This window comes from Akebia trifoliata, chromosome 5 (genome assembly GCF_017979445.1).
Source record: "Akebia trifoliata isolate Shusen 1 chromosome 5, ASM1797944v1, whole genome shotgun sequence".
NCBI lineage: Eukaryota > Viridiplantae > Streptophyta > Magnoliopsida > Ranunculales > Lardizabalaceae > Akebia > Akebia trifoliata.
In genome coordinates, this window is record NC_141379.1 from 6,558,543 (window position 1) to 6,693,497 (window position 134,955).

The following is a 134,955-nucleotide window of genomic DNA, read 5'->3' on the forward strand; positions in this document are numbered from 1 at the left end:
TAGATACTCTCATTTTAAGTGGGAGAAATAACTTAAAAGACCCTCATTGAGGGATTTCTTTCTAAATAGTCCTTAAGTTTTCAATGTTAGTTGAACATGGCACTTTTTCTTTCTAAATGGTCCCTGGAGACCATTTTCACTATTTTTAACATGTAAAATGTTGAAATTACCTTTTCTTTGGTTCTTAATGATATGAAGTCTTAGAAACCCTTCCAATAGATCAATTTTACTCTCACTCCCTGAAGTCCTTCTTCCCAGTCTTCAATATGATCAAATCGATACAAGAAATGAGTTTTTAACACTATTTTTTATAAATATAATAGATTTATGACAAGATTCAAGTAAATAGATGATTTATAAAGGATTTACGATTCATCCATTTTGTTTTGTTTGTCATTTTGATGAAAATTTTGTATTGAAACTAAAATTACAAAATCAAACAAAAAATCAATTATAATCGTCGAGTTCATACTAAATAATATTATGAACTTGATGGTAATTTAATTACAGTTGAGTTTGGTACTAAAATAATATTATGAACTCGATGGTAATTAAATTATCGTCAAGTTCAATACTAAATAATATTAAAACTGTCAAAATCGATTCTAATTAATATAGATTTTTTATGCAACAGAACCTTCAATGAATGGTCACATCTCCTTTAAATTTTTAATGAAATAACAATTTACCTTAATTATTCAATTACATCTATTTACATGTTTGAAGACATGACAATTCACAAAGATCCAGTGAATGGTCACATCCACATTACTTAATTGCCTATATATACCTTTGGAATTCTCAACTCATAGTTGTCTTCTTCTTTACATAAAACACATTATCGACGATGTCTGGCGAAAAATCTTTGATTGTCATAATGATAAATCAGATGAAGAACACATAGCTAATGAATAATGAAGATATTTAGTTCGATGAATACTCAAGAAAACCATGTTATGACACGAGTAGCTTAGATGAAGTAGCTCATGACGATATAATCAAACCTCTTCAAACTATAGAGTCAATTAAAGATTATTTCAGTGAAGAAATAAATAGTGGCATTGGTTGGTTAGTGAAACTGAATATCTTAATATGAAGATGTATGAAATCAGAGGAAATTCCCCTGACATAATAAATATGTACACGAATAATACACCATCTGCATTTGATCAAGTTTTTGAACGCAAAACAAAGGAAAATGCACGAATGTGTCTTCAAAATGAACCATAAAAATTAATTTTTTAAGTAATTTAAGGAGCTCGTGCCCACAATACCTATAGACACCCAAATTTAAACAGACCCTCAACGCAAAATGTCCAAAAATGCAATAAAATTAGAATGAGCCCCAATGCCCGAACTTCTAAAAAACTTGTCTATTTTTAAAATAAATGGCCTAGGGCCCCTTTTGCTTGGCCCATGGGCTAAGAACTTCCTCCCCCCTCCCACCCCCTTTGTGTCATCACAAAATCATCTCTCAACCCAATCTAAAACCCAACTCAAAATCTAAGCCCAAATCGCAATCAATCACCAATAATCATCACAATGAGACACATGTTATCACCTTAACTCATTTTCATAATTCATCTACCAACTCCATCACCTTTCTCTAAAAAACCAATTTACCTACACCCATGTCATAACATACTCACATCATTCTCTTAAAATCTCTCATCACAAGCCACCCCTACACCCTTTCTCTCTAACTAACTCACCTAATACACACATCTCATACCTCTTTAACATATGTTACAATATCTTCCACCCTCTCTAAAAAATCAACAACTACCATCTTACACCCCTATTATTCTAATCAAAACCCACTACATTCAACTCACCTAACATTCAACCCAAATGGGTTGAAAAATACAATTCATTTGGATCACAAGTAACTTATTTACACCCCCTCCATAAATGCCTTTCCATCATACTTAATTTACACACACCCCATTCACAAACCTTACAGAAGCTCATCACTTGAAGATCAAAAAGAAAGTCAAAGAGGAAGAAGAATAATGTAGGATATGGACTAAAAATAAATAAATAACCTCTATTTTCTCCCCTCTACATTTTTTCTTATCTACTTCTCCCTCTCCTTTTATTTTTATTTAAAACAATCCTAAGATGTAGTGTGAACCCTTCTATGCTTCCGGTAGATTAGGTTCCGACTCAGTCGAAAAGATAAAGGTTGAAAACTTTTTTCAAAAATACTTCTTAAAAAATCCCTACACTTATGCACATAACACAAAAATATTTCAAGACTAAAGTCTTGGGCCCTATTCTTATGAAAATAAGCCCTTGAGCAAAATATTTATATTTTTCAAGATTTTCCAAGGTATAGACTATAGAAGAGCCCATTCCTCAATAAGAAAGCCCTTAATGGTTTAAACTAAAATTAAGGTCCCTCGTACTCGATGACACAAATTGGATTTTTTCGACTTTTTATTTTTTATTTTAAAAAATGACCGAATTCAAGATTACCACCAATGTTGGATGGATTAAGGTGCCTAACACCTTCCCTATTTCCTAACATGGACCCCCTTACCTAGGTCTTAGATGGATCAATGTCCCATATTTATATGAGAGTCACCACAAACAAAATGAATTTTCAAAACTACTTTCCAAATGCCTATTCACACCATTTTCTATAAAAAAAATTGTGACGACTCCAAATTTAAGTAATAGAGATCTTTGAACTCGAAAATCTTATGTCTACAATACCTTTTTCAATCATATCAATTTTATAAAATTTAAATTTGCATATCTAAAGTTACACTAATTTTATAAAGCTACAATTGAAATGTATAAAGGATATTGCCAATAACAAATTTAAATATAATATATAAGAAGGGTAAAATAAAAAAAATGAATAGTAGTAAAGATAGTTTAGATACTCCATAGATTTTCAAAATTGGAGACTCCAATTAGGGTTTCTAAGAGCATCTCGAACTAGTTTTCAAAAATCCAAATATAGAGATGGAGACATCTAAGCCTAACTCTTACCGGTCTTCATTTTCAAAGTTACCATTTTATATCATTATTTATGCCTTGAAATATAGATATGAGAGGGAAAATTTGAAGGGTCTCTCTAAATCACTATTCACGTTTTTAAATGAATAATGATTTTCTAATGTCTCTGTCTGACATATGCTCCCATACACTACCTAATGTTGCATGTGCTAGAATCATATATATATATATATTCCTTTGGATACACAATTGCACATATTTATGGGGATGTGCAGTTGGTATCCTGAGGAAAAAATCTATGGTTCTAGCCCATGCCATGTCGTGGATCGTATGTCAAAGGGGGCGTTAGAAAATCATAACTCTTTTTAAATACCTATTTTGTCCTTTTTTTTCTTTCATAAATGTTATTTTTGACATTTTTTTTCATAGAATATGTTTTAAATACCACTGTTATCCCCAATCAATTTCATTTTTCAAGTGAGTAAAATAATGATTTCAAGAGAGGGTTGGGCAGAATTCAAAGTGATTTTGAGGGAACCTCCATTTTCAAATTTGAAGATGTTAATTTGATGAGAATTTTTTTTTTTTTTGAAGATGTGGATTGGAGATGCTCTAAATCAGAGACCTATTTCAAAGCATGGTTGGAGTATTATTTTCAGTTGACAAGTCCCTATTTTAAAGATTAGTGCATAGTTGGAGATGACCTAAGTTGGTAAGAAAAGATTCATAACTGCCCATCCATATCGGATACAAAAATGTGATTAGATGTCATTGGAATATAAGTGTTTTTTAGCTCACAACACCACAATCATTTCACGTATGCGCAAAATTAAATAAATTTCAAGCTTGATCGAAGATGTTGAAAATGGACGACTGTTGAACTCTCAAATTTAAAATTAAAATTTAACGATGAAAAATATCTTTTTAATTTTTTTTTCAAAATTTATAGAATCTTGGATGACACAATGTGATGTAATTAAGAAATTTCCTTTTTTTGATGTAGGCAAGAGAGAAATTTTTTCTCTTTTTTTTTTTTTGGTTTTGACTTTTTCGCCACATGTCAAATGGCTGTGGCCCTGTGACCTGTGACCAAAATGTGGAGTCCAACTTTGAAGTAGACAGTCAGCTTCAAAATTTGAAAAACCCTCCCTGCTACAAGACATGGGGCATTTTAAATTTACTGTACACCCCTACATTTTCATTAAAATTAGAAATACCTCTTTGAAAATGCCATGTGTAATCCAATTGAGAGGGTATAAGAATTATTAAAAAGTAAAAAAAAAATAAAAAATAAAAAATAAAAAGTTAACTTTCAACGTTAGGTTTTTATGTTAAGTTCGAGAATTCAGATGCCAGTCCACGTGGCCTAACTATTATTTTATTAAGGGGCGTTTGGATGATTTGTTTAGAAATATTAGATTCTAAATTTTGATTGTCAAAATCAAAATGAGGAAAAACTGATTTCTAACATTCAAAATTGACTTTGGCTAATAATTTTTCCAAATGGATTTCGACAAAAGAAAAATAATATTATGCAACAAAATGCAAGAAACGAGAATCATCAGCTTCTGATTATAGCCAATTTATGATTATGTGTATAGGATAATTAATTGAAACAAACATATTATCGAATTTCTAAAGTCAAATTACGATTTAAAAAAAAATCGGATTCTAGAATCCATGTCAAACACCCCCTTAACATCCAACGAACGGCTGAGATGGTTTGAGTTTCCCTACCTGATCTGCGAGCCAAAACAGTGTCTCGTGGGGTTTCACCTCCTCGTCAAGAATCTCTTACGCAGACTCTGAAGTTATGCTTCGAAGCTTCAACAATGGAGGCTTTAAACTTCGAATCTCAGTTTTCGAACTCTCTTCACTGCTCGTGTTTTCGTTCACCTCGAAAGCGAGCTGAGCTTCATCACCAACGCGAGCACTGCAACTCCTCTCAGAATTTTTTTCTAAAGTGCGTCATTTCAGGTTATTAATCTTAGCCAAGAGGTTATTAATCTTAGATTCAGTTAGGGTTTCTGGGAAAATATGTTTCTCTCCAAATGTGTAGCAGTTAGGGTTTTTTTCTCTCCGATTTTCGCCCAGAAGTTCATCCGCTGCTCTTGTTTTTCTTCTCTACATTCGTTTATTCCCACAACATCAGTAGATGGAGGTTTTGATGATTTTAATTCAAAAGAGGTAGCTTTTTCGTTTAAAGAATGGTTCAAATGCAGACAACATACTTTACTAGATCGAATTTTCGAGATCTTAGCTCCCAAAGATGACGATTTGGCTTCTCAAAGAGCTGCGGAATTGGCGCTCTCTCGATTAGAGTTGCGGCTCTCGGAGGAATTCGTATTGAAGGTGTTAAATCATGGTGAAGATGTGTTGTCTTGTTTGAAGTTCTTTGATTGGGCTGGGAGGCAACCCGGTTTCAATCACACCCGTGCGACCTTTAATGCGATTTTTAAAATTTTATCGAGAGCAAAGTTGATGTCTTTGATGTTGGATTTTCTAAAGACTTACACGATTCAAAGGCACCTACACAAGGTCAGATTTTATGATACTCTTGTGATGGGGTATGCTGTTGCAGGGAAGCCCGATGTTGCTCTCCAATTGTTTGGTAAAATGCGGTTCCAAGGGCTTGATTTGGACACCTTTGCGTACCATGTGCTTCTGAATGCTTTGGTGGAAAAGAGTTGCTTGACGTTGTTGATGTAATCTCGAAGCAAATTACAAGGAGGGGTTTAGACAATGAGATAACTTCTTGCATAAGGGTGAAGAATCTTTGTAAGCAAAACAAGTTGAAAGAGGCGGAAGATTTGGTCCATGGGTTGGAGTGCAATGGGACTAAGAAATATGATCATGCCGTGGGCATTCTTGTTGATGCTTTATGTAAAAGGAATAAGTTTGAGGAGGCAAGTCGGTTGTTGGAGGAATTTTGGGGTCTTGAAAAGATTCCTATGTCACGTACTTACGGTATCTGGGTTAGGGATCTTGTTCAAGCTGGGAAAATGGATGGAGCTTTGGAATTCCTGCGGAGCAAGAAGTTCTTGGAAGGTTATGTGCCCGAAGTGTTCCGTTATAATATTTTGGTTTACAAGCTTTTGAGAGAAAATAGGCTCGAGGATGTGTATGATTTGTTGATGGAGATGAAAGAGGGGAGGATTTTTCCTGATAAGTTCACTATGAATGCAGCTCTATGCTTCTTTTGCAAGGCTGGAATGGTTGATGTCGCTCTTGAGTTGTATAATTCAAGGTCAGAGTTTGGGCTCTCTTTGAATAGTCTGGCTTACAACTATCTCATTAATACTCTTTGTGGAGATGGGAGTGTTGATGAAGCGTATCGGATTTTGAGAGATTCCATTGAGCAAGGTTACTTCCCTGGTAAAAGGACTTTTTCTATTCTGGCGGATGCTCTATTCAGGGAGGAAAAGCTGGATAAGATGAGGGACCTATTCCTTATGGCCCTAGAACAGAATATTATGCCAAGTGATGTTGTGTGTGTTAAATTTATCTCGGCCCTATGCAAGGCCAAGAAGGTAGAAGATGGTTACTTGATACATGGGGAGCTTAGCAAAATGAATAAAGTTACACATAGGAGTACTTACTTTGATTTGATACACGGTTTTAAAAGGTCAAATCGAGCAGATATGGCTTGTAGACTTCTGATTGAAATGCAAGAAAATGGTCACACCCCGACCCGTAAATTATACAGGGCTGTTATTTGTTGCCTGTGCACTACGCAAAATCCTGAAAACCAGTTTTTCAAACTGCTAGAGATGCAGTTGTCTCGTTATAAACCCGACCCTCGGGTTTACAACTTCTTCATTGATGGAGCTGGTCATGCTAGAAAACCCGAGCTGGCAAGGGAAGTATTTGAGATGATGGCTAGAAGTGGCTTTGAACCCAATTTGGGTACAAAAATTTTGATGCTTCAAAGCTTTCTAAAAAGTGAGCGGATTGCGGATGCTCTGAATTTCTATGGTGCTTTGTGCATGGGAAGACAACCTCCGAAGAAACTGTACAATACTATGATCATCGGTCTTTGCAAAGCCAACAAGCCAGGTCTAGCCATGGAGGTTTTGAAGGAGGTGAGGGGGATGGGATTGATTCCAAGTTTGGAGTGCTATGAGGAACTTGTACTGTCATTTTGCTCAATCAAGAATTATGATATTGTGGTAGAAGTTATTGATGAGTTAGACAAAGTTAGCCGTCCTGTTTCTTCCTTCATCGGTAACATACTTTTGCTTCATTCTTTGGATAATCAAGAACTTTTTCAGGCTTGGGTCCGTTCAGGAGCGGTGACTAGGAAAGCCTCTCCATCTGAAAGTTTGACTCTTAGAGAGGTAGTTGGTTTGTTTTCGGGTGGCATTAGAGTGAACCAACATATTGACAACATGGACGAAATGATTAAACAATGCTTCCCACTTAACATCTTCACGTACAATATGTTGTTGAGAAGACTAAGCATGGTTCAGACCATGGACCATGCGATAGAGTTGTTTGATAGGATATGCAAGAAAGGATATGAACCCAACCGATGGACTTATAACATTATTGTTGGTGGGCTGTGCAAACATGGTAGGAGAATGGAGATGAAGAGATGGGTTGATGAAATGCATCGAAAGGGGTTTGATCTTACTGCATATACAATACGACTCTTGTAACACCACTCTAAGAAAGTGGTGGCAGTGATTTGAATGATGATCTGATTCATGCATCCGGCACTTCCTTGTCACAAAATCCTGCTCATACTGTTTGCATAGAAGCAGGTAATACTGAAGTCACATACTTATGAGACTAAAATTTTGTCTTCGTTATTCATTGTAACATTGTCAAATAAAATTGATACTCATATTTGTGACAAATAAACTAGCTCGTCCATTATTTGGTGTCCAACTAATGCCATATCTACTGGATTTATGATGCATCAAGATTCCTTGGGGTATTCTTACTAGTTTTACAGGGGTCCATGGAGTGGCTATAAACAGCTCCTTGTGGGCATTCTTTGTGCCATCATGGTGCGCTTTTGACACTTACTGTTACTTCTAATAGAACCATTCTGATACTGTTTATTTATCTACTAGATTTTAGGGCATGGGCATCCTCTTTGGGGTTAAAGAGGTAAAAGGGGAAAGAGAGTAAAGGTAGAGAGTTATCATTGAAAAGGGAGGAGAAGAACGACAATAAAGTTAAGGGGGGGAAGAGGAAATTAGTGGAGTTCTCCATGTTTATAATCCACTCCACTGTAGTTGAGTGGATGTTTATACCCTACAAAACTATAGCTGAGCCAGGGTCCACTGTTGTGTTTTATTACATAGATTATAGAAATTACCCGGTACAAAACACCTTATACTCCAAACAGTAATCTTTATTAGTCTCAAACCTATCCAATAGGGTAAGGTATTTGTGAAAGACAAATATGGATGGCATCTGTGTCAAGGGATGCAACAGGAAGATGCTTTTTTTTTTTGATAAATATAAATTATATTAATGAAGAAAAAAGAGTAGAGGAGGCTGAGTTAGCCCCCACAAACAAGGAAAAACGAAAGAAAAGAAAAATACACTCCCATCAGGAGATGGAACTAATGACAAATTGCTTCCCAATTAAACACAAAATCTTGGAAGCTCACTCCCTCAAAATCTTTACTCATCTTCGACCAAAGGAAAAGAAAACCCATAATCTCTAAAATCACAGGAAGATGCTTTCTCCCCTACCTGTGCTTTATGCATGGGGAACTTACAGTGGATCTTGTAACAATCATGGTTGTCTCTGACCTAGGAGGATTCCTAGGCCTCAAATCACCATGATAAATGGACCTTCTGGACTGTTTACTTATCTTTTCTGACTTTCCAAAAGGACAGAATTGCAAATAGATAGGAATATCTGATTAGTTCATTTTGAGTCTTGAAGGTTTGTCTTGGAGTGGTGAAAAACCAAGACAAAGTGACAAACCATGCACAAAAACAAAAAATTCACGACATATGGAGAAAATCACATGACAAACTTAAACATTCTGAGATAGGCCTAAATTAATGCATTTTTATTGGTCCCAGATAATGCATAATAAGCTCTAAAAAGTTTTGTTGGAAGTGATTTAATGTTCTGTAGAACCATTTATCATAAAGAATCACTACACCAATACGGAAGAGACACTGAGCTACAATAAAGTAACATATGCATAATGCTTAACCTGCTAAATACCTGTGGACTAATCGATAAGGTGTTAAATATGGTTTGTTGGATGATTGTGGAGTTGACTTCCACTGAATGTGCTTTGCTATTTGTTTATTATACTCAAAGGATATGATGTTTAATTTGAAAGAGTTGGATTGGATGGGTGTTCCATGTGGCCTATGTCTCGTGGATGGGTGCTGTTACCAATGTCCAGCATAAGTAACCCAGAAAATAAGGATTCCTGGAGTTGGCATTATTTTTTAATAATTTAGAAAAATAATTGTTTTTATATAATAATAAGGATAATCTTACAATCTGTGTCATAGACAGAGATGACATATAGTTTAAGCTATTTTTACTACATTAAATCTTCAATTGGAAATGGTAGAAGCAATAATCTACAACGAATTGAATATCTTGCAATAGGGAAATAATTTTATTTTGGAAATGTTGCAGCAAAGTCCACAGAATTTTTTTGGACAGGTAAAGAAGTATATTGAAAGAAGAGAAAGGCAAGGAGGTTGAGGAGACCTAGCTACAGAACATGTCAAGAAGGCAACCAAAAATAGAAGCACAAAGCCAAGCATGCAACAAGGAAGAAAAGCTGAACTACATCCTAAGAAACGAGTCCCTTGTAAAAAGGAGGTCTTAGAAAAAGATCCCCTTATACTCCCCCTGCAGAAATTATTACTTCTCGTATCGAATGATCCTTTCCTTCAAATACTGTATTGTATCTTTTTTTACCCTAATCCACAGGCAAAACAACAATGGGAATAGTGGATCAAATTTTTTTTTTTCTTTCTGGCAAGGGCTTGTGGTCTTCCAACATTGGAAAATGGATAAAACCGATTTGGGAAACTGGGAATAGGGAGAGAAAGTTGATCATATTTCTTTTGCTAGAGAGCAATTAATAAGAAGGTTGATAATCTCTATTTGGGCTTAGAAGACCCCATTTATATAGCATTAAGAAGACTCTACATTGAGAACATACAATGGGTTGCTTTAATGGAGCATGGAAGGCCATTGGGCCACATTTTAGGATTAGGTTCTGTTTAGTTTTATCATTTCCCACTAGGGACCTATTTGTTATTTATTTTCCAGCCATAAGTTTATTTATTATTATGGATTAATTAGGGAGTTTTAGTTAATTACGTATTAGTTGGTCATATTATGTTTTAATCTTGGTTGTAGGATAGTTGTAATTGATTACATTTGTTTTAGGTTTTTTTTACATGTGTGGGTGGGTGTGTGTATGTGGAGGGGGGAGGGATTTGACTTGAATGTGGAAGGTAGATGTAATGTCCCAAAAAAAACAAAAAACAAAAAATGTTAACCAAGTCAACCATTGTTGATTCAAGTCAAGTCGACCTAGTCAAGCGTTGGTAAACCAATTTCGACTAAGTCAAATTGACCGAAGTCTATATACTTAGAAGATTCTAATAGAGTTAGATATTTTGGTAAATATCTAGATATTTTTTATTTATTTATTTATATGGGGTGAAGTTCTGATGTCTAACTTTTACATCAAAATTTTTGGGTATCTAATTAAATCCTTTAACAAAATAAGTTTAAAATCCAGCCCATCATCCTTCTCATTAGAGAAATCTAAGATTTGTGTTTCATTTTCTTTCTATTTACTAAGAGAAAGGAATGAAGGTAAGGAAAGGAAGTTACCTTACATTTTTATAATAGCTTAGGCTTTTCTTCAAGATCTTTTAAATTAAAGTAGTGAATTGATTGTTAAAATATGCATATGTATTTCACTGGTTTTTATTTTATTTTATATATCTTATATAAGTTTTAGTTGTTAAAAAGAATGTATAGAATTAGATATGTGTTAATATATTTAGAATTAGAAGTTGCTGATTTTTTTCATATGAATTACATATGTTCTGTACTCCACGTATTTTTCTACATTCTTTATATGTGTTTCATATGTATTTGATACATACTAAAAAGAAAATTCAGCAACTATATAAATGGTTTTCACATACAACTTACATATTTTGTACATATTTTATATGTGCTCTAATAATTCTAAGTACATGTATAGAATGTGTTTTTAATTCTTTATAAACTTGTTGTTTTATTTTAATTTTATATATTTTAAATATATGTATATTCTAATATTTCAAATACATATATAGAATTTTATTTACAAATTTTAACTTGCTGATTTTTATATATTGTAATTTTCAATTTAAAAAGGTAAGAAAAATATTTTATTTAAAATAAAATATGAGAACGAGTTCTCAATTGATTGTCATGTTTTTCAAATACTTAGTTAGTGAGATGTTTTGACTAAGTGTCGTGTAAGACACGAAGAGGGGAGATGCTTCAGTCATAGACTATATAAGTCACAAAGAGGGGAGATGCTTCAGTCATAAGACTATATAAGTCACAGAGAGGGGAGATACTTCAGTCATAGATTGTATAAGTCACGATGAGAGAGATGCTTCGGCGTATGTCGTGTAAGGCACGAAGGAGAGATGTTTCAGTTGATGGTCGTGTAAGACACGAAAGAATGAAGAGGAAAAGAGAGATGATGCTTTACATTTAAGAGTGGACTAGGTGTTTAAGACACGTGTATGTCTTACTTTCAATACATTTTGAAAAAAAAACAAGTACCTATATGTAGTATTTTAATGATTTATTAAAGAAATTGTGAAAACCTATAAAGAATAACGTATTGTGACATTTTCGGAACGATGCATTATTCTAGGATAACAGTTGCGTTGTTTGAGTTCTTTGTATTATGGGATGCATAAGAACACAACATCACTACAGGAATCCAGTAATTTCCTTTCTATCTTTAATAGAGAACAAGATGTAGGTAGTTATATAATTGATAGAGATTATCAAAGATCACATGTATGCCAGATTGGCATAAATGAAGGTGGCTACTTAATGATCATTAATAGTTTAGAGTAGTCAAAAAAGAATGACCTACTTGATTGCCCATTTCTTAAGGCCTTGGTCAACCTGAGTCGGAAAATAGTTACCTAAATGTGACAAAGGCTAGCCATAGAATCAGGAACTAACGGTGGGGTTCCACACTGGTGAAGTATTAGAATAATCATATCTTAAATGAGATATTCACATCAGTCGTAACCCTCAACTCTTTATTATAGTACTCTATTATTTGATGTTATATTATGAGCAGTTATTTTTTAGATTTTTAATTGTGTTTCAATTTCCTACTAGGTTTTATGATATCGGTGTTCAATTATTTTCAATTATGTGCTAAATATCAAACATGCATGATTTATGAATTCTTAGAATATTTAAATTGCATGTAGAATGCTATTATTTAGAATTGTTAGATTCCTTTATTGGGTAACTTCCTTGTTACTCACCCCTATAACAACACAAATTTCAAACACACCTGATTTAGATGATCCTTCAGAGGAAACTCAGGTTTAGGGCTACATAGATGATCAGTCCAAACTTCCGGGAGAGGATTATGGGTATTATTATTGAATTACTGAACTAGCGTTAGGTTTAAAAGTCTTTTGATGTTGTTTTCTCTTGTAGTTATGACACAGTATGTGTCGTTACTCTAATATGTAAATATGTTTAAGTGGGTCGAGGTTTGAGGATACTTTTGTGTTTTGTTAAACAATAATCAGGTATGATTTTTATTATAATATTTAAGTATCATTTGTGTCTTATATATGATTATCATGTTATGGGTTAAATATCATGTCTCTGGATTCAACTTAGGAATCATGGGGTTCAGGTTGAGTTTTTGGGCCGTGACAATAGACTTCCTTCGATTAGAGATTTTAGATGGTCTACCTGGGTCTTTTATGTGCGTGCGACTTTATTTTAGAGATTGGTGTAATCCCTAGCTTACACCAACCAAATCCACTCCAGCCACCTATAACCTTAACCAGAACATTCCCCAACATAACCCTCAACTCTAAACCCTAATTCAGCCCTAACTCATTTTCCAAGCCTTGTTCCAACTATTTTATTTTGATTGAATTAGAATGGTGCTATTGGAAAATTGTTTTCACTAAATCACAAGTTTTGTTATTTGGTGACGGAGTAGCATTTTTGTTTGGTTTTCTTTTGTGATGTGTCTTATTTGTTTTTGTAATCTATCAGGTGGTCACCCCGACCCCTGTATTTTAATAAACTTATTTTTACCTATCAATATAGCCATAATCCTTGCCAATGTAGCCACTTGAGCCCAATGTAGTCAAGACGATTGCTTTTGTGCGCCTCAAGCAAACCTCAAGGTAGGGCATACTATAGGTGCCTTAATACATGTGAGGCAAGGTAGTGTAAGTGAGGCACACCAAGGCACATGCCTTGACTGTGCCTCAGTCAAGGTGCAGGCGCATCAGGTGCTCTCCTCACTAAAAACTGAATTAAATAAATGTATGTTATTTTTTTATTGGTTGCTACAATTTAATAATAGACACCATGCTACATAGTCTTGTCTATAACCATTAGAGGTTAAATAAGACACCAGTTTCTTGATTGTATAAAACTTAAACAAAAGAAGAACTATTTGGAAAGTACAATTTTTTACCATTATAGATGTTAAGTTCACATTTTTAGTCATCTTTATTCGGCTTGAGCTTGTTAGGGCCAGGTTAGGCTTTAGTCGACTTACGTCATATAGGGGTATAAGGCAGAGCCCGCCATTTTAGGGATTAGGGCTCAACCAAGCCCGATTTGAACCCACCCATCAGCGACCGTAGTTGTATGTCATAGCTTCAACAACACATGTTGCTAGCCTGTTTCTTCTTCTTCTCCTCATTTTTCTATTAATGCTGTTTGTTGTTCTTTTTCGTCCTCTTGTTAAGTGTTGAATGCTTTAATTTATTTATAAAACTCATATCTATACATTTATATTTGTAAAATATCTAGAACCTATCTATCACTATTTAATTTTAATTTTAATTTTTATGGTTATTTGATAGTTTTATTATTATTTAATAGTTTTATTGTGCCTCGCTTCACTTAGGAGTGTGCCTCATGCACCAGGAGGCCTTTGTGCCTTAAGTACGTCTTTCGCCCTTAACCACACTGCTTGAGCCTAGACTCGAATGGATTAAGAGAAATCCAATTGCTATTTGTTCGGAACCCTAGACTAGTGGAAGTAAAAAAAAAAATGTCTTCCATTGGAAAACCCTCTATTTAATATTTTTAGGATCCTACATTGTGGGGCTGATTTACTTGTTATTCTCTTATTAGAATTTTTTGAATAATTTGTGGTGGATTTAGCTCTTATTTCATATTTAGAATTCTCTTGGTAATTGTAATTGATTTCAAACTTTCATAGTATTAGGTTAGTTTCATAGTCCTGCATCAAATGATTAATGGATTGATCACTTTACCCATACAAAATAAGTTAACAGAAGTGACACATCTAGATGTGATATGTTCAAATGTTAGAATCTTCTTTAGAGCTGAAATCCATATAAAAATTAATATCTTAGAAGAAACTTTTGGATCCGAACGGCAAGAGCCGAAAAAAGTCTTCGGAAGGAAAGGCAGAATGACTTGACTGAAAGTTTTCCATTCCGACTCGACACCCTTTGGTCCTCCTCCGAAGGAAACTTCCATTTGTGTGAATTCGTCCAGCAAGAAAATTTAGCTCATGGAGTTGCCATTGAAAAAAGCTAACAACTTTATGCTCTCCATCTGGGGAATGTTTGATTGAGGTCGATGTGACCCTTTGTCAGTTGCTTTGTATTGAGTTTAGTCCCACATCAGACTCTCATTGCCTTGTCTCTCTCCTTATAAGCTATTGGGTCTCTCCACATCAGACTCTCATTGCTTTGTATTGAGTTTATCATGGTATCAGAGTGGGCCTTTCTTTCCTCCACGCCACCCAGTTCATATTTCCACGTGTTTTGGCCCAGTCTGGTCTACAAGTGCGGGGGTGTGTCGAGTTTAGTCCCACATCGGACAAAATTTCTCTTGTCTCTCTCCTTATAAGCTCTTGGGCCTCTCCACTCATTGCCAATTGGTTCTGAGTTGGACCCCCAAATTTATCATGGTATCAGAGCGGGCTTTTCTCTCCTCCACATCACCCAGTTCATATCTCCATGTGCTTTGACCCAGTCCGGTCCACACGTGCGGGAGAGTGTTGAGTTTAGTCCCACATTGGACACAAATTGCCTTGTCTCACTCTTTATAAGATCCCCAACCTCTGACTCCCTCGCACGTGTGGGCCGGACTGGATAGAGATATGAATTGGGTGACGTGGAGGAGAGAAACGCCCCACTCTGATACCATGATAAATTTGAGGGTCCAACTCAGAACCAATTGGCAATGAGTGGAGAGGCCCAGGAGCTTATAAGGAGAGAGACAAGGCCATGGGTGTCCAATGTGGGACTAAACTCAACATGCCCCCGCACATGTGGGCCGGACTTGGTCAAAGCACGTGGAGATATGAATTGGGTGACGTGGAGGAGAGAAGGGCCCGCTCTGATACCATGATAAATATGGGGGTCCAACTTAGAACAGATTGGCGATGAGTGGAGAGGCCCAGGAGCTTATAAGGAGAGAGACAAGGCAATTTGTATCCGATGTGGGACTAAACTCAACACTTTGCTCATTTAGTTTGCCTTATTCACATTGATCCTTTATCTCTAAACTTGTTTTTATTCTTCATTCTCTTATTTGTTCTAGTAGAGGTTGTGCTCAAACCTTCATACTGTCTGGATGAATATATATTGTATATCTTCATCTACATCATCTTATCTAAGCCATATAATGATGGGGGAAGCTTTTCCCCACTAGTCGTAGAGCAAAGCCACAAGAAGATTTAAAGGCTCTTAAAAAGGGGGAAAAATGAGATATTATTTCTCTGTTAATCATGCAGATCAAATTGCAATTCCATGCTCCTATAGGATGTACTGACTAACAGAAGACATTTCTTGAGACATAATTGAATGGAGAAACAATAATTATTTAGTCTAACATAATTTTTTAAATTAAGCTTTGATGAAAATGATGCTTCGATCGAAATTATGGGGCGAGGGTAGTAACCAGAATTATTACCAACATTCTATAATGGGCAAAATTTGGTGTTAAAGTTCTGAGTTATTCCTGTTTCAATAGTTGACTATGCATCTCTAGTTTTACCTTCTTCATTGTTCTTGATTTCATTTGAGATGTAGTTGTTGCCTTCTCAAATGCAGTAACCTCCATTTTTTATTAACTTGAAGATCATTCTCACTGAAAAATAGCCTATTCTGAAAGTAGTTCTGCCTATCTTAAGTGGATTACAGGTGAGTCATTCTTGAGCGTCCATTTCACTGTTATCTTGGATTCCATTTTCCATTGGTTTATAAGTTTCAGAATCGATGGAATTTTTTTTTCTAAAAAATGATGTGCATGGTTTTGAACCCAGATTATGTCATCAAGGACTGTGTTCCATGTGACGCTGCGATGTGTTCAACTAAGTTTGGTTATGCAACATTCTTGGAAAGCTTTCATATTTGTAGCTGAAAAACTTTCTTTTTAATAACCATATCAGGACATTTTATCTGTGAAAAACATGGTATATCTGAATTATATATAGTTCAAAAGTAAAAGTTAAAAAAGTAGAAGTGCAGTGTCTTTTAAAAGCCTATTTAACTTTGAGAGCTTATATTGACATACCAACCATTACTTATAACACTCCAAACAACGGAATTAAATACAGTTCCTTGGGTGTGGCTAACAATTATAATTTTAATGACCACACTGGTGAATGAAAGATGCACATGTTTTATCAGAACAATGAATGTGCCCTTATTTAATTTTCCTAAATGACAGGATGCGTTGTTCACTGGTATGCTGTTTGAAATTCCACTCTCTGAGTATGTCAATTAAAATTTGGCTGTTCATGGGAACATGGATTTGATGCTCAATCAGAAGTCATGGATCCCCCCTTGAACACAGGAAGCTTTCGGTTTCAGAATTGCCTGTAGTTGTTGGATTTACTGGATGCTCAGACTCAGATGGGTCCCAAGTGGGGCCAGTTCAGGATGAGGGCAAAAAGATCTTGATTGCTAATTTGAAGGGGAGGTTTTATAAGCTCCTCAGGATGGGTAGGTCAAGTGTTTGAAATCCCACGATTAACCTTGTCAGTCTTGAGTTACCATCCCCATCCAGTTGATTTTCCCTTGAAGTGAAGGTGTTTTATGTTTAAATTCCAAGATAGGAACAGCTAAAGTTCAATAATCCTGCTATAACCAGTGTTGATTTGGTATTGTTTAATCCAAGTTAGATTCTTTGTTAGAACCATGGTGTCTATCACTGATTTTCACACGGAAAAGGTGGTCCGCCAAAGACAGCAAGGTAAGAAGATTACATGTATATTGTGTAAGTTCTTGTATTTCATTGATTATCAATCTGACAAATCTTTTATATTTTAGAACGCATTCATGCATTTTTGTTTTCCTTACAAGCAATGGAAATGAGTTAAGTAGGATTTGTTCTGTGAGGAGGTTGGCCATTATAGATTCATGTAGGTTTGATCAGCAAAATTTTATAGTTGTTATTTTCACACTAGTTTAGATTTAACATAGATATGTTTGGCTGCTAACATGTTTTTTTTCTTTCTCAAATTGGTTATAGTTGGTGAGGGGGGCCAGTTTTGCCATGCTTGCATTATCATCAAATAGTTAGTTGTGCTTATTAATGGCTAGCATCACTGAACCCTGTAGTAGAACAAATTCATATATGAAACTTCTTGAATTTCATCATCCATGGACCATCATCAATCATAACCGACCTGGGCATGTCAGGTGATTTGAGTGAAAAGGAATTCCACAGAAATCTCCCCCGTAATATACATTCTAATCTCCATTAATGGTGCTTCTTGAGGTTGCTTTTCAACCTCAACTTATTCATCCTATAAAGAAAAAAAGAAAAAATATATGTTTATCAATGAAAGCTGTTGTTGACAGAGACATTGCTAGAAGAATGTTTAAATTACATTAAACATTTTTAAACTTAGTTTTGATCACCGTTAAAAACCCAAACAAAATTTCTTGAATCCTCATTTGGTTGTGGATTGAAAGGGTCAATCAACTTCTTCTCAAAACAGGAACTCTCTGACCCATGGATAGCAATTCCTTCAATTGGGAAATTTGGTCCAGCACCTGATTAATCTTCTGCAAAAGTTAGAACATCAAATTTCAGCACAACTTAAGGAGCTTACAACATGAGAAATCAAATAGACAACAGAAACTATATGAAACACCACATATATCTGAAGTTGGTCCCCATTGGTTAATAATGAGCCTATTAATCGAGATTATATAGGTGTAAAATAGACCTGAAAATTGATTAACCATACAAGGTTTAAAATCTCGTTGCGAGGCAATGTCTCAATCATTCAAAGAAGAAACAAGAAATACTATGGACTGAGACATTTGAAACATTCCAAGACAAACCTCCAATATTTCAGGATTAGTATTTTGTAGAAATGACTCGACCAAAATAATTCAAGACATCTTTAAGCTCTCTCTCTCTCTCTCTCTTTATTTTTCTTCTCTTTAAAATGGTTTAATTTAAGAAAATAAGGTTAAATAGAGGTTTTCTTTGAAAAAAAAAAATAGGAGGAGAGCGCAGAGATTCAGAGCATAGTTATTATGCATTATTCTCCCCAAGAAATAGCATACATTTTCCATCGAAATATTTATTATCGAGACATAAAATCTCAATTGATCTGTGTAGAGCCCATTTTGCTATAATTTTGTGAGGGAAAACATCACCTCACTAAAGTGGGTGAGATCCACATTATTCACTTTATTGCTTTTCCCCTTTACCACTTTACTTTTAATTTTATTGTCTTTCTTCCCCCCCTCCATTTTTTCAATAATATCCCTCCAATTTTATTATCTTTCTTCTTTTACATCATTTTCAATAATACCCTATAATGTACTATCTTTTCTCTTTTACCTCTTTAACCAATTTTATTGTTTTTCCTCATCTCCCCCTTCCTTAATAAGATCTCTCCAACTTTATTATTTTTTCCTCTCTTACCCTCTTAAATACCCCCATAACCTTAAAGATGATGCCCATGTCGTAGGCATCCACAAACTCTAGTATATATAAGTTTGCATTAGGGGACAACCATTTATCTTATAAAATAGGGCTGACAACGGATCGGTTTGATATCGGATCTGTAGACACCCAAATTTGAGCGGGCCTCGACGCAAAATGCCCCAAAAATTGAAAAAAATCGAAATGGGTTCCGAAGCCTAAACCTACAAGAATCCAATAAATTTTGTCATATTAATTTCAATAAGCGGCCCAAGGCTTCTCACGTGGCCCACGGACCAAAAATTCCTCACTACCCTCTCAACCCAATATAAACCCAAATCCATCCTTATCCTACCCACTACCCAAGTCTATTCAATACAAACCCAAATCCATTCCTATTCAACCAACAACCTAAGCCCAATCAAAACTCAACCCAAGCCCAAATCATTTAACCCAAATCATTTAACCCAAACCCAATTCTCTACCCAAGCCCAACATCACAACCAATCACCCAATATGACACATGTTAGTACCCCATTCCACCTCCCTCATCCAATCAACCAACCAACTCTATTACTTCTCTCCAAAAATTAATTCAACCCATAACCCTACCCTAACCTATCCTACCCATTCTCTTAAATCAAACACTTATAACCTATCACCCTCCCCTAATCTACCCCCATCATTCCCTACAAACCTATCTCTACAACCTAAACCCATACCTATCCTCTCAAATCAAACACTCATCATTTCCTATCAACTCATCTCAGCCCTTCATTTCCACCCACTTTTACACATGTCATCATCTCCCTCACCCTCCCAAAATATCATCAACCACCTCATTAAATCATCCATTCTCTTAAACCAAACACCATTTAATCACAACTACCACCTTAAACTCACCTCACCAAACACTCCACCAAAATGGGTTGGGTTGGATCCAAACCATTTGGGTCAAAACTCACTCATTTAACCTTCTTACACAAATACCTCTCAAACCCCATCAATTTACACATACCCTTCTCTTAAACCCCACACCATTCTACCACTTCTCATCATTTCACCCAACTCTACCCCTCAAAATAACTCACAAATTCTATTAAAACTCCATCATTCTCAACTCTCAATCCCTAATGAAAATTGACAAAAAAAACTCTAAAAAATCACAACTCTCCTCAACTCTCTACTCTTACTCTACTCTCAACACCCAACTCTCAACTCATCTGACAACTCTCAACTCTCAACCTTCTCTCAAACAAATCAAGCAAAGGAAAAAAAGTCAAGGTGGGTTTGACAAAAGGAACACCCCCCTCAACTCCCCTCCTCTACTCTCCCCTTCTCTACACATTCGCACACACCACCATGATTTAAATCACCAAAGGGCCCCTTCTTCAATAAGGGTGCCCTCAATGATTTGGATCAATATCGAAAGCCCCTCATACTTGAGGGCATACATCGAATATTTTCGATTTTCTTTTCTTTTCTTTTTTACTTTGGAATACCGAATCCGAGGTTACCACCTATGGTGGATGGAGTAGGGTGCCTAACACCTTCCCTACTCCATAAATGGACCCCCTTACCTTGAATCAAAGGTTGGACCAAGCATGCTCTATCCATACGAGAGTCATCAAAAAAAAATGTCAAAATGACATGTTCTTTTAAAGAAATATAACTTCGGGTGACCATTCACACCCATCTCCGAAAATGAATGGTGGCGACTCCAAAACACCCCAAAGTGGAGGGATGTTTCAAAAATATCGAAAATCCCATGTCCACAAGATCAAAACGACTCCAATACTGATCTAATTTTTTTTAAACATGTATCCGATCCGATCTGAACGAATTAATATAAATGTGAACCAATTCCAATTCGATCCAAACATATGCCTTTTTCCAATTATCAATGTTGAAAAATAAATTAAAATTTAAAATCATATAAAATTGAAAAAAATCAACTTTTCAACTACAAATATAGAGGGAAATAAAAAAGACTACAACATGTTATCTATATATATTTGTATGAAATTAAGAATAATAATAAAAAACAAAGGGTCGTGTTGGAGTGACCTCAAGCTGGAACTTCATATCACACTTCTTGACGTGAAAGTAGATAGGAACCGTCAATGTTTTTTCACTCGTGTCTCGATGAAAAGCATATATGATTCTCATACACTTTCACGTCAAGAAGTGCAATATGAGGTTCCAACTTGAGGTCACTTCAACATTATTCTCAAAAAAAATATATATCAAAATATGTTGGGAACAGATTTTTTTTCAGTGGATTGGGGTATATCGAACCGAAATTATATCGGATTTAAGATTTCAATCCGAATCCGATTGTTTCATGTTTTTCGGATCGGGTCGATCCGGACCAGTTCAGACATCAGGTATATTTCGGATCATTGTCAACCCTATTATAAGATTTAGAAGTTTTGAATGCGAGGATGACTTTTACGGTAAGAGTATCATCCTCGGGGTTTTAAAAAATCGACCAAGTTGAACCGGTTTTTTCAATGTCATTGAGGTGGCCGATTCACAAAACACTCCAATATCTGACTCAGTGATTTGACTGACTCGTCCGATTTTTAAAAGCATGGTGGAGCCCTAGCATTTCATCAGTATGAATTTTGATAAGGTTCGGAATACGTGGCATTTCTCTCACGGGAATTTCTACAAACAGGTGGAATCAAATTCCCCAATTTAGTGGCATATAAGTTTGATCGAGAAATCAATCATTTTTTGACACGTACCTGACTTTGATCTTGTACGAGAAGGATCAAACGGTCCTTGTTCTGTTGCAGCAATCTTCGACGCCTCTGCCGCTGCCACTTCAAGTACAACAAAGACACCAACAACGCAGCTGCAACACCTGCAGCAGAGGCCAATGACCGATTTGCCCCTCTAGTAACAGTATAATAACGAGCAGAGGAAGAGATACGCATGAACTTTGAGCGTAAGATCTCAAACCCTAAACTCAACCTCTTCATCACAAAGTCTCCTGCGAGACTGAATCGTGAATCGGATGGATGATGTAGTGGGCCCACCTCTACATTGACATTGGATGGTGATGATGCTGGTTCTTGTGGGCCATATTCTACTTGATCATCTTGTTCATGTTGTGGTTGATGATGTAATGGAATGTGGAGACCTTCATGATTGCTAGGTGGAAAGATGGAGTAATCGTCGTAATCTCTCTGTCCGTCTCTTCTCCTTGAATGGGCCTGGGCTTCTTCGTGGGCCTGAGATGGGATAGATATCTGTTCCCAGTCAATCTCACTCTCGTCCTCCATTTCTTGCTTCTTAGTTCAATTGTGCATCGACGACATGACACAGTTACGACTCAGTTTTAAAATTAATATCTCTGTTGTGGACTGTCAGTGAAATCACAAAACTGCCCCTTTATTTGAGAAAAAGTGGTGATTAAAATGGGAAGTTTGTCGTCTCTAAATTTTATTTGGAGAGTTACTATTGGCACCCCAACTTCTAAAATAACTGAATGGTTGAGAATAAGTAAAAGTTGGGTGCGAATAAAAGATCTCTCTTTTGTTTTTTTCTTTTTTTTTTACTAGATTTAAATTTTTTGGATTTAAGATATAGTAACGATAATGTTGAGATAATAATTTGAGCCAAATCTTTTTAATGTTTGGACAGTACCTTTTAATCTTTAATTGCGATGTGATGAATAATTTAAGAAATTGGAATGTGATAAGTAAAATTTGGGGTGCCAATATTAACTCTCTGTATTTTAATGAATTTATTGGTCCACAAAAATTGGTGATTTAGACACTCTCCTACAAATTTAAATGATGTAATTGCCTTCATCTTCAATCTCTATCCAAAAGTTTCTTGATTTTCTCTCAAAATCAATCATCTTCAACATGTTTTTACCCTTATTTTAAATCTTTAGATTCTATTTTTTTTCAACCTTTATATTGGTAGAATGGTGGGACAAGTAGAATGATGGATTTTGGGGTAGAAAAATTAAGGATTTCTATAAGACATTGAAGATGACTTGAGTAATAATAATTTATTCTAGGGGTTAACAACTTTAAGATATTAGATTCTTAGGGTAAATTCATCTTCAATCTTACGATTCTATCTCGTTCAACCTTAATATCTTCATAACAAGATAGAAATTTTGGAGAAGCAGAATGATGGATCGTTGAAATAGAAAAAATCAAAGTATTTTTTACAAGACATTAATTACTATGGATTGAAGATGAGCCTGAGTGGATTAAAGATAGTTTACCCTAGGAGTTAATGGCTTGGATACAACAGATTTTCTTGGAGAAAAATCAACAAATTTTAGTTATAGGTTGAAGATAAGGGAATTTAGTTCGTAGGTCTTGTGTTCAATACTAAGTATGAGCATTAATTCCTCCGGGGTCAACTGCAAGGGCACACCCTCACTTACTCAATGCATGTGATGTGCGAACGTGCACATGCCTTGGGACTAGTCCTTGAACGGATTGGAAAAAATCTAGATATGGACCCAATCCGCTATTTACAGGAACACTTAAAGAAAAAAAAAAAAAAAAAAAAGAGCAACGGGTTTGCATTAGATGTAGCAAAGTCTATTCAAAAGCTAGTATTTGAAAATACATAATATGCACATGGTACTGAAGTTTTTGTGAACGTCAAATGATTTTACCTATAATCGGAGGGGAAGATGTAGTATATACAAAATATGTTGATATAAATGCACATTTTCATGATAAACAACTATTATTAATTCATCATCATCATACAAATCGTAATCTAAGGTAAAGAAGCATATCAAAATATACTAAAGACTAATGATAATCTGACTTGAAAATTTTCACTCAGACTGTACTCAAACCTTGGTTGACGTGGTAAGTGCACAAAATTTTAAATCTTTTTTTCTTGTGTATCCTAACGAAAAAGATCTCTTGTAATATGCACTGGCCACATCGATCATGTGACCAGTTTCGAGTCAGAATATCACGACTCTATATTAAATACAATAAGAAGAAGGTAAGTATTGTCATTTTAGGTTAGAATTGGTCAAAGTCAATAGTCAATGTGAAAAATTAAAAGTTTTTAATATACATGGAGGCATACCTAGCTTAACTTAATTAACGGGAGAGGTCATTGGAATTTTTTTGTTTTTGGTATTTTTGTTGTATTTCGAGATATTAATTCAGATGTTGCTTACGATCACAAAAGCCTCATCCCCAACAATGGAAAACAACAGGCGCATGATAGTGACCACTTTTATTCCTGAAGTGACGTGTTCTACTGCACATGACACCATATTAAATTTTGTATATTTTCCGCCAAAGTGGTTGTTGATATTTTGACATTTTGTTAGTGGAGGAGGTGAATTATGGGATGGCAATCTACTGTGGACAATAGTCCTTGCGATCATCAAAGGCATAGATCATTTTATGATTGGACGGTCAAGATGATCACTTGATGAGTCATGTGAGGCACTGTCCTACACTATTTCCTAGTTAAAAACCATGTTTTAAAACTCGTCGAGTCAAGGCATCAAGTGGTTTGACTCGTTTGAGTTTTGATTTGACTCAGCAGTAAAATTCATTTTTAATGATTTTTTATATAACAGAAAGCTGTTATTTCCACACCAAGTTTTACTAAAGCCACCCCAATTGTGTGTTTATTCTTCGATGATTTACTTATGAATTTGGTTGTCATTGGCAAAAGAATCTCGTAAAAAAAAAGGCAGTCAATGTTTTTTCTTAAAAATTCAACTCAAAACTTGATTGAGTCAACTCAAATAAATTTCATGATATCTCGACTCTTGACCCAAAAACTCGATGGAACCATGATCGAGCCAGCTCAAGAATGCACCTAACCAAGTTGGAAATGAGTAATGATAATCTGACTCCCCCACATGGCATATTCAAAATACTCTCCTGGTGTGGCATATGCCGGACCATAGATTTTCTTTCATCGGGATACACAACTACACATATTCATGAGGATGTATAATATTGTATTCCGACGCATGAAGCCTATGGTTCTAGCACATGTCATGTCAAGAGAGTATTTTGAGTGTGTCACATGAAGGAGTCAGATTATCAAGACTCATATAATAGAGAGAGATTTACTAGGCAGACCTATCTGCTGCAATTTTATTACAAAAACTCTCTTACTTTATCAAGTTTGTTACTTGAACAAACCTTACTTTATTAATCGAGCTACCATAACTTGCTTGGTAAGATTAGAAATTTTACCAAGGGTAAGTCACTGGGACCTCATGGTTATCAAATTAGCGATTCAACAACACGGCCTTTTAGATTTCATAAACAAACTCAGATTCAACCCGAAGAAAAAAAAAAAAAAACTTTTTGAACTTGACTGAAAGTGTTGAAATTGGACGGCTACCGAACTTCTCGATTTAAATCTACAAATCATCAGTGAAAATTAATTTTTTCTTTTGATTTTTTTTCAATAATTATTAGAATTTTATCCTTTATAATCCTATGGCATCATATCATATTTTTGAATGACACAAATTGATGTGTTAGAATCCACTCCAAAGTATGTTAAGTCACAAATTAACCCCTTAAGTTTGTTACAAATTAACCCGTAATCTAGTGGGTTTGTTTTATAACAAACTTGATAAAGTGAGGTTTGGTGGGTAACAAATTTCATAAAGTAAGATTCCCGTGATGTTGTCAGAACTCTAAGGGAGTTTTTGTAATAAAAAAGCAACAGTTAAGCGTGCAAGGTAAATCTTTCTAACTCCCGTTACCCTAATAAATAAATAAATAAATAAAACTTTAACCAAGTTGATAAGGGTTTATGAAATTTTGATACCACAACTTGGCTTCAAATTTCATGATTATCGAACCTGTCTTCTCCTGTATAGATTACTATAATCACCATATTGTCCAACTTATTGAAAAATTTATGACTCTTACGGATTTTATGATTAAATCATGATTTTTAATATTAAATTAAGAAAAATAAAAGATGATCTTTATGGACTAGTAAAAGGATATGAAATTTACGAATAAGTTGATGCGACCATTTTACCAATAAAGCATAAGATAATGATGATGGAAATGAGGATACCATTGATCTTTACTGGTACAATATAAACTTTAAATATGTTGTAGTCTTTTGAATTTTGTTTTTGCAGTGGACACATGGATGATATTAATATAGGATTCAATGATTCTTCATTGTAATTTAGTATGAAATTTGATGATATAATATAATAACTCCAACTATTAAGAATAAGAATAATTACACACAATTCTAACTTAATTTTCAATTTTATTTTTTTCTTGATTGTTTTTTTAATCTTTTTTCCTTGTTGACTTATTCCCAAATCTTGACTTGACCATTATGTTGGTCGCCAATCCTTGCTTGCCTAGTTTAAAAAATAATAATAATAAAATAAAATAAAATAAAAAATAATATGAAATGGAGAATTATATTTTTTATTTATTATAAAAATTTTAAAAATTTATTAGCTTTAATTTGACTTGATTACTTGTTGTCCATAACACTCGATTTGATGGACGTCCGACGGTTTTTAATTTTAGGGATGAGGGTAATCATGAGCGTGTAAATTTAAAACGTGGAGAAATCATTTTTCCAATCTATGGGAGAGAATTTGTTTTTTCCTCCCAAAGCAAATTGGTTTGTACATAAAATTCAATTCCGATGAAAATATATGATCAATATTTCATGGGCAAGACAGGTGCGTCAAATTTGACTATAAGGTTAGGTGGGCAACATATTAAAAATGTGAGAAGTAGGCTTCAAGGCGCTTCGCTTGACCACGGAAAGTCAATTTGGGAAAGGTCATCATTTTCAAAATTATCAAAAATTGTCTTTATTAGGACTAATTTATTGAATTTTCCTTGAAAGAATGTTAATTATTTTTTAACCAAAGAATACAAATAAAATAGTTTTTTTGAAAAAAAAAAAAAAATGCACTTGTTAGCTGGTATAACGTACTCCTGGCCCTGGCCGAGGCATCGAAGGATTAGAGGAACTCAGAGGATTCATGGCAGATCCTCATATAATGTGTTAGTAGGCAAGTAAGACTTGAACTTATGATCTCACACCATCCAACTTCTCCCCAAATCACTCAAATAAGGATTACTTTTCACTAATCATGGTTTAGTTAAGTTGGTTAGGGACTCGTGTAGCATTCTAAGGTAGTTATGCATGACCATGAGGACGAGGTTATTTACTTGAGTCGTGATAATATTGTTGTAGTATGTGGAGCTTGATAGTAGTCAACAAAGAGGTACTATAAATCAAGTCACACCTTTATGTCGAAAGAAATTTTTTCAAGAGTATTTTTGTAATTTCACTAATATTATGTAAAATTATAGTTAAGTTTTCTGGGATATTTATATTTCTCGTTTTTAGGTGAAAGGGCATAATTTGTAACTGCGAGTTTTCTCTTCATAGTGGAATTAGTGTAATCCGTGAACGACCTCAATTTAGAGGGAATCACTTAAAATCTATGTGTTTCTTTATATGATTGCTTATTTGTTTTTTGTTTTTTTTATTTGTATTCTTGTTTCGATTGCACCTATTTTCTTGACAAATATGACTCGCCAAGTGGCATACTCAAATGACTCCATGACGTGACACGTTCGGGTACCGTAGATCTGTATGCCTTAAGATACACGATTGCACTTCCCTATAAAAAAAATGTATCCTAAGGCATACAGATCTATGGTTCCTGAACTTATCTACATCATGGAGTCATTTGAGTATGCCACCTGGTGAGTCATATTATTAGGATTCTATTTAATTACACCCCTGTAAGTATGACTGTCAACCGATCGGTTCGATATTAGATCAGTGTCATTCCAATGATGATGCAATTTTTTTTTAAAGATGTACCAATCTGATCTGAACGAATTAATGAATATGTGAAACGAATCCGATCCATTTTATTTCATCCTTAATCTGAAATCGATTCGGTTTGATCCTAAAACATACCTTATTTTCAAATTATCGATGTTCAAAAAATTTAAAATATATAAAGTCAAATAAAATTTAAAAAAATTTACTTTCCTTCTACAAATATAGAGGGAAATAAAAAAGATTAAAATGTTTTATCTATATATACTTATAGGAAATTGAGAATAATAAAAAAAAAAATATTGAAATATGTCCGAATCAGATATTTCGAATTGAATTGGGGTACATCTGAATTTGATCTGAAACTATTTTAGATCTAAGATTTCAAAAATCCATTTTCATGTTTTCCAAGTTGGTTCGGATCTTAGGTATATTTCAGATCATTACCAGCCCTATTTATAGGCATTTAATTTGAACCTTAACAACCAAAAAATGGAGGAGATAAGGAATCGAAGCTTTTCTTCCCCCTTCTTCCAATGTTAAATTCATATAGCATCCATGGTCATAGAAATTTTATTTTGAAACACTAAACCAAACAAGCAAACACTTGAATCTTTTAGAAGATAATTAATTATCACAAAAATTAATCTTTTACATTCAACATATATACAACTATCAATTAAATGAACATAAAAATTAACATCAATTACATGGGTTCACAACCACACTTGCAAAAGTTGTTCCCATGCAACCAAAAAAGAACTTTTTTTGTGTATTTCCAATTTTTGATGAAGAAATCAAGTATGATCATCAAGATTGTATGTCTATATCGTAAAAGAATATCAACAACTCTGGGGGTGGTCTTGTTGTCGAATCTTGTCGAGTATAGAAATTATGTCCAAATTAACAATGCTTGTAGAAAATGAAGGTGGTGCATAAGCAACCCTATTAATATATATATATATGTACCAACATAATTCTTCCCATTCAATTGCAAACACCACTGCTTCTTCCCGGGATGTAAGTACATGTAGAAGGACCTGAGGGAGTCATGGGGCCTCTTTGGAGAGACTCGTACACGACGACAACCTCCTTCAACCAATCCTCCCCTTTGAAAGGCCTTATCGCCTCTGACGATCGAAAACTCGACATAAAGAATATGGAAAAAATGAATAATATTATACAAAGATTTCTCCTATAAAAAGCCATTTCTATGGGGAAAAAAATGAAATTTTTAGGGACAAAAGAGAATATTTGTGGATGAATTATGTTTTGAAATGGGTGATGAGAAGAGGAGCATAAAGGGTGCTTATATACCTTTAGAGTTGTAGATGTTGACTTTGGGCAACATTGGTGACTACTAGCTTGTATGAGAAGTTTGAACCGAGTAAGGTCTAAATCAAACATAAAGAACTTGAACATCAATTTGTCTAATCTTCAAGGTTGAGAGAGTCCATGAATGAGTTTTAAAAATCGAACCCATGATTGAACCAAAAAATTTATCAAATTGATTGAAATGTGGTTGGACCTTGACTCAATTTAATAGGATCGACTAACATTTAAAAAAAAAAAAAATTAACTTTAAATTAAAATATGCATGCTTTTCATTTTGTAGATTAATTTATTTTGAGGGTTCATTGATTGAACCTGTTTTATTATAAATTCGGTCGAAGCTGATTGGACCACTGGTTCGGTATATTTTTTTTTTAAACATTGGTTGTGAATTGTGATTGTCTCTCTCTAGTCTCTAGGTTTCCTATTGACGTATAGCATTACGTTTGGCAGAAAACAAAGTAAATCAAGTAATCTTTGACGGTCAATTTTCTTGTTATGAGATAGATATAAGACGTTCAACGTTGGACTTTTCTAATCTCAAACCACAGTTCACGCACAACGTCAAACATGTGGCTAAGATGGAAGGAAAATAAAAAAAATCATGTTTCCTAGGGATTGATAATTGGGTATCCCTAGGAGTAACCTCCCATCTAAGTCTTACGTCGTGGCTCAAACATGCAATAGGTAGAATGCATGTGTTTAATATATGTAACCCCTGGCACTATTAAGAAGATGGGGATATTTTTGTCATTTAATATATTGTGAAGAAAGGCCGATTCAATGAAATGTTCACTAAAAGTTGGGAAATTCTCGTTTCAACGTATTATTTATTTATTTTAATTTCAAAATTAAAAATTATGTAGCAAAAAAAATAAAAATCCAAGGTAAATTAAAAGAACTCATTCTCAAAAAAATGTGTTGTTTATTATAAAAAAACACAAACTATTTGAATTGAGAGAAACGAAGAGAAGTGAAGGGAAGAGGAGAGAAAAGAAGAGAACATAAAGCAAATTTCTCTTCACCTTGTTTAGATAGATCAGAGACAAAAAGAAGAGAAAATGATTGAATAGAAAGTAATTTATTCTATTTTTTCACTTCCTCTCTAAATCTCTTTGATTTGGGGGAGAATAAATTCAACAATTTTCTCTCCTCACTTTTCTTTCCAAATAAGAAAAAAATGGAGAGAAAATTGATTCCTTTCTTTTCACTTCTCTCTATTTCTCTCAATCCAAATAGAGTATAAGGGGTGTATTAATAATTTAAAATATGTTTTTCCTATTTAGTAAAATAATTTAATTTCAAAATTGATAATTTATTATTTTTTAAATTAAAATGAATAGTACAACAAAATTAGAATTTCATAATTTCCTCTACTTTTTGTGGTAATTTCCCCTAAGAGGAAAAGTCGGAATATTTCAAATGTATACTAAAACCCCTAAAAATTATCCTAATTTTTCTACTTTTTATTGTAGGCATATGACACTGTTAATTAGGTCAATGGCCTCTAATTGAATCATTTGAGGTAGGAAAAACAAGTAAAAGGATAGTGATCAGAATGAAATTGAAATCTTCTTCTTTATGTTATAGGTTAAGGCAAGCCCTACCAATGAGGAGGCGGAGCAGAGTGGAAATGTTCTACACTACTACGAATAAAAAAGAGTCTCAACCTATTTTATAAGTGTCCTATAGCAAAGTGCCAAGCTCAGCTTCGAAGAGTGACAGGAAGACCACCACTGTACATCTTTTTTTCAAAGAGATAAGAACACGTTCGCCAAGAGCAAGAGTGAAACTACGAGTTAAAATTAGGCGTGCTCTTATTAGATGATACCACCAGACGCGCCCCAACATCTCTCTCAATACAGGAGAATCTCTCTTGAATTTTTTTTTTTTCAATCAATCCATCATTCAAATGCTATCCTTGGATCATAATAGTACTTATCTAACTCTGAGAAGGCAATCCTCGACAAATTCCTTTCGATTTTTGAAGGTCTGAAAGGCTTCTTGCTTTTGCCAAAAAACATGAGAACGCAAGTGTCGAAATCAAACAAAACATATGGAACATCCGAAGACAAAACATGTTCCCGGGGAACTCGTTTCATGTTGGCATATTCGTGCCGATTAGACGTCAACCATAAAATCCATCACTATACTGAGCAGAAAATAGACATCTACATCTCTGTCAAACAATACTATGCACAATTCTCTCGTGAATCGCATTGGTTACTCACTCGGGGGGGGGGGGGGTATCCTAAGATAGGTGGAGTAAGGCAGACTTGAGTTCGATCGTGAGTTTAAGCCCCCTTGTTGGTTACCCACAGGAAATTTTCTCATCTTGCCTAATATGTGTGGTTAGTGGGGTATTACATGTACTCGGGGGATTTGAGCGAGATATGGTGCTCTAAGAGGTCAATTGTCTCGCCTCTACTTGTAGAGCCTCCGTATTAGAAATCCCTGTCATTATTACAAAAAAAAAAAAGAGTTAGACCGTGAGGATTAGCTTGAGCCATAAGGGGCACTAGGTAATGAAGGACTAGGTCCGTAACATGGTGCTTTGATCTTGAGCTTACATGTAGGTCCACTGATCCTTATTTGTACTAGTAAAGTGCACGTGCGTTGCACGTGAATATAAGTTTATTTTATACAAAATATAACTAATTATTTTTAAAAGAAAAAAAATGTAAATATTAACAATGAGAAACCATCGATATATTTATATATATATCCCAAAACAACTTGTAGGCCTTGAGGGCACTTTTAATATACTCTCACCTATTGAATAAGGTTTTTTTGTTTAATTGAGAAGTTGCAGCAGAAAAGGAAATGAACTAATGAATTATTTTAATTGAATAATATGAGGGGTTTTGTTTTTAAATAAGAGGAAAGTAAGTTTCTTAAGAAATACAGCCCAAAAACAAACTTCAAGAAGGAAGCAAGTTTGATAAAAATAATAATTAGATTAAACACCCACACACACACACACACAAGAGAGAACCAATATCTTGCAATATTCACTTTTCTTTGTTAAGAGGAATTTGTTGCCCTTTGACCCCTGAGATACACACTACATTTTGCTTGTGGATATAAAAGGCCCAAGGAGGGGATGGAATCATCAAGTCCTTTTTGGTTTGTATTAATTCTACAAGGGGGCAATAACATAAAACTCATTAAAATGTCTACAATCCGTATTTTTCAGATATGCAAACATTAAACTAAAACTCTAAACCTAAACAAAAACCTAATGAAAAAGAATTAAAATCAAAATCAAAAATAAAAAATTTTAGTTATTTGATAAGGCTAGAGGATAAATACCCCAATAACATGGTAAGGCCTTATTACAGTCTTCTCAATGGTTTCATAGAAATCTTAGTTCTTTCTGGAGTCATTAACAGGTCCAAAAACCATGTCGACGACAAGAAGGACTTGGGCGATTTCTTTGCTTCATTGTCTTCTTTGAGCACAACCCACTCTGAGTTACCCGTCAATGGGTTCGGTTTCAACTGGAAAATGCCCTGAGTTGAATCGAAATTGATGCTTTGGATGATTTTTCTGTTGCTGTAAATTAATGAATGACAGGGGGATTGGTTAGGGTGTGAACTTTCCCCCCTTTTTAATGATTCTCTGTAATTTGTTTTTACTATGAGAATAGAGCCTTTGTAAATGGATCTCAACTAATAACTATAAATGATGAATATGAATCTTACCTTGTCTAGAAGCGTTTCTCAAATCCCTTATTCTTAGTCACCTCCGCAATTGAATGAACTTGTATTTTTATTTCACCCTCGTTCACCACTCTTTTCCACAAGTTATTAGCAATTGCAGAATAAATAAGAAAAAAATTGTGAAGTTAAATAGTGGTATTTTTTTTTTTTTGAAAGGAAGTTAAACGGTGGTAAAAAATGAGTTCGGCCTCATCTTCTATCATAACCTCTTCAACTTCTCTCAAAACCCTAACCCTCATTTTAAGATGGCATGTTAGCAATCTGTATAAAGTAAACATACATGAAGCCATGTCACTTCTTCTCCTAAAATCTATGAATCACCTAGTCCTTTTTGTTATAGAAGTTACAACCAAAATATATAAGTAAATATAATATAAACCAACAAAAGAGTAATAACCTCACTTCTCTCAGCAACCATTCACTGTTTATCAGTATCTGAACATGACATAACAATAGATAGTTTAGTGTAGAATTGAAATTGTACAAGGCTGTCCAACAAAAAAAATGATATTAAAAAAGAAATTGGTGTCATAAAAAATCCCAGAAATAAAAGGTAATTATTAGTGAATGTGATTACACAATAAGCATTTAGAAAGAACATTGTTTACGCATCAATTCATTGTTCCACATACCCGATAATGGATAACTCATCATATCATGAAAATAGTTATGCCCAAACACTTATGTAACAGACACCATGTTTTTTCCATTTTTATACAACAATTAGCTTAATTGCTGTATACACATATTATGTTAGTAAAAGGGCATCTTGAATCAAATAACTTGAGAGCATTTTTAGTATTCTCTCACTTAATGAATAAGGCTTGTTTACGTTTAATTGAGAAACTGAGACAGAAAAGGATATGATGAACTAATGAAACAAATGCCTTGTTCGATAGAATGTGATCAAATATTAGCATAATTGCATGATATCCTATCAAAATCGTAGGATGTCTGAATAATAAAACTTAGATAGTAAAATAAAATTTACTTCTAGCAGAATTGGATTTTAAATTTTCAAGAGTTCCATACATCTCCTTTGGATTCTAAACCCCACCCCAATGACAAAAGATTATGAATGAAGAGTCACAAAGCATTGTTTCAACAGGTCCCAATCTTCAAACCAATTTCTATATTTCCATTTCTTTCACCTTTTTTTTTTATTTATAAAACAAATAAAAATCTATAGTTTAACTTTATATGCTACTCACCAGTCATCAATAACTTTGTTTGCCAAGAAGATAAGTGATGCACAGGTCCCCCACACAGCCTTCCCCTTTTCAACAAAGTCGTGTAGAACAGGAAACTGAAATTAGATTACAACAAGTTAGTTAATATTGTTGTTTCTTCAAATTCTAGCCTAACCAACAACAACTCATTTCATCAAATTACGTATTTGTTATAAAATTTCTTCTGCGTAGTTTGGATGGATTAGATTAAATGGGTATCGCAATAAATTAAACTCAAATTTTCCTTTTTGAACCTACCTCTGTCCCCATAGATTCATCAATTGCTTTTTGCCAGGCAACAAAAGATCTCTGAACCCACAGCCCTCTCACGGCGCAGCATAAAAAACCCACCAAACACTGAGAGAAGATGAGATGGATCAATAATTCTAATTGCTGAGAGAGAGGGGGAGAGAGAGAGTGAGAGAGAGACCGGTGATATGTTCATTGAAATATCCCTGTAAAGCAAGGACACTCACGACCATTGTCGAAGAAGCTCGCCCTACCATTGCCAAGTTTTCTTCGTTTCTTATAGTCGATTCAACCCCTGCATGTGAAAAAATAGAATGAAGAATACGTTGAGAAGATTTTGAGAGAGAAGTTTTGATAAGAAAATCAAGGGTTTCTTCAACCTGATCATGGAGTTGATTGTTCAAAGAGATCATTGCAATAATGATTCTTTGCTTTCAAGAATATTCGCTAAATAAAGTTATTTGGAGAGAAGGTGAAGAGGTAGAGACAGAGAGGATGAGGATTTGGGTTCAGAGAAGGTGAAGAGGTAAAGAGAAATATCTTTTAGGAAAAGTGATTAATGAACCCAAGCAACGGTTAGGTTCCTTAGACAACGTTGCAAAGAGTCCTTAGAAATTAATTACTGTCGGATGTAAAAGGAAATATAAAACTTATTAAGGATATTTTAGTCAAACAAAAAAGTCGTACCATCAATCCTCTTTTAATATAAGTAATAGATTTGCAATTATAGGGCTACATAAATATCATGTGTATGGTCAACATAAATTGTTAACGTGCCGAGAGGCAAGAGGAAAACCCGTTCACGGTTAGTGGACCAACACCATTCGAAGGTGGGTGACTCGTCGTACCTGCAAAACTACCATATCCTATTAAAATTGAGAGCTGCTATTAGCACAACAACTTTTATTTATAGCACACCAATTCATATGTAAACACATACGCTTAATTTCATGTAGAGCTATTGACAAGCAGTAGGTTTTAGCCAATCATCTAATGATCATTAGCCCCAAGTTCAAGTTACAAAATTCAATCGTTTAGGAGATCAAATCGAATGATTCGGTAAAAGTTTCCTTTTTAGAGGTTTTAGCGAGTTCTTGGATTCTATTTTTTTTTCTTCTTTTGGAGTGTCTTTATTAGTAATTTTAGTATATTAGAATTTCTTTAGCTGAATTAGGAGTTTTTACTATTTTTGAAAATATTTCTATTATGGATAAATTTTGGATTTTGGGTCTATAAATTGATGAATGTAGTTTAGAAAGTACTTTTGATTAATAAAATTTTTGTTCTTAGAGAAATTTCTCTTTGTTTTTTCAATTCTGTTATTCTTTGTGAATCAACAAGTTTTTTATGCTGAATTGTTCAATATTTTTTTTAGAATCAATGAACTAATATGAAGATTGTTCTTCGTTTTGTATCAATTGATGTGTAGTTAATAAAAGTGGGTGCGACGGTAAAATCTCTTTTAAAATTTCAATGCTTCAATTCATTCTTTCACAAATGTAAACTTTGAAATTGAAAATTTGAATTTTTTTTATACAAATAATGATGTGAGAATGAATATTTTACAATGATCATTATTGTGAGATTGACTTACCTTGTTATATGACTCCTTAAGTGGAAGGAAAAAAAATGCTATAGTCATCTTTATCAAATTTGAAATCTAGTTTGAGCTTTGGCCAAGGCGGTAAGCCTTAGCAAATCAAGGCCATGTAGCAAGGACAGATTTACCGTGGAGGCACTTGCGCCCACAAGAATTTTCAAAATCTAAAAGATTATGAAGTTATTGGGACAGATAAATAAATTCGCAATTATTATCCCCACAAAAATTCCTTTCCCTCTTAGTTGCTCCACAATTATTATTTTTCACTCTTAGGGGTTCAACTCAAAACCAATTGGCGATGGGTGGAGAGCCCTAAGAACTTATAAGGACAGATACAAGGCAATGAGTGTCCAATGTGGGACTAAACTCAACATACCCCCTCACGTGTGGGCCGGACTGGGTCAAATCACATGGAGATATGAACTGGGTGACGTGAAGAAGAGAAAAGCCCACTCGATACGATGATAAATTTTCGGGGTTTAACTCAAAACCAATAGCTTGTAAGGAGAGACAAGGCAATGACTGTCCAATGTGGGACTAAACTCAATAGCCTTGCCACATAACCTTTGGCTAAGGCTCAACCCACCATAACACGATGGTTCCACCTTTGGATAAAATAAATTCTACTTTTAGAGAGAGAGAGAGTAAATTAGCCCGAAAGGAGTTGGGTCGGGCTAGAAACAGATTGGGCTTTGACTAAAACTAACACAGCCCATTAATAGTGGATCAATCATGGGCTAAAACTTTTAGGCCTAAATAAATCTATCCATTTAAGACGCAGCCCAGTAAATTAACAACCCTAACATTAAAAAATAAAACACTCTCGAGTCAACTGAGTCAACTCAGTAGTTGCTTGGATCAGACTTACATGTAAAAATACAATAGAGAGAAACAAAGCAAATAAACCACATGATATTATCATCTGTACTTTGGTGTTTGGAAGGAGAGACTTCTCTTTATTTGGACGGTTGCCGTTCTTAGCCGAATAGAGGATCGGCCTCTCTATCCCCTCTTAACAACTCACTTCCAACGTTATGGCTACAAAATTATAATCATCTTTTTAATAATGTATCAAAGATGATATTTAATAATAAATTATAAAATATTGAAAAGATGATGCATTAATATAAAAATGTAGTTGGTTTTAGAGTAGCAATTTAGCAGGGTTAGATCAAATTTGGATCATATTGGGTCGATTTGGCACCAATTCGATAAGGATCAGATCTAAATTTGAATCAATAAATATTGGATCAAACTCTTATTGGATTTTTAATATTTGGATTCAAACCCATTCCAATAACAATCGGGTCAAGGTCCTGATTGAATTCAAATCGGGACATAATTGATCTAAAACCAATCTGATAAGATATTGGATTGGATCCTTATTGAAATCCAAATCGTCGATCTAGACCTAATGTTTTTGAATCAGATTGGATCGGATTTTAGGTCTGATTTGATCCATTGATAATCCTACACTTCAGCATACGACAACCTCAATAGATGTTCTTTGGAGCCTTTTTTTTTTTTCTCACTCTTTTAAAATCTTCAATTTGCATATTATTCTTAATTGTGATTTTAAACACCTTTGTTGAATGTGAACAATAAAATTTTTTAACAACCTTAACGATTGGATTCATAATTTGCTGTTGCTTAATAAGGTTCACGAATCCATCTCAGTTGTACCATAAATTAGTGTGCTTGTATCATTTCATGGTTCTCCATGTAAGTAAGGTTTAGGTTACTTTTTTTCTTACTTTACCATGTAATTACTTTTAAGATCAATGATAAATTGACTAGAAAAAAGTCACTCGAAATTCACTTCTTGATGTGAAACCATAGATCATTTTCCTTGTGTATCCCAAAGAAAAAGATCTATGGCTCTGTGCACATGCCACGTCAACGAATGAATTTTGATTGGACTTTTTTTGAGCTAATTTATTGCGACTCAACTTTTAAGGACGAAATGAATATGTTGAATTTAAATATGGTAAAATTTAGATTTATTATGATTGAAGTACTAATAGATACTACTATGTGATACTTGCCAAGAACAAGTTCCACAACAAAGGTACATTTGCCCTTCGAAATATTTATTGGCCATTATGGTTTTAAAAGTCATTCAAGATCAATTACTTGACGGAGCCATCTTTGTCTTATAGGATATTGGGCAAGATAGTTTATGTGAGTCATCCATCACATTGACTCATATGAGCTCGGAGATGATTTCGTTCAATATTTGAAAATATTGATCAATTTCTAGGTTATGATTTTTTTTTGTTGATGTAAAATAATTACTTTTTTCTAGTCTCCGGCTCTCTACCCACATTGTATTAGAAATATATAATTATTTAAATATAAATATCTATTAATAAATAATTTGATTCGTCCAAGTTGAGATGACTCGAACGTTTGTTCTGATTTCGCTCGATTGGCCATCTTGTCTGATTTCACTTTTTTCTTATTAATGAAAATTTTTACTTACATAAAGACATGGGCTCGATATGACTTGCTGATTAGGGGTGTCAGTGAGTCAGTTCCAATTCGATTCTTAAGGTTTTTAGAACCAGAACTATCATATTTTTTATTTCGATTCTTGTCAGTATCAATTTTAAAATTAATGGAATCAGAACGGCCAAAAACAATGGGTACTCATCGATTTCGATTCTTAATAAACTGATAAGAAAAATATATATTTATATTATATAAAGACATTTTTTTCTGGAGTACAATATATCAACAATAAAAACATTAATAGAAAATTACAAATATTATAACAAAAATATAAGTTATTTTCTTTTCAAAAACGAAAATTCTTCCTTCTTACCATTAATAAACTTATAAGAAAGATAAGACATTTTACAAGCATTAAGAAAGATAAACATAATTTATATTAATTTATTTAAAAAATTATGTAATATTGATTAAAAATGTATAAAAATTGAAAACCTTCAATCATTTATACGATGAAAAGAAAGGGTAAAACAATTTGGTTTGGGGTACACAAACATACTAATCGGGTAAAACCTATCGGTCTCGATTCTATTTGGTTCGATTCCTTCTAGACCCGAGAAATTCGATTTTGGTTCCGGTTATATGGGTACCCATTAACACCCGTTTAAGCATAAGGAGGTATTATTAATATTAGATATGTTCAAGGTGGTATTACAAAAAAATCGTACATAACAAAACAATGTCTTGTTGACTAGTAAATTACTTTTAACTAATAACAGGCGTGGGAAGGTTTTGCTGTTGAGCTATTTTTTTTCGAGAATCAAATGCTGACAGGGAGAGAGAGAGAGATTCGTTCGTTTAAAAATCTAGAGAGAGAAAGAGAGAACACGTCTTCGAATGTCGTCCGTGTAAAAATGGAGGACGTAGGGAAGAACACCAAGCAGTCTTCGAATTCCTCCTCAATTGGTTTCTCTAACTCTCTCTTTCGAACTTCTTCTTGTAGTTAGGGTTTCTGCAACTAATTCGAAGTCTTTCTCCATCTATCTTTAATGGCGAACCAAGGTTATTCGTCGTCTGGAGAAAGCTCGAACGGATTCGAAGATGTCGAAGAGTTCATCTGGGTGAGATTTTCTTCTCTTCTGATAGGTTTTCTATTTTTTAGAAGATTTTTATGTAATTTGTGTGTTTGAAGAGAGAATTGAAACGCAGGCAGATGAAGCAGTGACGAACATGCCATGGGATCGATTTAGTGAGGTTTTCGATCTCATGCAGAAGGGGAACCGAGCTTTTCGAGAGAATAGGATAGAAGAGGTGAAGTTCTGAGCTTTTTTTTTTTGAAGCTTTTTAATGAAATTGATTAAATTCTCTATCTCTTTAATTGAAATTTAATAGATTTTCGTTTCTCGTTGTTTGGTGAAGTTCTTGTTGAAAATTTAGAATTTTGTGCAATAGGGGAAGAAGCAAATATTGCAACTCAAGTGAAGTGAAGTAATCTCTTAAAAGGAAAAAAAAATCAGTCATTAATTTAGCCAAAAAAAAAAAAAAAACTAGGGAGAGAGCTTAAACTAAATAAAAAACCACAAAAAAAAAAAGTATTTAACGTGTAAAAATTGGGAAATGTTCTTGAAATGTGTTAAACTATGCTATTTAACAATGTATTATTCATTATTTTGCATTCGAAATCCATTGGAGTCTTTACCTGGCTTTCCAACCAAGAGTACACAACAGGGGCGTGCAATTTATTTTATTTTTTAATTTTTCTAGTTTTGAAAAAGCTTAGCTTGTTAGCAAACAGCTTGGTCCCTTCGGCAACCTTTTAGGGGCATTTAGGAAATCTTGAGTTACAACTCATATTTTCTTTGATGAACCACTAATGCTTGGTATAGTTTGGAATGCAACGAAATTTGTTTCACATGGTTTTCTTCATTGTTGAGAAGTTTTGAATTTTCTCCTTCGATTTTGGTGAATTCTAGGGAGTCTGATGTGTTCAGTGGAGGCCGGTCACTGTTGTAATTGTAAACTTCATATGGTGGCACTTGAGTGAATGAGTGCTAGATTAAGTTGTACAACCATTTATCAGGTACGAGAAATGGGTCAGTTTGTGTTTGCTGGAAACAAGAGGTTGGAAGTGTCCGTGCCTTATATCAATGTTTGAGGTAAATATAGTACATAGACATGAAACAATTTGCATATGATATTAGTTAGCAATTTTGAAGTCAAAACTGTTCATCAGTTAAGAGCTAGATAGTCGTAGTCACTTCTATGTTCCACGGTGAGCTTACTTCTTAACTGATCGGAAAGGCCAAATTGAAAAAAACTTTCATTTAGTAAAACTCACGATTAGATACACTGACATAAAGGTCTGAGTTACCCACGGTTTTCTCCTTTCGTGTTTGGGCCACATTGTATGTTGGAACAAACCTACTCTTTCACAATCCATACTAACGAAGCAAACTTGTCGTTACTTTTTTATGACATCTTTATTCTTTTGTGTCCAATGATTGGTATTACATGCTACTTTCTGTTCCTAGAACACAATTCTCAAGATTGCCTCCTACAGTGAAGCGTTTTTATGGGATCTTTCTGTTATTCATCATCTGGAGCTTATGTATTTGTCTATTTCCATATAATTTGAACATGATACTGAAATAGCAAAAGAAGTTATTTTAATTTGTTACTCAGATCGTCTTGAATGGGTTTTTGTATCCCCATTCTTTGCTTTTGGTAAGCAACCTGCTCAAAAAACATATGCTATGAATTCAATTTGTTCTATTGTCTCTTTAGGTTGAAATACCGTGTTTAATAGCATACATGAGATTATTATGGTGAGTTCAAATGACAAATTTATTTCTGAGCTAGTAATACTTTTGCTTGGTAATCAGTTGATAATATCCATGATTTTTGTAAGTAGACACTGCCTTTGAAATTCCTTTATTCTTGAAGCCAAAGGGTGTCTATCCTGCTTGCGAACCTCGCTTATTACTACCTTAGACGTATCATTAACAGTAAAAATGTTTAGAAAGTTGAGCAAAAGCAATGTCATGGATTCGAATGTTGCCGGTATGATTAGTTATGATTTATGAAGCAAAATGTTGGACAATCAAGAAAAAATATCTTCTTAGGAAGAGTGGAGTGAAGATGAAGATTTTGAGATGGATAAGTGGGAAGACTAGGAAACAAAATCAGAAAGTGAACACTATTCAGATTTGTTCAACAAAGCCAACGATGGCACAATTGAGCAACAATATTTTGGTGCAGGTTTGAGGCTTTAAAAGGATGAAATATTGTTTCAATTTACCGCATTTGCAGTTTTTTTTGGGCTGTCTCATTCAGTTGCTAGCCCCAACTTTATAGACTAAGGAAAGATTTGGTATTTCCCCCATGATAGTTCATTCTTCCATGTGCTTAATATGAAAAATATCCAAGAAAAAACCCGATGCTCTTTTAAATGCAATTGGTCGTCTTTCTTCAAAGTGGATTACTTTTCCATGAGTTTGCCCATTTGTTCACAGAAACAATAAAAAGCCACTAAATAGATTTTGCAGTAGATGCAAGTATAAGGACGTAGACAAGTCAAATTGAAAAAGAAAAAAAAAAAAGACAAGTAGAGGAACAATAAAACTAAAATCATTCTAACAGGCCAAGTCACAGTGAGTGAAAGTTTCACCTTGAACGGTTAAAGTTTAAAATGATTATCCCCATTTTGTGGCAACTTCCTGACAATGAAAAAGATACAACAGTGTTAAAAAAGAGGATTTATATTTTTAGTATCTTTAGCTGGTAAAACTACAAATTTAAAGATCCAAGACACTCCATGAGAAGAATTTCCTATCTATTAAATACAAGTACCTGATAAATAACCTGTCAGAGAAGGTATCAGGAAAGTGTGCTTATCTATACATTTATTTATTTGTTCTTAGCTATGTTTTTCTCTTTCATGCATCCCCAACAAAGTGAGGTTTCTTATTCAGGCAATCATTTGCTACTCTAAAGCTCATAACTTTAAGCCAGGCGATTCTGTTATTCTCAGCAACCGAAGTGCTGCTTTTGGCAGGTGAATATTGTCTTCTATTTTTGTCCACATATTTTTATTATTTTCATGGCCCCCCATTTTTGTTCATTTGTTTCAATTCTCTCTATGCATTATTTTCTGAAAGATTGAATATCCAATTGCTCTGATTATGAATATTAAGGAAACATAGAAACAGTTTAATGCTTTGGTGATGATTTAACATTTTTAATTTACCAGGATAAGCCGATTTATGAAAAACAGACCGGCATCTGATTCTGAATTTCAACCGATGAATGGGTTGGATCCTACAACACATGCTGAAGTATGCGTCGTTGCCTCATTCTCTGCTTGTATGTTAAAGAAACTATTCTTTAATATTTTTTAAATCCTATAACAGAAATTATTTTTCCTTTTTTTCAACCATCATTTTAGCTTGCGTTGAAGGATGCTGAGAAGGTCTTGAGCTCTCAGAGTAATTCAGCAAAATCATATTATCTGAAAGCCAGTGCTCTCATGTTGGTAAGAATTAATTTAGTCACTATTTTTTTAATCTACTTTTTATGCACGTATAAGATAATCAAATAGAGACCTGTCTGATTCCCTTTCTGAAAATAGTTTTTTACTCAGAAAATTGTTTGCTGTTCAAAAGTGATTTTCAAGCACAACAGCTTCATCTCCTGAAAATCATTAATAAAACTAACCTCAAAAATTTGTTCCCCAAAGAATGCAAGTTGGACCTGTTATATATATATATAACGAATATATGTAAATAAATATCATAATGCAGAAATTGATGAATTTGAATATAAGTGAAAATAAAATGTGGTACTCAACGAGTCCAACAAACATGAAAACTAAATCCCTTTCTTTGAGGTGTCATCCAATCAATTTCAGTCTTCTTTTTTTTAAAGTTTAGATAATCATTTCCTAATCAACCTAAACTCGTTATCCAAATATTGAGGTCAGCATCAGAATTTTTTTCTCTGAATAACATCTTTTTGGTTATCATGATATAAAACTTGGTTTGTTCTTTTTCAGCAAAATTCCCTTGTTTTTGTTGTATCTTGGGTTATTTTTAAATTATTATGATGCTAGTTGTAGTATATATGTTGCTTTTTTTATTTGATTCTATTAAAGCAGGTTGGATGTTCTTTATTAAATACTTAACTAAAACTTAAGTAGTAATACATCTTTCAACGTTACAGTAGATAATTTTAGGATGTGTCACCATGTTGATTTGCCAGTTTCCCTTCTCTGACATCACTTGTTCATGTCAAACTCACGTCTTCTCTCCATTATGAGTTTTCTCCGTACAGCTTTTAGTGTTCAAATTGTATGCAGGATGCATATTTAAGACCAAAGGAAGTCACTCAAGATGTCTTCATAGAAATAGCTTTAACTTGACAAAAGAATATTATTTAGATGTTTCCAAGATGGATACGATCTTCTTTAGACTAATATCCACCTTTCCTATTAATTCTCAGCTAGAACGATATGAGGAGGCACGGGAAACTCTTCTTTCAGGCCTTCAGGTTGATCCTCTTAGGTAATGTTCCGATAGACTCACCAGTTTTTTGAACTATATATGGATCTTCATGTTTCTTTAATTGTCATTGGTTGGTTATAACAATATCCAATTTAAAATTTGTGAAGTTTATAGCTTGTTTTTCTGGGAAAATGCAGCAATCCCCTTCAAGTCTCACTTCAGAATTTGGAGAAGACGTCAGTTAGCATGACCAGAAGTGGAAAACATGGAAAACCCCAACGTACTGATGAATTTGATTGTACACTTTGTTTAAAGTTGTTATATGAACCAATAACAACTCCTTGTGGGCATTCTTTTTGCCGTTCATGTCTATTTCAGTCCATGGACCATGGTGAGTGTTTGACATTTTTTTTTAATCCTTCTCAACAAAAATATGTATTACTCTTATTATCTGATTTATAAAAATTGACAGGTAACAAATGTCCTATGTGCCGTACCGTACTCTTTATTAGTCCCAAAACATATTCAGTAAGGTAACGTATTTCTTTTTTTGATAATTTTAGAAGTTTTTGTGTCAGTAGGATGCAACAGGAAGATGCCTTCTACCCCTACCTGTGCCCTATGCATGTCTGGGAATACTGTGGAGGTCTCCTAGGCCCCAAATTGTCTTGAGTGCATGACCCAGACCATCTGATGTGTAGATTTGTGTTTATCCTATCTTATTTCCAAAAAGGCTAAGAAATCTCCTAATTGGGGTCCACAGAGTTAGTGCCACATACTTCCTTGTTATGTGCACCATGCATATGACACAGATAGAGAGGATGGCAACCTTCCATCCTGCTACCCCGACTCAAGCTGATCTTCCTCAATGTTTTCTCTCATCTCTTTAAGGTTTCCTAGTCATGTATATTAAAATTCTTGTTTGCCTTTTCTTGGCTTTCATCAGCGTGACACTGATGAACATAATACAAAAGAACTTTCCAGAGGAATATGCTGAAAGGAAGGCAGAGCATGATAGTTTGACAAATTTAGGTGTTGATTTCATGCCTCTTTTTGTCATGGATGTGGTCCTACCTTGCCAGAAATTGTCACTCAACATATTTGAGCCTCGCTACAGACTTATGGTGAGTTGGTCAATTGCTTCCTAATGTTGACACTTGGCTGTTTTAGATATGTATTTTTAATAAGATAAGAAAATGTGTATTCTGGCAGAGTACCTTTCAACCGTGTCCTAGGCATGGTATATACATTTAGCAGATGGCTTGTTAATGTAGACCATCCAAATGTTTGCCCGCTCCTTGGATTGATGATTGCGTAAATGTTCTCTAACTTAAAAATCCTAACCTTAATATATTAATATTTCCCAATTGATAATTTTTTTTAATATGGCCCATCTAGTGGGTAACGAAACATTTTGACTATACGATTGCTGGACTACTGTACCATGTAAGGAAACAGATTCCTCAATAAGAGCCACTTTCCACCCAAACACTCAGGTTTGGCATGTAAGTTAAAGTTTCTCGCTGGTGTTAGCAATTGATTGAACCCCTTGGAAATTCTTGGTACATTTATTTGTCACCGATGACGACCAGTGTATAGGTCCAGTATGTCAATGGGGAGTAGGGTTCCTTTCTTGGATTCCATTTGGTGCAAGCTTTGGTAAAAGTTCTAGTGGACAGTAGTTAATTGTTTAGTAGCAATGCAATTCAGTACACTGTGTATTGCTTTGCACTGTCTTAAGGAATTTATAGGCACAGTACAATAAACTATTAGGATGCTGATGTATCTTATCAGTAGATTCTGTAATACTGGTGTAATGAGTTCTTGATACCCTTTGGGCATGTGATTTAGGAGTGTTGAACAGGAAATTTATGGTTTAAATGAGTTCAATTAAAGGGTCTAGGGTGCTGAACTTTAAGGTTATAGAAACTCACTTAATTATACTCCTCGTTCTTTAATCTAGATGACCGAACATAGGCTCCACATGAGCTAGGTGGGTCCTATGTTGTTCTGTCTCATGTTTGTTCCACTGTAGACTAGATATCAAAACCTTCATATCCTCTGAGTATATTTTGAATAGATCCTGTAATCAGATCCAAGCCATATGGTGATGGTGGAAGCTTTTTTCCATTAATTCCAAGGAAAAATTCGTTGAAGATTTGATCGGTCTCAATGGGGAAAGCATGTGACACTGTTTCTTCCTCTGTTGTTAACCAAACCAGTGCTACTATAAGCAGTATGAGGCCAGGGAAGTGGCTAGAACTAAAACCTGAGAATAGACTAAGAGGTTAAAGCCAGCTGCTCTGTCAATGGAAAAGTTTGTCTTTGTCATAGTTGTGATTTATTAATAAAGTTTTGAGTTGTTTCTGATCCTGTAGTTGACCATGCATCTCTATTTTATGTTCTCTCCATTGTTCTTTATCTTATTTGTGAGATTATTAGTTGCTTTTTTCTCTAACAACAGCAACCTATAATGCTCAAATTGGTAGTGTTTGAAACCTGTAAATTGCTAAAAGACAAGCAGCTGTATTCAGGGTTACAGAACCTACCCTGCGTCTTTCAATCTCTATGTTTTGTTCTGTAGGTACAAACATATTAGCCTGACTCTCCTTTTTATTTCAAAACAGGTGAGAAGGATAATGGAAGGAAATCATCGCATGGGAATGGTAGAATATTGATTCATCCTCTTCTCTCTTTTTCTTCCTTTAAGTATATACTTGAGGTTCCCATATTAACTTTTTCTTGTGTTCAATGTAGGTTGTCATTGATTCTGCAACAGGTTCCATAGCTGATTTTGCTTGTGAAGTGGAAATTACTGAGTGAGTGTTGCTTTTATATCTTCCTGGTCATGTTTTTGTTAATTTTATACTCCGCTTTTTTTTTTTTTTTTTTTTTATTTTAACTTTACCTTCGGTTTTTGACAAATAATCATTTCATTTCTATAGATGTGAGCCACTACCAGATGGACGTTTCTACTTAGAGGTGAAATTCTATTTCCCGTCTTCTCTCAGTGACAATGCTGTTACATAAACACTTATGAATGCCGTAGTCACAGTACTTACACATTTTACTCACTTAAGGCAACTTGTCTTGCATCTTTTTTGGAGCCTTTGATATGATAACAATACTGGTGCCAAATACTGCATGGATATTTATAGGTTACAGTTTTCCAATTTCATTTTGCAAGTTTGGAAAGAATTCTTTACAGTTTCCTAGTTTCTTTTTTATCAACAAAAATATCAAAGTTATTTAGTGTAGCAATTCTTATTATAAAAGCATGGCAGTATTAGAAATTCCATTACATCTAGCATACGTAGATACTAAAAAAGATGATACGTGGATTAATAAAAAATAAAAATAAAATTAAAGCATGACACCAACATACTGGATGGCATACCAGCATTCCTATTCGTGTTCTGGATTTTGAGAGATGGAGTGAAATTCTCGTTTCCTATATTAGTGTCTTTATTCGTTTCCATATCATTTCTGGACATCTTAGGTTGCGCATGGACAAACCATCTCAATTTCCCCTCCTTTATCTTATTACCTATTGTAGCTACTTCCTTTCCCCTGTTCTACTCTTTTATGGTTCTTACTTTCCTAATCTTGCTTCATTTCTCTCTCAACATCTTCATCTTAACAATGTTCCTTCTGTCTCTTTATTGTTTCCGGACTGGATAAAGTTACGCTTCATAAAGCATTTCTGCTCTTTTTAACATCTACTCAATTGGCTTTTATTAAGTGACTTAGCACTCCATAAACACATCTCCGTTTCCATCACCTTGCCTTATTTCTTTGGAACATCTTCCATCCCCTTGCATCTTATGGATAATAGAATTGAGATATTTTAAAACCCTTGGATTCTATGGCACCCTCCATGGTTCTACTTTTGCACATATCTGCTTTCTGATATTATCAACCAACAGTACATCGTTCATGAAAAATATTCACCAAGGCACCTCCTCTGAAATATGATTTTTAATAGTAATCTGATGTAGGTTGAAGGTCGCCGAAGATTTCGTATCCTCAGATCTCGAGATCAAGACGGGTTAGTTTTTTTTTGGTCCCTTGGCATCAATCTGTGGGGATTTCCAGTCATATTTTCACAGTGATTAGGTTTCATTGACTAGCATAACACATTTCTTGTTTATAAAGGTATCGCATTGCAGAGGTTGAATGGATTCAAGATATTTATCCACTGGAAGGGACAATAGAGAGAGAAGGCGTAAGCATATTACAATTGTTTGCATCCAATCTACTTTATTTTATTCTATTCCCATAATGCAATGGAAAGTCTTGAAGTACAGTAGGGTTCTTTGGACATTATTAGGTGCTGAAAATAAGGTAGTGTGTATGCTACTCATAATTGATGTTTTAACATAGGTTCTATACTTTAAAATGCTTCCCGTGAGCTGCATGTTTAATTTGAATGAAGGTCATCTACTCACCTCTAACAGCTTAATTTCAACCCATGAAAGGCTATGAGGTGGGTTGGGAACATACACATGACATGAATCAGCTCTACATGGGGCCTTAAGCTCATATCATTCTCGTTGGATCATCAACTACGTGCTAAATATTATTGGCTATGGCCGAACAAATTGCATAAACATGTTCTTTCCTGATAGTGATACTGTTCAGTTTCTCTGTACATTTGCAGTTGCAGGAAATGACTAGGGAGGCAGCAGAGCTTGCTCGCGCATGGATAAGGAGAGCGGGAGAAGCAGCACGGACAGGTACAGGACCAAGGAAAGGAGAATAAAGAAGCATTATTCTACATGCTAATGAAGGAATTTTTTTTTTTTTTTTTTTTTGGCGAGATATTTCTATTTCTAATACATTGTCATGGAGCTGTTTTTCATGGTCCCATTGTGCAATGTGGGATTTTCCCCCACCAAACAAGGAGGAAGCTTGAGAGTTCTGGAAGGATCTAGAAAGCTCTAAAATGTTGTAGAAAAAAATAAGAGTAATCTAGAAAAGTTAGGAAGAATCTAGGAGACTCTATGTGCCATTAGAATGACCTAGAGTAATGGTGTTTTATAGTAGGTCCAAGATAATTTTAGATGTCTCTTAAGAAGATTTTGGGATTGTAATCATAGAGTTCTTTAAAAAATCCTCCCAAAACTCTATATAAAAGTGTTCATTTGTAACCATCCCTTCTGGGATCACCTAAACATGAAGAGTGAGTAAACCTTCCAAGTTAAGCACAAACACGCGTGCATTATGTTGTGTGAGTGCCTTGATAGTTGAGAAAACTTCTAAGACACTTCCGGTTAAGGCTGACTTGAGCCACGTCGAAGGGATTAGCTTGAGTGTCATATGGGCACCACATGACATATTCTCATATTAAGTGTGTTTGTTATAGGGTTTTGATTATCAAATGGACCAACATTTGGTGGGTCACAACTCACACCTAGGAGATTCTTGAGGACAAAAATTAACTTGGTTGGATGATTTTAACCATATGAGCGTTGACCGCATCTTGGATTTTCCAAAAAGAAATGATGAATGGTCCTGAAAAATGTAAAGATTTGGTACGATCATCTGATCGGGTCAGTTTTTGCTCTTCCGTGGGTGATCCTCCCTGCTATCCTCAACATCTGTATCAAACACATTGAGCTCATGATGGAAAACGAAATATGCAGATAGGAGGTCAAGACATATGGAACTTGTTCAAGCCCAAGGAATGCCTCAGCCTCAAGATCCCGAGCGCTTCAGTTTCTGGGTATCATTTTATCACTAACCTTTGATACATTGATTGCCAAACTGTTTTCTATAATCAAGATTGCTGATGCATACATGTTCGCAGCTTGTTAATCTATTGAAACTCAGACCATCAGAGAGATTGGAACTCCTGCGCTTACGAGATACACGAGAGGTATTTTATCAATAAATAATTAATCCACTTTAGTTACACTCCCTTTCGGCACTTTTTACGTCTTGCGTACATTTCAATTCTGCAGCGAATAAAACGCGGGCTTTATTATTTGAAAGCTGAAGGACAGGGCTGTCGAGTCCAATGAGAAGTGACAACAGGTTTCGGTGCTTCATAACTGTAGATAAATATCATAAAGTTCAATTTATTTTCAAGAAATTCATATTCTTTTTGATCCACTCAATCAAGATTGTTTGTTGATGTCCTTGTTATAACAACGAATGAAACCAACTCCATTAATATCAAGAAGACATTTCTGAATTTGGCTTCCTCTGATGATCGTAAGAGCCACACAGCTTGGGGAACATGAATTCTGATTGAAACTTCGACAAAATCTAATTGAGAATTAAATTATGATCCAAGATAGGAAATCTCGTTTATAGGATTATTATGTAAACTTGGGATGATCATTCAAGTCATGGTTGTTTGTTTAGCTGTGATGCCTTTTGGATGGTCTCCTCAACCTCTATTTTGGCTCTCTTTTTTTCCTTGGTTCTCCAGTTTCTTTTGATTAATGGATTGATTTGCTTATAAAAATAATGTACGATGTGATTCTTGCTTCAAGTAATTCTTGTTAATCAATTCTCTTGTGCAGAAAATTTCATGATTTTATTGGATGATTCACTAGTCAAGTTTACCTTCTAAATGAGATTATAATCGATTGGTTCATATGGATCTGTTTGACTGGTGAAAAAACACGAAATTTCGATTATAACATGAAATGTAATGTAATGGTATGGATTTATCCTAATGATACGTGATATATCCTTGGGATATGTTTTTAATCCTGATAGTTGGATTTCATGTTTAATAGTTTTTCATCATTCGTCGATCTTCAAAGTATACTAATCAATGAATTGAGATATGGTGATTCGAAAAAAAAAAAAAAAAATGAAATCCAGAATGTTAAGATACTAAACCCAGCCAATAAATTATGATCTCGATGATACTTGTATTCCTAAGATTAATCCCAAACATTGAATTTTTCAGTCACATATCTCAACACCCTCATCAATGCTACACTCAATCTATATCTTATTTCTATCTCTAATATGTATTTTGTAACAACAAAGACATTGAAGTCCTTATGGTGGATCAGCAATGAGACAGATTTCGAGTGTATCTCGAGGAATGTTTTAAGTTAGACCTATGGACAAACTAAACTTTTGAGTAATTTCTCTTGATTTACTCTATGCCTGCCACGTGTCATTAAAAAATAAAAACCAACTTACAGATATTATCTTCTGTCTGAAACAGTATTTCCTAGTCCAGCTCCTGTATAGGAGGAAGGGTGATCCAATTCCAGAATTGGATTTTGGACAGAAACAGCTTTGTTGGTGGGCCCACCGCAGAACTTGGTATTGGTCAAAGAATTTAAGACATTAAATTAGTTGACCAAGTCAACTCATATTAATAGGTCTCAACTGTCACACAGTTCCAACCAACTTTTAAATCAAAACATTTCTCCCTCTAAAACATCCGTTTTTTCTGCTTAGACATACAAATTCCTCAACCAAACAATCCAACCCATCAATCTGAGTTACTGTTACCAAACTGAAATGCCTCCTCTCCACCCCCATCATGACCACCATTTTCATCTACAATGATGTTCTCCTAATAGAAACCACGACTGATAAATAATATATCGAGGCTGGCTACACGATAATGGGAGGAGAGAAACATGGGGCATGGCTGCCTCGACCCATCTCCTCCCTTCTTATTCTCCTCCTCTTATTGCTTTTTATCACAAGACCAAGTTCCGCTAAAGACGATTCTTCTTCTTCAGCGGTGAAATACACTCCCGAAGTCAATTACCTTATTGATTGTGGTGCACCCAAAAGTACCGTACTTGATGATGGTCGAACTTTCCGCTCGGATCCTCAATCCACTTCTTTGCTATCTACCGATGAAGACATACAAGCATCTATTGATTCCATCACCAACAATGTTTCTTCTTCTTCATTTTTATCATTGTCACCTTTGTATCTTAATGCACTGGTGTTTCCCGATGAATCGACTTACAGCTTCTTTATATCCCACCAAGGCCGACATTGGGTCCGACTCTACTTCTATCCGGTACCTCACCCATTATATAATTTAACGGGTGCAATGTTCTCCGTCTACACTGATGATTTAGTCCTCTTACATGATTTCTCTATGGCTGATAACACTTCCATAGTGTTCAAGGAGTATCTCATTAACATAACTTCAGATAGGTTCTCATTAAAATTCTCACCCAAGAAGAATTCAATTGCATTCATTAACGCCATTGAGGTTGTTTCTGCCCCAAACTCACTCATCTCTGATTCAGCCTCGGCTGTATTTCCTGATGGTGATTTCATGGGCTTATCTACTTATGCACTCGAAGTGACACACAGATTGAATGTTGGTGGCCCATTGATAACATCAAAGAACGATACATTGGGAAGGACATGGCTCCCCGACATTGGGTTTATGAAGTTTCCGGAAGCAGCGCAGAATGTGTCGGTCGCTCTAAAGACGGTCAAATACCCAGAGAACGGTGCCACCCCTCTCATTGCCCCGAAATGGGTTTATGCTACAGCAGAAAACATGGCTGATTCTGGTACTGCTGACCCAAATTTCAATCTCACTTGGGAGATGAGAGTCGACCCAAGCTTCTCGTACTTAATTCGGATGCACTTCTGTGATATTGTGAGCAAGAGACTCAATGATCTCTACTTCAATGTTTATGTCAATGAGATGATGGGTGTCTCAAATCTCGACCTTTCGACGCTCACCTCCGACCTTTCTGTTGCTTATTACAAGGATTTTGTGCTCAATTCCTCTGCTGTTTCCAATGGTACTATTCGGGTTCAAGTTGGTCCCGCTTCAAGCGTTGAATCAGGGCTTCCGAATGCCATTCTCAATGGCCTTGAAGTTATGAAGATGAGCAATGAGGCTGGAAGCTTGGATGGTTTGTTCTCCGTTGATGGGTCGTATCGAGGACCAAGTAATGGATCCCGTAAGATGAAAATCATTGCTGCCGTGGGTCTGGTCATGGGAATAACTGCAATGTTGTTGCTCGGGTCGGTTTTCATTCGTTGGCAAAAGAGGCCTCAAGATTGGGAGAAGTGTAACAGTTTCTCTTCATGGCTTCTTCCACTCCATGCCGGCCATAGCTTCTCACGTGGATTCAGCTCACACAAGAGCAAGAGCGGTTACTCGAGCTTCTTCTCCTCTGCACTTGGACTCGGCCGATTCTTCACCTTTGCCGAACTCCAAGAAGCAACACTTAATTTCGACGAAAAGGCAGTGATAGGTGTTGGTGGGTTTGGTAAGGTGTACCTTGGTGAGCTCGAAGATGGGACTAAACTTGCTATTAAGCGCGGGAGTGGAAGTTCTGAACAGGGGATAAACGAATTCCAGACCGAGATACAAATGCTGTCCAAGCTCCGTCACCGTCACCTCGTATCACTTATTGGATATTGTGACGAACAATCAGAGATGATCCTTGTTTATGAGTACATGGCGAATGGTCCTCTTCGAGACCATCTCTATGGCTCTAACCTTCCTCATCTATCATGGAAACAACGGCTTGAGATTTGTATTGGCTCAGCCCGTGGACTACACTATCTTCATACGGGTGCAGCTCAGGGTATAATCCACCGTGATGTCAAGACCACTAATATCCTCCTTGATGAGAATTTCGTCGCTAAGGTCTCCGACTTCGGGCTTTCTAAAGCTGCACCCACATTGGAACAAACCCATGTTAGTACTGCCGTAAAGGGTAGCTTTGGGTACCTAGACCCAGAATACTTTAGGAGACAACAACTAACGGAGAAGTCGGATGTCTACTCGTTTGGGGTAGTACTTTTCGAGGTGTTATGTGCGAGGCCTGCCATTAACCCAGCATTGCCGAGGGAACAAGTTAACTTGGCTGAGTGGGCAAGGCAGTGGCACCGAAAGGGCTTGCTTGAGAAGATAATCGATCCTCATATTGTTGGAACTATAAGCTCGGGATCATTGAAGAAGTTTGTCGAAGCAGCAGAGAAGTGTTTGGCAGAGTACGGTGTTGATAGGCCATCAATGGGAGATGTGTTGTGGAATCTTGAGTATGCTTTGCAGCTACAAGAGGCTTCTTCACAACCTGATCCCACCGAAGACAACTGCTCTAAACTCTTAACTTTGGAACGACCGAGCGATAAAGAATCCAAAAATGTTCCGATTGTCGCAGTTGATGATGACTCTGAAGTGACAGTTGGCTCTCCTTTGTTCTCTCAGATAGGGGGATTTCAAGGAAGGTGAAACCAATGAAATGTTCTTGATTATGAGAAGATGATAATGTTGATCAATTCTGACCGTTTGATTATAACATTTATCATGCATTTGTGTGGGAATGTATACTGCATTGTGTAGCTCCATTTTTTCTTTAACTCTTTTAAGAATCTTGATTATAACTGATAGTGATTGAGAATATAAGTTGTGGTTAATAATGAAAAAATCGATATGATATCGACACATATATAGAAAATTACTTAATCTAGGATTTTTTTTCTAAATGTTCCCAATTTTTCTGTGACACTTTATAATCCAGTTATTTTCAAGTTTCAACTAACTTTTATGTATAATCTTCACATTCACAACTGTCTTTCTTTTGTTAGGATTCCATCAACTAGTGTAATACTAACAATTTGTAACAATGAACCATGCATCACAAATCACAATTAACATTCTTAAAAAATGTCACATTGTATACCACAAAGCTAGCCTAACTCAACCATGAATCAACAATGATTTTGTTATTTAATAAACTTCAAACAACATTTTCACGATTTATTTCGGTTGATTTCTTCAGTATACACGACAACATTACTATAAAATATACAAATTCTCTGCTTTAAAATAGATCACTGAAACAAACTTCAAAAATAGGTGAATATGTTGATTTTCAAAGAACAACAAATTCATTGGTTGCTTTATTTCAAAAAAGCCAATTTGTTTTAAAACGATAAATTCGCTACTCATTACTTAATCGAAAGACACATTGTTTTAAAGTTTCAACAACTATAAATACCTAAGACGTACTCCATCACAACATGCCTTGACTATTAAAGCCACAATGTAATCGAAAAGCTCTCTAGACTTCACATACTCCATCACAACATAAATATCTGCTTGTGTCTCTATAACTTCATAAAGTCGTATAATATGAGAATGCATGATTTCTAATCTCAATTCAAGCGTCAAGCACTATTTGTTTGTAGATCGCGTAACTGAGGATAACAATCAACAACGCAACCATATATCTGTCAGATTTACCCATCAAGTATTAACCGAGATGGTAAGGGTGATTGGGTTTACTCCCAAGGTCACACTTTCGAGTCTCTATATGCCCCTCCTCATAAAGTGGTATTTCATGTGCAGGTGGATGGTACATGCAGCCCCCCTAAGCCAATATATATATATATATATATATATATATATATATATATGGGGACGTATATATGGGGACGGTTCGACGGATGTCTTGAAAACCATATGAGAAACTGAAGTTTCTCAGACGTTGGATGGTGAGAAACAGACGGTGCATACGCGTTGAAACGTCAGTTCCAACTAAGAAACAGAGTTTCTTATATTTTAAAAAAACTCCCTAGCTTTTCTGTTTTTGTTATTTAAAAAAAAAAAAACTAACTCTCATTCTCTCCCTTCGTCTCAAAAGAACGACTGAAAAACATCAGTTTTCATTTTCGTCTCCATCGAAAACCTCTCTCTCTCTCTCCCTTGACTTTGGATGAAGCTGTTCGAAGTGGGAAGGTGAAATCAGGCCAAACAATTTCCACCGCAGGTTTTGGGGCTGGCCTTACATGGGGTTCCGCCATTGTGAGATGGGGATAAGATGATTATACTTCTCCGACCAATGACTAGTTCAAGAAAGATAGAAAAAAAGAACGAAAAAAAAACTTCAATTTTCGTTTTTCCCAATTTACATTTCATATGTATTAAGGAGAGGGAGGTGGCCATCATGCTGCTTTTACATCCAACATTTGTTCTTATGGATTTTGCAACTGTTCAGCTTTGGGCATCCTAATAATATGGTTTTTTTTTTGTCTCTAATCTCTTAGAAGTTCTTCATTTTCAAGTTGAATTGAGGTATTTATCGAATGGACAACTTTATTCAGGGGATTTGATCAAACCCATTGAGGCTCCTTGTCTCCTGTAAATAATTCTTGGCATCAACTCAAGTACATTCTCTCTCATCCTCCTAACTTCATTCTTTGGAATCGCCATTAGCACATTGACGATCCTCAGCCCTTTCAACACCACCTCCTCCTTCGGTATAAACACCGAGAATTCCTCATATTGCTCTTCAGGCAAATGGGTTTTCTGTCGAGACTCGAGAGAGAGAGAGAGACGAAGGTTTTCGATGGAGACGAAAACGAAAACTGATGTTTTTCAGTGTTCTGTCGAGACGAAGGGAGAGAATGAGAGTTAGTTTTAAAAAAAAAACGAGAAAACAGAAAAGTTAGGGAGTTTTTTTAAAATATAAGAAACTCCATTTCTTAGTTGGAATAAACGTTTCAACGCATATGCACCGTCCGTTTCTCACCATCCAACTTCAGTTTCTCATATGGTTTTCAAGACGTCCGTCGAACCATCCCCTCTATATATATCTGTGAGATTTCAGTAATGCATTCTACAATGCTTGCAATTTATAAAACATCAAAATATACTACTCAAATTATTAAATAATATATCTAATAAAACACAACGGTGAGACCCACTTGAGGGGGATAAGCATCTCATTAGTTACAGTGACCTCAATATTGATTTTTTCCCTCCCCTTTAATTTTAGAGTCGTGCTGGATTGACCTTAGGCTATCTCGATGAAAAACATCTCTGGTTCCTATCCACTTTCATGTCAAGAAGTGCAATACGAGGTTCTAACTTGAGGTCACTTCAACATTATTCTTAATTTTATTGTCTTTACTCTCTTTCTCATTCACTCTCTTTCCTTTTTCAATAATACCTTTCTAACTTTACTCTCTTTACTTTTTTACCCTTTCAACCCCAAAAATTTTTTAATAATACCCCTCTAATTTTATTATTTTACCTCTTTTAACCCTTTAACCCCCAAAGAGGATGCCTGTGCTATAGGCACAAGTCAAGTTTACACTCTAGTCTATATAACAGAACACAAGTATGGAGTCACCTTTTTATGTGAAATAAATTACCATCTAATTAGGATAAATATCTCATCCAACAATAATTTATAAGACCCATTTTATCGTATTTCCTCTTCACCGTCTCTAACTTTACTATATTTTCTCTTTTAATCTTTGATCCCACTTCATTATTTTTCATCTTTTACCCTCTTAATCTCAAATAAATTTAATGATACCTCCTAATTTTTTTTTCACTTTACCCCCTTAATCCCAAAGAGAATGGGACGGACGAACTCTAGTAGAAATATATGGAAGGATCAAGGCTTTTAGTAAGTTTGTCAAAATAAAATACTAAAAATACAAACTTGAAAGTAGAGAATTTTATAGCAAATCTTGTTTGTTACCAACTGTTAGAAATTCCTATATATGATGTGTAAGTTTTTCAAGGTGTAAATGTAACGTGAAAACTAATGTATTTTGTTAGATAATTGGGGTGTTTTCCTTATAAATAAAAATGTTGAATTGGCATAAGTAAATAGCTAAAACACTTCTGTAAGACGACAATGTGCTCTTCATATCCAAAACACAACCCTGAATTTTGGAGTTTATTCTCATCTTGGGATACATGGTGCTTTGTATCATAGCATACTACATTCCATTAAGGGCCTTCTCCCAGAATAATGGTTCCTCCAAAGTCAGCTACTTTACTCCACTCAGATGCACATACAAATCGAGCTGAGCTGAGTTGAGTTTTAATACTTCAATTACAATTTTCTGTTCAAAGCTATTGACCCAATCAATATCAATCGATCAAGGTTTAAAATGTTGTATCAATTGAATGTTTTGATCAAGCTTTGATTATCGGCTGACACATTCAATACAAACCGATACATATTCCAAAAGAGTCCTGATAAAATGACTCGCCAAGTGGCATACATACTCAATCGACTCACTGACGTGGGCAAGTTTGGAAGCCATAGATCTTTCCACCTCAGGATACACTTCTATTATATCGGGAAGTGCAATCGTGTATATCGAGGAAGAAAGATCTATTGTGCCCAGACTTGTAATGTCAGTGAGTCGATTGAGTATGCCATCCGGTGAGTCATTTTATCATGACTCATTCCAGAAACATTCAATGTTCTGTATCGGTCTCGGCCGATACCGATACACATTGGCTGATGCATTCCGATATTTTAAACAATGCACCACAGTACCTATGATGAAATAATGCGAGCATCAAGAGTTCCATTGTTTAAGGGCAAAACATCTCCAATCTGCAGAACTTCAGACTCCTGAGTAGAAACAGATATAGCAGAGTGGTTCACTTGAGACTAGTTTAATTCTGACAGACAAACTTGAGGAACTTAAAAAACTGAGGTGTCTTTAAGATATTGACACACAAGTCCAGTAACATCCAGCCTGGACACTACTGCACGAATTAGCCAAAAGTACCTTCTTGGGTAAGTGCTGGAGATTGGCTCAACCCAGGACAGAGCATATAACCCAAAAAAGGAGGGCGATGTAGGTGAAACCACGAGTCTTGGAATATACAGCAGAAGTGTTAAAGGCATTCTTTATTAACAGGTATCGTGAGAGATTCATAGTTATGGCTTCTCTAGGGATCCTAACACTAAAGGACCCGAAGCTGCGCAAGGAAAGCTGCACAAAGATCCAAGAAGATGAATTGGGGTCCACTGACCCTCTGTAGATCAAGCAGGTACTTCTCCTCGCGAGTCTTGTACAACTGTAAATTAGATGATAGACCAATATCAGTATAGTATATTAGTGTCGTAATTGGGTGAACTGCTGAAACCATCAACAGATACAAACTGAGCATTCTGAGTAGCCTCAAACAAAGTTATTACCATTGTTAGTAATAATGGTACCATATCGTGAACAGATAAATATGAACAAGCGAACCAAGCTTGCGAACCGATCATGGAAACCAAAGCGAACCAAGAAATGAATTCTCTCTACCTATTCCTAGTAGTGAACCATGAACCCGAATTCGAACCTAACAAACTGACAAACCAGGTAACAAAGGCCCCAAATGCAAGGATTTCAAATCACCACAATGTCCTGAAGAGAATGAGTAGACAGTAGTGCAGCAATTGCAGTAAATGTAACACATAAGCAAGATTGATGGGTTCCTTGGCCATGAATGGTTCCAATTGGAGATCCAAACCATCCGAGATTTCCTTGTTTTTTTTCTCTTTTTCTAAAATGATGATCATATTTAAACCACCTATAGAAAAAAGATTGATATGGTTGATAGGCAAGGATCAATAGATCAAGTTGAAATTAGTACAGATTTTCTTGCTGGGGAGAGAGAGACTGAGAAGCATGAGGCCACTACTCAATTATTGGAAGAGAAGTTGGCCACGGAGAACAGCAAAGTCACTCAAGCTGTTACCAGAGCTGATTGGAAAAAATTAAGGGTAGATACATAAAGCGATATCTCACATCCTTGCATTTGCGATAGGAGTTCTTTCAACTTATCAAAAAAAAAAAAAAAAAATTCTTCAGTATTGCATTCCCCACAAAGAATTCTCATAAATATAGAATTTTCAATTAAAAAAAAAAAAAAAACTTGACGGAAGAATGAGAAGGTTCCCATACCTGCACTTCAAACTTGACCACATTCAATAGTGTGATGCCAACACCATCATTCTCAACAATGGAAGATTCATCCCCAAAATAATTGTTCTCGTGCACAGAATTGTTAACCATGCCTTCAGTGCAGCCAGGAAACCATCTGCATTTCATGTTGTAGTGCCCAATTTTCTTCCAAGCCACATTCAGTTCTTGCAGAGCTTTGAGAACTTCTGTCATTACCTCTCGAGGATGGGCTCGAGACTGCAAAAGAAATCATACAGAAATATCAACAATGAACTATAGAAAAGGGAACCACTGACTTCCACATTGGAAAATGACATGAAGCCGGCTTCCCCGCCACTGCCGTACCCATGGCAGAACCTAACTGTTGGGAACCCATAATTCAATAATTCAGTTGTTCATACCAATGATAACTCTAGAGACAATGAGGGACCTAAACAGAGGTGTCAATGGGTCGGTTCCTGTTCAGTTCCTAAGGCACTTAGAACCATAACCATTATTTTTTTTTTTTTCAGTTCTGGTTCCAAAATAAATGGAACGGGCTGCCAAAAAAGACAGGTACCCATCGGTCTTGGTTCTCAAGAATTAAATGAGAAAAAAAGTATTTCAAATCATTGTACAAAAATTTAAATAAAAAAGAATTCCTTTCAACAAATTAATGTATTATCTACAAAAATTTTTACTTAGGGCATGTTTGATTGCATGGCAAATCATTTGCCACGCAAAACTCTTATTTTTGACAACAAAACAAACTAAAAAAGACAGATAACACGATTTGCCTCACTCTTGAGAGTTGCCACTTCAAGTGGAAAATCTTTTCTCATTCCTCGCTCCCATAGTAACAAAAATTGGCGATTTTTTGAAAAAAAAAAAAAAGCAAATTGCATCCCTGACGATTAAAACAGTAGAAAAACGCGACTTTTTCATGTGTAACAAAAGTTGCTGTTTTTTTCACAGGGACAAAATTTTAAGCATTTTCTCTCGTTTTTTAAATGTGGGATTTGATACATAATAGAATTTGGTAATTTATAAACGTAAAAAATATGGGATTTGATGATAATAACTTGATTTTATGAATTTTCATTAGATATATATTTTTTCATAACTTTAATATATTTTTTTATCTTTTATTTTCATCGCTTCGTTTTTTTTTTTTTTCCCATTTTTAACATTTTTCCTAAGTTTTCCCTTGCTGACTTAAACCTGTACTCTTTGTGACTATGAGTCCCTCCTAAGAAAACGATTTGCCACAGTTAATTAAAAAAAAACACTATTAATTTAAAAAAAGGATAACGCTAAAGTAACATTGTGGGGGACATTTCTGATGTGGAAGTGTCTAGGAACCATAGATGCTTTTCATCGACACACTTCCATGTCAGAAATGTCCCCCATAATGTTACTCCAGCACGACTCTTGAAAAAAATACCAAGAAAAAAAAAAAAAAAAACTGTTCAACCTAAATCACTGTCTCACTGCAAGTTCTCTCTTTCTCTGTCTCTCTGTTTAGAATTTAAATGTTTCTTGTTGTAAGTTGTTGATGTAATTTTCTAACTTTACATGTTACTCTAGGTTTTTTTGATTGGTTGTTGTATGTTGTTGGTAACTATGATCGAAATCACCTCTGGCCTCCAACACCACAGTCCTCTAGGTGATTGTATGTTGTTGGCAAGTAAGGTTGAACTCACCTTGTGGCATCCAACACCACAGTCCTCTAGGTTTAGACATTGTCGTGGGTTGATTGAAAAACACTTTCCATACTAACTTAGTAAGATTTCAAGTCATACTAGGATTGCTTAGCTCTAATGGATTACCACATTGGCAATCCAACACCAGTCCTCTAGATTTCATGGAAAAACTTAGATCCAGCTTCTTTTTTTCAAAAGGCTAGTATATTTTGGGCTTGATCCAAGGTGTTGAAAATGGATGGCTACCAAACTCAGAAATTTAAAATTAAAATTCAATGGTGAAAATCAACTTTTTTTTTTTTTAATTCTTTTTTATTTTAAAGTCCATAGAATTTTGTCCTCTACAACCATGTAGCCTCGGACCATGTAGTTGGATACCACAAGGTGAGCTCAACTACCCTTAAGTTAGATTTGAAATCTCACTAAGTTAATCAGGCCAGTCTTACTTTGGTTAATTTTCTTGGTGACCATCTTCAGCCATGTGTCAGGTTTTTTTTATGTTGATTTCTTGATTACCTTTTTTTTTTATCAGCCATGTGTTAGGACTTCAAATTTTCTGTGAAATTTTCCATGATGTGCTCAAACAGTGGAAATGGATTTGTCTGTGCAAATCATTTGCTTGGCAAGTGATTTGCAAGGCAATATTTTCTCTGCAATCAAGCACGCCCTTAGTTATAATTTGCAACACTAAAGATAAAAGTTAATGATTTTTTCAAAAATAAAAATTTATCTTCTTTAAAAGTAAAAAAATTTTAGAAGAGAAAGCTCATTTTAAGCTACAATCCATATTTTATATGAAAAATTGAAGAATTTTATATAATATGCATTAATTTTAAAATAAAAGAATACCTTAATTATCTATAGTATAAAAAGAAATGACAAAATAAATTGATTCCAGGTACCCATCAGATAGAACCTAACGGTTCCCGTTCCTTACGATCCGGTTCCATTTTAGAGCCGGCTCTAATCGGTTCCAATAAAAAGGGAACCAGACCGGGGTTTTCGGTTCCAGTTTGGTTTCAATTAAATGGGTACCCATCGACACCCCTAGACAACCAATTGAATTGTTTTTTAATAGCCAAAAAAATAAATCACAGTGTTAGAAAAAGTGCAGATCTGGGATAGTCAAAGTTCATTGAATCGGAAAAACCTTTAAAGATCGCGGTGAGTTAGACCACTCTAGAACAGTAACTCATGTATGGGGAAAGCAGCGAGACGGTTTGGTTTGCATCAATGAAACTAAATTACCTGAAGTCCAAGAGCCCATTTCCTCTCAACTGGGAACTGGGGTCTTAGGCCGATTCCCTGATGATCCATATATCCTGGAAGGTGAAGCCCAACAGCCGGAGATGCAGCTTCGCTTGGATGCATACGGGTGATACCACACTCCTGGAGAAATATTCGGAAACACATAACAGCAGATGATATTAAGTTAATACATTAAGGACTAAGAACATCTACAGTATGTTGGTACCCATCAAACAGATTGCACGAACCGATCTACAGATGGTATAATTACACACAAGGTGCACATGAGGGAGGATGGGGCACACCATTCAATGGGTTCTGCCTAGTAGATTTCCTATCAAAAGAAATCAACTCCAGCTTAATGATTTATTTAACAGATTCTTTCGATGGCAATTAAAGAAATGGCACAAACCAAAATAAATTCCAGAAAAGAGGGAAAAAATGATTGTTGATCAGGTTGACTTTCAGGTGGGAGATTTAATTTCCTAAGTGGGACCCACCAGATGGTGATTTCCATAACCATGCACGGTGTACCTCCGCACTGATATACCTTTTTAGACTGTAAGAGAAACCAACCCAAAGTGTTTCCTCATAATGAAAATAGAAACCCTATACAATGTAGAGTAACATTTAATAACTCCAGAAAGCAAACACACCATTGATTCCTGAAACTCAGCTCCTAAATACCCGCTGGTAGCTCGGAACCGGTTGTCCAACAGCAAATAATATGCAACGGTTGCCTGAAAAAGTTGTAACAAGTTATAAAAAAAAGGACTAAATTTCAAATTATTTATCCAAAAAAAAAAAAATTATATTTTTCAAATTACAACAAATGACTTAAATCGCTAGACTGTCCTGCATTTTACCGACTTGCCAGACAGTAAAAGGGCATTTTTGGTATTTTTATTCAAAATACAATGTTGGACTGTCTAGCGAGTTATTAAAACGTTGGACAGTCAACATTTTAATTTGGTTTTAGTAAAATTTAAAAATTAGTATTTTTTGATAATTAATGAGAAATTGGGCCCGTTATGGTAATTTTCCCCCCAAAAAATGTAGAAGGCTACCACTAAAGGAAAAGTAGAGAGCAAATACTTCAGTCAAAATATCAGGTATTGGGTACCTCATTTTGTATTCTGTTGCGAAGAGATTCAACCAGATGATTCCTGTCAAATCTCATTTTAATCACTTCCTGAAGAATGTCTTCATCAATCTGAAAGAATGGCAGCATAAATAATAGTTGAGTAATAATTTTAATGAGCAACAATAAAACAGAGAATAATCCTGAATTATGACATGGCAAAAGAATAACAATGGGAAGATCACATGGACACAAATAGAACACACCTAAATCCATCAATTAGTTGAGGATCTCTCAACAAACCTTCTAGATACACATTATTTCAAAGAACCTGCAGATGATAATACATGTGTGTAACACATATGAAGTAAAATAAAGGCTATTAGCATCTTGTAAGTTAAATAACCTGAGAGGAGGTTCTACACTATATATAATATTAAAAGTAATATGTTTGATCATTTGTCCTTCGTTACGAAGCATAAAAGAAAAGAACATAAAAACTTAAATGATCCTTTTAGAACTACCAGGAAATCACAAGTTCAAATGCATTAAATGGATGTATCTCTCCAAATATCACATATCTGTGTCTTAAGACCAGAAGGTCTTCGTGCATGATGTGTTAAACAACCAACTACTGCGAAAGACCAATCTGTTGGAGAGGGGCAGAACTATGAATATAAGAGGGCCACGAGACTTAACTGGGGTATGACACACCCAAGAGTGGAAGAAAATATACACCCAACACTCCTCCTCACCCATAAGGATGTATAGCATCGAAACCGTGACTTATACTAACCTAGCACTCTGATACCATGTTAACCAACCAACTACTCCAAAAGACTGATCTATTGGAGAGGGGGAAAACTATGAATATAAGAGGGTCACAAGACTTAACTGGGGTATGACACACCCAAGAGTGGAGGAAAATATACACTCAACATGATGCACGGGCCGAAAGAAGAAGAAAAAAAAAACTCACACATTTTAGTGAATTCCATGAAAACATAAGCTACTTTGCCAGCATCAGATCAAAAATAAAAATTACTCAGAATATTCTAAGAAATTCAATGCATATATACCTTTTTTGCCTGTTGCGTTGTATCTGGTGGAGGCACAGCTAAATAGCGTGGAAGATGAGCTTGGAACCATGGGTGCTGACGGATCTCAGGAATTGTCATTCGCTTCATAGGATCAACCACAAGCATCCTTGGAATCAAATCCCTTGCTCCAGGTGATAAATGGCTTGGAAGAGTATAGATTCCACCCTGATGTGGAGGATGGTGCAAATCCAAGGAAGGGTAATATCAATCTCTAAGCAAAAAAAAAAAAAAAAAGAATACAAATTGACAGAATAAATCTCCAACCCAATGCATGTGAGGGAACCTACCATCTAAAATATTTAGGTCAATATTTAGATTTTAGACATTGTGATGTGTGCGGAAGTGAAATTGAAGTAGTTATGAAAAGATACCTTTATCTTCTTGAACAGGTTGGGAATGTTTTCATCATCAAAAGGAAGAGTACCACAGAGAAGAGCATACAAGATAACTCCACAGCTCCAAACATCTACCTCAGGCCCAGCATATAGCTTTCCAGAAATAACCTGTAAACGAGACTACTGGTCATAACCTATGGACTTCGAACATTGGCCTAGACAGTCTCTCATAATTCATTCTGCAATATCCAAAAATACAAAGCAAGATTTCTAGATTTTGATGGTATTCCCTCCATACCTCAGGAGCAGCATAGTTTGGGCTTCCACAACTTGTCTTCAAGAAATGGCCATCCCGCATGATATTGCTCAAACCAAAATCAGCAATCTTGACATTGCACTTTGAATCCAAAAGAAGGTTCTCTGGCTTAAGGTCCCGATGAACCACCATGTTTCTGTGGCAATACTCAACACCAGAAATAATCTGTTTCCAGAAAGACATTGCACTATATTAAAACTATAGAGAGTTTAAGAAAATGTCTCTTTTAAATCATTCAAGATATAAAACATCAGAGAGAAATGTTACAGCCAAGAGAACAGATATTTCTACCTGCTGGAAAAAGTTACGAGCTTCATCCTCCTGTAGCCTACCCTTCTCTACAATGTAATCAAAAAGCTCTCCAGACTTCACATACTCCATCACTACATAAATATCTGCTTGTGTCTCTATAACTTCATAAAGTCGTATGATATGAGGATGCATGAATAGTCTCAGTATTTTGATTTCTCGTCTCACTGCAAGCATCAAGACACAAATCTCTCAGAATTATGGCAGTAAAACTCTTTCAGAATTATAATATTCAAATTATTTGCATTTCCATGGATTAAGTCCCTTGGGGTGTTGAAGCTACTTTACACAGATAATGTAGTGTTGGTTTTTTTTTTTTTTTTTTTGTGTGTGGGGGTGTGTAAGTTAAGAGATTATTGATAGTAAAAATGATTACAAACAAAGGAAACCTACCCAAGAAGTCTAAAAGAGAGCACCTACAAACTGACCTAAGAATAGGTGCACAGCCATCTCAACTACCCTAATCCCATCTAAACAAAGAAATCCTCGAAGAACACCCCCTTTTGGATGATGATACCAAAGACCTGGGTTCAAATTCCACCAGCACCGAGTTACTTAACTCATTAAAAACCGGCTTACCAATCCCCCCCCCAAAAAAAAAAAAAATAGAGTAGCTTTAACAGCCAGAATGATGTCTTGATCTTGAAGACTCCTCGGACCCCTCATATTGCAAGAGTAACCTCCTTCAAATAATCCTACCTCTACTCTAGTAATTAAAGCACGATTGAATTAATTACTGAATAGGGTGGACACCCAATGATGTCTCACCTTACAAATACACCAGCATACTGCAAAGGTAACTTCTCCCAAATAATCCTATCTATAGTAATAGAATCCAAACCAACCACTGAATAGGGTCGATACAGAATGGAGATGGGTCCAATATCCGTAAAATAGAGAGAAAAGGGAGACCAGATCTTAATAGGCCCATACAGTGAATCAAGAGGTAGTCAACCTTTTTGCCACTAGCTTCACACATGACAGAAAAATCAACAATAATTTGTCTATAGGTATTCATATAGCCAACCTGTTAAAGAGTTATAACTTATCAAAAGCAATGAACCATCCCTTCATTGGTTCCTTTATTTGTGGGTCAAAAATCTTGCCTAGAGTGGTTTTTTTCCTTTTTATTTATTTTTGTTTTTATTAGATTAATACCTTTCTTAAACTATTCCATCCCATTCTAGATTCCTCTCCAAAATCCACAACCATAGGGGGTTCTAACCCCTTTTGCTTCCCCACCAAAAAACTCTTATAGTATCATTAACATCCAACAACTACATTGCTATTTCTTGAATCTCCTTGACCACTTTTCAAGAAGGTTTGATTCATCATCCTTAATCTTCTAATGCTCAGATCACCTTTTTCCTTAGGAGTGCAAGAATTTTTTTTTGATCGATAAAGATAAATGTATTGATAGTCAAAGAAAACGAGGGGGGCAAAGGGACCACCCCAAAACAAAGGAAAGCGATACAACAAAGAAGAACGGAAAAACAACAAAGAAACACGAGCAACAAGCTATTCTCACAGCAAAGAACAAACCCTATCCCATCTTAATGGATATCCTTGGCAAAGCCCCCTCGAGCTTCTAAAATACCCAGATGGAGATCCGTTAACCAAGATCAAGAAAGTAGAAGTAGAAATGCATTTCTTAACCCACCATTCACCAAATCCCATCCTCCTCAACAGGTACTTCACCGGATTCCAATTCACATGATCATATTAGGCTTTCTCTAGATTAACTTTGCAAACTAACCCCGGAACTTTGAATTTTCTATGCGAGTCAATACATTCATTTGTTTTTAGGACCCCATCCAAAATTTGTCTCCTTGCTATAAAAGCTCCTTGAGCCGAATCAATGATATTACCTAGCACAGTCTTAAGCCTAGAAACCAAGACTTTCGAAATGATTTTATAGACCGAACTCACCAGACTAATCGATCTAAGATCTGTCATGTCTTCTATACTTGAAACTTTTGGAATCAATGCAAGGAAAGTGCAGTTAGAACCCAGATCTAGGAAACCTTCTTTGAAAAAGTCCTCGATAGTCACCATCACATTGTCTCTCACTGTCACCCAACAAGATTTAAAGATTCCCAAAGACAAACCATCCGGCCCCGTGGCCTTATCACTAATCAAACCACTAATCACTCACAACACTTCGTCTGCATCAAACAGTCTTTCAAGCCATCTATGCTGATCTAGGGAAATACTATCAAAATGCAAGAAATCTAAGGTAGGCATGTTCACGTGCTCCTCCGTATACAAATTGTAATAGAATTGCACCACCCCCTTGCACACCTCCTCCTCACCCACCTTCCACGAACCATTAACTTTAAGCTTCGAAATCAAATTAACCCGACTATGGAAATTCGCTATACAGTGGAAAAAGGATGTGTTCCTATGCCCCTCCTTGAGCCAATGAACTCTCGACTTTTGTTTCTAACTGATTTCCTTCATTGCAGCTAGCTTTTGAAATTCAACTTTAAGATTCACTTGTCTCAAACTCTCCCCAATGCCCAAACACCCTCTCTCCTCCTTACCATCAAGTTTTTGTAACTCCAACAGTGCAGCATTCTTCTTCTCAACCACAGACCCAAAGCTTTCCTTATTCCAAAATTTTCAATTTCTCTTTGATCGCTTTCAGTTTCAGCCTCAACACTTTTCCCGGCCTACCCTCAAACAAAAGATCATTCCACCAAGTATGAATCAACTCAGCAAAGTCTTGGTGCACTAGCCACATATTCTCAAATCTAAAGGGCCTAGGACGATTCCTCGTCTCTCCCGCCACCAAAGAGATAAGACAATGGTCTGAAATAGGATTCAGCAATTTTTCCTGAGGGAGGCCATTGCCCCCACCACCTTCTGCATATAGAATTCCACTCCGTTGCTAGTCTTTAGGGCCACATTAATCAGCAACTGAGACACATTACCTTCATTTCTGATGGACATTCATACCTTTAGTCCAAATTCCAGCATATTGGCCAAGATATGCTCTGAGAGATTCATTAAGTTACTCTGATAATCCTTATTGCTGATCTCCATCATTGTCGAAGGAACTGTCTTATTAGACATTGCAAGAACCCTTGCCTGTCGTTGTAATCACCCCAAAGCATCTCCCTCCTTATCAGAATTAGAGGAGGCCCCTCTTTCCCAACTTAATTGGTGACAGCGCCTAAGATCATGTTGGGATACTGTAGATTGATCCATCCTACCATAAAAAAAATTCCTAAAAATAGTTTTAATGTTTTTCACTGCTGATGTTGGCATGAAGAATAAGAACATAAATAATAGCACAATACCCGACAGATAACTTCTTATCACGATCATCCTCCATCCTTTAGACAAGTATGTGATCTTCCGCGAGTATAATCTCCACCTAACCTTCTCACTCACTAAATCCCAAATGACATTGGATATTCTCCCAAAGAAAGACATAGATGTGAAGTTGGCAAACTGCTCACCTTCTTCCACAATATGGGCGACATCTTCATAATTTACATGCCCTCCACAAATACCATCCCCTTATCCACATTATTATCATCATCATCATTTGTCTGTTGATGAGGATTTCACTGTCTCATTAATAACACATGTGTCCAGTTTTTAGTGTTGCATTGCAAATCCCAAGATCCTCCCAGATGGAGGGGTGTCAATTGGGTTCTCCCTCTTAACAGGCAAAGACAAAAGTAAGTAGTCTCATCTTTCTACGCAAAATTCCAGAAGGTCGGCATTCAATGTAAAATTATTGCCAAATGAATACTGGCATGTTATTGAAAGCATATACTAGAGCGTAAAATTCAGGTATATTTGAAGGAAAAAAAAGAGAGAATAGAATAGTCAAATAGCTGAGATAAGGAACTAAAGCAAATGGTAAATGATTCAATCAATCTGGTTCGCATCTGATTTATAATCCACTTCAATTCTGAAACATTGTGTAGTGGTCTGAGACAGAAAAAAATGGGGCTATATACTATGAAGCCATGAAGATGACGGACAATCACATTTTTCGTAAGTAAAGATACACCATAATTTATATGTATAATAAAATGAAATAACATAAAGTAAGAAGTAATATAATCACTAACGGATAAAAAGAATATCAGAAGATGAAACTGAGTGCGTGATTTACAACTTAGGCTACATATTTCAGATGAAAAAAGTGCAATATCCCTTTGAGCATCCATGTCAAAAATAAAAGCATGAATTAGTTAACCAGCTAAGAATCTACATTTCCATAACATTGTAAACAATTGCAAAGTTTGCAAGATAAATGGAGTCGACATCCAGGGGTAGTCATCACACCTTTTTCTTCCATGTCCATGTTCTTTATCTTACGACGATTAAGGATTTTGATAGCAACTTTGTGACCTGTCAGTGCATGCTCTGCAATTTTCACCTTACCAAATGAACCTATGCCAAGAGTCTTTCCAAGTTTATAATTTGGTAAAACTGTATCCGTGTTGCCTACTTTTCCACTTCCATCCATTTTCCTGTTATAATGCATGCTAACTGACAGTTAGAACAAGCATGTTTAGAAGAATATCATCATCATCAAAGTTCAACAAAAAATTTGGGGGCCGGAATAATGACTTGTATTCCTCCATTCGGAAGGGGTAGTCCTTGTCCCATTTTAAAAGGAGGTGGTGGCTCATAAATGGGTAAAAATCAAAAGGAAATAATATAACTTGAAATAAAAGCAAGTTAGCCACTTTGTACTAAGAGAACCTAGTATAAGCACTAATGCCCTAAATAAATCCCCATTACAGCCCTACTTGACGACTTCTAGGTGTCCTTGAGCAATATTGAGCCTTAAAAACATTGAGGCCCTGCTTGGTACTATGCAAATAATTTGCAAATGCAAAAGCTTTGCACCACAAATGATTTGCAGTGTTTTTTGCGCTGCAAACTATTTGCTGAATTTTGTAAAGGGTTTAAGAGGATCATGCAAATAATTTGCAACGCAAAAAAAATTCAGAATGTAACCAAGCATCTGTTAATTTGATTCCAACAAATTATTTGCATTTGCAAATGATTTGCTTCATACCAAGCAAGGTCTGCAGTGCGAATGTTTTGCAAAACACCGGACATAGAGTACTTGCAATCAACTGTTCTCGGAAAACCTATTCAATCAGAATCAAGTAAAAATAATAATTAAAAATAAAAACATTTCCATATTTAAGGGTGACCCCATCGGTTTTTCTTACTAAATACTAAGCCCACAAAAAAAAAATCCGTCAAATATACTATTCTCTCGTTTCTTTTGCCAATTTTTTGCTATTTGTAAATAAAATTTAATAAAATACGGAGAAATTGAGCTCCAGTGAGATAATATGGGCAAAAAACACAACAAAATTTCTAGCTTCTACAATCTAAAAGACCTGAATTTACGATAATTGTCTAATACAAGGTTCCAGCACAAGAGAACATAGAAATTTCTCGAAAAAAAATGCACAGAAAGGGAAATAGTCAAGGGGTTCAGACAGCACGATTCGAAACAGAAGAAAACCCTAGCTACCGAACAACATCAGAGAAATTTTTTTTATTTTTTTATTTTTTTTAAAAAGCTCAATCTAGACATAACTTACAGCAGAGAAATGGAGAATTAAAGATGAATCTAATGAGATCCGAGATCCTTAATTACACCGCTAACAATTGAGGAATTAGGGTTGCACAGATCCAAATGAAATTCAGTCTCCCTCTCGCTCTCCCTCTGCTTACCCCTTTGTTTGATTTCTTTCCCCAAAATTGTCTAGATACTCCTATCTTAAACCTCAGCGCGCATTACGCACCCAATGTTCTCAATAGATAAATCTAACTTCTGCTACACTTTTAACGCAACAGAGACAGACAGAGACAGAGAAAGAGAATCTGTGGGAGTTCTTCCGCAGGTGTGATGCGCAACAACCTCATCTTAACCAGACTCAAGTTTACACGTATTGATTCCATGACGACGTGATGACTCAGTAATTTTATCTTTCTTTCTACTAATACGTAACGAAATGATTTCCTGACGCACCATACGCCCCATGACGTGGCATGTGCTAAAACCATAGATATTTTCCTAGAGATACACAACTGAACATATTATGCGGATGTACAGTTTTGTATCCCGAGAATAAAAATCTTGTGATTCTAATCAATACCACGTCATAGGGCGTATAGGAGTGTATCTGAGAGAGCGCGTAAGTAAATCACGACTCTCCTGCTAATCCAGCCATATTTTCAAACTGATGACGTATCCCTTGACCATCGTCTTCCGTAATAGACCAACAGATAACGATCATACATGCCAGCCTTATCTGTTTTTAGAGAGGGTATATTGCCACAGAACTTCACTAAAAGCACGCTAATTGGCACAGATCTTGGGGTGCTCTTTAGTAAGAATTGATGTGGCAGTTGAACTTCTCCTTTTTATTAGAAAATTACTTGAATAGGATTTCCTCTCTAAAGTCTAAATCCTCCCAATTTTTCTGTGAGACTTAATAATCCAATCTTAATTCAATAGGACTAGCTTAGTTTTTTTTTTTTTTTTTTTTAAGAATAATTATGTATTATGTACTATTTGTTCCAAAACAATGTATACGCACTAATTTATTTATTTTTCAATATCCACTGAAACCTAATCAAAAGGCCTATCGTTGCAGATCCATTGACAATAAAAACCAAATTGAAATATAACCCATCGTTTCCTCGATTTGAGAACAGGATTTGTTCCGACTGAAAAATTTTGGAACAAAAAAGAAGCGGTGATCCCAGAATGAACATTGCACATTGGCAACATATCTATCAAAAACTGCAAATTTGATTGGACAAAAGGCCATCCATGGCTTGTAATAAAAACAACTACTTTTGAAGATCTGCGTGTTCAAGACAAGTATTATCATCCACTCTCATGTATATTAACAAATATTACAAAGATTCATGGATCATTCTAAAGTGATTGGTTCTAGTTCGAGTGAAGAAATAACAGAAAGCTCGGGATGAAAGTCAGTGGTAACATGGCTGATGCCGTACTAAAGAGATCCCCATCTCAATAACCAGGAATAGAGCCGAATCGATATCCTTTGGCACCTCTCCATGAATAGTAAGCTATCCGGGTCTCATAAAAGCCTGCAAACATGTATCGGAGTGAGTCCAAAATCTATTTCTTGACATCTATATTATGTAATTGACTCTTAAATAAACTGTAATAATGTTCTACAATTTTTGCAACTCCTTGTGATACCTTTTACTAACTGTGAAACAATGAAATCGAACTAATCTGGTACTGACAAAAATATATAATTTGATGATTAAAACAGTCGAATCTATAACATTTCTTTCACTAGATCATCTACCAGATTTTTCTACTTTTAAAAAAATAAAATAAATATCTTACTTCAGATTTCCATGTGACAACAAATGTGTGGGTAAATATTGAGATACATTATTATTGAACTATTATCCATAATAAAATGATTCCTGGTCCTAGATAATATCCAAGGTATTACCATGCTTAAATATTCGGACAATGTCTCGTAGACTGATAAACAAAAAATACATCAAAACTTTATATAAATACTTATTCATCAACAGGGTGAACAGGAAAAACCCAAGACCCTGTTGTATGTCTTTATGTTCATCACACCGAACTTCTTTGTTGAATAAGATTATCCTTGTTGTATAGTTACAAATCAAAAAACATACAAGAAACGATCATATGTTTTTTGAAGGCTGAGTCAGGTTAAACTGCTTAATTTTAACGCATCTTTTCTTTGCTGAAGAGAGATGGTTAAACATGCAGACAGGGTGACCCGCTCAATCAACTAAAGCCCTTGAAGCAGGACTAGTTTCTACACTATTTTTCTCATATCAGTCCACCAGACATGCTACAATTCCCCTAAAATGGGGAGATGGCAAGTTCCAAACTCTGTGGAGACCATCCATCTCTTAAAAACAAAACAAATAAGCAATAATTAAAATTGAAGGACAAAGAAATGATCAACATTTCAATTCAGTCACCAGAAATGTATTCTAGGCCAAAAATTGTTCTTATTTATTGGATAATCATAATTGTCATACTTATTGACATACCAAGAAGATCTTCTAGACTACAGTTGATCCTTGTTGGATAATCCTATTTTTCATACAAATTGATATATTCTGAACTATTCACCATGTTCTGTATGAATGTCCAAAGGACTGCAACAGGAATGATCATCCAATTGAGTGAATTTTGGAGTAGGACAATTCATCACCTTAGTCATACACTCTTAAAAATTAGCTGTCACTACAAGAAAGGTTTGTAACTTATAATAATGAAAAATATAAAAATAAAATAGAGGGATGTACAATAACAAGTACCCCATGAATTATCAACTTCTACTAAGGGAAAATATAAAGGCCTGTGTGGATTGACTTTTCTAAGTGCTTCTAACTCTTGCAAGGAGTCAGAAACACTTTAAAGGTGTTTGGATAAATACCTCCAGGAGAGAACTACTTTACTTTGGAATCATTGTTGTGCTTTTTCACGAAGTACCGATAGTGCTACTTCTCTAAACTACTCTTGCGCGAAGTCACAAAACACAGTCAAAATGATGGGATTGGGACAAGTATACCCTTCATAATTTTGAAAATTACAAGCATACCCTCAAAAAGGCAATTGGAATAATATTATATTACTATCCATTGATGTGATGGTAGCCTTTTGGTGTGGCATTTGGGACAAATATGCCTCTCATAAATTTTAAAAATTACCAGCATACCCTCAAAAATGCAATTGCAATAATATTATATTATTATCCTTTGATGTGGTGGTAGCCTTTTGGTGTAACATTTGGGACAAGTATGCCCCTCATAAATTTTGAAAATTACAAACATACCTTCAAAAATGCAATTGAATAATATTACATTACTATGCATTGATGTAGTAGTAACATTTTAGTGTAGCATTTGGATTTGGATTTCTAACTCCCCCAATTGTTCACTCAATGATTTATCCATGAGGATTCCAACCATGATTAAAAGTTTCTTCTTGCAAGATTGATGTGAACAATTACACACAAATTTACTATCTATTGATGTGGTGAAAGCTTTTTCATATTTTTAGTGGTTGTATAATTGTTGGGTGTTTATATAAGTTTTTATGGATATAATTAGTAACTATTTTTATTTCTTTTGGAGTATAATTTGTTGAGTTTTAATGTTAAAAATAGTAACTAATACTAAGGGTATTATGGTCATTTTAACATAATCCAAAATAGTTCCCAAACACAAAATTCTATCAAAAGTACTTCTAACAGTACTTCTCGAAACATGCATCCAAACACACAACAGTTATCCACCTACTTCAGACAGTACTTAAAAAAGTACTTTTACCAGTACTTATGTTTTAAGTACTTCTGGCTCATGTATCCACACAGGCCCTAAGTTTCTTGAGCTTGAAACAGAAAAAATTCCCCTTTGAAATTAATAATAACATTTTGAGAAAAGGACCCAAAAGGCCCAAGAAATCCATTTCCAAGGAAGAAAAACCTACTACATGCGAATGAGGGAGGCACTCTTTTTAAGGGCTGGGGTGGCAGCCGGAGCTGATCAATTCCAGGAAACCACATGCCTGTCGCATCCCCAGGCCCGAAATCCGGAGGAGTATGGAGACCTCGAACTTCTTCATTTGCTTAGAGACCGGGATATGAAAGGGGTGAAGGAAGTAGCTACGCCCATTCCCATGTGTTGTTTCTTTATCCCCGGCCCAATCAAATCCTTTTAAGATGGAGAGCGGACGACTTTTTTAGCCTTTTAACATCTCAGATAAGTAATACTTTTAAAATAAAATAAAAAAAGGTTTGAGTACCGATGCACGGATTGGCAATTACTATGAGACCCAGATGCCAAGTACTGGTGGAATTCCCCAAAGAAACATTTCTTTGATGTATAAAAATGATTTAATAATATAAAAAAGTATTAAAATGATAACCCAATGGCCCCTTGTAACCTACAAATTCAATACCCTAATCTACCAAGCTAGCCATAAGAAATAAAGCTTTGATAAGTTTCTGAACTTGGTTTAACGATTATTGGTCTAGCACTCACTAAGGTCTTGAATGTGTGTAGGTAGAATCTATGGTTTCTAGAGTGATATTTGGTTTCTCTTCTATGAAAATCCATAAAAACTTTACCTTTCTTCTCAAGCATAAACCATTCCTTATTGTAAATTAATCAATCCTTCTCCACTTGAAAACATATGTGGTTCAATCTATGGAGATGTTTCCATTTTGAATAAAAGGTTTCAATGAAACCACAAGAAAAAGAAACCAAAGATCATGTTTCAAGAACATACAAAATAAGTGTGAGATACATGTACAGAGAAAAACTACACTATGAACCTCCACATTTAGCATTCAACATTCATCAAATGGTCTACTATTTAAATTTAATTAATATATCCAAAATGGGAAATGTTCAGCACCAAACATTTTGGCAAAACATGGGTTAGAAGTTTTGGAATGGGCTGATTTTTGGTGAGGATGATCTCTACGGTGAGGAGATCATCATCACCAAAAATCAGCCCATTCCAAAACTTCTAACCCCATCAAAAATGGTTTACAAAAAATGGACGGTCCACGATTTTTCAACTTGTAAACATGGGGCTAGAAGTTTTGGAATGGACTGATTTTTGGTGAGGATGATCTCCTCACCGTAGAGATCATCCTCACCAAAAATCAGCCCATTCCAAAACTTCTAACCCATGTAGGACAAAAATGGTTGGCTAAAATGTTGGCCAAAATGTTTGGTGCTGAACGGGGACCCATCCAAAATAGTTAGATAAAGAAAAGGAAAGAGAGAGAGTATTTTCCATACCCGGAAGGAAAGCAAGGACTCCAAGCATCAAGAGACCATAAGCTTGGGATCGGTCACCACCCATGTGTCCTGTGAAGAGGAAAAAGGAGAGAAAGAGAAGCAATGATCCTAGAAAGAGGAGGAAGAGTGCAAGAGCAATAGACTTCCAGGGGACCTTATCAAAGGACTTGGGCGTGTAGGCAAACCGAGGATCGCCTTCAGTTCCATTGTAATCCCTCTCATCCTCTGTAGAAAGAGGATTGTAACGAACCTGACGTCGAGATGACATATCTATTTTTAAACCCAAATCTTTCTTACTCGGAAGTATGCATCCACAGACACATGGAACCTTCACTTTCAAGCTCAATCAAGCTGCTCCAAACATCAAATAAACAAAACATATAATAATTTTTTATGAGAAAAAAAAATGAGATTACCAAAAAGTATATAGGTCCAAAGATATCACCATAGAGAGTAGTTAAAAGAACCACAATAATCCAATGTCAAAGATGATAAAACAAGGGCAAAGCTAGTAAGGAGGCAGTGGGGGCAATTGTCCCTACAAAACTTTTTCGGATAATTTTAGACACCCTTGCATTTATGGTTTAATTTGAGATACTCTTGTATTTTCAACTAATTGCGTGTCCCCGGTATTAAATAAATAAATAAATAAAATAAACTAATTACGAGCCCATTAGCCCCCACTCCTTCACCTCCCCCAATTCCTCACCCCCACAACTCAATTTTTTGAAGATGATATGCCTCTTGACTTTGGACTTTCTCTCATAGACTAATTGGAAATGACCTAAATATCATTCTCTTCAACTTCTAACCAAAAACCTTCGAATTTCTCCCCAAAAACCTTTAAATATAATTAACATAGTTTACCCCCACTAGAAGAAAATCCTGGCTTCGCCCGTGATAGAACCCACAAAAGCTTTGTCTCGAAATTTAAAAAAAAAAACCCATCAACCAAAGTAAACAAAACTAATTAAAGAACCAACACTCATAACTGTTAAACCGGATAGAATATCAGATCTACAACGTTTGAAGCATTCCAAGATAGGCCGAAGTCTTGTATTTTAGACGTTGGTTTGAGAATTCAGGTAAATTTGTTCAATGGGTTATGGAAAAAAAGATTAAATTCTTTCATATTTATTTAGAATCATCTATTCATCTATATTCGATGGGTTCACACTGTATGGTGAAACAGGGGAGCAAGATTGAAGAATTGCCAGACAAGATTTTATTTAACTATCTCCCCTTTAACCTCATGGATTCTATAGTCTTCAATCTTAATCTCAAGAACAACATAGGGTTTTTAGGTAGGTTAAAGTTGATGGGTTTTGGGAAGAAATCCAAATATATAATCTCCCTATATCAATAGGTTGGGAATTGGGATTGATTCATTTTCATGGCTTCACAACTCGGATCGACAAGAAAATTTCAGAGATTTTGAAGATTGAAGTTGATTGGTTTGATCTTTGTATTTTATTTTATTTTTCAAAGATTCATAAGAGAGAATACAAGCAATCTAGGTTGAAGAAGAATGATGAAGATGAAGACGTACCTTGAGATCGTTCGTTGGAGGACTTGTTCAACAGAAATTGATTCGAGAATGAGATCGTCGAGGACAAAGAAGAGTTGTACTATATCATGTTTGAAAACTCGGTTTGTCGTCTCGTCCATGGACGAGACTGAGTTGTCTCGGACGAGATAGATCATTTAACTCGTTTGGTACTTATTTATTCTTATATTCTATTATAATCTACAGTCGTGACAATCGACTTCATGACGTGACAAGTTTGGGTATGGTAGATCTGTATGCGTTGGGATACACAATTGCACTTCCCCATAATAAAAAATAGATATATCTCTAGGGAATCGTGTAATCCGAGGCATACAGATCTATAATTCTCAAACTTGTCCACATCATGAAATTAATTGAGTATGCCATCTCTTCACCATAGAGATCATCCTCACAAAAAATATGACATTTTGTTTATCTCAACACCTTAAAAACCAATCGAGTCAAAGTCATTCATATGAGAAAATTTGTGTGTGAAATCTTTAATTTGGTATGTCAGTGCCAAATCACCTTTCTCCCCTCTTTTAACTTTCTCAAGTTTTTCAACAGTGATTGATATTAATTTCAAGGATTTGTAACTTTGATGAGCAAAGAATGACATACTAATAATTTCAAAGATTTAGATGTACTTCGATCCGAGTGTACGTTTCACTATTATTGAATATGCATTTTGGGATTTTGTAAAAAAAGAAAAAAAATCAACTCCAACCATATAAACACGAACCCAAGGTTTGAGATTTACACTCAACATAAGTATCAATAATATCTTTCTTGTTTTTTTCTCAGCATATAAAGGATTAGAGATCAACAGAAGTGAATGTGGGTTGAATGAGATTTAAACCTAATCAACATTCTTCAAGCCTTCACCAACTTAAAGAGTCACGATAACCTGACTCAAAGAAAGCTACTCGCTTGAAGTTGTATGTTCACATGATCATAGATTTTTTTCTTCGGGATACACAAGGGAAAAGATCTATGACTCTACGTGTATACCACATCAAGTTACTTTTTTTCAAGTCAGGTTATTGTTAGTCTTTTTTAAATTCCTAACAAGTACTCATATTTTTCTTTAATCGGACCAATATTTTTAATTTATTAGCCTAAAAAATAACTCCAATCATGTAATGTGAGTCTCATATGTTACTAATCACAACATCTCTCTCCCACATATGCCCCCAGTATTGGAAATCACCTCACACATCTTTTCTGCAGTGCCTGAAGGGGGTCTCGATTTTTAAAAGCAAAATTATAATTGGGTCGGGATCCGTCGTCTCATGAAGAATGACGCAAGGAAAAAAACACATAATCCCAACCATTTAAACACAAAATCCAATGGTTGAGATTTATCCTCTGTGTAAGTATCTTCGAGATATGTGTTGTCAAGATATGAATAAATCTCACATGTTGGATATAGTATCTAAACAGTTTGGATCATGAGTTTTCTCACAAGACATTCTTCATGAGTCAACGGATCCCAATCCGTTACAAATATTGGGGATTTAAAATTTTCAAAGCACAATACTAAATTTTTGACCATGAAGAAAAGAAGAGCAAAATAGTTTTTTTTGTTTTTTAAAGTCATGCTACAGTGACTTCATTGGACACTGTGCTGATGTGGCAGTGCACAGACAACCATAGATTTCATCCCTCAAGATACAAGTTAAAAAATCAACAGTTCTCTGTGCACTACCACGTCAGTACATTGTTGAACGCAGTGTCCAACGAAGTCAGTCCAGCATTTTCCAAAAAAATAAAAAAAAACCTAGAATTCATCAAAAACACATTATTCCATCATCTCATTGATGGGAATCAACAATACAAAAAATTCGAACCCAGAAGACATAACAACATAACTACCTCGCATTGTCAAAATAGATAGACAAAGAACATAAGGAGGGCCAAACAACAAAGAATCACATAAGACCATTTCAAGCTTCCATGTTCGTGTACAATTGACGTGGGCGTTTGTAGATACACTTATTACTCTTTGCTTCTTTTCTTAGTGAGCCATGTTGCTTGATAACTTATTCAGCTGGTTGGAACGTCCGTAATGAATGGTGGTGTCAAACCACTTATATCCTTTCAATTGAAGGTTGCAATCTTCCCACTGTGCGCTTGCCCCAGAAATGAAGTTCATTTGGAAGGTCATACCTATCATTGTGACATCAAATTAGCAAATTTGTATATAAGAAACATAGTAACAGACACCACAAACATGTGAACACTTAAAAAAATAAGAGTATCAAAAGAACTATGAAATTCAGAATACCCATCATCCAATTCTTAATTTTTCAGTTCAAGCAAGATAGAAATAAATGTGCATAACTAAATATGCAATTAAATGTATCCTTCATATGGTAAAGTAGAATTTCAAGATATAAAGAAGCTAATTAAGCAGAATTAAATAATTCCTCTACATAAGAAGAGCTCATTTTATTAGGTGAACAAAGACTACATCAGATGTACAGAATTTATCAGAAAAAGTATAGATTCCCTAAGCCCCCAAAGAAATGACAAGTTACAAATCGGTTAAGAAAAGTCAAAAGAAAAGAGTAAATATGCAAGCTTAGGTCCAAATCTACAAAAAATTTTGTTCACTTTTGGAGAAATGAAATGTTGGACCTTTCGAGGATGAGTAAGGGTCCAATGGTTGTGGTTTGCCGCGTCTGTGAAACGAAAGAATGCTCATGTGTTCGAACGAAAGGAGAAATTGGGTCAGGAGCTTATAATTAGCTATTGGGTATTTTATTCTTTCTCAAAGACCTATTGGGTATTTTATAACTCGCTATTGTGAATGAAGAATTCAAGGGTATCTTTCTCAAAGACCTATTCAGATGAGATTCAGTTTGTAGGCCAAAGGGCCAACCTGATGTTTTTGTTTCTGATTAATGATCACATTGACCATTATTTTCTAATTCAAAATAATTTGAAACATTGAATCAAATGTAACCAAGATTGCCTGCCTTTAGATGCATCTATTATGTCCAGATTATGATTTACCTTTAGTGTAGAACCAAGGTGATCTAATGGTGTTTAGCTTCCTTATCTTCCCTATTTAATTAGTAAACTTTTTTTATGTAAGAGAGAATATCCAAATCCACCTATATAGCAACAAAATGAGTAAAAGGAATGTCTACTGAAAACCCCAAACATTCAGTAGTATGTTTCCACAAAGCTGACAGAGGGGAAATATGGCATAACCATGATATTACAGGAAAATAAATATATATAAAAAAAAAAGGTTGGCTCAAAGTGGCTAATCTTAATTACTCGATGGACAATTGGAATTTGAAGCCCCTGAAATTTAATAAAATAAGCACATAAGATATGGTAAAAAAAAAAAAAAATTACATATACAAGATATATGTAGATCTCTGTATACAGAAGAAAAAAAAAAAAAGGAAAGAACACCACCTTGTACTTACAGTTATTCATAAATGACTTAAATAATATATCATATAAACTCTCTTTTTTTCCAATAACTATATATCATATGAACTCTAATACAAGGAGATGTTCAAAATGGAATAAAATGAGTGCATCACAGTGGACCAAGAAGAAAAACAATGTCTTTGACAACCAAATATTTCCATTATTTTTATGTCTCTTCTTTTAATTTTTGAAACAAGTGAGATGTCAAATATTAAAAAATAAATAAAAATTGTAGAGGTCAATTTTGTGAGAAACCGACCTCGATCACGATCCCATCCCATCATTAAACTAACAAAAGGAACAGAAAAATATAAAAAAAGAAAATAACACAAGGGTTTTTTACGTGATTCGACAAATGTGCCTACGTCTACGGGATCGGGGAACCGTTCCCCTATACTCTGAATTTGTTACATGACGACCTCTCCTCCTCGATCTCCCTCCTTCCTCCTCCTTTCCTTCCCTTTTAAATAGAAAAAACCTAATAAAGAAATCTTAATCCTAGTTAAATTATAATTGACCCTTTTATCCCTTATCCAAATGAACAATTATTTAAAATGGGAGTAATCTTCTTAAATTGTGATTCTTCCCTAATTAAATAGAGTCATCTTCAAACGATGCCAAAGATCCGGATAAAAAAGGATTTTATCCCTCCACAATAGCCACCTTTCAAAGGTGGAGATTGGTGTACCAAAATCCGCCTCCAAGAACTTTGTAATTTCTGACAATCCTTCCTGAATGAGCATCATCCCTGATTTCCGAACTAGTATGATTCATAAACTCCCGAGCTTATCTTCTTCCCTGTAGATTAGGTTTGGATCCTATAATGATCCAAGACTTTCCATCTAATAAACTGACAGACCTGGGGATCGGGCCTAGTTTCTTGGGAGGAACCAAGTCTTTTTTATGTGCCGACCGACTAAGAAAAAGGTCGGATTCCGTTTTATGTACAACCGACCGACCAACTAACAACAAAGTCGGATTCCCTTGATGAACCGAGCCTTAACCTTCTTGAACCTACTCAACCTCAAGAGTAGCGCTCGGTTCCCTCAATGAACCGAGTCTTAACCTACTCAACCGCAAGAGTAGGGTTCAGTTCCCTAGATGAACATAGCCTTCTTGAACCTACTCAACCTCAAGAGTAGGGCTCAATTCCCTCAATGAACCGAGTCTTAACATTCTTTAATTACTTTAATCATACAAAAGTGAATCAAAAGATAAACCACATTTTTTTAATAAATATTTTGAATAACAAGGGTTTAATAACACTGACCATAACAACTTCCATTTATCTTATTAAAAACATAAATAGCACATGTGGAGGGATAAAATCATCTCCCATTTGAATCCCTAAACTCAATCGAGTTGACCATAGATATTAGTCCCCAAGTTTTCCTTATGTCGACCAATCCAAGCAAAGCAACTTGGATCACATGAGATCCATTTTACGGGGTCGAACATTAGCTCACACGTTACTTTTTTGTCGATCGATAAATTAACAAATTAGGTCATGTAGAACCCCTAATTATGGGTATGGATTCAACCCCTGAATCATTAATGGACTCGGTATAATTTTTAACTCGTTTGAGTCAATAATTAGTAAATAAAATGATATTAATTAGTAAGAAAAGTTATACCTTTTTGAAGATTGCAAATAATGAATTATAGAATATCCATTTACAAAATAACCTACCTCAATGTGTGCCTTCGTTATGCTTTCCACAATAAAGAAATCCACATTGATCGTGGTTATAGTGAAGTTGATCGTGGTTGTAGTAAGGTTGATGATTCTGATGCCGAGCCATAATAGGTTAGAAATAAACGTGGACCCAAGGTCCTTATGTTAAGAGTTGACCACAGTCTTTGAGTCATGATATTCCAGAGGACAAGTCATTGTGTCCAACTCGAGTGCTTCTCACTGCCCATTCACATAGCATGTTCCTTCATAAACCTTTCATTTATGAAAAAACAAAGTCCCCCATAAAGTTGGTAATATCAAAGCAAACCTACATATATTATATAAGTTGTCATCTTGCTGTGAAACACTCACATCAATCCATCCCTAATAATTGTAAACCTGACAATATCGTGACAATGGAATGGACTTTAGATTTGACGATTTGTTGCCTTGCTACATAAAACTTAATGTACCCAACAATATCATTGCCAACAAATCTTACCTTACCTTTACCTCCACCATAGTCGTCATCCACATTGTTGTCGTTATTAATGCAACACCAATCTTGCTCCGAAGCCAAACCTGGCGCATAACAGTGGCTTCTTAAATTTTTTGGTAGACCCCCTCCACAATTCCTTTAAACCTCAACAATTCCTTCATTTTCATATTATATGTGCACCCTCATCACAGTCTACACAACCCACATGTTACCTATACTGTCACTACCATCCATGCCATTCTTATTTTATTAATATTTTTTTCTTCTTTTCTCCCCCCGAAACACAACTCTTCATAGCCCCTCCTAAACATGTGTCCTACACACATGTAACCTTGTACCCTACTCCTTTTTGCATATGTCTCTCCTTCACACACTTGCAATCTCAGACTCTACCCGTACGTGCACAATTATTTTACCTTCTCTCTTTTTCACCTTTGCATGAGGCCTTCCATACAAATAGCCGACAGCTAGAACTGCCATTAATGGCTTACCCCATGGTTGGTTCGAACCCACCACTACATGATGAAAAACAACCTCGCATCAACACAATTAGGTTGAACGATTGTTGCAAACCTTCCCAAAGGAGTTTATGTTCATCTAAATCGAAGATCGATCGTACACACACCTTGCGATCAAGTAATCCCATCCAGTCAACCTTGATCTTTCTTGGCAAAGCGAGATTGGAACCCCGCCAAGATCAATCTTGGGTTAGTCTCCATTCTTAAATGAGATCGGACCCTCCACGTGGTTTTTTATGGTTCTCTATTCGATCCCCAAGGATAGCACCAATTGTAGAAGCCAATTTTGTTATAAACCGACTTCAATCACAATTCTCTCATTAAACTAACAAAAAAACAGAAAAATGAAGAAAGAGAAAAAAACATAAGGATTTTTTACGTGGTTCGCCAAGCGTACCTGCGTCCACAGGGTCGGGGAGCCATTCCATTATACTCTAAATTTGTTATATGACCTCTCATCCTCGGTCTCTCCCCTTCCTCCTCCTTTCCTCCCTTTTTACAATGGCCTTTAGCCTCCCTTTTTACAATGGCCTTTAGCCCTTTAAATAGAAAAAACTTAGGAAAGAAATCCTAATCCTAGTTAAATTACAATTGACCATTTTACCCCTTATTAAAATTAATAGTTATCTAAAAGGGGAGGAATCCTCTTAAATTGTGATTCTTCCCTAATTAGATAGAGTCCTCTTTAAACGATATCACGCCCTCTTCTAAACAGGCAAGACTCAATCCAAAAACATAGATTTTTCGAGTATTAAAATCAGATATTCGTTCATTCATCATTTTTCTTTTCTTTACTCTCTCAAAAGGGTTTTGGGGTTTTTTTGGTGTAAGATGAAGGACCACAATCCACTAATGCAAAACAACCTTGAAAACACGAGAAATGTTGACAAAACAGATGGGTTTGATGCCACTTCTTCAATCTCTTGTGGGTTTTGAAGTGTGAAAAACGAAGTGTTAGCCATGTCCTCTTACCAGTATTGGCAGAAATAATTCTGGGTTTTTTTTTCACTGAACTTTTTTGCGTTGATGTGTTCAAACAGAAACTCGCATCTCTTGCAACAGACAAACATCATAAAATCCACCAAAAGAGATAGCTCAAGGCCAGGAAAGCGCCATTTTTCAATCAAGTGATGAAGAGAAGTGGAAAGGGGTGTGATGCCAATGGTGAACAGTGGCAGAGGTGTTGGTAATGGGCCCTTCTCAATGGACTCCCTCAAGAACAATCTCAAAATCTCTCCTCTTTGATTTATTGGGTTTCCATTTTCCAACTCTCCAAAGAGAGTTTAACTCTCTAAAACAATGAGTTCGAACTCCCAGTTAGATAGGTGAAAGTCATAACTCCAAATGAGTTGAGACTTGAGAGACTTGATGGAGTTATAACTAATGGGAGTTGGCTAGTCCAAATATGTGGGGTTAGCACAACTCTTCATAACCATTTGCCAAGCAGAGCCACATTTATTTGCATAAGGTTTATAATGTCCAAACAGCCTCCATTCTTTGGAGAATAAATGAGTTTCCAATTCACAAGGTGGAATTATGTTTCCCATACTCGTCATTCCAAAAAGAAGTCCAAAAAAAAAAAAAACCTTCTTAAAACGATATTCAACTCTCCATGGAAATAAATTGGGACATTAACTAAAGTAATCTTGATTAAATTTAACACCCCCCCCCCCCTACTCACCTTCTAAGAGCTTAAACTATTCCCAACGCTTTCAATGATCAGATCCCAAATCCCTGAAGTTTTATAGGGGGCTCCAAGGAAAGAAGTTGGGAATGACTCCTCTTGGGGAGTCCAAACAACCCGTTAACACTTAGATATTGGAAACTAACCCTACTCTGAAAATTTTACTTTATGAATATTGATGCTCAACCATGAGACCACCACAAAGCAGATAAGAAAGCCGCTCACGAAACAAACATGTTCCAATGATGCATCCAAGTAAAAAACGGTCATCCACAAACTGCAGATAAGACTAGAACCCTGACTACTAGCCTCAATAGAAGAAATCTACTCATTTTCACCGCTCTTCACATTAACTTACCAAAATCTTCAGCTACAATATTGAACAAAAAAGGGGAAAGTCGATCGCCTTCTCTTAATCCACTGGAACCCTTAACCCTTCCAAACTCTTATTGATCAATATTGAGAATGATGTTGACCACACAATTTCTTTAGATCTTTGCCTCATTCTCGAATCTACACACTCGTTTGTGACTAGAACACCATAGAGAATTTGGTGACTCCTAATGAAATTTCCTTGTTCAACCCTAGTTACTTCATGAACAACCTCCTTAAACCTGGCAATAACACTTTTGCCATCACTTTGTACGTTGAACCTACTAGCCTAATCAGGCTAAAATCTGAAATATTCTCTCCCCCAACCTTCTTCAGTATCAAAACAACCAAAGTGCTATTGGGCCAATAGTCCAAGAATCTTTCTTCTTGGAAAATTTTGATGACAAGTATGAAATCACTCTTTATATATCCCAACACACATTAAAAAAAAGCCTTTGAAATCCATCCGTCCTACCAATCAAAAAAAAAATCCATCCGTCCTAAGAGCTTTATTCCCACCCATTCTTGCAATTGACTGAAATACTTCGTACTCATTTATTGGTCTTTCTAACCACGCTTGCTATTTCTCTGAGATGCAATCAAAGCCCAAGTCATCCAGTACTGTGAAATAGAAGAATCTCATTCCAAACCTTCAAAATCAATGGAAATAGAAATGCCCATCTCAAGCTTTGTCTCCTATTGACTTCATATCCCTGAGCAAAACACAACACTACCCTCAGCTATGTTAACATTGCATATGATATTTATGTAAGGTACCGCTCATAATTAGCTTGTTTTCAGTCAATTATTTATTCTTCCATGCAATCTGAGTCTGATGACATGATTCTCTGCATAAGAGGGAAATAGTTTAAATTGCCAACCAGATAGCTCTAAGAGGTTAACAACTTTTTAAAACCCAATTGGCGAAACTTAAAAGGAAGCAATCACAACATATTCAAGCTCACTTTTTTCCATGCTATCAGAAGTTAAAACAATATAAATAGCTAATGTGACACAAAAAATTCAAGTTATCTTTATGGTGTTCACATCTTCAATTATATAAAAAGAGAGCACATTTATAGAAATAAACAAATATATCAATTATACGACCACATACCCTTCAAGGTTGGACAACGGAAACAACATGAGGAATCTTCTCCTCATCGAATGGCAAACTCACATACTCCCGTGCGAACTCCTCCGCAATTTCCCCTGCGAGTTCCCCATGCAAAGCCTTACAATACATGTACAAAACAGTATTAGACGCCACACTATAAAGCAATAGCATCATCACCATTGCTGAACCCAAAACAGTCTGAACCACAAACATCAAATTTCCGAAAACTCCAGAACCAACAGCCAATTCCCAACTTCCCCACACCATGAACCACATCACTCCTACAAAAAACAACAACAGAGAGACAGCCACACCTCTCATCCTCCTCACTAGATACACACTCCGCCGTAATGGCTCCAATCCCCAACTCGATTCCACCACTACAATCACACAAGCTAAAGCCCAATGCACCTGTAAATACATCAACCCTAACCCCCAAACCACCAAACCAATCAAATAATCGATCGTATAGTAATTCACAGAATACGACCCTTGAAACCCTAGAAACCCAATTCCTCTAAAAACCAAAAATCCAACCAGACCCACACCAACAGCAATCGTCAAGATGATAATTTGAGCACATAGAACTGTAACGAAAAGGGGTAAGAAAGAATTCCATAGAGATTTAATGGCCGATACGAGTTTTACAGGTCGACCGAAGAATCCATGATAGGCACTGTAGGTTATGGTTCCTGTGGCGCAGAGATAGAGAGAGAGGATGGTGAATGGGTAGAGGATTGAGAAGATTATCGTTTTGAGGCTGATATGTTGTTGTTGAAGAGGAATGTAACGGAGGAGGGTTTCGGTTCGTTTTGTATCGGAATCAGTGATTGAAACTTGGAGAGTTGGGAAGGAGACGAGGGAGAAGGAGATAGGGAGGAGGAAGAGTACAGAGAGAGCTAAGAAATGGCGGGAATGAGATTTCATAATTTTCTTCGATTCTGATAAAACGCCACAGAAACCCAAAGTTGGTGTCGCCATGGCTGATTTGTGTGTGTGTGTTGGGTGTGAGAGAGAGATATGATGATGAAGGCAGACTAGCAGAGAGAGAGAGAGACGCGGTGACTCGAAGCCGTATGGGAATCAACGGGTCGGTTTCAGTTCCTTTCGGTTTTCACCCGTTTAGGGAAATCTCACTCAACTAAAACGGTTACATTTCTATAATTCTATCCCGTTAAGTCAACAGGAGATGTGTATACTATTTTTATTTTATTTTTAAAGGAAATTACTTCTCTACGTTTTTTGCTGTAGTTGGCAGGACATTTAGCAAACTTTTTCTTTCTAAATGGTTCTTGGACCACATTTCTCACTATTGAATGTCCTAACAGATCGAATTCATTATTTTTATTAAAAAATTGAATTTTTAACATCTCAATCGAATTTTAAAGATTATGTTGCATCGGCAAGGATTTTTTTTTTTTTTTTAAAAATGTTTTTTCAAAATGTACATAAAAAATTAGGAGTTTTTCTTCTTCTTAATTTTTGACTAAAAATCGATCAAGAGTGATTCTTTTGGATTGAAATCATCTAAACAAATCGTTATCTGAAGTTTTTAGTCAATCTTTTCATGTATTGTAGTTGAAAAAACTCGAAAATTGAAAATGAGTGGATTTTATTTGTGTCAAGTTGTGAATTGACAATAAATAGTGGTGAGTTCGACAATAAAAATTGTAAACTCAACACTAAATAAAAAAGTGTCGAGTTCAACAGTAATAAAGAGTGGTGAACTCGACGTTAAATAAAAAAAATGGTGAGTTCACTAGTAACAAGGGGCCATTAAGAAAGAAAAAAATTTACTAAATATCCTATCAAGTTATTGTGCAAAACTTGTGGACTATTTAGAAAGAAACATTTATGTGAGGATCCTTTAACTAATTTTTTTCTTTAAAAAAAGGGATGTGTATTATTAATATTAAAATACAATTCATTTCAAATTTTACCATTTTGATAAAATAACTAAAAATGATAATTTGCCTCATTTTTTTTATTTTAAATGAATAGTCCATCATATTGATAATTTTTTTATGCACCTTTTGAAGAAAAATAATATTGAATGACTTCAGATGATTCTAGGAAGCGAGTGAATTTAATTTTTTATAAAATCCAAAAATCAATATGAACCGACTTTGGTTCATCATGGTCAGACTAGGGATAGTTAACGTACGTCGGATTGGAGAATAAGGTTGGTTTAATGTATAACCCTATTAGAGTAATAATTATGTTGTAATCTTTTAAGATATATTAAGATGCGAATCATCTTTAGGATTAGATCAAGTGGTTAGGGTGGTTACGACTCTTTAAAAGAGTACAACATAACTACCATTGACCAATCAAAGAATTGTTCGCGCTATCAAACCTTTGAAATGAAATAACTTCAAGGTATATTTACTTCAAACTACCTTATTGGTTAATATCTAATGGGACTACTTGATATCTATACGTTAAGATAAAAGGGGCTTACAATTGATGAACGATGTTTTTGTTTTGCAACTTGTTTATTGTCACCTATCATGAGTTGAGTTGCAAGAATTTGAAGAATAATATTTAGAATATTGTCGAAGTGACCTCTAGATTGTATTTCATATCGCACATCCTGATGTGAAAGTGTGTAACCACTCTAATATGTAATAGGGTGATTTAGATATGTCCCCTCACTTTTTGATTAATATTAGAGATGCCCCTATATTTTCAACCTAATGACATGCCCCCTTACCAAGATTTTGTGTCAAAGACTAACCCCCACCCCTCCCCCACCAAATATATATATATATATTATCTTCAATTTAGGAAAACGTTTTGTACCTATGTTTCTAACCTTGATTTTATCTTCTTCCTCAACCTCCAAACCTCAGGAACAAGATAGAGTTTTTGGGAAAAGTTTACAATGGATTTTTGAATATCTTCTTTGTCATCCCTAAACAAACATTTAAATTACAAAAAGATCCTTATGATACATGTTTGTTTGCATATACCCCCGGCTAGTCCTTACAAATAAGTTAGAATTAAAACAAATCCACTATTGAGTCCTTAGAGCAACTCCAACGCAAATAGGCATCTCTGCTAGGCATTTTATTGTGGAGAGTCCTTCTATCTATTGAAAAGATCTTCAATTCTCTAACCATATTAGCAAAAACCACTCTCTACAAATTCAACTACAATAAGTTGTCACAATTGCCATCAATAGGTAGAGAGAAATTCACTCTCTTCTTTTGTCTCTCACACTTACTTTTTCTCCAGAAAATTTTGAAAGTGGAGATCCAAAGTCCAAGTGCATTAGAGGTCGTTCGGGGGGCTTTGGCTCTACAAATCAACAATTGGGAGGGGATGCCTAGCCCGAGCCCAATTGCATTGGAGTTGCTCTTAATATGACTACTTAAAACCAAAACAAAAAAACTAATCGGATCGATGATGGTATACCCAAAACCAAATAATCTATTTAGTATACATCAAGTAATTGGATACCCATTGACACGCTTATTCATGGGTCCTCAAAACAGATTGCTCCCATGATGAATGCCTAGCCCACTCATTGGTGGATCTACAAACTCATTTAATGGTCATTGCAACATTATTTAAGTAAACAAAAACCTTTCTTCCTACTTTTAGCATCTGTTAGTTTTTTTTTTTTTACCTTGTAAATTTACCGACTTCCAAAGATGATGTACATAGAACCTGCAAAGCTTTTGCTTTCTCTCAATTTTCAATCTGCTGTGCAACCAACCATACTTGTAAAAATGGCAAAAATGTGAGAAAAACTCAAGAGAACAATAACCGAATGCGAAACAAACAAAAGATGACCAAAGTAACATGTCACTCAAATCAATTTCAATTTTAGAAGTTCAACATGAAGGTGAATAATTTCCATTTGAACCAGAAATTGCCACGGGGATTTTTTAAGCATTAAAGTATCATTCTGATTACTCTTGATGGCATGGACCTAAAACAACGAAGTTCAATCATATACAATGAGTGTTTTCTCCATTCAATTCAGATTCCACAGTAACTTGAAAGACCTCTCGCCATCGAAATCCAGTAACCATTCTAGTAGACAAAGATGGGATTGGTTATGGGGGGGTCTTCAAGAGTAATGGAACCCCTTGTACCACAAATGAAAGAATTTTAAATCTTCACCTTCAATTTTTGGAGATCAAAAAACACCCAAACTTCATTGGTTCTAGTTGGCCAACTCAAAGTTTTATGTTGTTTGGCTCCATGAAGATGATCCCATAGAGCTGAAAAGGCTACTCCAGTTTGTTGACCTATGAGTAGTTCTGGAGGGGACCCGATCACTATCTTCTCCTCCTGATGCCTCATATCCGTCGCTCGTAGACCTTGACAGCAAAATTCCCTTCTGAGCACCAGAATCTGAAAGAGCTGTGAGCCTTCGTGCCTCTTCTGCTCCTGATGATGAAACACGGAATGGGTGGAGATCGGGTGAGTCTAGACTGCTCTCAGGAGAAGATGACATTGTTTGGCTTACCCGAAATGCATTCCGTGCTTCATGTTGTAGAGGAGCCAAACTGGTTGATGTCTCTGAAACAAGATCATCAGTAGTTTTAGCTGCCAAGGGTTCAAGGGGAAGGTCTGCCGGGAGACGGACACGCTTACTATGTCTCCGACGATTCTCATGCCTTGGTACCATCCAGCCACTGTTGTCTGTTTCTAGCCCCAAAGGCACGTCCCGCCTCACCACGGGCTGAAGGACTTTAGACTTCTTCCTTGCCTCCGCAGCAACCTTGGAGACTTCTTCTGCATTCAAGCGTGCCAGCGCCCATGGATTGATCTTTATAGTCCCGTTGTTCTTTTTCCTAATCGGTTCCTCTCCCACAATCCTCTTCCCTGACGAACTTACGGACATTCTTGCATCGGGTGGAACTACGTCAAACTGGAGAAAACAATACCCTTAGTTTTCAGAACTTGAAGGAAAGAAAAAAAAAAAAAACTCATCAGGAAAAGTATACTGATCGGTTGTATCATAGTTAGGGATGGCAATGGGTCGGATGATATCTGATTACCCAACTTATTCGGGAATTCGGGGTAAATTTATCCGTAATTATTTTATCTGAATTTTTTTAGGGTCGGATGTGGATAAGCGTCCTATCCGATCCGAATAACCATTTATCCAAGCTTAATACAGTAAATTCACGATAAGACATGTATAATCCAAAATTAAGGTTCTTCAAAATGATATACATGCTCAGATATCCTCTTGAAATTTTTTGTTTTTGAAAAGTATAATATATTGATCAAAGAGGGCAAACAAGATATCCTCTTGAAATTTGGGTACAAGTTGGATACGGATATCCTTTTAAAAATTGGATACAAATAATCGGATGTAGAGTTGGATAAGGATACGGATAGGTGCTTCATCTGACCCACACCCGACTCATTGCCAGCACTAATCATTGTCAGGCTAGGTTTTGAGCAACAACTTTTGCTAAGAGGGGTGTCATGTGCCCTGATATAACTATGCTGCAAGAAACAGCCAGAACATAGACTTTTTTTCGATAAGTAATTAATGAAGGACAAATTAGGAGAGACAGCGAGGTGCACTTCTCACCTACTTAGAGGTATTAAGTTTGTCCGGGAATCACCCAACGACTCCGTCCCTGGGTTTTCACCATTTCTAAGCATGTTTCTGTTGGAGGGTGGGTTGGGGATGTGGATTTATAAAACCTTCAAGAGAAGAAGAGAGATTTGACCCTTACCTGATCTTCGAGAAACAACCGTGGAGGAGTACACCATGCCCCTCGATGAAATGTATTCAAAGAGCTCGCACTGCTTAACCCTGTAAGGGAGCTGGCAAGAGACATCTGAGGACTTTGCTGGCCTCCTCCAACTAATTGTTCTTGCTCCCTCAAGGCTATGATGTAATCGTAAGTGCTGATTCCCTGTGAAACAGAAGAGCGGGAATATGAAAATAGGAAGAAAAGAAAAAGAAAAAAAAAACTCCTAAGCTATAGGTGGGTCACAGAGGATAGTGCACTGATTCTGTTCTTTAACGCATTTAGGATGCATTAAATATTTCTTCAACTATCAAAATGCTGCCAATCAACACTGTCGATTTGGTACCAATCCAATAAGTATCGGATCTGGGACTGATCCAATAAGTATCAAATCGGATACTTATCGGGTCGGTATTTATCAGATCTTAATATTGAAACCCAGATCGGATCCATTAACATCGATCCAAACCAGAATTACGGATCAGAGCGGATCATATTTTGGGTCTGATCTGATCCATTGACAGCCCTACTATGTGGAGCTAAAAAGAGTAGTGAACTTGCCTTTTTTATGAGGAGAACATGAAAGAAGAAAAGCTGAGCGAGTGGCAGAGTGGCAATCATAGCCAAAATAGTGCAAGAAGCCTGTTCAAATAATTATGTAATTCGACATCCTGTTAGTGAACAACTAAATGCAGAAATCTATATTTTACATTTGCTGGTTTGATTCTTATGTGTGATCAATAGCTTAATATTTGGTGCTGGCTTATCAAAACTTGGAGTATCAGCCAAATTGAATTAGCTGAATTCCAAGTATGTGAACATCTTTTGTAGAGGAACAAATATAGCAATACTTAATTGATGTAGGACAAGAGGCAGAAGGTTTCATGGAACACTTGGATCACCAAAAGTCCAAGCGAAAGGCTTGAATGCACTAGCGGAGATCATGGGCTCACAGACCCGGATGGGCCCCGGAGTCAGAATCATGCGAGGAGACCCATTCTTGAATGGAAACGTCAACATCTTCAAGATCAATGACTACGCCATCGACTTCTCATTTTTTGGCCAAATTCCTTTGTTTAAACCACTTTCCAGCAAATTTGTCGTTTTAGGAAAGTTTCCTTTTTGGTAATAAGACCTCCTCTCATTATTATGACTCCGGGGCCCGTCCAGGGCCATGGTTTCCACTAGTGCGTTCAAGCCTTTTGCTTGGACTTTTGGCCATCCAAGTGTTCCATGAATTCTTCTGCCACTTGTGCTACAGCATCAAGTGTAAAGAGAAAGGGTGAAGAATCAAACACTCACCACTACGACAATGAAGGGCACGAAAGAGAAACTACTCCCCAATTTAGAGGTGATCTCGGCAGAGAATCGCTTCCGCTCCAGAAAACAGAAGATCATTACAATAATTCCAATAGACCATTGTAGAATAAGCTGCAATCTCAAGCCCAAGGAGCACAACCCATGTATATAGGCCGGTCAATAATTAACCAAAAAAGTCTAAAAATAAAATTTTGGTTTGACATGATTAAGGGAGGCTCATGAAGATCACTAAGGATACACAGTTTGAAGGCTTCAGATATAACCAAATTATTATGAAAGAAGGCATATGCTTACCAAGAGAAGGGAAGAAACCATGAGGGTGAAAAACTGTCGGTAGTTCCTTTTGCCTACACAGTTGTTGAGCCACTACAAAACCAATGATGAAAAAAGACATTAGATGGGTTGGTTATGAGTGACAAGGAAAATTCCAATCCAAACCAAGTATGTGTATACCCTGCAGTGATGATCGAAGTGGTTGACACACTTATCACAAACTCTACAGTGCTTGCTGTACTTGAAAACCTGCACGACAGTTGTACAGAATCACAACATATATAATATGAAGTCCACAGATAATAACCATCTGATAAAACTAATGTATTGACCTACATTATGGATGTGTGGGCAAACCCAACTACATCTATATAGGTTTTTTTTCCCTGTAGGTTTGCATTGATGTTAGTGGGTAGCATGTGAAAAGAAAAAAACCTTGAAGGATGGTGAAAGTGTCTCGTCCCACAATTTCGGGAATATTTGGAGGTTTGGGAGTTGCCATGACAAGCTGCCGAATCCGGCGAATGCAAAATGAGGTGTCTACAGATAGACAATATATGCACACACACACAAGTACACAAAAGATTTCAGAGGGAAATCTTGCATTAGACAGCAGAATTTCTTGGTTTTGTTTATTTAGATCTCTTCTTTGAGTATCTTGTTTTTTAACAAACAAATGCACATTAGTAATTTTGAAAAAACAGATCAACACTTCAATTATAAAGGAATGTAAGGAATCCATTGGGATAGAGGATGATTGACCAAAGGGAGAGCCTACCAACGTAGGAGATTTCTTGGGCAAAAATTTGACCCAATTGGATGACTTTTACTATCAAATATAAAATGGGTGTACAGACTTGATATTTGTGTGGAATGTACTACTAGACCATTGGTAAATCTGTCCTTGAGATTACCAAACTCCTAAGTCCTAACTTGAATGCCATCATAATATATGGGAGAATGCAATTCAACTTCCTAGTATTTTGAAAGTAAAAAAACCAAAGAAAAACCAAAGAAAAACCAAACAAAACAAGTACCACTTACCTCCACCTTGCACAGATTGCAGTAGAACATGCCATCTTCGCTCATTTGTTTCTCAGGTGATTCTTCATGTCCTCTTGAGCAATTGTAGAAAAAAGCATAAGGACACCACCCCAAGAAAACCATGAAGCAAGATGGTTGGTGAGACGATGTATTCTTTTTTATTTCATTAGTGGGAGCATCCCCAGTAACATCCACGCCCATCGCACCCTCGTCCAAGGGCCTCTCTCCAACCATTGAAGCATTTGCATCATGTATCGAGGAAATTGATTCCCCTTCCAGTTTGGATTCTTTGAACTGAGTATGCTGTCTTTGGTCCGTAACATTAAGATACTTCTTGGATTTGAAGACTCCAGGGTCTGCAGGATCAGCTCCAGCACACCAAATGTATAGGCAGAAGACACATGTAATCTGACAAGAGAAATAATATACATTATTGAAAACCCAAGAAAAAGGAGAAATGAATCAATGATAGTAAAAATTATGCATATTCCAATAAGACTAAACTACCCGTGACTTTAAGATTATTATACTGAAAGTGTTGCGCATATTCACTTTTTCAATATAAAGAAAATATCTTGTACTCCCAACCAAGTATGCCAATGCCCCAAAATGCATCAAAAATCTCTGCACTGCAAGATTTTGTACTCTAATTCTAAACACTTGTTAAGGTTTCATCATGTCACCACCCAAATATGTTTATATATATGGTAGTCAAGTGGTGAAGGAAGGTACCAAACCCAGATTCCTAGTGTGGATGGTGCAAAATGAGAAGGGCGGTATTTTGATGATGTGGACAGAAAGACAACATGGCACCCTTTTATTTCACTGTAAATCCACCCAAGCCGCCTTTAATGAAATGGCAACGTCCAGGTGGGACGTCATGGTAGGGTGTGCACTATGGAAAGAGTTTGTCTCCTTGTTTAACAGCCAATGGGGAAAGGACACACTGCGGTTAGGGAATGGGCGAAAGGAGTGCTGGTGTGGCGTCAGATAGTTGGAATGTATTGGAAAGAGACTTTTCTGAGGGCTATAAATATCCTTTCCAAAAGGGGAAGGTGACCAATTTTCAAGAAGCCTTGTCCCCTACAACTATTATATTTTGACCCAAATACACCAAGTATTACCACTCACGAACTTCACAACTTTCCAAAGTTGGAATCTTCTGTTACGTGTACCTTCAATCCAGTTACAGAGGAATAAGGGCTAGAAAAGGTTGGAAAGAGATGGTGTCCTCCCCGCTGATGTCATAGAAATGACACTCATTTGAGAGGGCTATGACCCACCTTTCTATTGTTCCCACCTAAGATAATTCCCAGGCAAAGAATCAAACCCAATCAGAGATCTTGTACATGAATGGTTTTTCACGTAAGCTGTGACTACCAATATGCATTTAAGTTATATATGTTCTAAAAGTGTTGGAAAGCAACGCTAAAAACTTCTAGTTAATTTAATTATAAAATTTATGCTCTGCATCATGGCATTTCCAAACATCTAAGCTATCTGTCCTCTTATTTATTTATTTTTTTCATTTTTTTATAGGTAAGACTGGAGGCCATTGCTTTGATCCCAGCATCCATTCAAAGAGCTACCCCTCTTCTGTTCATGACCCAGAAACATACACTAATCTGGTAATCCTAGACACTCGAAAAATCACACCCTTTTAGACAATTAACAAGAACATGTACTAAACTTTCAACCCTCCAAATAATGCATTGTATTGGGTGGCATGATCATACAATTTTGTACAACACAAGATGTTTCCTGTCAATAACACATTCAAAAAAGTGGTATCCCGCACCAGTTGGACAGCCAATGGGGTGAATTATTACCATTATAAGTCTATGAAAACAGCCTCTTATTACATATAGTCACTAATCCGTACCTTATACTGCTGTATTTCCCAGACTACTAAGACATCCTAAGCACCTAAACGCACCCCCACCAACCTTTTTCAACACAAAGATACAGTTACAACCAGCCAAATAGAGAAGGAGAGAATTAGAACAATGTTATTGGAAACCTGGAGAGTACTCGATTTCCTTGTCTAGTTGTCCCCCGTTCTTTCAAGGGTTTTACATTATTCCACATCTTAATTATTACTATTTTACTACTATTCCTTATTCCCTCCAGCTCTCCAAAGACATAAAAGCACCAAAAGGACCTTAAAGATCTGAAATAGGGAAGATATGGCTGATAATTCTTCTCACTTTGTAAATTCCTTTGCATGTTCTTGACTCACTGGGTTGTAATTTTGGACACTTTAAACTACAAAGCTTCTCCAGAAGAATATTTTTCAAGTCTTAGTCAACAAATTTCCAAAGCCAGTGACATAACTAGAAGCACTAGTCATGCTCATCTCGATGCACTATAGCATTATCCATAAGGAGTACGGTTACTAATATAAGCCCAATTTGTTAAGGGGGTCGAAATTCTAAGTGATTCTCAAAAGATACAGAAAAAGCTACAAAGTTAGCAACCCATTTTTCCTTATAAGAAAAAAGTCACAACTTCTAATTTTCAAGGATCATGGAGAGAAAAAATTGAAGAAGAATGAAAAAGAACCCATATAAGACAATGGTTCAGGGGATCAGACCCAACTCGGAGAATAGCAAAAAAAAATCAAATCAAATAGATCTCATCTCGAACATAGAATAAGATACAAAATAAATAAATTGAAAAGGGAAAGATTCTGAAATGGGCTTACAAGGGGACTGTAGAGCCCCATCACAACGTACTGAAAAACCTTCTTACCAACAAAGGGGACAAAGAACACATAAAAAGCAAACCCCAATGCTAGAAACACAGCAACAGCAACCACCTACAAAACACCCAAACATGGAAAATGTGAAAAATATAAATAAATAAATAAAACAGAAAAAAAAAAATCTTAAAAAAAGAAGAAGAAAGAATAACCTGTAGAGGATGGTAAGGAAGTTGCCATCCATGTTTCCTCATTTTTCCTCCTTGAAATGTTGCAGAAAAAGAAATGGGTATTAGCCCAGAAGTGAAGAAAGTTGATATAAAAAAAATCCCAAAAAAATGAGGATCTCTCTCTTTCTTTCAAGTTTCTGACCAATTTGCATCAAAATTACAGTAAGAAAAAAGGGGAAGAGCAATAGAAAAGGTGACGAGCAGAGATGATTGATTTTGGGGTAGCGATGGTGAGACAATGGACAGTGGAGGAAGCTTGTCTGGTTCTTCAATCCATCATCAGCTTTACCAAATCATGGAAATAACAGAAAAGCAATGTAGGACTGCTGGGTGTGGGGTCTTCTTGTGTCTTTTTTTACATGAGCAGACCTAGAGAGAGAGAGAGAGAGAGAGTTCTTTTTCATGCTTATAATGAGACTTACAACTTTCTCTTTTGAGTCGTGCTATGGTGACATTAGCTATACTGCGATTTTTACATTTCTGACGTGGAGGTACTTACATAACCGTAGATTCTCATTCCTCGAGATTCGATTTCACAATCTACGGTTATGTATACACCTCCAAGTCAGTAATGTAAGAATCGCAGTAAATCGAATGTCACCCTAGCATTAGTGTTCTCTTTTAAAAGTTTCTTGTGGAACCTTTTTCTGTGTGTCCTGATAATCATACTCCTTTTTTGTGTACTCACTTTGACTCTCTCCACACACCGTATAAAATCTTAAAATATCTGAACTTGTGTATCCCGAAGAAAAGCATGTACGGTGATGTGAAGGAGAAGTCAAATTGAGTAAAAAAGAAAAAGTGAATCAGGCTATCACGACTTTTTTACCGTAGGTCAAGAGTAAAACAGAGTTGTTTCCCTATCCTGCAATAATATGCTTTCCTCTCATTTTTAAATTAGAATAATGATTTTCTGACATAAACGCATGACAGAACAGTAGATCATTGACCTCGAGATACGCTAAATCAGTTTAAAATGTGTATCACGAGGCAAATGATTTATAATTCTGTGATAGGGGCGTCAGGTTATCATGACTCCTTAAATTAACACTTCCTGACTAAGATGACGATCAAAAGACCCCGAGATACATTAATAGGACCTCGAGATTTGTAGTGAATCCCAATGCAACGACTATGTTATTAGAGTATTAAATTAACGAGTCCAACTAACCTTACTAAGACAGTAAGGGAAAAAAAAGACCTCGAGATGCATAAAACAAGTTTTTAAAATTTAAAAGAAAAAAAAAATCAAATTTATTTTACGTATCTCGAGATCTTTTTCCTGTGGATGAGTCTTAGCAAGGTCTTTTTCCTCACTGTCTTGGTAAGGAAAGGGTTACTTAAATTAAATGATTTGAAGAGTGGGTCCCACGGACCTGCACTCCTACTCCTACTCCTACTCATACTCCAGGGCATGTTCTTGGTGCGATGCTTCTATATATATATCTATCAATCAATCATGGTTTCATGTCAAGCTTTTTGGCCGAAGAAAATACTACCAAAGACACATCACTGAAACTCCCTTTTTATATGTCTTATTTCTATCAAAAAGTGAGAGAAGTGTACAAATGAGTACAATGTATAAGCTATTTGTGTTTGGAATCATCCTTAATTTAAGCAATGAATCTCTTTATACTAATTAAGGTCAAATTTCAAGGCACAACGTTAGTGAAGGAGAACACCAAAATTTAATCATGGTTTGGGTGTGTTTGGTTGGGATTGTTTAGATCCTCATTTCAAATTCTTATTTTGAAAATTGATTTTCGAATCCAAAATCTCATTTTACAACACTATTTCTAGAATTTGATTTCAGAATTTAGAATTTTTGTTGATCATGTTTCGAGAGTTGTAATGCAAAATATTATACACCCGTCGAGGATAAAATATGGCTATACTCAAATGACTCCACATGTCATCCTAAGATCATGCAAGGGCCTTCTTATGAGGGAATTGTCACATAATAGATTAGATCAAATCCAGAAAAATCAATGATACAAATATATTGTATAGATTTGTTTCTAGGGTGAATTACCATTTCGTGAGTTGAATTCAAAGAATTTATGATTCTGGCTTATTGTTCATTTTAATTACCAAAACATGAACGACAACGAATTCAGAGGTTTTAAAGTGATAATTTCCAATCAGTTACTTTAAACCTGCAAAATAATCACGTTAAAACCTCCAAATTTGTAACCATTCACGTTTTGATAATTAAAATGAATAATGAGACAGAATCGTAAATTCATCAAAAGTTGGTTATTTTTTCATAAATATCATTTGTTTTTTTCTTGATTCGAGGAAATAAATCAAAAAGGTGTGTCAAGAAATCAGTCAACTAGTAATTTGGATGACACCGAATCAAGGAACGAGATTTAATCAAGATTTTTAACTACTCCCAAATGTCATCCATTTTATAAGATCCAATGACATCCAACGGTGTTGTAAAAAATATTGAAAAAAATGTATGGTATCCATACAATATTACAAAAACTATTGCATAAAAACCACATAATCTCAACTGTCAAATTATTGAAATCCTAATTGTCGAATTTTATCATAAAAATATGTATTATTGAGACATGTACTATTGGGATATGTATATGTCTTAACCAATAAATTTCAGATATTTATACACAAGACATTGTTCATTAGTCAAACAAAGTTGATTAGTATGGCGTGGAAAGAGAATTTATACATTAAAGGGTGAAATTGGTAAATAGTCCATATTGTACTACTTTAAGTGATTTTTGTAATAAAAAATTAATTACCTTTTTGACCTTTTTTTTTAAGTGTATTCAATGCACCCACCACAAAATATCAAATAAAAAATCTTCTTCTTTTTCTTCAACTTCTTCTTCTCTCTCTTTTCATTTTCATCTTTCTAGGTATTAGGCATCAAATTGTTATGAAGACCTTTATAAAATTTATAAATAAAAAATAAGGTCCCCAAAATTATAAATAGGTCACACATCTAAATTGGGTCTATTGATTGAGAAAAGATTTTCTAAGGAGTTGATTTTGAGTTTTTATAGATAAAACCCATGATTTAAGAAAAATCAAAGTGATTCACAATAAGTATTAGGCCCTATACTCAAATAAATAAGTTTGACTCATCAACAATCCATAAAATCCTTAAAATTATATTTGGACAAATTTATTCTTTAAACAAACTAATCAAAACTTTTTAAATTATGACATAATTAAAAAGCTAAGTTATTTTTAAGTCTATAAATATCAAAGCCTCCCTCAGTTAGCGGGGATCTAGATCACTTTCTCTCATAAAACAAAAACTTTCTCTTTAGAGAAGAAGAATCTCTCAAGCCATTTTTTAGAGACAAAGCAAAATTCTTCAGAGATCTGAACTCCAATTAAAAAGAAAATCAAGCATAGAGCTTTTCTCTGAAAGTCAAAAAAATCTTCTCAACCAATAAAGTGAGAAGTCCGACAAGAAGAAAATCTATAGAAGATTAAGCACAAACAAAACCATTGTCAAAAGCAACTTTCTTAGTTGATAAAACACGAAATCCTAAGAGAAGAAAAGTTACATATGTCACTATTTTTGTATTTGACTATTAATCAAAGGAGAATATTAAGATATGTATCTCCTTTTTATCAAAATCAATAAAATCATTTACAATCTTATTTAAAAAAACTTAATGTAGATTTGTAAAATTTATCGTCGACATTCTTTTTTGAGTTTTGTGAGAAATTGAATTGATATATTTTAGATTTTAGATTTTTTTTTTCTTTCACTAAGTTATCTTTTTTTTTTTTTTTTACTTTTTTGCATTATTAATCGTCGAAGCAGATGGAAAAAAAATCACCATTAAACCCTCCAAAACGACAATTTTAATTGAAGAACTCAGAGATTTTTGACAGATTATGTTCGATATGTATAGATTGAATTTGTTCTAACAAATTTGGTAGGTACCTATTGAATATTACCAAACAGATTCAATAGGCATCTTTTAAACAAAATTTTCTATCAAATATTACAAAGCATATTCAATAGGTACCCACTAAATAAAACTTTCTCATGTGAATGGATTCGATTCAATTTGAGGTGTTATGGTTAAAAAAAAAAAAAAAAAAAAGTAAGATCAAAGTTTAAAACTTCCATTGAAAGATCAAAGCTTAAAACTCCCATTGAAACATTTTTAGATGCAAATAATAATAAGAAGAAGAATATATATATATATATATATATATATATATATAGAGAGAGAGAGAGAGAGAGAGAGAGAGAAGGGAGGAAGAAGAAGAAGAAGAAGAAAATCATTTGGTACCTATGGGGTGGGTGTAATGAGAATTATACAAAAAACAAATGAATTTGATGTGTGCAATTGGACATTTTATATTTTTGGTGGGTATTATGAGTAAGTAGTACAATAAGTCATTTTGGTGTGTGCAAATAGTCACCCATATTTGGGTCTATTCAACAAGTAGGCCTGCTTGCCACCATGCAAATCATTTGCAGTACTTTTTTGACTGCAAACTATTTGTTGAAATTTGTGAGGCAAGCAAATAATTTGCAATGCAAAAAAATTTCAGAATGTAACCAAGCATCTATAAATTAGATTACCACAAATCATTTGCATTTGCAAACAATTGCTTCGTGCCAAGCAGGGTCGTAAAGTAAAGTATATTAAACAGATTATATATTATAGTAATTTACTGTTAATTTAGGAAAAAATGCCAATTGGGAATTTGAGTAATACCTCGTTTGAAATCGATGATATTAATCTTACATCCGCGTCAAATGCAAGATTAGGTTTTATTTTTGACTAAAAGTCAATATCCCTTTTCGTTAATTGATTTTGTTTTTATTCATTTTTTTTTTTAAATGTAAATTTTGAATCGTATTTTAAACAAAATTTAATTGTTAATTCCTCAACAAAAAGGCGAATTTGATCTTTCGTCATATGTAGACCTAATCTTGTATTTTTAGGTTGGGAAAGCTAATATTGAAATTTTGTAGGAGTATTGGGGATGTCAATGTATACACATTTAACAAAGATGAACCAGAATCAATTTTGTTTCTCTTTTTATTGAAAACGATTTCAGTTTGATCTCTTAGAATTAAACGGATTGAGAACCAAATTCGATAGGAATTGATAATACTCAAGAATTGAAACTATTTAGAAAGATTTTTTTTGACAATTCCAATTTGATCCAATTGATTTGAGAACGGTTTGCTTGAGACTATAATAATGGAGTTTTTTTAACAAACTTTTTCCCTCCCAAAACTTTGACATATTATCCTATTTAATTTTATTTATTTTTAACTATCCCTATGTTTTGGAATATTTTCCATGCTTACCAATAGAAATATCAACCCAATTGATATTAATTAGATCGAATACAACCCTATCTAGCCCATAAAACTCATGATCAAACCCCTAAACCTTGATTTCTTGGGCCGGGCCATACCAGAATCCAGATTAACTAGGCAAATTGATAGGTAGGGCTGGCAATTGATCGGTTCGGTACTGAATCAGTATCACTTCAATATCAATCCGAAAATTTTGATCAAAATGAATATGTGAACCGAATCTGATCCGTTTCATTTTATCTTTAATCAAAAATTGATTCGATCCATGATTTTAAAACTCAATTTCGCATCTCATCTCGTCCATGCCTGATATCGAGTCGTATTGAACAAATTTTTCGATACGTTTAAGACATCTTATCCAAAAATTTCAAAAATGAATGTGAGGCATTAAATCTCGTTCTAAAAATTAACTTCTATGTCTATCTTGTTCATGCCTAATATCGAGATGATTCGAACAAGTTCTAAAATCATGATTCGATCGGAATACATACCTTATTTTCAAATTATCAATGTTGAAAAGATTTTTAAAATATAAAATTAAAAAAAAAAAAAAAATCCACTTTTCAATCGGAGGAAAATAAAAGTATTGAAACCTGTTATTTATATGTATTTATATGAAATTGAGAATAAATAAAAAAAAATATTAAAATATGTTCGAATTGAATCGGATGAGACCGATTTGGACATCCGTATATTTCGGATCATTGCCAGCCCTATTGACAGCCGTTATGAAGTTTGTAGTGTCTGTCGCAGAGTTGGACATCAACTAATTTCGTAAAAGATGAGTTCGGATTTTCGTAGAATTTTTTACCTGTATTTCGTTGGACCTAAGAAATCCAATCCAATAAAAGAAGGAAAAAAGATAAAAAATAAAAAATAAAACAAGAATGCCACGTGGTAGGAGAAAAAGGGAAGGAAGAGCTTCTTCTTCGCCCGCTAAATGTGGGAGGGAGGAGAGCGAGTTTAAACTTTAAAATGTGTGGGTAATGGAGTCGAATCTGATGACCACGAACTGCTCTGTTTCTCGTTTTCTCTTTATTTCTCGAGAGGGCAGTTTGGTTGTTATTGTTGTTCTTGTTGCAGAGGAGATAAGAGGGCGAATTTCGATCGATCGATCGATCTTCTTCTGCAATCAAACTCTTCATCAACTCTCGTTTCAGGTCCTCTCTATCTCTATTTCTAGATTGATTTCTAGCGATCTTCAATCGTTTAGGGTTCTTCAATTTTGAGTCTCTTTTGATTTCTCTCTCATCGTTTGCTCTGGTTATTTCTCTATATCTTTAAATGTTCTCTAATGGCGACTCAATTTCTACATATCTGTTTTAGTTAAATTTCCAATTGTAATCTCTCTGTCTATCTCAATTGCATTTGCTCGTAAATGTACTCTCCCTCTTTTGATTTATTTCCTTAATTCCTTTTTTTTTTTTTCCTCTTAAAGAAGCGTTGATTTTGTGTTTGTCAACATGCCATTAATTTTCTTCTCTGATTTGTTTACTTGTTTTTGGGTATTTTTTTTTTTAATAAAAAAAAATGTTCTTTTATTTCCATTTTCTGTTCTCTTTGATTTGCATTGCCATGATTTTTTTTTTTATCTTTTGTTTTACTGATATTGATTAATTAACTGATTTGTTTCTTTGGCCTTTTTACAAAAAAGTAAATTTTTTTCCCTATATTCTTTTGTCTTTGATTTGCATTGCTTTTAATTTATTTATCTTTTATTTATTTATTGATATTAGTTAATTAACAATTTTTTTAACAATTTGCATTAGTTCTCATTTACTTTTGGCTTTTGTCTTCTTTTTATGGTATACGAGGTGGAATCATTGTCGTGATTTTCTAATGAACATAACATCACATGTACCTTCAAATTCAATTCAGGTTTATTAAACATAAGATTACAATTTTTGCCAAATACGTGATTCTGCATTACACTTGTGGGGCGTGTTGTGTAGTTTCAGGTTAGATATAAGCCAGATTACAAGGCGTTGCAAAACCAAAAAAAAAAAAAAAAAAAACTTAGTATATGCAATTTTCAATTTTGATTGATTTTTTTTTTTCATAATTTGTTTTCTTAAATTTCTCTTGCAATCCATTGATGATTGTGGTAATTTTCGAAATTCAATTATAACTAACCCATTTTATTCCAGCTGATGGATGAACAAGTGGGTTGAGCCGGGTTTTTAACTGAGGCATGTGGTGTCAATTCTTGCAGACTTTAGCAACATAGATAGCTGGTAGATTTGGTTTCGAATTCTCAGTTCATTCATTTAGACGTAATGGTGGTTTCACTTTATTTAATTTGTCCTGTTAATTATTGATGATCCATAAACAATTATTGCATATGAAATTATGGGCAAAGGCAACAAACATAACCATCCGCATGTCAGGGCAGAGCCCCTCATGATAGAAAAAGGGAAGCTTCAGTCCCATGTCAGCCATCATTGATTCCCTCTCTGTGCATACTAGTCTTTGTTAATGTTTTAACAGACCAGTGTTTGGGCAGCGAAGGTAGAAATGGTTGAAAGAAATATCATAGCCGTCTTGGTCCATTAAATATCGTTAGAAGTAGCCTTGGTCAATAATCCACCCATTTTGGTGTATGTTAGCCTCAAACATGGTCCTCAGATTCAACATTCATGGACTCACTCTCACCAATGCCTAATTGGTAAAAAAACACGCTTTACTTCTAGTGGATTGTATTAAACCAAGTAATATGCATCATTATCATCAGCATTACCGTTGTTGTTGTTGTTGTCATCAGTGTCTTATCAACTAAGCACGGGCATCCTCTTTGGGGTAAAAGATGAAAGATAGTAAAAGTTTGAGGGGTATTATTGAAAATGGGGTAAAAGAAGAAAGATAGTAGAATTGGAGGGATATTATTGAGAGGGGCGGGGAAGAGGAAAGACAATAAAGTTAAAGGAGGTGAAGAGGAAGGCAATAAATAGTGTGGACCCCACTCCATTGTAGCTGGAGTGGGATGTTTATACCCCATAACTGTATTTATTATATAGATTTTGGGCAGAGTTTAATGCTATTTCTTACATTGCTGATCCTAGCCAGAAGAAGTAAGGTAGCTTCATGTGAACCTTGTGACTCTTACATCAATATTTGTACAATTGTTTACTCGAAACATTGGTGAGCAGATTTTGTTAATGACTTAGATTTTGCTAAGCAATGCACTGCAAGAAAGGAGAAATAAGTTAGAAAAGGTCAACATTTAGTTTAAAATATAATTTGAAGTTTTTAGTACTGCGTGGAATGGATTCCTCCTCGAGTCCTTATATCGATTAAAAGAATCCTTGTTTATGCCAGTCACAGTGACTCTTAAGTACTTGGTCATAGTCCTGTTCCAAAGATAATTTTGAGTGAGTTCATTGTATTTGATTTTGATGTTATTCATACTTTAGGGCCCTAAGATGATTAAATGTCACCATCATCTAGGCCTTAACCCTATAATTCGGTGTCAACTGAATGAATCTTGTTCCTCCATTCAATTTTGTCTAAATCCATGTCATCTGTTTATTCATTTCCGTTCATATCTGCTTTCTCCCTCGATCCATGCCCTTTTTGGTCTGAAATTTGATGAAACACATCATATAGAAATTAGAGAACATAATATATGTTAATGGGATGCTTGTTTTCCCATTATTGAGTTGAAGCTCAATTTAGTAATCTTCATTAAAAAAAAAGGTAGAATTCAGTTACGCTCTTGGAATGTATTTTGGTAGGATATGCTCTTGTACTTAGCAAAAATTACATGGCAGGTCCATCACTTTCCTGTCATTCACATGGTTTGTGCCGGCTCTTCTTGTGAGTGTGACATCTCACTTGAATACAATTTCCCTTGTTATTGGGATTTGTAAAACCGATTCATCACAATGGGTGGCTGTGTGTCAACACCAGACAGAAGAATCAAACCAAGGAGAAAGCAGCATCCCAGATTGACCAAATATCGTGGAAAGAGGTCCACCAATTTCTCTGATGCACCCAAGAAACGGATTAGTAATGCTGGAAAAGTAACAGATTTTGCTCTTAGTGAGTTTGTTCATGTTGATTTTGAGAATGGTGCAACAACCACCTGTAGAAGATCTGAGGTTTCCAATTCAACATTTCATCTCACCCAGTTACAATGGCACCATAGTCAAATTGATGCAAATGGTAAGCTCTCTTCCCTCTTAGCATACCTTATTAAGAATTCATATTACATCGAGTGAAAAAAAAAAAAAATGGTTCTGTCATCTGATTATTAGATAGAAACAATGGTCAGGCTCATTGTTTGATGGGTGCCACCTAAGAAATTTCATGGGTCAAAAATCATTGAATTGCGATCCAGAACAGTGTCCCATTCCTATAGGAAAGTACGATGTCTACGTGTCACTTGTTTATTGGATGACAAACACATTGGGCTGCATGTCATTTAGAAAAATGGCTTGGTTAGGAGCCCAATGTGTCTTTAATTCCTACCAAAACATGCCACGTAGACACTGTTCCTATGGTATAGGAACGGGACATCGTTCTGGATCCTGACTCAAAATCATTAATCAGTTCATCAAATCCATCCAATGATACTCATACTCTGGAATGCTTGAGAAAGAAAATTTAAAAAAAATAAAAACGAAAGAGAAGAATTGCAAACGGTATAGAACAAGGCCTAGTGGTTGGCTGTTTCTTTCATCCAATCAAGTTGATTTCCTAGGTCAGACCCTTTGGGAATCTGATAAGGGACCCTTTCTATGCTGCAGAATCTTGATATTATGTTTTCAAATGATTGTTGTTGTCTATTGTCTCCAAACTTCTCTTAAAATTTTATCGTTTTAGAATAGTATTTTATTGGTGTATATCTATTTTTGGGGGACCTTTAACATTCTCTATTTCAGTAGTGTAAAATTAAATTCGTAAATCTTATTTCTAAATGTTCTGTAAATCCAAGCAAATATCTTCCACAATGCATTGATTTTGATTATGGAATAGACTTGGTTTTAGTTTTTGTCAAAGTGTCGTTATTTGGTACTAAAAAGAATGTAAAGTAGGTCTGAATCTTGCATGAAATTTAAAAATCCTGATTTCTGTTCTGGTATACCTGTAAATTTGTCCAGCATCACAAATTTCTAGATCTATATGAAATTCAAATTTTCTTTATTGTTAAGATTGTGCCTTTATGTTCTGCACTTTTGTATGCATGATTATAATCTCTCCTAGGCTTTATCTCCATGTTTTGTATCCCATTACATCCTTTCCCAGATGTAAGTTATGTTACACACCATTCATATAGAGGGCTTACATTGCCATACCAACTTTTTTGTAACATGCCAATTAATAAAATTATACATAACACATCAAATAAGGATATAGATACACCAAAAAGTGGGTTTAGAACAAAAGGAGAAAAAGAAGAGGAAGAGTGGAGCAACTGCAACAGTAATCCAACAGAAGCCAACCTTTGATTTTTTCCTCAATCACTCTCATGTTCATAACCATCCCCTTAGAGCACAATATATTGTTTTCGCCTGAGCAGAAACCAAATTTAAGAGCTTCTTCAGTGAAAAATAGAATGGTTATCTGTACCCCCAAAACACAACATTTAATTTCATTATTGGTCTGTAATAAAAAAAAGTGGTTGTGAGAAAATCTCTCTTAATATATACAATAAAGAAATATTCATTGTAATAGTTGAAACGGTTGCCTTCAATAAACTATATGAGAATTGACTTTAGGAGATCATGAGTATGCAGGAATATGCCAAGAGGATTCATGGTTCGACTCTTTCAGCATTCTGGAGTCTGATTCTGATGATGACTTCGTCAGTGTTCACGGAGGTAATGCACATTAATCTCCAACCGATTGGTTTGGTAGAATGAGGGAATCCAAATTCATTGTCAAGTTAGACTTTAAGGATAAACTACCACAGCAGTGCAGCGCTGGAGATGGAATATGATGTGTGTCATGGTCCACCGTGCAAGACCTACTGACTACAATCAAATATTTTGAGCAGACTATAAGATGTTAATAGGAAAATGCTGGAGTGACATTAAAATTGACATCGATTCACATATTGCTGACGAGGATGCATGGTATCAAAACTCGGTTTGACGCCTTGTCTCGTTCATGGACGAGACCGAGTTGTCTCGGACAAGTCAACTCGTATCGGATGAGACAAACAATTTAACTCGGTTCACAATTATTTTTTCATAGATATTGATATGAAAATAATTATAATATATATATTTTTAAAAATAAGGTAGATTAGACAGTGTTTAATCATAAAATTATATTTTATTTAGATAATAAATACTTAAAATTTTAAAAACATAATTATTTTAATTAAAATATACAAAATCCCGGTTGACTCAGACGAGTTTTACTGACTCGGATTACATTTTCAAAATATCGTCTGACCCATCTCGTTTGGCTTGCGAGTTTTGCACATGTGAGACGCCTTGTCTATCCGTCTTGTTCATGGATGATAGCGAGATGATGTCATCTCGGTCTTGGACAAGATTTAAAACCATGCATGGATGTGTGTACGGAGCCATAGATGCTTTTCATTGAGATAGGAGTGAAAAGCATCTATGGTTCTGTATGCACCTCTACGTCAACATTGTGTGAATCGATGTCAATTTTAATGTCACTCCAGCTCGACTCGATGTTAATATTATCTGATGGTTATGATCAACCAACTTTTTACATGACTGACAACTTAAACACAAATGCTTTCTTACATTTTTAATTTATATCTAGTGCTCTTTGTCTTTCTGCCGATCTTTTTTCTTCTTTAGGCAGCACTATTGGGAACATCTCAGGTACCCAAGTGCTTCAGTACGAAAGTGCTTCGTGCTTTGTTGATTCCAGGTGCAAATATGAGGAATTTGTTGAACGATATTTGAAAATAGATGGAGTTAAAACTGAGAAGTTCTGCAAAGATGAATACAAAGAAGGTGATGGCTTTGCTGTTTTAAGTACCAAAAGTTATGATCTATCTTGCTTAGGGAAGGCTGATGAAGTTTGTATCAAGAGGAAGAAAATGTTACAAGATTCTTATGGAAGCTTTAATGGTCTGAAAGGGGATAGAAATGATTCTGAAGAGAGAGCTCAGGAAAACACTTTGAAGTCTTGCTTTCCTCGGTTGGTTCCTTCCGTTAGTTTTAATGACAAGCATATACCTCCAGCAAGTCCAGGTCCACCATCGCAAAGGAAGATGTCAACAGTTTTTCGACTGTCATTTAAAAGGAAATCGTGTGAAGGAGTTGAAGCTACAGAACATTGTAAGTATGAAGTTTCAGTTTGCAGAAGTGTAGGCTTCTGTTGAAATTTCAGGTCTCAAATAAAGAATTCCTTGCAATAGAATTATCACTTATATCTCCAATTTTTACCATCGATTGGAATTTTTGTAAGCGATGGAAAGTGTTGTCGGTATTAGAATTGCCTCCAAGAGTCAAACACTGCTCCAAGATCCCTTCTCACACTCTTTAACAACTACTCATTCCTAACTTTTTTATATTTACATTTACTTCCGGTAATCTACATAAATTGTATGAAAAATATGTAGCATATATGAATTTTTATTCAAGCTATACATCTTTTATATTTTCCAAAAAAGAAAAAGAAAAAAAAAGATTGTTACTGCTGGTCAAATCATGGAAGTGAGTTGAGACACAACCATTTGTTTCTCTTCTTTAGCGAATCATGGTTATTCAGCAACATATTTTTAGTATTGAATTTGTACCTTATATCATGGCAACCTAATACAGTCTTAAGATTGTAATTGATATTGTGATGGTCTGGTTTGGTCTTTTATGATTTAAATCATGAAATTATTTTGCATAGTTCAGAAGATTAAATCCAATTAATATGTATCAGGTGCTCCAAAGCGATTCTTGTATCATCCCAAAGCAGGGCTACTCATTCCATGTTCGTCCGGAGAGAAGCCAACGTCAGGATCTTGGTCTCCAGTTGCACCTTCAGTTTTTAAACTCCGTGGTCCGAACTATTTCAGGCATGTTATTGATTTGCTCCATTGTATCTAGAATTGTAATTTATGTAGCAATAACACTCTATTGATTTCTGGTTTATATTTAACAATCTATCATGCAGAGATAAGCGAAAATGCCCCGCTTCAAACTGCACTCCTTATACCCCAATTGGTATCGATTTATTTGTGTGCCCAAGAAAGATACATCACATTGCTCAGCACCTCGAGCTTCCTTCTGTGAAAGCACACGAGAAAGTGCCCTCACTTCTGATCATTAATATTCAGGTATATATTGTTTCGTTCTTCCTTTCTTTTGGTTGGACCGGGTCGGGTAAACTGAACTTCAAGTTGAATAATGTCTATAGAATGCATTAGATCCCAAGGATCTCTTAATATGCATCTTGTGTTCTTGCCCCAGCTGCCTACTTATCCCACTGCAATTTTCAATGGTGATGGTGATGGGGAAGGGATGAGCCTTGTATTGTATTTCAAAGTTTCTGAGACTTTTGATGAAGATATCTCTCCTTATTTTCAGGATAGCATCAAGGTCAGTTCCCTTTTTCAATAATCTCTTCCAAATTGCAGTGGAGTATATTTCTTCAACCTCAGAAAGAGAGCTTCTATGACCACACTAATGCCACCCCAAGATGTGTGTAATTCTTTGGTGATTTACATATGAATTGCGGTGGCGGTAGCAAAAGTTTGCATGGCAATAGAATCTCTCCTCAGAAATGCCTTTTATCTATTTTCTGTATGTTCATTGTTCATTCTGTTTTTCTATAGTGATGCTTGTCTTTTAGTCTTTGAGGTTGATTAAGCCTTATAATGTGCACAAGGGTTCATATCTCGTCCACATTGCTTACGGATGGGAAAGTGTTAGAACACCCCCCCCCCCCCCCCCCCTCCCCCCTCCTTTTAAATGAGTAGTCTAAATTTCATTAAGCAAAAATATTAAAAATACCAACCCTTACTTTAAGAAGGACTGAGTTACAAGTACAAATTTAAAACTGCTTGACAATCCTGTTAACCTCAGGCCCTTCGCTTTCGTTCTATGTAGTGTGGATTGGAAATTTACTCTTCGACAGACATGAATCTTTTGTCGACAATCTGTATTCCTTTCATTAATTTATGATTCAATTTAATTTTTTTTTTCACAATGAATTTGTGGTCTGATTGTTCTCATGATGCATGTGTTCTGGAATTTTAATAACAAACTTACCCACTTTGCGTCTTCAAGCTTATGGAATCATTATAAGGTGATTGCCTTTATTAGTCATTAAAAACCAAAGTTGATTTTATTAATCTTAACGTTCACATTGATCCTACCAACATCATAGTAGGGCATATGTAAGGGTGGGGGACCCAACATTCAATATGTCTCGTCTTTGAATCTCCTTTGTCACAATTTGCTCTTTTTGTCAATTTCTTTTCTGTTATTACCTTAAGCATTGCATTTTTCTTGGATTCTTGTTACTTCTATGTCTACAAGATGTTTGTTGGCATATATTTCTGCAACAGAGATTGGTTGAGGATGATATGGAAAAAGCCAAAGGGTTTGCGAAGGAATTCACAGTTCCTTATAGAGAAAGACTAAAAATCATGGCTGGAGTGGTTAACCCCGAGGATCTTCAATTGAGTTCTGCCGAAAGAAAGCTTTTGCATGCTTACAATGAAAAGCCTGTGCTTTCGCGTCCCCAACACAATTTCTATAAGGTGAAGAACAATTTCTCCATTTGTTTTGTTTGTTTTAATGCCCTATTGATGATAGATTCTGAGGAGGAATTAATTTAATTCTGGGTATCTCTAGTTCTTAATTATTCATCTTTTTTGGTTAGGACTACCCATTACATAATGTAGTAATTCGAATGTTACTGTAGAAGTTTCTTATATGGAGTCCATATGGGCACCTTGACAAATTATCCAAGTTTTGGTTTGAGTCTGTATCTCACAATCATAAGGTTGTGGGTTTAATCCCAGCTTTCCCACCAAGAAAAAAAAAAAAAAAAAACAGTTCGCAGTGGGATACTGTTACATACTTTGAGACTGTTTTGTAAAACCTTTGGCCGTACTATAATTCATTACAATTTCAACATTAGTGTTGAAATATATGCAATAGATACAATGTCCCAGACTGCACAAACTATACACAAATTACCGATTTAAGGAATACTTCTTCTTTCCCCACGCTAAAGTGATAATTATCAGATGCAGTTATACATCTTAGAGTCTGTTAGCGTTGCATTACATGAAGTAGAGTGAAATATGAGTGAAGTTGACTTAAATCTCAGACAATATTTGGTTTGTAGTGCACGGTTCTCTCGTCAGTGTCTTTTACTAACTTTGAGATTAGTTCTGATTTACTCTGTTATTTTTCATGAAGGGTTCCAATTACTTTGAGATTGACCTCGATATACATCGGTTCAGCTATATATCAAGGAAGGGACTTGAAGCATTTCGAGAACGTTTGAAAAATGGGATACTAGATCTAGGTTTAACCATCCAGGTATATTAAAAATCATAACTGCTTTTTTTGGATTACTTGATCAAGTTTTTAAACTATAGTTAAATGTTAAAACTTAAAAGTAATACATTTTGATAATGCTGACAGGCACAAAAGCCGGAAGAACTGCCAGAACAAGCCTTGTGTTGTGTGAGATTGAACAAAATCGATTTTGTAAATCATGGACAAATACCAACGATCGTTACCCTTGATGACAATTGATTTGGACAGTGAAATGCGGGTTGTTGCTATTATCCACCGATCATTAGAAAAAGAAAGATCGAGTGGTTCCTGTTTAAAAAAAAAAATCATTTTGTGAATTTATAAATATATGTTGTTCTTTAACATTCTTTATATTTATCATTATTGGAACTCTCACCCTTTCATCCCAGTTATAAGTTGCCCTTTCCTCGATCATTTTGTTTAGTAAAAGGTATTATTAGAGTACAGAGACCAGAAAATATTCCAAAGATTATTGGGTTATTTCCCAGAAAATTTGGAGTAATTCCAATGGAAGTCGATTCAAATGTAATGAAAGTTAATTATTACTTTGGTTGGAAGGAAGTGTACGCTGAAAGGTTTGAAAGAGTGGAAGAATAATGAAAGAAACATTGATAGTGAGAGTGAAAATGGGATGAACACACTTGAATTAATAAAGGTATGGCTTTAGATAGAATTGAAAGCTTCGATGATGATGAGAATGTGAAAAAACACATGATCTCAACCATTTAAATACAAAATCCAATAGTTGAGATCGCATGTTTTCTCATGAGTCTTTCTTCACGAGTCAGTTAACCTGACCCTTGTTATATTCCCTTAGGCTATGTGAGGAGAGAAGAGAAACTCAATTTCTCTCCACCATGTTTGGATTGACGGGAGAAAACTTGGGATAACTTTAAAATTTTAAAATATCATAAAAGTGATCTAAGGGCAGAGTTGAAATTATAAAATATTTTATATGGGTTCTCTCTCCTCTTCTCTCCACTTTTGGAGAGAAAATAAAAACTAACATTTTTTCTCTCCTCTTCTCTCCAATTCTTTTCTCTTCTCTCCCCATTTAACAGTCCAAACAAGAGAAATGGAAAGAATCTCAACTATTTTCTCTTCTCACCATTTCTCTCAATCCAAACATAGCATTAATCACATCTAAAAATCATCACAACAAAGTCTTATCCCAAGGATTTGGGGTCACGTAAATGAGTTTTATCCCTTCATTCCACTTTATTCAAATTCACATATTCTACCATTAAAAGTATTTTTACGTTCACTTTTTCTATCTCAATCCACATTCTTTTGGGTCTTACTATTGACTTTTTAGAATCTTCAAACCTAAATTGAAATTCTGTTCTTTTTTAATTCTATCTTTTCTACCCATCCATCTCAAGTTCTCAAATCATCACCTCAATTTATTATCATAAAGACTAATGATAATCCGACGCCCTTTTTTTCAGACACCTACTTACTTTTCTTGACATGGCAGTTACAAAATCATAAATTCTTTTCTTGTGTATCCTAAAGTAAATGATTTACGGTTCTATGATGGGGGAGTCTGAAAAGAAAAAAAAAAAAAAGTGTCATATTATCAAAGATTCTATCACAAGATTTCTTGACTGTCCAACTTTCAATTCTATAAAGCATAATTATTTATTACCTCCATCTACGTATTGTTCAAGAGTTGTGATCCAGAGCGGTGTCTCGTTTCTATAGCAACCAAAACATGCCTAGTAGACATCATTCTTATTCTATAGGAACACGACACCTTAAGAGATCGTGATTCATTGTTCACCGTCACTCTAACCATCTAAATGTTTAGTCCCATCAAGATTCAAGACCCAATAATAAATTTGGATAATTTATTTAGCCAAGCCCAATCAACTTGGAAGATTTATTTATGTGATGTGATAAAGATGGTATAATCGCATGGTGGGATGGTCCAGCAATCCTGCCACGGAGTGTACAGAATCAGTTGAAGGTTGTTTGAACTTTGATAAATCTTCGCACAGCTGACGACGCATAAATGAAAAATGAGGACATAAGGGTCAATTTGAAAAAAGAAGGGTGGTAGAACAGGAATGAGGAGATTAAGGAAATAGGGTTTATTGGAATTGGATATATAAATAGATACAGAAGAAGAAGAAGAGAAGAAACGAAACGAAAGTGCCTTAGGCCGAGCGCTTCCCCCGTGAGAGAAGGGGTGGCGTGGTATTCCACGGGAGAGGTTTAAATCGTGGCGTACGATAATAATCGTACGATAGGCACATATTAGCAATTGGGCTTCCTTTTGGCCGCTTTTCTGCTCTCATTTGCAGCTAGAGCGAGGGGATTGCCCGACATTTTTTTTTTTTTTTTTTTTTTAAATAATCTTTTGAAGACCTAGCTTTGAAAAATGGTGCAAAAAATTTTACAAAATTTTTTTTCCATGTTTGTTGGGTTGGTTGGTCTGTTAGAAGATCTGGGCTTGTTGCAGCTTCATCGATTTTTGTAATTTTTTTTTTTTTATTATTCGTTATAGATTCGTTTGTCTGATGTAGTTTTGTTTGAGGGATTCTTATTTTTGTAGGTAAAAGGAAGAAAAGAAAAGGTATGGTATTTGTTGATAGAATGATGGAAAAATATGTGATATGGAAATATTGAGTTGGAAAGGGTGTCAAACTTAAATAATCGCAAAATCTTATTTTTTATATAGATAATAAATATTTAAACCATGAAAAACTAATTATTTTATTTCCAAAGTATACTAAATTAGATTTACTTGGCCGAGTTTATTAGCTTTGTTGATGTTTTCAAAATATTAACCTGTCTCCCCATTTTTTCAAACAGTGGGTATAAGGCAAGAAATGCTCATGTGAACTTGAAAGAATGCTAGAGAGTGTCTATGAGATGGGAAATAATAGGGGCAAGGTTTGTTTTTCTAATGCAAATGATTTGAGGTAATGTCTTTAAAATTGTTCAATTTTTTTTTTTTTAGAGATATGTATTATTATTTTAAATTAAAAAAAACAAATAAAAAGATATATCCATCGGTTGATGATTAACATAATTGACTATATTCCATGGTGTAACTTCAATCCATTCAAAATGAATTTATGTTGGCATAAAGAAGAAGAAGAAAAAGAAAAAAAAAAGATCAAATACATCTTCTTCACTATTTTGATTTCAAATTCACAATCTTCTTTTTTATAACTATCGAATATCATTATAATTAAATTGTCATGAGATTACAAATATGCAGAGTAAGGTTGACAAACATGTGTAGAAACGTTGATAAAAAATATTTGTTGAAAAAGGTTAATAGAGACATTGACAAATTTATAACATTTTGATTTAAAAAGTTTTGTTTAATACAGATTTTTGATAGACGTGCTCTTTGAATCGAGAATATGCACATATATGTGTGTTTGTTTCCGAAAGTCCGAAAAGATTTTCAAAAAGAGTTCCTAGCATAGTGGCATTTTTCATAAGAATAATGTTGAAGTGATCTCAGGTTGGAACCTCATATATCGCACTTCTTGATGTGAAAGAGTATGGGAATCATATATACTTTTTAACGAGATACAACTGAAAAAGCATTTATGGTTCTTATCTACTTTCATTTCGAGGAGTGCAATATGATGTTCCAACTTGAGGTCACTGTAGCAGACTCTTTTTATAAAGGTGGGGTGGAGGTTTTTGAATGAAGGTTTATGGGCTTCAAATCCAGAGTTGAAAAGGACAACTATTTCTTAAGAACCATTTATTTATTTAATTATTTTTTTATCAATGAAAGGAAAAATTTCTAAAAAAGCGTTAAGTATTTTAATATTTACAAAAAAGATTATACTTAAAAAAATATATACCAAAAATGAATTAAGTCGGGACAATTTAAGTAACTCACGGGATTGTCCAACGTTTTAATACGTTAAATACATTGTTTTACCAAAAATGCCCTCCGAATGATTAAAATGTTGGGATGTCCAACATTTTAATATCTTGCTTTAACAATCAACAATTTAGTCCCCAATGAGTTACTAAAACATCGAATTGTCTAGTGACCTAATTCGTTTTTGATAATTTTTGAATATATATATATATATATATATATATATATACATTTTACATAAATTAAAACATTTAACACTCTTTTAGTGATTTTCCTTTGATAGAATGATGGTTTTTGTTATTAAGACATAGAGAGAGTTGGATGGGTGCATGGGCACCAAATTATACCACATGAAATGTATCCTTAATAATTTAAATAATCACAAAATCTTATTTTTATCTTTACAATTATAATGAGAAAAGGATAAGTAGAAGAGGTTCCACACCAAAGTTTGGCTCTCACACCTAGCCAATATTACCACCAAAAACGAACAAAAAAAAAAAAAGTATATGTAGAATTCAACTTTTAATTGATTCGAGCACTTAAACCCAGGCAGTTGAATTTCATTAGGATCATAGAAACAAAAATTGGTAATTTTTTTTTGATAAAGTCGTATTTAAAACACTACTTAAATCCCTAAGGATTAAAAGGGTAAAAAACGCGACTTTTTCCTGTTTTTTTTTTCACAGGGACAAAATTTTAAACATTTTCTCTCTTTTTTTTTTAAATGTGGGATTTGATGCATAATAGAATATGATAATTTATAAATGTAAAAATATGAGATTTGATGACAATAATTTGATTTCATGAATTTTTATTAGATATAGATTTTTTCTTAATTTCTAATATATTTTTTTATCTTTTATTTTCATAGTTTTTCCTCATTTTTTTTTCTCATTTTTGACATTTTTTCTGAAATTTTCCCTTACCGATTTTAATCCATACTTTGACTTTGTGATTTTGATTAGGATGATGATGAATCGTATAAAGATCATGTTCATTCTTATTAGAAAGACAAAACTGAGATCCTACTATATACAGATACAAAGTAGTTTTCTCCTATCGCCGTAGAATAGATTTGGGCAAAATTAAAAGGTATTATTTTGTCGAATGATCGTAAATTAAGAAAGACTCTTTCTTCACCAAGCTACCAACACTAAGAAAGCATAATTTTTTTTTTTTTTTTTTTGTGATTATGAGAAGATCAAAATATATGATGAATTTACATTGCCCAGAGGTGCTTAAACTCTTTACATAAATCATATTGTACCTTAAGCACCACAAAAAAACTCAGCTTCTCTATAAAAGATAATATATTAGAAGAGCATACCATTGGCACAGATCGACTACCATGTCAGCTGCATTGCCTTCATTCATGCTTCCCGTCAATGGCTGTGATCATAATTTACCAATGTTGTTGTCTACCCAAACTTGATAGTAGCCTATTTGATTGCTTGGCACTAACAAGATTGGTGGGGTTGAGGCAGTCCAGCCCATCGATTCTGTTCTTAATTGGAAAGCATCTCAAGGCTTTGGGATTTCTTAACTGACTCTATGGTCCTTGAGTCTTTCAAATCAAGAATACCCGACAGCTATTTTCCAGATTTTTTCCCTGCCATTGCAGAATCAAAGTATTAGCGTCAAGTAAGGAGATGGATTAACACAGTGTCTCAGATCAACAGGGATTTTGTATATTTTGATTAAAATAATTATTTTTTAAATACTTATTATAAAGATAAAACATGATTTTATGACCAATATCTTCTAATCTACCTTATTTTATAAATAAAAAATTAATACTTATTTTCATATATGTATATATATATATGGGGTCAGGTTCAACAACCAACACAAGGGAGCCAGCGTTGGGAGCCAAAATTGGTCTTATATGGGTTAAAAGTTTTGAATTGGGCTGATTTTTTTTTTAGGACAATCTTTATGATGAGGTGATCATCCTCACAAAAAATCAGCCCATTCTGAAACTTCTAATCCTATCAAAAGTGGTTTACAAGTTAACGGTCCACAATTCCTTCTGAGGATGATCAACTCATCATAAAGATCATCCTAAAAAAATTCAGCACAATCTGAAACTTTTAACCCTTACAGGACAAATTGTGGCTCCTAAATGTTGGCTGCCAAATGAGACCCTATATATATATATATGTATATAATCATTATAAACCAAGTTAAATGATTTATCTCGTTCGAGACAAGTTGACTCATTCGAGACAACTCACTCTTGTCCATGGACGAGACAATTCGTAAAACCGAGTTTTGAAACCATGGTACCCATTGATCAGACTGCCCAGCACCTCAAAATGAGTTTTTATTTTTTATTTTTTTATGTTACCTCTTTGGAACCACGATCTGCGGACTGCTTGACGGATATGGCGCTCGTGCCTCTCCAAGAGTTCGTCAACTTTATGTGATTGATTCAACAATGGCCCTGAGTACTCAACTCTGTCTCCTTGATCCTGAGATTTTTAAACACATTGATAACTTAAACTCTTTAATGGGAAGTTGGTCTATATATAAATCGGCATTTTCAAAAGAACCAACAAAAATGAGATTTGTTAGGGCACACATTAAGATGCATTAAATACACCTTGGAAATAAGGATTTGAGGGTATTTTTGGTAGGAAATTTTTAGGACATTTTTAGTAGGAAAATAAAGTTTGGGGGTGTAGCATTTTAACGTGTGCCCTTAGGGCACATGTTCAAAAAACCCAACAAAAATCGAAATCGACGAAGGAATCACTCTCAGTAGTCAGTATCTGAGTTTGAAGACCAAATCAATCAGATTCCGTCCATTTTGCTAATAATACTTTGCACAGTTTGGTCATTAAATCAGGGCTTTTTTTTTTCCGCAAAAGTCGGGTCTGAATTCAGTATTCGGAGCATGACTGGCCTAGTAGAGTCGGCATGGTAGCCTATAAATCAAGAGAGCTTCTATTGCCACACAAACTTTTGCTAACACCACCCCAATATCTGTGCTAATTCTTTGGTGACTTACATACGATATGGGGTGGCATTAGCAAAAGTTGGTGTGACAATAGAATCTCTCTAGATTAATATTGATATTAGTATCTATTAGTTCTTACCATATTGTATCTTTTAGCTGCCATTTCTTCTTTATGATACAGTGCTGCTGACAGTTCCTGAGAATGGTATCCATCAGATGCATCGAAAGAATCCGGATGTGCAAACTGATTCCATTGTTTCTGCGTAGCACACTTGACCATCTCGTATGAGTCATGGTCTCGAGAATTGGTTTGACTCCTATGTACAACCTCCCCATTTTCTTGATGTTTTACCTCAGAAGTACTATTTCTCATATGCCGAACACTTGAGGGATCTAATGCACTGGAAACTTGACCACCTCTTGAACTAGACCTACTGTGGGACCTTACTGATGCCTCATCTTCTTTTCGTCTTTTTGCCCATGCAAAGCCACTTGATGCCGTGACATGCAGCGGGCCCGAGAAAGGAATGTCACCTTGAGATGCGTTCTTTACGTGGGAAACCTGTTGAAATGTATCAATCGATGGCTTGGGAGGTTCTCCGTGTGATTGAGCATTGACATCTTCTTTATGTAAATGGGCATTACTACTGTTTATTTTATGGGCACCCTGAGTACTGACATGCAGGTCCTGCAGATATAACCAATCAATGAGTGACCTTGAACTTGAAAAAGAGAACAGTCGAACTAGCTTTATTAAGTTGGTAAGGATTTCACCCTTACTAAGGGAGGTTCTTGACCTCAACTTGTGGCATCCAAAACCATGATCTGATGCTTCAGGGTTGTAGAGGAAAAAAATCTATGAACTTTAAAACAACAAATTTCAAAAAAAGTTATTTTTCACCGTTGAATTTTAATTTTAAATTTGGGAGTTAGGTGGAAGTTCGGTAGCTATCCATTTTCAAAACCTTGGATCAAGTCCAAAAGAGGGCTGAGTTTCTAGAGGTGTTGGATTTCCAATGTGGTAAATGCAATTGAGCAAAACGACCCTTAGTAAGGCTAAAAATCTTACTAAGTTAGTAAGGAAAGAGTTAGTGAAAAGAGAATGAGTGCAAGCTTGAGAGAGATACCTCTGTTGGGGCTACTGATTTATTGAAACCATTGGGTTCTCGGAGAGCTTTCGACGCTTTGGTTGGTCTTCTTGCTCCTTCAGGTCCACGTGCTCTCCCACCGGCTTTTTTCCTGAAATTACCATTGTAAATAAGTTAAATAGTTAGTACAAATGGATATATGGTATGGGAGTCACACACCAAGAGTTTTCTCAATCCTGTTTTTGTTAATTAACATGGTTCATAGATTGAAAGCTCAATTAAGTCTCGATGAATTAGATTTAAAAAATGGTTGTGCACTTGATGGGTTTTCCGGCTTACAGTAAACTGAATTCCACATTGTAGTCTGAAGGAATGAAGTTCCAGCACTGTGATTGAATTGGTTTTACAAGTCTTCTAAATCAACGTTAAGTCTTTATTTTAGAGAGCTACTATTGGCACACCCCAACTTTTACTTATGAAATCCCAATTTCAGAAATTATTTATCACACCCCAATTAAAGATTAAAACACACTCTTCAAACATTACAAAGATTTGGCTCAAATTTTAATCTCAACATTATAACACTCATTCAAACAATTTCAATAGAAGTTCGTAATTATGATTAGGCTCATATGAAATCCTAAACCCAAAAAAAAATATATAGCAAAAAAAAAGAAAAAAAAAAAGAAGAGAGAGCTTCTATTGGTATGCCAACTTTTACTTATTATTCACTTATTTTCTTAATTTATAATTGGGGTGTAATATGTAAAAGTTGGGGGGTGCCAATAGCAGCTTTCTTATTTTATATATATATATAAATACTAGAGTTTGCCCAGGCCGGCATGGGCATTATCTTTGGGGTTAAGGGGGGTAAAAGTGGCAAAAAAAAGAAAGTTGGAGGGATATTATTAAAAAAAATTGAGGCCAAGGGGTAAAAGATAAAAACCAATAAATTGGGTTAAAGGGGTAAAAAGAGGAAATATAGTGAAGTTAGAAGAGGTGAAGAGTAAAGAAAATAAAATGGTTCCCACAAAATTGTAACATGATGGGATGTTTGTCCCCCATAAAACTGTAGCGGATGGAACATTTATCCCTCACACAACTGTAGCAAAGTGGGCCCTATAGATGTGTTTTATTATACATATTAGAAGGGGAATGCTAACACCCAAGACCTTTTGGGGATGATAGCATTCTCCAACACATATTTTTCCCAATAATACCACTATCTAATTTGTCTTTTAGTGAAAAATATAAGGGTATGTTGGTCTTTTACGTAATAAATACCTGTTTGCATTGATTGCCAAAGCATTTATTACAAATAATAGATTTAAATCTAAAGGATAAATTCCCTTAGCATTTAATATGTAAAAGACAAGCATTTATTATGTAAAAAGACTAATATACCCTTTTCTTTTTCACTAAAAGACAAAATAGGTTAGGGTACTATTGGGAAAAAATGTGGTGGAGAATGCTAACGTCCCCATGAGGTCTTGGACATTAGCATTCCCTATATAAGAATAATATGCAACAATTATATAGCTAGCAAGTCCAAAATGTATGTCCTCAGAATTATAAATTACAAACTTTTACCAAGTCTCAAGCCTCTTGACCACAGAAACCAAGTCAATTCGGCTGATTAGATATGACTTGAGAGCCTTTATAACTTGTTTTGACTCACTGTGAGTGTTGATCGAGTAAAAAGAATGAAATGTTCAATGAGAGTATATCTGGATCAAAACTCCTACTGAAAAATAAATATTGGAAGTGCTCACCTCCGTGCCTCCTCACGAATTTTCGCATCAATCTCTTTGTTAGGAGGGTACTTTGGCAAGGATGATGGATCACATGCATAAGGCTTCGTTGAGAAATACTGAGAATAGTACACAAAAATCGTTGAATTAGAAACTAAGAAGTTATTGTGATTTGAAACGTTTTCATGCAAATTGTGGTAAACCGGCAAGTCTTGCAAAAGAAGAGCTTAAAACATTTCTCTATATATATAAAAAATCACCTCAGATGCAAGAGCAGCGGAAGTGGACCCACGCTTATAAGGTTCTATGGAAAGTAATGTTTCTATCAAATGCATAGCAGTTGTTGGTAAATCTTTACAGGTTTCATGGAGACAACTCTCGTAAGGATGCTGGGGTCTAAATATAGTTGCATGAGGCAGCTTAGACTTTTTCCAATAATCCTCGGGTGGGGAACCACAAAGCTTGAAGATTCTGTGTAATTGTTCAACCTGAAGATAACACAATAATACTTTTAGTGAATCTTTAACTGGATAAGAAGATTAAACAAAGATTAGATTGTCTAGTTATCAACATGTATGGAGATATGTAAATATATTCATGTATAGTATGGAGATATGTAAATATATTCATGTATGTCTGTAGACACTAAAATTTCAAAACATAAAAGCTTAAAATAGACTACTGTCTATTTATGAAGGCCTACACAAGGAAGCACATAAAAAATGAGGCACACTTAAGAGAAGGTAAAAAGTATGATTACCATATTGAGGATCTTCTAATATACATTTCTGAAGGACCATAAGAACACTGAACTGATTGTAATGTGGTACATGGAGCCCAAGTGCAGGGTGTGACCTAGAATTCAATGGTTCTCACCTAGGAGATTTAAATTTAACATGATAAGATAAGAGTAAGTCCATCCTTACCAAGTAAGATTTCAAATCTTACCAAGGGTCGTTGAGCTCTTGTGGTATCCAATAACATGATCCGATGCCACAGGGATGTAGAGGACAAGATTCTATAAACTTTATAATATAAAAAAACTTAAAAAAGGTTATTTTCACTGTTAAATTTTAATTTTAAATTTGGGAGTTTGGTGAGGGTTCAGTAGCCATCCATTTTCAAAACCTTGAATCAAGGCCAAAAAAACATTTTTTTTTTATGGATCCGAGTTTTTGCATGAAATCTAGAGAGCTGTGGTGTTGGATTGTTAATTTGGTAATCCATTTGAGTCAACGACCCTTGGTAAGATTTCAGATTTGAAATCTTACTAAGTTAGGAAGGAAAGTGTTTCTCCTTAGATAATTGTAACCATTTAATGAATATGATTCTTAAGACTACATAAAATATGGTTGTCAGGGACCTTGGGGATTTCTATGTTTCGATTGTCTTATTGTGAAGGAACTAGTTCTTTCTTAAAAAATGGCTAGTTTTGTTACGAGATTCCAATCCTCTATTGTACCAAGTTTCCATTATCTCATTACTGAACCTCCATTAATGTAACTGAATTACCGTCAGATAAAAGAATACTAAGTAAAATTAAATAGATACAATATATACAATGAAAAAAATACTTCAAAGTAGACAATTGTGTAATTTAATTTGGTCGATCACCTCAGTTCTCCCCTGAAGGATAGGCTTCCCGAGGAAAACTTCTGCAAATACACAACCAACACTCCACAAATCCACAGCTGCTCCATAATCCGTTGATCCCAACAAAAGTTCAGGAGGACGGTACCATAGAGTCACAACTCGACTAGTTAGTGGTTGCCTTCGTCTAGAGCTAAAGAAATTTGCTAGGCCGAAATCAGCAATCTTTAGAATTCCTTCATTATTGACCAGAAGATTGGACCCCTTGATGTCCCGATGCATTACGCCCCGTGAATGGCAGTGCTCAAGTCCCGATAATAGCTGGTGCATATAGCACTTAACCTACACGATATAGGCAAGTCAAATTATTAATCTCCGACAAGGTCTACAAAAGTCAGCACTTCAATACAGAAAAATAAACAAGGAAACAATTTATTAGATCAAGAGTTTCACGTTATAGAGATACTAAATTCCCTATTATAGTGTCCATATTTTGTCTATTCCTACTACGACATTGAAAACAAGAAATATGAACGAACCTGTGATTCGCTGAACTTAATGTCGGGGGAAGAAGACAAGCCGGTAAGATCATGCTCCATGTACTCAAATACAAGGTATATACTACATGATAATCGAGAGGTAATTAATCCCTCCAATCTTACAATATTCGGATGGTTTAGTCTGCGAAGAATCAGTATTTCTCGGGCCATGAATCTCACACTCTCAGGATCAAAATTGTCAAACCGGACCTTCTTCAGGGCAACTATCTTCCCAGTATCAAGATCTCGCGCTCGGAACACGCTGCTATATGTACCTTGTCCGATCTATAAATTCAGTAGGCATTGAATAAGATACTGGTCATAGAAAACATTGATTTTTTAGGAGAAAAATGGACATGTAAGTCAACTACTTTCCATTAATGGGAACTGAAGACCAAGATTAGAAAAACAGAAACTAAGAAGTATAAGTCGAACGCAGGTAAGATCAAAGAATTATAAAGTGAGTTGACTTGCCCCATATGAAATTTTAAAGGCCTCTTTGAAGTGAAAACCTCCTTATGATTTACTATGATTGCCTCAGTGTGTTCCTTCCAACAGAATTACATGTTCATAATCAAACGAAACAAGCAACAGAGGCCTTTAACATTTTTTTTTTTTGATAAGTGTAATATTTCATAAAGAAAAATGAAATATGAAGAGTGAAAACATAGAAGAAGCTAAAGATGACCTGCCTATAAGCAAACCCCACCCATCCATCCATAGTCGCAAAATTCTCCGAATTTTTCAATTTAATTTTTCCAAAAAATTGTAAAATTCGTTGAATAAAGGGCCAGCTGATTAAATAGGTGAATCAATGAATTAATTGGCGATTTATCGATTAATCATCAAATAGTTAACATTTTTACTCTTCATTCTCAAAATTTTATGTTCTTCAACTCTCAAATCTCAAGAGCAAGAAAGAGTTTTTCGGAGGTTGAAAATGTTGGGTGTTTTGGGAAGAAACCCAAAAACATAGTTTATATAATCCCCAGAATTTTCCCTAAGTTTTTACCAAACTTATCCGAATGATTACAGAATCTGAATTTGGTTACTATGCACCAACCCACGCCCCACATGACAAAATGACTTTACCAAATGCACAGCCTACTCGATTTGTTTACCCAGAATATACTTTTGCAAAGTAACCCCAATAGCTAAAATTTTCAATAAATATTCCCTGAAATATATAATCCAATTTTAAATATAGCGGAATAATCCTAAATTCAATATCACAACTGAAGTAAATCAAAATGCAGTTTTTAGTGGTTGAAGAAAGACACCATCCATTAGTCTGTGTTTTGGTCTCAGAAATTGAAAATGCTTTCACATAGGCGTAGTTGAAAATAGTAGATGCAAAGTGGGATAATATCAAAAGAAATAATATGATTAATTCCCAAATAACAATAACAGAAGAGCATTTTGTATCAATAAAACGAACCAAAAACAATGCATAAAACTCCATCACATAGAAGAATTTCTCAAATTCAAATGAAATTTTATTACTTCCGAACAAAGATAATGAATAATAAAAACCATGATGATGAAGCAAAAAAGGGAAAAAAACCGTTTTCTCTTAATCTGCATTTAAGGCACTTTGAAATTAAAATTTTGTTTAAAAAAAAAGAAAACGAAAGATCAGAGAAATTGTAATACCTTCTCCAATTTCTCGAAAGAGTCCGCCCTAAGGGGCACCCATCCTTGAATGGCTTCCCCGGCTACGGCACAGAGCCAAGGAGGCCACCCGGCTGCGACTTGCTCTCCCTCGACATACTTCTGCAAATTCTCCAATCTTAGACTCAATGAATCACCACCACAGGAGCTCACTCTCCTCGATTCCCCCAATTCGCTGCCACCCTTCCTCGACTCGGCCTTCTTCTTCTCCAATTCAGATAACCCAGCTCGGTTTCGAAGCGAAGAAGACAAAATCTCCGACCCATTGTCCCGAAATGCTCCCGAGGAATCGACAGCAGGTGTTACGGAAACCGCCTGCTTGGACGCAATGCACCCCATTAATGGACAAAATCTGGCAACATTGATCAAAATGGAGAAAACCCAAAAAGACCCAGATCGGGAAATGGGTCGGAGATTGGGAATTTAGCCAAAAATAGAACAAATTAAGGATGCAGAACAAGGGGGCGTGATTGGGAGAAATGGCTAAAACCCTAGAAATACAGATTTGTGTTCGTGTTTTTTGCCCTCAACTTTCCTGTCTTTGTTCTGTTTAGCGAGATTTGCGGAGGACGAAAGATTGTGGATTTTAATGAGTTGGATTGATTTTTGTAACAAAAACAGACCGAAATCAACGCGAGAGTGAGACTCGTGGGGTCCGAATTGATCCACCTCTGTTTTTATAAGGAAAAAAAAAAAGAGTGGGAGGGTGAAATGTAGCCGTTGGAGTCTCTCTCTTAGAGAGCTGCTATTTGCACCCAACTTTTCTTATTAAACTCCAATTAGAATTATAAAAAAAAAAAAAACAGAAGAGGAGAGGGGATTATCATTTCATGTGCTGAATATGACGAAATTCTAATTTTTAAATCCCAAAACATGCTTTCGAATGAATTCATTAGTAGGTAATTCTAAGATCATCGTTTTAAATTAGAATACCTACAATGAATTCTCTCATAAACATGCTTTGGAAATTAAAATGAACAATGTATTGAAATTAGAATTTTTTGCAAAACTTGAGTACTTATTGAGAAAAATCTCTTGGATAAGAATAAGTAAAAGTTCGGGTGCAAATAAACTCTCTTTCTTTCTTTTTTAAGATTTTTATTTGTTATATTGAAGATTTTATGGGCCTAATCGTAATTGTAAACAACTATTAAAGTTGTTTGAAAGGGTTAAAAGCCTTTTTAAGGTTGAACTAATAACTTGAACTGAACTTTTGTAATGGTTGAATAATGTGTTTTAGTCTTTAATTAAGGCATGATAAATGATTTAAGAATTTGGAGTGTAATAAGTAAAATTTAGGATGCTAACAGTGGCTCTCTACTTTTAATTAATTGGATTTCTCTCTCATACTTTTAGTTGGTTGGGTTGTTTTATATTTGTCCCCCATTGATTCTGTCAATTATATTGGTTGTAGGAGGAAATGGGAAAGGTGAGAATTTAGGTCAAAAGAGGGGAGAATTGATTAAAGAAGGAAAGCAAAGACCAAAGAAAGAGAGAAATAAAAAAAATAAAGAAAAAAAGGGTGGGAATCCATCAAAGGGTCTCCCTTTGCTTTCCACACCTCTCTACTTCATAATCCATGAACCACTCATTCAGTTATTTTGTGATGCACATGACTACAATAAAGAGTAATATAACTTAAGCTTTAAATATCTATTATCTTACATAAATTTGTATCTTTGATTTTCTTCTTCTCCCTACCTTCATTTCTCATAGGATTTATTATTTTGTATCGCCTTTAAATATTTTATTGGGGCGTTTAGAATTTAGAGAATAGTTTCAGATATTTCTCAAGAATCTTAATATGTAATAATTTGTCTAGTAATGCATCAAACAAGATAATCTTGGGTTTTTCCGTTAATCGTAACAATACTTTAAGACAAAATTTTAAACCATTATTTTCACTATCTAAATTTTTTTTTCTTCCTATCTCCCCTGCCATATTTCAATGTAGAATAGGATTCTCCCACCTTATACACTTTTCTATTTTATAATAAAATGGAGTTGCCACCCCTTGGTGGCACATTAGTTTTGAATAGAAAATGTCACAAGTTCCAATCTCGTAATTCTCAACCTTTTTTTTTATATTTTTTTTTATTTTAAGAGTAATGATTTCTGGACTCCCCCCACGCAACATTCTCAAAATATTCTCCTAATGTGACGTGTGCTAGAACCATGTACTTTTTTTCTCGGGATGCACATATTTATGGGGATGTGCAAATGCGTATCCCAATACATAAAATCTATGGTTCTAGCACATGCCATGATAAGAGACTTTTTTTAGTATGCCACGTGGGGAGTCAGATTATCAAGACTCTTTTTTTAATAATTAATATTGTTAACAGTTCATAATTAGTGGGTGAAGGAGGATTTTGTACTCAAATCATGGTATCAATACCTACAAACTTTAATCACAAGAGGTAAAATATCATCCAAAATAATAAAATTAAAATTTATAATGAGAAAAATACGAAAGATGAGTTAGAAATATACCTTTCAAAATAAAGAGTTAAAAATTAAAAATAAAGGGTAAATCATCATTTATTGTTGGAATTTGTCAAGGTCAAAACTTCAAAAGTGGCTATTCTAAGTCTCTAATTGTTTGACTGGAAGGTGCCATGTTTAATAGGTCACATTAATGATGATGACATGTCAAAATCATATTCTACTGTCAATTCCTTTATTTATTTATTTATTTATTTTTGAAGATTAATGTGGGGTTAGGCAGACTCTTAAACCAGCAAAAAATGATTACATGCGCTCATAGACATGCCCATTGACATCTTTTCAAATGATTCTCATCAGCTTGCTCGGAAGGCCCATTGGGCCCATCTTAATTCTGCCGTTAGAGTGAGGAAAAGAGGTGGGGAAGTCAACTGCTTGGTTGTATTCTCTATAATAGAAACTGAAATTAATTCTGTGGAATTGAGCTGCTTTTGCTCTGATAGCTTTTATTACTACTTTTCTTTCTTCAAAGAGCCCCCTACTCCCCTTTGATGCAGTTAATTGCCCACTTCAAATCAGCTCTAACTTCCAATGAATTAATATTCAACTCGGAGGCCATTAACATACCTTTCAACATAGTTTGTAGTTCGTGCGCCAAAACAGACTTGCCTTGAGAGTGTTCCGCCATTGCTCTAATAATATTGCCATTACTATATTTTATAATAGCTCCCTCAACTCCTTCATTGTCCCGAAAGGATCCATCAAAATTCAACTTGATCTAGTTCAAATCGAGAATCGAATCAAATTGATAGTTTTGGGGTGGTATGATTTGGTTTGGAAAAAGTTGTGATTCGGTTCCAGGTTACGAAAATGGAGAACATATCAATTTGGTTCAGTTCAAGGATCAAACTTGTATATATATATATATACAATAATTATTATGAATTATTTTAAGATTTAGGACATAGATTAGTGATCTTTAATGAATAAATTAATGATTTTTTATGGGTAGATTTGTGATTTATTGTAGGAAATTTTATGTTTGTTTTTTTTTTTTTCATTAAAAAATATTACTTACAATTTATAGAATATTGGCAATCCGTAGAATCGAATCGAACCAAACCGACTTTTATTCGGTTTGGATTGGTTTGGCTCTAATGAAATTTTGTTTGGTTCTGGTTCTTATTTAGTGGAACTGACCTATGTCGGTTCGATTCCAATTTGACCTCAAATCCAACCAAATCAAACCAAGGTGCACCCCTACTTTTCATTTAGATACGAGTGAAAAGCATATATGGTTCCTTGTGTACCACATCAGTAAAGTGTGAATTGTGGTCATTTAGGGGTTAGTCCAACACTGCTCTTTGGTAAATACTTTGGAACATGTAATGATATCCCAATTATTTTAACATAACCCACCCATGGGTGAGTACAAATTTGGAGTTAAGAAATCTCAACTCCTAATCGTTCCTAAATTTTTCTCTCTACCAACCAATCATGTTGGCTTTTTTTAATACACGTGGCCCCGTGCCATTAGTTCATCACCCTGACACATAATTTCTTAACATCCCATGAGTTGGTAAATTTCTCTTTTTAAAATCATGTTTGTTGGCTATATTGACCTTAAGTAACTTCCTTTTTACGAATTCTCTCTCTCACACACACACACACATATAAGTAATAATGGTGGACTCCCATGACTCAAGTGGGATCTTTTTATAATGCAAGTGCACTCAATGGCACTACACAAACACAGAGCCCATGAGAGAAGTCAAATAGCATTTCCACTTAGTTGTTCCTGTTGCATCTTTTACCAGTCAAGCACTTGAGATTAAGGTGAACCGAAATCAGATTTAATCATGGTTTCAAAACAGAGCTAGCCATGGTCTGACAAATCTAATAGTGATTGTAAACCCATGTTCAAGAAAAGGTTAATATATGCTTTTAGTGTGTCCAAGTGAAGGATTAGGTGAAAAAAATCTTTATAAAAAGTTCATAAACATTAAAAAACACTTATCGACACAGTTAATAGAAATGAATTAGCTATACATTAGAAAATAATGGATTGGTTATTTGGGTTGCTAAGGGATCTTTGTTTAACACTTTTAGCTACAAAGTTGGTACAAGGCCTTTGTCATGAATTGGTCTCTCTACCAAAACCAATAATACCAAATGTCTTTGAGGGAGAGAGAGGTGTCTTGTGTAGTGGGTATTCAATATCAATCCAACAACTCCATTGGAGAAATTAAGGGAGCACTATTAGGGTTTAGGACCACCATATTTGTATTTAGTTAGGTAGCGTTTCAGAAGTACTCATGGAACACGAAAGTGCTTAGAAATTTAACTTTTGGTAATTGATGTTGAAATTACTTCATGCGGGTGTGAGAAGCCAAAATATTACCATATTTTGTATTTAGTTAGGTAGCGTTTGCGAAGTACTCATGGAACACGAAAGTGCTTAGAAATTTAACTTTTGGTAATTGATGTTGAAATTACTTCATGCGGGTGTGAGAAGCCAAAATATTTAAAATTTTGGCTTCTAGCTTCCGTGGGAATCTAATGAAATTCTAAGTTACATTTTCTAGAAGATAATATCTTTGGAATTTTTTTTAGTTAATGACTGAAATACCCCTCATAATATTTTTAAGCTATTTAGTGTTCAAATATAAATATCAAAATGTTCGGAAATGTTGTTTGTTTACCAAATATCTCGAATCTTCTCTAGATTCCAAAAAGCACTTCCTAAACACTTTTAAAAATAAATGCTTTGCAAATAAGGTCTGTGAAAGGGAAGAGTGGCACTGAATATACAAGTCGTTTTCTTAAAATATTGGTCCTTGAACAAATACGTGGATTGGATAGAATTGAATGGACGAACATGATTCGTTTAAAAGGCTGATGATGATGTGATCCTTGCACAACATGTTTAGCAAAACCAGGTTAAGGTTGTTAAGAGGATTGGAAGGATTAGTGACCAAACAAGCACCAAAATGTGTCTTGAAATTTCTCCAACAGGGGTTTCTTGTTTATCTTGGTTTAGTCCCTCTATACCTTATATGATCCATGCGACCAAACTATATGATAAGAAGCATCCTATAGAGCAGGACATCCCACCTTTCAACCGATGTTCATATAGTTCCATGGATATATAACTAAGGAAAGAGATGTGAAGACATTTTGCTACATCGATAAAAAAAAACATTTTGCTACATTTCTCATACTCTATTTTATCAAGATTGAAATCGTTGTGTAGCTATGATATGATGCATTTGATAAAAAATATTATCCAGTTCTAATATCATCATGGCTGAACTAATCAAGGATCTGGAGTGGCTTGATTAGTTAGGTTCGGGTTTGGTCAAAATGTGCCAAACTGACCTATAAAGTTGGTTTGGGTCTAGACCACATGAAGCATACCCAATCCATGGTTATGCTGATCCCCCCATGCATATGGGCAAAAACCTACCAAGTGTGTCTGCCTAAATAAATAAAAAATAAATAAGCATAAGAAAGACGAAGCAATGAGCATTGGATGTATTGGCCAAGCATCCCTTCAAAAAGGGAGATTTCTTGAATTCAAGCCACCTTGTTAGCCACCCTCAAGGATTTAACCTTGCCTACATGGTATGTGTTGTTCGTGGGGTATTGCACGTACCAGGGGATTTGGGCAAGGTATGGTGCTCTAAGAGGCCATTGACTCGTCCTTGCTTGTCGAACCTACAGGTTCGAAACCCCCGTCATAAAAAAAAAAGTACAAGAAAGACGACTTGGCACGAAGATGAACATAAGAGCCTTCGATTCCACAAAATAGATTGATCATCAATCCAACATTTGATTCATGTTACAAATAATACATATTGTCCATGTAAATTACTGCAAATAACACAACTCAGAGCTTTAGTCGAATTAACATGTATTTTGTGCTTTCTAATGTTTTGTGGGAACAATCATATAAAACATTGCTCTAGAATTTCTTATGTACAACAACAGAGTTAATATATGAAAAAAAGAAAACTTTGGGAGAAAGTAGAAAGTAATTTTCTTTTGTTTTTAAAAATGTTAAGATTTTTACTTTTTAAAAAATAATTCTTTTTTAAATAAATTCAAACGAGCTTTTTTTTACTTTCAAAAGTTAAAAAAATTACTTTTTTATGTGTATCCAAACAAGTTATTACCCTATTGCACGGGAAACAATATCCCCAAAGAGATGTGGGATACCCTATTAAGGAAGAAAAAAAAAAAAAGAATGGTAAAATATTATTTACTTTTCATATATGACAAAACGAATCCAATGGCAACCAAATAAGGGCAGTGTAAGATTCCTCTATTGGATCAAGTTAAAAAGTGTCAAATTCATTGAAGTATAATAATATGATTGTATAGTTGGATTTAAATGGAAGATATAAATATTTCTAATCTCAACGAACATTTTAGCATATACATGAGCATTTTAATTAA

At 35.2% G+C, this 134,955-nt stretch overlaps 11 protein-coding genes and 1 pseudogene across 30 annotated transcripts; 4 read left to right on the top strand and 8 right to left on the bottom strand.

Annotated features, from left to right (window-relative positions):
- The first annotated feature begins 4,698 nt into the window (after positions 1–4,698).
- Positions 4,699–7,842, top strand: LOC147401293 (Pentatricopeptide repeat (PPR) superfamily protein). Its single transcript, XM_086442503.1, is given in 2 exon segments — positions 4,699–5,650; positions 5,653–7,842. Coding segments are annotated over 2 exon segments (2,619 nt in total). The 5' UTR covers positions 4,699–5,004; the 3' UTR covers positions 7,626–7,842.
- Positions 7,843–18,014: 10,172 nt separating this feature from the next.
- On the bottom strand, positions 18,015–22,479 carry LOC147401294 (uncharacterized). The gene is made up of 2 exons (XM_086442505.1): positions 21,886–22,479; positions 18,015–18,261 (listed from the first exon to the last, which is right to left on the bottom strand). Exons 1-2 carry the CDS (start codon positions 22,423–22,425, stop codon positions 18,175–18,177), a joined length of 627 nt encoding a protein of 208 aa, XP_086298631.1. The 5' UTR covers positions 22,426–22,479; the 3' UTR covers positions 18,015–18,174.
- A 6,198-nt stretch (positions 22,480–28,677) lies between these two features.
- Positions 28,678–29,205, bottom strand: LOC147401295 (uncharacterized). Its single transcript, XM_086441567.1, has one exon. It carries the CDS (start codon positions 29,162–29,164, stop codon positions 28,943–28,945), a length of 222 nt encoding a protein of 73 aa, XP_086297693.1. The 5' UTR covers positions 29,165–29,205; the 3' UTR covers positions 28,678–28,942.
- A 2,315-nt stretch (positions 29,206–31,520) lies between these two features.
- On the bottom strand, positions 31,521–35,059 carry LOC147401296 (uncharacterized). Of its 10 annotated transcripts, none has more exons than XR_015178428.1 (6): positions 34,868–35,059; positions 34,669–34,782; positions 34,497–34,595; positions 34,221–34,315; positions 32,992–33,081; positions 31,916–32,842 (listed from the first exon to the last, which is right to left on the bottom strand). XR_015178428.1 is itself a non-coding variant. In XM_086442508.1 (5 exons), exons 2-5 carry the CDS (start codon positions 34,742–34,744, stop codon positions 32,623–32,625), a joined length of 444 nt encoding a protein of 147 aa, XP_086298634.1. In that variant the 5' UTR covers positions 34,745–34,782; positions 34,868–35,059; the 3' UTR covers positions 31,900–32,622. The 10 variants fall into 10 exon arrangements, 5 of the variants coding, with proteins under 5 accessions (XP_086298634.1, XP_086298633.1, XP_086298632.1 ...); XR_015178427.1 differs by having other exon boundaries at positions 32,992–33,444; XR_015178429.1 differs by lacking the exons at positions 31,916–32,842; positions 32,992–33,081 and adding an exon at positions 31,521–31,741.
- A 4,297-nt stretch (positions 35,060–39,356) lies between these two features.
- LOC147401297 (uncharacterized) lies at positions 39,357–50,535 on the top strand. 5 transcript variants are annotated; one of them, XM_086442515.1, is made up of 18 exons: positions 39,358–39,659; positions 39,752–39,849; positions 42,510–42,592; positions 42,788–42,872; positions 42,983–43,069; positions 44,035–44,096; positions 44,234–44,427; positions 44,509–44,569; positions 44,983–45,160; positions 46,664–46,702; positions 46,794–46,855; positions 46,982–47,018; positions 48,035–48,084; positions 48,192–48,261; positions 48,697–48,772; positions 49,682–49,761; positions 49,846–49,914; positions 50,000–50,535. In XM_086442515.1, exons 2-18 carry the CDS (start codon positions 39,769–39,771, stop codon positions 50,057–50,059), a joined length of 1,374 nt encoding a protein of 457 aa, XP_086298641.1. In that variant the 5' UTR covers positions 39,358–39,659; positions 39,752–39,768; the 3' UTR covers positions 50,060–50,535. The 5 variants fall into 5 exon arrangements, with proteins under 5 accessions (XP_086298642.1, XP_086298644.1, XP_086298641.1 ...); XM_086442514.1 differs by having other exon boundaries at positions 39,359–39,659; positions 39,748–39,849; XM_086442517.1 differs by lacking the exon at positions 39,358–39,659 and adding an exon at positions 40,512–40,694 and having other exon boundaries at positions 39,750–39,849.
- A 793-nt stretch (positions 50,536–51,328) lies between these two features.
- On the top strand, positions 51,329–54,389 carry LOC147401298 (putative receptor-like protein kinase At5g61350 pseudogene; annotated as a pseudogene).
- A 3,926-nt stretch (positions 54,390–58,315) lies between these two features.
- On the bottom strand, positions 58,316–71,718 carry LOC147401299 (SNF1-related protein kinase catalytic subunit alpha KIN10). Of its 3 annotated transcripts, none has more exons than XR_015178430.1 (11): positions 70,094–70,281; positions 65,771–65,955; positions 65,462–65,644; positions 65,200–65,331; positions 64,808–64,993; positions 63,771–63,860; positions 63,304–63,387; positions 62,648–62,788; positions 59,718–59,954; positions 58,964–59,592; positions 58,316–58,842 (listed from the first exon to the last, which is right to left on the bottom strand). XR_015178430.1 is itself a non-coding variant. In XM_086442513.1 (11 exons), the coding sequence occupies exons 2-11, from the start codon at positions 70,275–70,277 to the stop codon at positions 58,729–58,731; spliced, it is 1,536 nt and encodes a 511-aa protein (XP_086298639.1). In that variant the 5' UTR covers positions 70,278–70,281; positions 71,510–71,718; the 3' UTR covers positions 58,316–58,728. The 3 variants fall into 3 exon arrangements, 2 of the variants coding, with proteins under 2 accessions (XP_086298639.1, XP_086298638.1); XM_086442513.1 differs by lacking the exon at positions 58,964–59,592 and adding an exon at positions 71,510–71,718; XM_086442512.1 differs by lacking the exon at positions 58,964–59,592 and adding an exon at positions 71,377–71,717.
- Positions 71,719–72,575: 857 nt separating this feature from the next.
- On the bottom strand, positions 72,576–78,336 carry LOC147401300 (transmembrane protein (DUF872)). The gene is made up of 3 exons (XM_086442519.1): positions 78,180–78,336; positions 76,631–76,981; positions 72,576–72,901 (listed from the first exon to the last, which is right to left on the bottom strand). Exons 2-3 carry the CDS (start codon positions 76,896–76,898, stop codon positions 72,822–72,824), a joined length of 348 nt encoding a protein of 115 aa, XP_086298645.1. The 5' UTR covers positions 76,899–76,981; positions 78,180–78,336; the 3' UTR covers positions 72,576–72,821.
- A 1,629-nt stretch (positions 78,337–79,965) lies between these two features.
- On the bottom strand, positions 79,966–88,647 carry LOC147401301 (uncharacterized). The gene is made up of 2 exons (XM_086442520.1): positions 87,495–88,647; positions 79,966–80,348 (listed from the first exon to the last, which is right to left on the bottom strand). Exon 1 carries the CDS (start codon positions 88,473–88,475, stop codon positions 87,498–87,500), a length of 978 nt encoding a protein of 325 aa, XP_086298646.1. The 5' UTR covers positions 88,476–88,647; the 3' UTR covers positions 79,966–80,348; positions 87,495–87,497.
- Positions 88,648–91,339: 2,692 nt separating this feature from the next.
- On the bottom strand, positions 91,340–99,167 carry LOC147401302 (putative protein S-acyltransferase 22). Of its 3 annotated transcripts, none has more exons than XM_086442524.1 (9): positions 98,771–99,167; positions 98,609–98,675; positions 95,858–96,265; positions 94,994–95,062; positions 94,835–94,906; positions 94,523–94,651; positions 93,782–93,862; positions 93,203–93,385; positions 91,340–92,379 (listed from the first exon to the last, which is right to left on the bottom strand). In XM_086442524.1, exons 2-9 carry the CDS (start codon positions 98,630–98,632, stop codon positions 91,690–91,692), a joined length of 1,656 nt encoding a protein of 551 aa, XP_086298650.1. In that variant the 5' UTR covers positions 98,633–98,675; positions 98,771–99,167; the 3' UTR covers positions 91,340–91,689. The 3 variants fall into 3 exon arrangements, with proteins under 3 accessions (XP_086298650.1, XP_086298647.1, XP_086298648.1); XM_086442521.1 differs by having other exon boundaries at positions 98,562–98,675; XM_086442522.1 differs by lacking the exon at positions 94,523–94,651 and having other exon boundaries at positions 98,562–98,675.
- Positions 99,168–105,092: 5,925 nt separating this feature from the next.
- LOC147401303 (uncharacterized) lies at positions 105,093–114,983 on the top strand. Of its 3 annotated transcripts, XM_086442527.1 has the most exons (11): positions 105,093–105,280; positions 106,268–106,354; positions 107,888–108,281; positions 109,856–109,939; positions 110,900–111,385; positions 111,981–112,116; positions 112,215–112,377; positions 112,511–112,639; positions 113,611–113,805; positions 114,473–114,595; positions 114,701–114,983. In XM_086442527.1, the coding sequence occupies exons 3-11, from the start codon at positions 108,002–108,004 to the stop codon at positions 114,812–114,814; spliced, it is 1,710 nt and encodes a 569-aa protein (XP_086298653.1). In that variant the 5' UTR covers positions 105,093–105,280; positions 106,268–106,354; positions 107,888–108,001; the 3' UTR covers positions 114,815–114,983. The 3 variants fall into 3 exon arrangements, with proteins under 3 accessions (XP_086298653.1, XP_086298652.1, XP_086298654.1); XM_086442526.1 differs by lacking the exon at positions 106,268–106,354 and having other exon boundaries at positions 105,094–105,280; XM_086442528.1 differs by lacking the exon at positions 106,268–106,354 and having other exon boundaries at positions 105,094–105,280; positions 110,924–111,385.
- Positions 114,984–119,613: 4,630 nt separating this feature from the next.
- On the bottom strand, positions 119,614–128,711 carry LOC147401304 (protein IMPAIRED IN BABA-INDUCED STERILITY 1-like). Its single transcript, XM_086442525.1, has 9 exons — positions 128,035–128,711; positions 126,382–126,666; positions 125,867–126,184; positions 124,513–124,740; positions 124,274–124,371; positions 122,541–122,652; positions 121,553–122,101; positions 120,802–120,925; positions 119,614–120,063 (listed from the first exon to the last, which is right to left on the bottom strand). The coding sequence occupies exons 1-9, from the start codon at positions 128,389–128,391 to the stop codon at positions 120,044–120,046; spliced, it is 2,091 nt and encodes a 696-aa protein (XP_086298651.1). The 5' UTR covers positions 128,392–128,711; the 3' UTR covers positions 119,614–120,043.
- Between the last annotated feature and the right edge of the window lie 6,244 nt (positions 128,712–134,955).

What these genes read in the sequence shown, in the direction of transcription:
- LOC147401294 (XM_086442505.1), bottom strand. Translation starts at nt 22,425, where the DNA reads ATGGAGGACGAGAGTGAGATTGACTGGGAACAGATATCTATCCCATCT. An exon ending in TCGTACAAGATCAAAGTCAG is followed by an intron (nt 18,262 to 21,885) that starts GTACGTGTCAAA and finishes TAACTTTTGCAG; the next exon opens with AAGATTAATCAGGTGCTGGA.
- LOC147401295 (XM_086441567.1), bottom strand. Translation starts at nt 29,164, where the DNA reads ATGGCTTTTTATAGGAGAAATCTTTGTATAATATTATTCATTTTTTCC.
- LOC147401296 (XM_086442507.1), bottom strand. Translation starts at nt 34,900, where the DNA reads ATGATCTCTTTGAACAATCAACTCCATGATCAGGTTGAAGAAACCCTT. An exon ending in GAGCTTCTTCGACAATGGTC is followed by an intron (nt 34,596 to 34,714) that starts GTGAGTGTCCTT and finishes ATCTTCTCTCAG; the next exon opens with TGTTTGGTGGGTTTTTTATG. An exon ending in AACAAAGTTATTGATGACTG is followed by an intron (nt 32,843 to 34,220) that starts GTGAGTAGCATA and finishes ATTAATTTACAG; the next exon opens with CAACAGAAAAATCATCCAAA.
- LOC147401297 (XM_086442514.1), top strand. Translation starts at nt 39,588, where the DNA reads ATGGCGAACCAAGGTTATTCGTCGTCTGGAGAAAGCTCGAACGGATTC. An exon ending in GGACAATAGAGAGAGAAGGC is followed by an intron (nt 48,262 to 48,696) that starts GTAAGCATATTA and finishes GTACATTTGCAG; the next exon opens with TTGCAGGAAATGACTAGGGA. An exon ending in GCTTACGAGATACACGAGAG is followed by an intron (nt 49,915 to 49,999) that starts GTATTTTATCAA and finishes TCAATTCTGCAG; the next exon opens with CGAATAAAACGCGGGCTTTA.
- LOC147401299 (XM_086442513.1), bottom strand. Translation starts at nt 70,277, where the DNA reads ATGGATGGAAGTGGAAAAGTAGGCAACACGGATACAGTTTTACCAAAT. An exon ending in CATGGACATGGAAGAAAAAG is followed by an intron (nt 65,956 to 70,093) that starts GTGTGATGACTA and finishes TGATGCTTGCAG; the next exon opens with TGAGACGAGAAATCAAAATA. An exon ending in CTCGTAACTTTTTCCAGCAG is followed by an intron (nt 65,645 to 65,770) that starts GTAGAAATATCT and finishes TTCTGGAAACAG; the next exon opens with ATTATTTCTGGTGTTGAGTA.
- LOC147401300 (XM_086442519.1), bottom strand. Translation starts at nt 76,898, where the DNA reads ATGTCATCTCGACGTCAGGTTCGTTACAATCCTCTTTCTACAGAGGAT. An exon ending in AGTCCTTGCTTTCCTTCCGG is followed by an intron (nt 72,902 to 76,630) that starts GTATGGAAAATA and finishes ACATGTTTGCAG; the next exon opens with GCTTTTATGAGACCCGGATA.
- LOC147401301 (XM_086442520.1), bottom strand. Translation starts at nt 88,475, where the DNA reads ATGGCGACACCAACTTTGGGTTTCTGTGGCGTTTTATCAGAATCGAAG.
- LOC147401302 (XM_086442521.1), bottom strand. Translation starts at nt 98,812, where the DNA reads ATGAGGAAACATGGATGGCAACTTCCTTACCATCCTCTACAG. An exon ending in TGGGGCTCTACAGTCCCCTT is followed by an intron (nt 96,266 to 98,561) that starts GTAAGCCCATTT and finishes TTCTCTTGTCAG; the next exon opens with ATTACATGTGTCTTCTGCCT. An exon ending in GCAATCTGTGCAAGGTGGAG is followed by an intron (nt 95,063 to 95,857) that starts GTAAGTGGTACT and finishes ACTGTCGTGCAG; the next exon opens with GTTTTCAAGTACAGCAAGCA.
- LOC147401303 (XM_086442527.1), top strand. Translation starts at nt 108,002, where the DNA reads ATGGGTGGCTGTGTGTCAACACCAGACAGAAGAATCAAACCAAGGAGA. An exon ending in CCCAACACAATTTCTATAAG is followed by an intron (nt 113,806 to 114,472) that starts GTGAAGAACAAT and finishes TTTTTCATGAAG; the next exon opens with GGTTCCAATTACTTTGAGAT. An exon ending in ATCTAGGTTTAACCATCCAG is followed by an intron (nt 114,596 to 114,700) that starts GTATATTAAAAA and finishes TAATGCTGACAG; the next exon opens with GCACAAAAGCCGGAAGAACT.
- LOC147401304 (XM_086442525.1), bottom strand. Translation starts at nt 128,391, where the DNA reads ATGGGGTGCATTGCGTCCAAGCAGGCGGTTTCCGTAACACCTGCTGTC. An exon ending in CCGCTGCTCTTGCATCTGAG is followed by an intron (nt 124,372 to 124,512) that starts GTGATTTTTTAT and finishes TACTATTCTCAG; the next exon opens with TATTTCTCAACGAAGCCTTA. An exon ending in AATCAGTAGCCCCAACAGAG is followed by an intron (nt 122,102 to 122,540) that starts GTATCTCTCTCA and finishes TTATATCTGCAG; the next exon opens with GACCTGCATGTCAGTACTCA.